At 44.4% G+C, this 144,179-nt stretch overlaps 2 protein-coding genes across 7 annotated transcripts; one reads left to right on the top strand and one right to left on the bottom strand.

Annotated features, from left to right (window-relative positions):
* Nucleotides 1-45,333: 45,333 nt before the first annotated feature.
* On the top strand, nt 45,334-77,166 carry CHST13 (carbohydrate sulfotransferase 13). Of its 2 annotated transcripts, none has more exons than XM_069865541.1 (3): nt 45,334-45,484; nt 72,901-72,983; nt 75,659-77,161. In XM_069865541.1, exons 2-3 carry the CDS (start codon nt 72,918-72,920, stop codon nt 76,502-76,504), a joined length of 912 nt encoding a protein of 303 aa, XP_069721642.1. In that variant the 5' UTR covers nt 45,334-45,484; nt 72,901-72,917; the 3' UTR covers nt 76,505-77,161. The 2 variants fall into 2 exon arrangements, with proteins under 2 accessions (XP_069721642.1, XP_069721641.1); XM_069865540.1 differs by lacking the exon at nt 45,334-45,484 and adding an exon at nt 48,280-48,425 and having other exon boundaries at nt 75,659-77,166.
* Nucleotides 77,167-84,220: 7,054 nt separating this feature from the next.
* SLC41A3 (solute carrier family 41 member 3) lies at nt 84,221-109,887 on the bottom strand. Of its 5 annotated transcripts, none has more exons than XM_069865901.1 (10): nt 109,814-109,887; nt 97,512-97,619; nt 96,645-96,716; nt 95,713-95,857; nt 93,496-93,642; nt 90,779-90,923; nt 90,022-90,101; nt 88,165-88,299; nt 87,223-87,371; nt 84,221-85,121 (listed from the first exon to the last, which is right to left on the bottom strand). In XM_069865901.1, the coding sequence occupies exons 2-10, from the start codon at nt 97,539-97,541 to the stop codon at nt 84,936-84,938; spliced, it is 1,089 nt and encodes a 362-aa protein (XP_069722002.1). In that variant the 5' UTR covers nt 97,542-97,619; nt 109,814-109,887; the 3' UTR covers nt 84,221-84,935. The 5 variants fall into 5 exon arrangements, with proteins under 5 accessions (XP_069722002.1, XP_069722001.1, XP_069721998.1 ...); XM_069865900.1 differs by lacking the exon at nt 109,814-109,887 and adding an exon at nt 107,635-107,668; XM_069865897.1 differs by lacking the exon at nt 109,814-109,887 and adding an exon at nt 107,351-107,641.
* Between the last annotated feature and the right edge of the window lie 34,292 nt (nt 109,888-144,179).

Here is a 144,179-nt window from a genome sequence, read left to right as displayed (position 1 = left end):
GGATGTTCCTGCTTAATCTTTTCTAGGCAGATTCAAGCTCACTCTAATTGGGACTGTGTAGTGATTGTGAGAGCATCTAAGCCCACCTTCCTCACTTGGATCCACCACCACACCCACCATAGTTCTCTGGCTCCTTCATCTTAGAATCATAGAATCACCAGGTTGGAAGAGACTCACCGGATCATCGAGTCCAACCATTCCTATCAAACACTAAGCCATGTCCCTCAGCACCTCGTCCATCTTGTCCACAAAGAGGCTGGAGATGTGCAGTGCTGCAATATACCCAGTGTAAGGGGGAAGGACTTACACCACCAACTCTCTGGGGCTGATATCTATCTGAAAATATGCAGAAATCCTTTCACAGCAGCAGGAGCGAATATACGTCCAGAATTCTGAGAATGCTACTTCAATAATGTTCCCATCTTCACAAGGGCTAGAAAAACTAAAGTTTTTTGGGGCAGGTGCCAAATGTGGGTAATGAATGGTTGTTTAGTGCTTTGGAAATGTAGAAAATAAAGCAAATGCTAAACACCAGTTCCATTCAGCTATCCAAGTCACAAGACTGCCTAGAGAACTGCCGGTGATAAATGTCTACAATTATAGTATATAAATACCAACAGGAATTATTTAGGGTGGAACAAGGCAGGGCCACCTACAAGTAATCAGATGGCTTTAAGGAGAGGAGAAAACTTCCTTGAGAGAAAACTTCTGAAACAGACACCTTTGACCAGAGAAATGATGACTTTATGGGAAGAAACATTTCTGTATAAACGTGTAACAGGTTAAATAAAATAATTCTAGTATGGAAAGTATACCAAGTCATTCATAGAGCCACGGCATCCATGGGCCAGATTAAATGCTTCTCATTGCTTACAAACTTGGAAGTGCAGGCCATTTCTTTTATTGATGTTTTTGCTTATCATGCCATGAGTTTGTTTAACCACTTGAGCATCTGTGAGGAGTTCAGTGATGCATGAGATGGGGGAAGGTTCAATATGTATGAATAGGCCCAACTGCGTTTCCAAGCTGGGTTTTCTCCATGCACAACAGCATCAAAGATTTATTAACAAGCAAGTATATTACACTAATTTCTTTCATTTGTCCTCCTTATGGCTTTATTAGCAATTCCAGGATAATCTGCTCTTTCAAACTAATTTTACCTTCATTTTGCTGGATTAGTGATGGAACTATTATAATAGATCAGCTAAGGACATTGAAACACTTGAGGTTTGATCTCTGTTTGCACCTGGTGAGTGGATGTACAGTGTGTGTACAGAGCAATACAGGCTGTAGAAAGAAATACAGCAACATCTGAACAGAAGGCATTCCTTATCTTCATGAGTTCCCTTAATTAGCTTGGCATAGGATTAAATTGCCTTCCCTGTGGAAAAAAATTTCCGCTCATTTATTTGTTGTTTTCTGAATACTCTTGAAGTGATACCATTTATATAAATGTGTGGGTCTTTTTCCCCAAAGAGCATTGAAGTTGGGATGAGAGAAAGGTCAATGAGTTGGGGAGTATTGCTGGGGAGAGGAAAACTTTTCTGGTTTGCAACAGCACAAATTGTGTGGAGTATTTAATAAAAAGTGGAAAATCTAGAAAAGGAGATGAGTGATGATGAACAAGAGAAGTGAATGAAGGGGTGATGATGAGAACAGAAGGGGGAAGAAAGCTGCTATGTAAGGCCATAGAGACAAGGTGTGGGAACTGAATTTGAAATGGTAGAAAATGGGAAGTTGTATACACGAATATATCTGCTCCTTGACAGTAAATTGGATGCGGGTAAGCTGGTATAAAGCAAAGGTGCTAAATCATTATATGCAGGATTACAGTGGAAAAGCAACAAAAGCACAGGCTGCTACTGAGGGTTTATACGCAGGACCAGCAGACAGATCTTGTGTTCAAATGGTCATATTCATCTCAACAATCCTGTTAGTTGTCTTTTATGAAGTCACTTTAGAGCCACCTGCAAGCCCTTTGAATATGATGGATAATTACTGTGACTATTTGCTTTTCCTTCACGTGGATGGTGAAACTTTAATCAAAATTACTCTCAATATAATAAGTTTGCAAAAGCTGAAATCTTAATGTTTTTTTTCCCAACACTTTTAAAATCTATCAGTCTTTAATAATGAGAGCTAGCTGAAAAAATAATAATTTTTCTATTCAGACAATGCAATTTCATCAAAAATTAATCATCTTAAGTGAATACATTGATTTAGATGAAATTTGATGGCAAAATATCAAAATGAATAATTTTACCTTATTTCATTCTGGCAATGTTGAAATATTTTATATTGGCATTTTATTCCTTTCATTTCAACTGCAATGATATTTACATTATTTTGATATTCCTATAATATTACATATAAGAGTTTCAGTGATTCCAACTCAGTGTGTTTTTTTATTTGCACTGAAAATAAATGTCAAAATGTTGGAATTTCCCATGGGATGAGACTTACATTTTCTGTTTACAGTATGATGCAAAAAGAAATATCGTGCTCCAGAGAAAGTCTGATCTTAGTACTTCTCAGCTCTGGAATGCCAGTCAATCTAACATATGGATCAGGATTGTGTAATAAGATTTCTGAATGATTTATGCCAATCATCTTTTCATTATTCCCTCACCAATACTGATAGTGGTAATTCCTTGTATGCTAATGCACTTTTTCCATCCATCTAGATACAACTTATATGAAATAAGCTACAAAGGAGTCTCCTTGGAGCACGGCTTCTGGTTTTAAAATTGTTCTGATATTTCATCTTTTTTGCCAAGCTAGGTCCAATAAGTTCAGTGTATGATTTGAATAATCTCTAGTATTATCATTGATATTTATTTTACAAAATGTTCTGCAGTGTTGATGAGTTTCAATCCATGTGGAGATGATGGCAACTGTCTTTACATGCTTGTTCTTAAAGTTTGATGTGAAAGCAACCAATGCGATCAACGAGATGGGGAGACTTTCTTTAAAACACCAAAATGACACTAGGTGATTTCTTTTTTTTGTCAAGCTCATAACCAGTCCTCTTGTAAAGAAAGTTGGCTTTAGTCTGCATTGAGGAAGTAACATTGGCTGAAGTTTAACTTATCCAAATTGTGTGACTGATGATAAAGGAAAATGAATTTATTATAAGTTTGTTCTTCAGAAATAAGCCCATATAAAAATGTATTGATTTGATCCTTTCTTGAAATAATAACGTGGTGTACAAACTGTTTCATCAGCTTGTCTGTTGGAGAAACCTGTGCAAACTCTATGCAGAACCCCCTCTGCCACTTCATACTGGAAGTAAACTTTCTGATTAAAAAAGTTTTAAATTTTGCTGTCTTCATTCACGTTGGATTACCCTATTTAAAAGACATAGGTTTTTGGTCTCTTTATAAGCTACCTTCTCTAAAAACACAGGCAGGGATGCCAGATAATAGCCTCGAACTTCCTTATGCATCATTAGTCTACCTGTTTTCCTGCCTACAGGATATACTTGGAGACTAGTCATGCAATAAATATAAGCAGGCTTATACAAAGGACAGATGGTAACTAGAGCTTCCATAATATGCTATGTTACACTCTCTAAATGTAAAGCAACACACAGAGTAAATTATTTAGTTATCAACAAAATCTGCTGGTGATCAAAAAAAACCCCAGACTTGTTGTATTTAGTTTCTCAAATATGGATTTAAGATATGCTTGCTGAGGGGGGTGCCTGGCAGAAGTATCCAGAGAACTTTGTACATTCTACTCCACCAGAAATACTTCATGAAACCTGATTGTACAAACCCTCAGGGATAAATGTTGACTAAAACCTCTGATGTTCTGTCAGAAACAATGGAAAAAAAAATAGTATAAGATTTTTTTGCTGATTCATCTAATACACATCCAAACCTAAAAATGTTAAATTTACCTGATTTTCTTTTATCAGAGTAGTCCTACCCTCTTTCTGTCTGCAGGGGAGATGCCCTGCCTTCCAAGAAAGAACAATTATTTCTCTGAAAAAAAAAAAGAAAAATGCTTCTTGCCTCTTCTGGGTGCAGATTTTGTGTTCTACTTCTTATTTACTTCAGATACTACAACCCAGACAGCTATTCCACTGACCAGGGACACCACAGGGGTTCTTTTGCTTTGAACAACTCCATCGGGCTCTCTCCTCGTTTCTTCCCTACTGGGTGCCTGCAGGGATGAGCTTCTTCATGATCTTGGCTGGGTAAGAGTGGATCTATTCTGCCTCAGGGGGAGATGCTGGTGCATCGTTGTTTTGTGAAAATCTGCTCCTGAAAAATGTATTTGCCAGCTTAAGAACATGTTACCTTAGATTTTGTGCTATTTGACAGCCTGATCTCGTAGTAAAAGCTGTGCGGGAAAGTGGGTTATTAAAGATTGTGTGCTGTCAGGTTTTAATATGATCCTTAGTATTTTTTTTTGTTTGTTTTTGTAAGCAGAATATGGTAATCTATGTTGCTGAGTTTAAGATGCAATAACCAAAAACATTTTAAAGAAATCAAAAAAAGTGCCGTCTCTCAAAAAACAACCTGCCTCTAGATTCAGGTCATGCACTTTGTTTCACATAGAGCAGAATTTTGCAGCTAATACAAGCACATTTACTTGTCCCAGGTTGTTTGCCAAACTAAACCATCCGTTACGTGACATGTCACTTACATAGACAATCCGTGCTTGAACTGGGGTTTCTAGATACCCCTTTGGGTTCTGTAAGCAGAGAATTAACTGATTGTTTCGATGTTGTTTTCTTTGTCAAGAAGAGTTTAAGCCCCATCCTCTACTGGCAAGCTTCCCTCCTAATTGCAGTGAAGAAGTGTTGCTGATGCCATTGCAGTGTGGCTGATAGCAGCTCTATTTTCAAGAGCAAGCTCTGTGCAAGGTGCAGAAGAAAAGCTCCTGCCCTCTGGAACCTGCTGTGTAAACAAATAAATGTATGTTGGGTATATAACTACTGAGCCAGATCTTGCCGAGTAGTGGTTTGTGGGTTTTAGAGGAAAGAATCTGTCTTGTGGGGCTGATTGGAAAAAAAAAGAAGGAAGGGGGTAGGGGATGTACTTAATGAAGGCAAAACCAGAGGCATGTGAGATGGATTGACAAGCATAAAGATAAAAACAGACAAATTCTGAAGAATGCTAAGGGAGAGAGTGTGGATAAACATAAAAAAAAGATGCCTAGTATACAGGCAGGGCAGAGACATAGAGGTCAGGATTTGCTGCCAAAGATGGGAGGTGGGGAGAAAAATTTGGGTCTGGTAACTTTTGAGTTGGTGGTTGGGCAGGGAGCAAGAGGAGTGTAATTACGTTGTTTGCAAAAATAGCAGCTGATGGATGGAGTTTACAGGGGAAGTTGTCAAAAAAGGAAAACAACCAAAGCACAGACAAACATTTTAGCCACAAAATTTTAAAGGGAAACTAGGTACTTCTTAGAAAATTGTGATGGACTTAAAAACCAAAAGGAAGCGTATGTTACCAGCAGTGTGGGCATGCAAAAACCCCCAAACTGGGAGTCCTGGAACTGTACTGAGATCATGAGACTCAATAACAGCATAAACGCTTTATTTTTCTCATGCAAGCCGACAGAAAGAATAATTACACTTAATTTATGGGTTTCATTAGAAGATATATTCAATAGTTCTCAAAAGGCACTCCTATGTCCAAAAGTACATTCCAACAGTTCCCAGCCCCTCTGGTGGGAGTAATTGTTCTGTTTTGTAACTCATAAAAACATGTTTGGTCTCCTTTTTCTCTCTGCCTTTGGTATACAAGTTTAGCTAATGTAGACATTACTGTGCTGTTTGTTTTCTGGCAAGGTGAGTTATGATTGCGACATAGGGGATGAGCTTTTCATGCTGATAAGATTTTTCTGCAAGTCACCATGAGGTAACGGGAAGTGTCTTTTTTTAATGATCTTCTCTGTTTAATTTTTTATTGTATTCAGCTGTGGTTTTTATAGCATTTGATTAAAGTTCACAGGAAAGATGAATTTAAAAGACTTGAGATTTGTTAGATCTGCTATGGCTTGCCAGTCACTCTGCCAAAATTTTCCACTGTGTACTACTTATAGTTCTGCATGGTGTAAATTTAATTGACTGAAGATGAGAAGCATTATTACAGATCTGTCATTGCAGCCACTCTTCATATGTTTCACTAGCTGGAATGAGCAGTCTCTGGGTTTGTTTCTGACCTAATTCACAATGATGTAAACTAGCAGTGATTTCATAGAAGAGGAAGCAGATTTAGCTGGTGAGAAAGCAGAACTATACTCACTGCCGCTCCAGTAGCGCTTATTTACAGGTCAGTGGAAGCATAAAGCCCATTGTTAAAACACTAAATTTCAAGTATGTAGGAACAGAGGTAAATTACATAAGCCGTTCAGCTGATATAACAACATAATTCATCTTTTTATTTCACTGACTCTATTAAGAGAGTACTGAAAAAAAAAAAATTAGTCTGGGCTTTACAGCCTAGCCTCCTTGTGATACCTAATTTTCTCACCAGAAGCAAAGGTCTAAAGGTCAAAAAATGGACAGAGATATATTTAACATACCAAGTTACCGGCTATGTTGATTTGGTGTATTGAAATATTTTAATTCCTGTAGTCTCATTTTAGTAAATTAATGTAAATTAATTCATATGTTGATGTCTGGATTTGTCTCTATATTGATTTATCATGTATGTCTTGTTTATTAAATTCCCCTTACTGATAACAAACAATTACTAGTTCAGGTAATTGATTTAAAACATGGTGTAGACCATTGTCAGCTGATACAGTGCCAAGAGTTATAGTACAAATTAATGCAGATCAGAAGTTTGCATGCCTTATTGTTGCTCCACCAAATCAATATCTGAATTAAGACCGTGGCATCCACTAGGATTGTAACAGGAATTCATTTGGAATACAAATGTATGTTACTGGCAGGACTGGTTTCTTTATGCATATGATTTGTCTTAATAGCTGACACTGAGGGAACAGGAGGCACTGTGATCTTGGCAGGAGCACGCAGAGAGAAGCTGAGACTGTGATCCTGCCTCTATTAAAATTGATTGTAATATGATGGATTGAGTGTCATTCTAATCTGAGGCAATCTCAAAAATCCCTGAGAGTCTTCCTGCAAAATGTAAATATGAGATTGAAATGAGGAGTCTTTTGTGCATACCCATCAGCAATCTTCCTAGGCAAGATGGACTGAGACACCTTAAAACAAAGACCTTCTCAAAGCAGAAATATCCAGATTCCTGTCTACACCAACAGTGAAATGACTGGAGTTTTTAAAACAATAGCTTGGCCTGGAGACAGGACCTGGAAGCATCTTTGCTCTTCTAGTTAAAGAAAACTCCAAAGATCCTGGAGAAAAGCAAGAACAAACATGGTACTTGTATAACAGAAGTGAATAATTGTCCTCTGCCCTCACAAACTGGAAGTGTTGGACAGTGATTTACTGCTGAGGAAGTTACTTTTCAAATTCGGATTTTTCAGTACTATTATATAAACATTCTTAAATGAATCATTAAAAGGGAAAGGACAAATTAAGGTTTCGGGTTTTCTTAGTTGTTTCTTCCCTGGTTACTTGAGTAGCTTTTACCGGACTGGGGTCAGCAAAAAGTTTAGTTGTACGTATAGGGTTGTTTCATTCATAATCATGAAATGCCTCTGACTTTCTTTCAGAATTTGGGCTTATTTTGTATAGTGTGTGCATCATATCTTCTTACAAGGTTGCTTCTTCTACTTGGAATATTTCAGTTTGACAGCGAAGATCCCCAATAGAATTTGCAAATTAGGATTTTCAAATTTTGGTTCAAATTCTGACGACAGACTTGGGTTTCTCTTCTAACTGAATATGTATCTTGGGCCTCTGGCCTCAGTGTTCATAAAAGAACAAACCAATTCTCAAACATTTCCTGCGCTGAAGATTTCCAGTTCATTTTAGCTTTTTTGGCCTTTAAAAATGTGTTTTCTGCTGTGTTTTTTCCTAATGGTTTGTTGGTTTTCTTCACAAGAGTGCTTGCAGACGGTAAAGTTTAGCTAATAAACATGCAAATGTGTTAATAGGAAGGTTTGTGCCAGAAATTTTAATGGGTTGCTGTTCTGCTCCTGGTTGAGTAAACCACAGTGCTTGCTTTAGCTTTCTTCCTCTTTTCAAATTTGCTTAACCAGTGACGGAGCAGAAAAGAATTAGCTGAGAGGAAGGTCACCAGCAAAACTTCTACTGCTGGAAACATTGAAACAAGGGTCCCCTCTGAATTTGCCCCAAGCAGAAATCTACCTGATGTGACTTTCGTTCTCTCATTTTAAATAGCCAATTGGAAGGAGTTTGATTTGCAAGTAATTAAGAGGCTTTAAAAAAAAATGTTACTGTGGTACACTAATACTTGAGGAGGTGTTATGTGTGTGATTTTTTTTTTAGTTTGATTGCAAGAAATCAGTAAGCAAATTGTGTAATAGTGAAGCTTTACTGAAATGTGTTACTCTCCTCCACTTGCCTTCCACTGGCAACCTTCAGTATCTATCTAAAAGACTAAAGATATGGACTATGGATACTAGTGCTGAGCCCAGCATCACCTCACCTGTCCTCAGTCATGAACTCAGCCTTCCCTCTGTGTTGTGTGTCACGCAGCACCCTTAATCTGTGTGGGTGCTGCTTTAGGAGCCTACATGTGGCTCCTGTCCTGTGGGCCAAAACCATCCCTCACTTGTATTTCTCCCCAGGACAAAGATTGAGAGCCCAAATTTACTTCTTATGTTTCTGTTACGCCAGAGACAGAGATAAAGGATATTTCAGAACTAGTTCAACTAGTTATCTGGGAGAATACCACAAGTTACATCAGCTCGTGTAACATCCTCCTACTACAAGCCCAGCCTTTCCCTCCTTCATTCACTCAAAGTAAAATGAGTCTTAGAATCTGTATTGCCGAACGTGCAATTATCCTGCAAAGAACTACAATGTTAGGGCTGTAATCAAAAAAAAGTATTAAAGAAATGCAGGGAAAATTCAACAGAACAAGTCTAAATGTCATTGAGAAGATTTAATTAGATTTTTATATTTCTGCAAAGGATCCTTTATTTCTGAAAAGGCACATGGCTACTATTCCATCTCTCAGCAATCGTGTTTACAGCAATAAAACATTCAATTTGTGTATGATATGGAAACAGAACACAGAAATCAAAAATGTTAAGAGCTATTTAGACTGCACAGCAGGCCAAACAGAAAGACATCATTTCTGTGACTGACATACAGAGTAATTTTTGGTAAAGAAAAATTGGTGTGCTCATGCTTATTCTGTCAAAACAAAAAGAACAAACGGAAAACAAGGCTGAAAACCTTTTTAGTAAATGTGCAGATAAATGCCTTTCAGACCTGCCTCAAGCATCCACTTTTACTACCTTGTGATGTGGTGGGGCCATCCATAGATCCAACTTGCTAGGAGATTTTTGTGTAAGTATCGGTTGCTGTGGTAACAGCATGAAGAGCAGATCAAATGGGTGCTACGACCAGTCGAGTTTCTCTAAGAACTCCATATATGTGAATGAATGGTGATGACCCAATTCCAAAAGGTTATCAACACATATTTGCGCTTGTAGCTGACTTAACATTGCCTTCTCCAGGGGTCTGGACCTTGTTTCTGGCCCCCAAAGGTTCTCATGAATTGGAAGCCCTGGGGTTTCATCAGAAGCTCATGGACTTTCCACAAAGGAAATGCTGGTGGATTAACAGAAGTGATGCAGTTTCATACTCCCATGTTTATGCTGCCTCCTCATTGTCAAGGGCTGGGCTGAGCCCAGCCTTGGGCTCTGTCAAAACGTTGAGTAATTATCACATGATAATCACACGCTGCAACTTCTCCCAGGCTTAATCTGATTTCTGCACCGTAGTTGCTTACAAACCACTTTAATTCCACCCACGTGTAGTTTAACCAATATAACTCATTCGATTAAATTTTCTATGGTCAGAGCTCTGTTACATATAAGATTCATCAGCAAATATTTTGCTTGTTGGTTGGTTCTTTTGTATTTAAAACTGGCTTACTTTGTTCTTATAAATAGTTGAGGTAAAATCAAATAATGATCTGGTGCTTACCATTCAGTATAATCCTGGATTCCCCTTATGGTTTGGAAAGTTTGGGCTTCTATTTGTTTTTGTTTTCCTGAGAAATGTGTGAAGGGAGTGTGTCGTGGTTTAGACACAATTATGTGGGCTGGACCAGTCAGCAGCGTTCCAGCTTTATCTGGAAAGGGGATGGAAGGCAACTCCTTAAATGTTGCTTATTTCCCTTCCTCTCCTACCTTCAAAATAAGTTCCAACATGTTGATTTGTTTAATGTTTATCCAACGTCAAGTATGCTGATGTTTTTTCAGGAAATAATGTTATGTCAATGCTTTCGGGTATCTGGGAATACTGAAAGTCCTGCCTGTTCTGTATAGTTGATGTGTGTCCCTTGCCCCCTGGCCTGGCAGCAGCGTGTTGGCACTTTCATACCTGTGCAACGGGGTAGATAAGGTGTGAATCTTGATTTAAAAGGGGTTAAAGGTTTTTTAAAAAAAGATGTCTTGTACTTGATAAGAATACACCAGAAGTCTGTTTGCAGAATAGAGGAAAATCCTCTTTTCTGCTTTGAATTGCTGGATATCTAATACATTTGAGTACTAGGTTAGGTAATTTATATCTAGCTGTGCCTACATGGATACGCCAAGTAAGCGTCAAATGTTCCTCTGGCCTTCAAGCCTATTGCTTCATGGTTTCACAGGCGTTCAGCCCATGCAAGTGGCAAGTGATTTTGGCCTCCTAACATTCTTCTGTCCCTAGTCAGCTAATGCAGTTCTAAAATTGTCTCTGTCAGGAGGCTGGGAGTAAGCCTCCACATCAATTAGATCATCAGCTTTTCCCACCATTGAGAGCAATTATATCTGAGAGCATGCTGGCTAGATGTACGTGGAGCACATTCTTTCTTCCTGCCCCTTGCTTACGTATGTTAGAGTGTGTTGCAGCTGGAGACGCACCATCAGCATAACGTAGGCATCAGAGAACACGTTGTGCCTCTAGCAAGTGCTCCGGGCTGTTTGAAGAAGGCAGCCTCCCAGTTTCTCTGGTGTCATGTTCAGTGGATTTGTCTGCCCATGACAATGAAATGAACCACAGCCTGCTTGTCTTCACAAGAGAGGGGCTGCGCTTATCCACAAAGAGAAATTTCAGAAGTGATTAATTTCTGCATTTTTAGCCTTGTGCTTTGAAGATACTGATAAAGAGAAAATGCTTGGCAATAGACAGAAAGCCAGAGAGGAGCAGACCAAAAGAAACAGAAGAGCTCTGAAAAGTCCCTGGAAGCAAACAGGGAAACTGAGGCACAACAGTGACCTGAACAAGTTCAGTGAGTGATCTGGTAGAATAGAACACTTACATACTTCTGCCTTTGGACCGAATTTCATTTAAGTGCAGCAGGTCTGGGATAATTCTTATGCAGAACTCAGTGCTATGATGTCCACACCGTATGATGGAACTGGTAAGAGTTCAGTTAAGTTTAGTATTTCCTAAGAGTCAGAGCTCAGCCTATGATGTTTGAGTTTAAGGAAGGCTTTCAGCTTTGTGCTGGCCCAAGATGCCACATGTTGGAGTTCGTCATTAGGCTCAGATGCCTCTGTGTGTGCAGCCACGGTGCTTAAGTCCCCACAGTAAAATATTGCCTCATCTTCCATTTAGACCAGCTTTGCTTTCCTAAGGTTAATTTAGTTGTTGCTTACTGAAGTTGTTCACTGCCTCACAAATGGAATAAAACTACCAGGTGATGGATTCTTCCTGTGGCAATACGGCAAAAAATTATTCCCTGGAGAGGAATCCACACTCAGCGTCTGCATCACATAAAGCTCCATTCATAACCTATTTTGGGGAGCTGACGGGTCGTAGGTCTCTTGAGCCTCATCTAGTATGGGATGAGTTGTATTCACAGACAATTACTAAATCAGCATTAAGATTGTTTCATAGATCTTCTTGATTCCTTGATCTTCCAGTGCAAGCTATTCAATAAAGCTCTGGGCTATTTAGGAGAATTTTTTGGCTGAGAGCCCTCTTGATAACACTCCTGCACTACTTTCCTGACTACTTTTGAAGTAGCTTAGAAGCTTTTAAAAATGATCTTTATATCTTGCTGTGCAAGACATATAACACTAGCATGTACAGATGTTTCTTGGATATTGGTAACAACTAGAAAACTGGAATGTGTTACAAACCCTTCCCGCTATAAGCTAGTGGATCTTCCCTTTTCTTCAGATGTTTTTTGCCTGTTTCCAATGTCTGCAAAATATACTGTACCCTCTGTCAGTGAGCAGCACTCAAGCAAAATGTATCCATTGTAAAAAATGAGGATAATCTGAATTTCAACAAGATTCAGATCTAGCTTTTTGAATCACTTAACGTTGACCTTTTCACAATGTTATAGAGCATGTGTGAATTGGAATAAATGCCCAAATAATTAGATATACAGAGTTTCTGTTATGTAAAAGGCAAAAAAACCCAATACTTGTCATTTAGATCCAAATCTGAGCTGGAAAAAATCCTTCTAATTCTAATATTTATTTAAATGTCTTCTTGGGTTTGTCTTTTTATTTAAAAAATATTTGTGTTTTTACTTTCTAGCCTTCTCTGAAGTAGTTGTTGTCCATACACAATAGCACCGGGCTGTTTAGTGTGGAGAACCCAGGATAAACCACACCCTTTTCACTTTTGCACTTAATGAGCTGCTGGAAAAGGAGAATAGCAGCATCATTTGGAGGGAAAATGAAGCAGGAAAGGGTGAAGCAGGAAATGGTAAAGCAGGAATGAAGTGGTGTTCTTGGTCTGGAATCTTGATTTGGAGCTCTGCAAGCATATTCATACATAGTGAGGGAGGCTTTAACCTTCATGATGTCCCCTTTTACAGTGTTCATAAAATATTACTCTTCCTATATCTTTACCACATTCATCCATCTTTGAAAACCAATCGTAAAATACTAAAAGGGAAAAAAAGGTGTTGTTGCTTGGGTCACTTACATTGACTCCTACCTGGGAGGCTTCTCAGGAAGATAATGTAACATATGAACAACCATATTAAGGCAGATTAGAGGTCCATATAGTGTCCTATATAGTCAAATACAGAGGAAATTAGAATGAAAGGTGAAGCATACTGACAGTCTTCCAATAAATCTTCGTAGCATTCAGTGAACCACAGTTTTGCTGCTACTTCAGCTTTAACTAGGACCTTGGATGGATTTTTCTGTCTTGAGTTTGCCTGATTGCTTTCTGAACCTGTAAAAAATTTAGTTGAACTTGTACTGCTGTGAAATACAAGGAATTGAATTCTGAATGAGCTGCTGCATTCAGAAACAGAAGAATCAGTTCAGAGTAAAGAATTGATTCCAGCAGCTAAGCCTGCCACCATGTGCTAAATGTACTCAAGAACAATCCTTTGCTGCAGATATCTGGAGTTGTGTAGTAGGCAATAGAAAGAAAGGAGAAAAAAAAATTGCATGAAATCCAGAGCCAGGGTGGAAATTTTACCAGAGCAGCCATTCTTCTGGCCAAAGACAGGGTGATTTGACATCCTGCTCTACAAAGGAGAGTTGCTTCCAAAGCAGAGATTGCTGCCCCTTGAAGAAAAGTGAACCTTTCCTGTTATATGCACACAAAAAAATGTATCTGTCTATCAGACTGTGCTTAGCCGGCTTTTAAATAGGAATTTTCTTCGTGATGCAGGTCAAGTTTCTGAAGAGAATTTCCTTACAGATATTACACAGTAGCACTGATATATTTCTTCCCCATTCTCCTTCCAGTTAGCTCACTGATACTCTGCTCCATACGCCTCCCAGTCACTAAACACACAAAGCTAAATTGGAAAAGTAACTTATGCTTTCATTGTGAAAGTGCTCTGCATGGTTCTGTATTTGCCATACGTCTTGGGTTTTTTTTAAAAAAAGAATTCATATTGGAAGTTTTTCACTGAAACTTAAATTTTGATGAAGGCAAGAGAATTTTCATGGAAGAAAATATCTTTTAATTGATAACAGTTATGCGATATCACTTACTGGCCACCGATCCTTTATTCATCCTCTAATCTTTTTTCTGTAGACTATGAGAGAAAATTCTTATGTGTACTTTTGTAGTACCAGATACTAATAACTAAGATCTAGTGAAATAAAAGATTCAGAATGCTTTTTCAGAAGGATGCTGTGGATGAAAGCAGTACGCAAGATGAAATATGCATGTCTCCTGAAAAGTAGATAGCTTGTAAGCCATGAGTTTTACCTTTGCATTTTTAGTGTGAATATCTTTTTTTTTTTTTCTATTCTGATATAGTGAGGCATTACACAACATATTCCTTAGACTCTCTGTAGCTGCTGGTCTCTCTTGTGTACCATTTATGTCTCACTTAATCGTCATATTTGAATTTTGCTCGCTGGTGGAAAAATATTTTTTTCTGTGAGACTTTCACTGCTGTGAACTATTTTTCAGTACATGGACCATACAGATGAGGGTATGTGAGCTGGTATCTTATGCTTCTGAGTGCGAGTAGGGTGTGGGTTTCAAACCCATTTCTTTTTTATATAAACACCCTTCTTAGAAATGCATTGATTTTAAACTTTCTGAAATCCTGTGTTGCCTCTTCACAGCCTGATTGGCGCTCCATCAGAAGCCCTTATCATCATGTTCCAAGACTCAGCTCACAGTAGCAAAGAGTAAAATCAACTCGGGGATTACCTTTCCTTTATCTGAAGGAATGATTGTGACAGACAATTTGAATAAAGACCGGGGCCAGAACTTGCAGGTGACAGGGATGTGGAAGTTCTTAAGTCTGGAATCTCCCTGGGTTCTTCCTTCATCAGGGTATGTTGGGAGATGCAGCCTGAGGAACAGGTTTGTATGAAACCATTTTGCATCGCTGTACAAAGGGCAGCGGTATGTCATGCTTATCTTCCTCCATCCCTGCACCCACTAGGTCAGAAAGCTGAAATGCTGATGAATCATGTTTGCTTTGGCAACCTTCTACTCGAGTTCCTTCTCAACCCTCTTGTCTGAGTTGGGTGCCTGTTGACACACAGGTGGGATGGGTGTGAGCTGCCTGAGCTGCATTACACTTTTCTCTGCTCCTGCTGACATCTACTGGTAGAGAAATCTCAGCTTCTGCATTTGCAGAAGGTAGCTTAGATATTCATCAAGTGTAATATATGTGCCTAAATGCAATGTAGAATTTATTAGTGTAAACGTTTTTGTATTTGTTTGGATTATTCTGTGAGCAAAGGGAGGTAGATTTGTAGCAGGCAGGCACAGTTCTTGACAATATTGAAATGAGAGCAGAATAAATAGCTGCAGTGGGTTTTATAGGCAGCACTTCAGCCGAGCTATGAATAAGTGGGATTATGCTATCATTGCCTGGAAGGCTTTTTAGTGGTTTTGTTTAGTTTGTTTGTTCTGGTTTCCTCGCACAAAAGATCTTTTGGTAGGAAGTGTCGCACTGTCAGAGGTTACTGAAAGCCAGACTCACTATGGGAATCGGAGATGGTACTTTTTGTTCATAATCAATGCTTTCTGGCTTTGGCATGTCACAGGCTGTTGGTTTAGGAAACAAAGGTAAGGCATACTAGTATTTCTGTTTACTCTGCATTTTTTCTAGCCATTTTGGCAGCTAGACAATTCTATTTGGATAAGGCACAGAGTTAGGTGCAAAATAAAATTATATATTTAGGGATGGTACCACCGCCCTTATTATTGGTGATAATACATTTACTTTGGTCTATGAATTCATAACCAAAATGCACTGAAGCTGTAATGTTTTAGCTCTGGGGGTTTGAATTATTTTCATGTTCCTGCAGCTCATTTGGCTTTACCCAAGATTATGTCCTCTGCTTGTATATCTCTCATCTCTCCCCTATAAGCTTGCACAAGGTACTATATGTCCCAGTTAGTGTTTGTGAGATTTTTGAGGAAGAGAAAAAAAAAATTCCTGCTGATATCAAAGTACTTGATTGAAGACCCAACATAAACATGGCTCAAATTCTCTGTGCCTTGCTCATGTAAGACCTGAACTCACTGGGGACACTCATCGACAGAGAAGGAAGATCAGAGCTGCATTCAAAATGCTTTCTAAATGTGATACCCCCTTTGCTCAAGAGATGAACTCAGGCTTGCTCAGTTCTGAACACGCACACACACAAGCATCAATATGCACACAATTAAGCATGAGACCAATTGTGTGATAAGTGCTTATTGATCCTTCTGAAGCTTCAGGAAAAGAACAGAAAATCTTCTGAGGTAGAAAGCTCTTTAGGGTGTGCGTCGGAGGGGGAGGAAGATATTCTCTATCCTTGTAGGGGCTTGAGTTGTTAGGGCATCCACAATGGTTTGTGCTTTTAATAAGTTCCTACAAAAGTCCTAAAGATGGTATCTGAGTTAGAGTGTTGCTAAGCACAACAGAAGGGGAGATGAGGAAGTTAAGCTCTCCATATTTACAGGTGAATTTGAAATAGTCAAGCACATTGATCTGCTGGGAACTGGGATTAAGATAGAATTCCAAATGTTGCAAAGCACATTTAGAGCTTTGCAAGAAATGATCCTGTGGGGAAAAAATAGGATCATACAAGAACCACAGACTCTTGGAAGATAAATTAAGATTGCGAGGAAAAGTTTAGTTTTCATATATTTTCCTGCAGTTTTACATTTAGGTTTGCAAGCAGCAGACAGAGAAAACTCAACACAGGTTTGGATTTTTGAGGACAGATCTAAAGACCTCTTAGATTCCATTTGGTCTGATTTGTATAAGTAATTTAGATATGATTCTATAAAAATATACTTTAGAGCTATATTTTTACCCACTAAGTAGGTTGTTGCTTTGATCACAATATCAGTTCATTATACAATATATGCTCAAGCTTCTCTTTTAACTATAGCTTAGAAGATTGTATCCAGGAAGTTTGCTAAATGAGGAAGTGCTGGTCCCAGAAAGCCACAAATGCCAAAACAGGTAAGAATTTCCTCAGTGACACAGGTATTTGCTACTGTAAATGTAGGTGGTTTTCCATGGAAATGTTCTCAATTTTCCAATATCACTCTTGCACAACAGGCAAAAAAAATCCCCCAATGCACTCAGATTACATTTAAAGAATTCTATTGCTAAAGAAAGCTCTTGAATGATGATAAAATAGAGAAATTCACCTTAAGGTGCTTTACTAGGATGTATTTCTTGGAATGAAGCCACATTGGAAGGGACTTGGAAAGTTTTGATGTTACACCTCTTAAAAAGAATACCATTTATATATTTTTATTACATGTATTTCAAAGATAAGTCCTACAGATTTCCAGAGAAAAGAGGGGAGTCTTGAGAAATGCTCACGATAAGCAGAAGGTTCCTGTGATCCAGATGGACTATCCTATCCTTGGATAGGTATTTTCCACAATTGTTACCTACTCGGTATAACTTACAGGGAATGAGACATTTGTCGCTGTGCTGAGACTCTAATGACCCGTAGCAGGATAAATTATGTTGTACTCACATACAATTGTTTCCCTGAAATATGTTTATATTTCTGTGCACGCAGGTAGGGATCACAGGCTGGTTAACGACATCAAGGCTGTCTCGTGAGTGCATTTGGCTATTCCTGCAGGCAAGGTCAGCTATTTCTGTCAAATTTACACATAAAATTTAGGATTAAGGATTCATTTGCTCAGTGTAATTTGTAATAAAATTAATGAATCATCTCTTGATAGATACTTTAAAGGTGAATGAGAAAACTTTTGTAATTAAATGCACTACAATGCTGGTCTACACTGCCTGCCCACAAATCTAGGAAGGCTGTAAACCTGGGAACATGAGCTCTGACTGGTCTTGTGCAATGGCAAATCCTGAATGTTCACCTGTTTATTGGTTCTTTCCCTGCCACAATTATTTACTTTGCTCTTCTTTCCTTCCATTTCTACAGATAATTCCTTGCAATCTCCTTTCACTATCTGATAGTTTCCCTGTTTTCCATTCAGTATAATGAATAATCCAACAGTGATAGAACCCTTTCCTAATGCAGCTTGACCCTGAAAGGCTCATCCACCCCACAGCAGGAGAATTTGAGCTTTCTGTCCGCTAACGCTCGTGGCACTGACTGATCACAGCATCATGTTCTGGTACCTTGAAAACCAGCTTATAAAACATGTAAAATTAAATAGACCCATAGATCTGTTAAATTTAGTAACAATATAAATCGTCCTGTAATAGAGATCTCCATAGTGGGTGCAGAGGATGCTGCTGTTGATACGTCTTTAGCTGCTTTTTACTTACCTGAGAAAGAAATATCATTATTTGGGAAAGCAATTGACACAATATAGCTAAGGATTCTCATTTTCCTGCAAGAGCCAGCCTTGGGCAGATGATTTTCCTGCAGTGTTGTGCAGCAGACAGAAGGTGGGGCACAGGCTTCACTGGTTTTTGCTGTATGCTGGTGATGCACAGGCCTGATGCTGAACACCAGTCTGGGCATTTATTAGGTTCAGGGGAGACAAAGCAGCAGCAGCTGCAGATTAAAGTTTTCATAGTAGAACACTAGAAAATCTGAGGAGTTTTTAGGATCACACTCAAAACTGAAGCTCACAGCCAAGAGGTCTCTTAGCACTGCTGGCACAAGCTTCCGCACCCAGCTGGCAGAGGTAAGAAACAGGGAAAACAGAAGAGCAGGAAATTGAACTGAATCAAACAGTTGGGGTCTGCAGGAAAGCTGGGGATGGGCTTTTTATCAAGGAGTATAGTGATAGGGTGAGGGGTAATGTTTCCAAGCTGAAAGAGGGGAGATTTAGATTAAATATTAAGAAGAAATTTTTTACTGTGAAGGTGGAGAGGCACTGGCACATGTTGCCCAGAGAAGTTGTGGATGCCCCATCCCTGGAGGTGTTCAAGGCCAAGTTGGATGGTGCTTTGAGCCACCTACTCCAGTGGAAGTTGTTCCTGCCTATGGCAAGGGAATTGGAGCTGGATGATCTTTAAGGTCCTTTCCAACCCAAACCATTCTATGATTCTCTGAAATGTCATGCAGCTGTACCTGCCACTGTTTCTGAAACTGTAATAAACTGGGGATACTAGGCTGTACAGATTTCAGCTTAAAATACATATAGTTTTTCCTGTGATAACAGCAAGGACCAGGCAAAACCCAATAGAAAAACTGTGTTTGAATATAAGGTGAATACTCATTTACATTCAAGTAAATAAATATCAAAACCATGCAAGTTCTCTAACAGAGTTAATATGAGTTTATTCCACTGTGATGGTGAGCAGAGCCCTCGCCAGGCTCTGGGCAAGCTGTGAAAGACTCGATCTGTGCTTCATTGTGTACAGGAGTCGCAGTGGTGCTGGGCAGCTTGCAGAGGAGGTTTTAGTTCTAAGTTGATAAACACAGAATCGTGACATAATAAAACTCAGAACACCACTGCTTTGGTACCCACAAAGAATTTGTTCCTTCCCTAGGCTGGTGCCTGGCTTTGGTGCAGTCAGCACAAATCCCTCTTTAGGAGCACATAGTAAAAGGGGCATTCAGATGTTTGGAAAATTCCATAACCACCCTGAAATATCTGCTCTGAGACAGTGTGGCTCTTAATCTATCAAGTATGCCACTAAGTTTACATATTTATCTACTGCAAATGCCTTGAATTTGCTTATTTTGTAGTTTTTAAATTTGCATCCTCTGGATGTACTCCCCCAAATCCCCTGCAGGTAAAGATCACTTAGCATCCTAACTAACAATGGACTTGGGTTCTTCCTCAAAGTAAGGGCTTTATCAATCAGAGGTACCATAAAAAGCCTACCCCTCTGCCTTCATCTTCCACAGCCAGGAATATACAGGTATCTTGCACAACTCATCTTAAAACACACTGATAACTTAGACTTTTATCTGTCAGAATTAGACCCTATTAAAAATTACTTATGCCCTAGAAACTGTCATCTTCCTTTTCCCCACACCCTGAGGAGAATTAACATCCCATTTTCAGTTCTCAGTGCCATGATGCTAATCCTGACACTGCTGCTGGTGCTAGAAAAGCTGGTCAGACTTCCTAGTCTTTGGGAAGAGTAAGTAAAAGCCGTCTTCCAAGTGAGGTAAGGTTCTTCCTTCTCAGCTCACTTTTAATTAAAATTGCTACCATCTTCTTTCTTTGAGGACTGCAAATCCAGTTGGGGATCTGGTGAGTTGATCTCTGACAATATCAAATGTTGTCAGAACTCTTAATCGAAGGCAGCCCATGAAAGCACCCCGGGGAGCACTTTATTCTCTGTGTTTAAAAGGACATGAAAGTACAATAGTTCTCTTTATATGGGTACAAAGCAGCCAATTGATCTTGTCAGTTTAATAAATAATACAATTGCTTCCACCAGACACTGTTAATAGACTCCTGTCTGGACTAATGTTATAGAGAATTGTACAAGTACAGAAATGCTATCCACCTCCCTCTGCCCTGGATTAACCACCTTCTCCTTCATCACCTACAGGCAAAGCTTCCAGCGGTAGTCCCTGAAGGGCATCAGGTCCCCTGATCTTCATCTTTTTCTTTATTTTAATGTGTGTTCTTGGAAGAGACAAACTAATTTCCTGATGCATCTGTTGTCTGGCTGGTTCCTAGAATTTTTACAGATTTAAAGAAGCTTGAAAATGTAAAATAGGCAGCAGGTTTGGGGTGCTTCTTTTGTTTAATTTATAATCATTTACTGTCTATGTTTCAAGTTGCAAAGATGCAAAATTTGTATTGTGCTTTTCAAACTTTACAAAGGTGCAGGGAAGCTCAGATGCAGCTTCTTCCTTGGGCCACTATGAATACAAGGACCAGACATCAGCAAAATTGATACAAGGCTTCAGTTCAAGAAACCCACAGCTCAGGGGTTTGAGATGCTTCTGACTTGGTGCCAACATAACCAGATGAGGCTCTTCTGTGGATTCCCCCACTCAGCATTTTAAGCGGGATGTGAGTTTTTGCATTATCAGCACTGCTTTTCAGGTGAGCATTAGATGGGATACAGACACACCAGTGTTCACTGAGGTAGTGCTGGTAACATTACCAGAGGAAGATTTAAAAATGTTATTATCTTGGTTTTGGTTTGTTCTCCTTTTTCTTTTTTCTTTGCTATAATGTAAAGTAGTTCTGAGTTTTGCAGCAGAGGTATGTGATAAACAGGCAGGAAGAGAATGTATTTGTCATTGAGAATTGGTTTCTGAAATTTTGAGGACCAGAATGTTATGCTTTGAAAACAGTTAATTTTACAGCAGTTACAGATTTGCATCTATCTGTATATCTAACTAAGCGTGTGTTTACATATGTATGGGGTTTATATATATATATAAAACCATAAAAATATAGGTGTGGTTTCTATATATACATACACGCATATGTATAAATCTAGTCTGTGCTGTCAAAGTCCCCACAGGTTCTTCCCCAGATGATGAGAGGCTGGACAAACCTCTCTGAGTGCTGCTGAGCTCTCTAACTCTGCCTGTCAAAGGAGACATTGTGGTGAGTAAAAAGCTGATTGGTCTCCTTCCATGTGTTTGCAAGAAAAATACCTTTGAACTGAATGCTGAAATCAGGTATTTAATTGTTTATAACACTTTGTTTATCTGTAATAACCTGAATGAAAAATGCAATGACCAATAAGTACAAAGAGCTGTTGTTGACAAATTACGTAGATTCCCTGTACCTTGGTTTTATGTGCTGTAAAAGGTAGGAAGTAACCATGCCAGAACTTAAAGGGCATTTGCAGGATAAATGCATAATTTATGTCGAGCTGTTCAGGTACTTCACATACTGGGATAATACATGATATGTTGATTTTTATCTGTAGCAGAGACCTATTCTGGTTCAATGATGAGGCCCTAAAGCATCAGAAGTCAACAGACTTGGGATTCTTTTGGATTGGTGGGGAAAGCAATTTCTGTTCCAGTCTGTGCTTACATATATATTGCTTTTGAATTGTTGCTTTGATGACAGAGAAAATACACTGCTGCCCTTCTACTTGAAGATGAAAAATGCTTTTTATTTTAAATTCAAAAAGTAAATGAAATCCAGACTCCTTAACTGGTTTTAGATATAATTTCAGAAATGAAACCAAGTCTTTAAATAATAAATTACTAGTGTTGGAAATCAGTTTTCTTCACCCCTTCTTCCCTCCTGCATCCATTTTGAATTGAGACTTGTGTGTTTGAGGGGCAAGACCCCAAAAAGCTTCTAAAGTCACAAATGGTATTTGAAAGGCTGCTCTGTGCTCTGCTTTGAGTGCTTTGAGTGCTATTGATGCTTTGAGTTGAGGCATGAAAGACCTAGAACTCTGATCTCTGGTTTTGGCAAGTCGAGTCATTCAATTCAATTTCACAACAGTGCAGCTGTGAAGCTTTACAATTTTTGATGTTTAAAAAGGTAGAGATTATTTCTGTTCTCTGTGATTTGTGAGCAACTGCAGCTTCTGTTAGCAAACCCAGGAAGAAACCTGTCTGTCTGATGTGCATGGACTGTTACTGATACCTGTGCTAAGACCTGAGTAGATATTAGACATCTGGCTGGCATCTCTGAGATCAAAACACCCTCTGATGCTCTGCTGCCCTTTGAACAGCACTTAATTGGCCATGACACTGTATTTTAGGACCTGGGACTGCTTGCCTCCTCAGGTCACTGGGTGAATCCGGTTTAGGTCTGTAGGAAACCAGTCAATGTTCTCAGCCTCCTTTCTAGTGGAGAGAGGGCTGCATTGCTATTCTCACAGCTTTGGTTCTTTTGCCTGCAGAGAGTTGTCGTGAAGATGTGAGTTTGCAGTTCCTGCTCTTTCTTACGGGTGGTTTCTGTAGGTTGACAGAAGCACGTTTGGTTGGACTGTTTGGTAGGGATACCCCCCGGTGTCCTCTGCAGAGAAGATATCAGGCAGGTCTGGCCAGCCTTTATCTTACAAGGCTTATGCCAAGCTCTTCAAACACAACTCCCTGGGGAGCAGAGAATGGCTTACAAGTGATGGGTGCTGCCTGGGCATGAAGATGTGATTCAGGGACGATTGGCAAAGCTAGCCCTGGCAGCTGCTCTTCACCCAGCTTCTGCGGTGGGAGGGAACAATTATCTAGCAGCCTTTTGCCAACCAGCCTTGTGCTGGTCCTCTCACCGAAACCCCAGTTGCACTGATAAAGAGGCATGGACTGCTCACTGGCACAACCTCTGCTGGTACCAGTGCCAACCAGGCTAGGACTGGCTCCAGCCTGGAGCCTAATAGCCTCCTGAACTTAGCCCTGAGCTCAGCGTTCAGTCTTGCTAATGCAGAGGATTCACCTCCTATCCAGCTTGGATGATGGGCAAGAGTGATGTGTGGCTGGCAGTCCACCCCAGCAGCTGAGTGCAATGCCCTTAATTTCCAGCATGGTAAAACTAGCCTAGCCAGTGAGCTTACATTTGGGGGCTTCTCCTCAGAGAATTTTGGTACGCATTATTTTCATTAGAAATGGAGACCATTTGACTTAATTGCCTGCCAAAACGCGTGGAGAATTGGAGCACTAGGATGTGAATGCAGACTTTCCTCTGCAGTCAAAGCAGGCTACACTGGAAACTGTTCCCCCTCTACTAAAATATGCAGCACCACAAGCATGTCTGCGTTGGGTTGCTGCGCAGCACACATCTTGCTGCAAAGACAGCAAAGCTGAACTGTTTTCTGCACCAAGGGAGACACGCAGACTTTGTTCATGGGAGAAGGCAGAGCATTGGCACTGATTGTTTCCTCCCTCTAGAAGAGGAAAAGGATCTCACAATGTAAAGATGGGCACACCAGCTATTCTGAGCAGGAAAAATAGCATATCTGTACCCTAACTGCTTGGTGGACTGCCTGCTTCTAACCAAAGTCCTGTATTGTGCATTGTTACTGAATGGTGCTTTGTGATTCATGACAACGATGCTGTGCTGAGGGTATTTATTGACCATACGGTGCAAAAAGCTGCTTAGGTCATTCATAGATAGATCTGAGCTACAAGGCTTTTCTGTGATGATTTCACAGACTTGACAGGTGTTAGATGGATGTGTGGCAGGGAAGTGGGGTTGTCAAAGACACATGAACTGACAGTGGATATCAGGACATCGACACCACTCTGCACGCAACAGTTGTGAGGAAGAAGAGAAGGAGGAAGGTAGAACATGGGTAGAGGAAGGGAGAAAGCAAAGTAATGGTGCAGGATGTCACTTTGGAGTGGAGGACTCGGTAAGGCTTGATTCAGCAGGATGCCAGACACCTGCTGTTTGCAGCCAAGTCCAAAGGTACTAAAGATATCAGTGCCTTGGAAAATTAAATACTTTGATTCCAATCTCTTTAGCTAGCAAGCAATGTTGTTTTATCTAATGCTTGTCTCTGTCTGTTTTAGGCTCAGGCTCCTGCTGAGAAAAGGTATGCATAATGAAATGATTAAATCATGCGTTTTCAAATAATCAAAGTCATGCTGTTTCAGCTATGCAGAAATCCTGTTCCTCTTATGAGACAGCTAGCCAGACTCAGAATTTCTTTAGGATTTTATATTTCTTACAAGGACTCTGAATAAAAAAGAATCTGGTTAAGGCCAGCTCTGCTCTCCTGCAAGCCCAGGGCCAGATATGATCGCATTCATATTCTTCTTGTGTCACTGCAGACAGAAAATAATTTTGCAGTCTGATTTTATGCTCTAAAGAAAATCATTCACACTGTGACAGCACTTCAAAATATTTCAATCCTTATTCTGTATATGCTCCTGGCTATGACTGCAGTGCAGAAAAAAAATGCTTCCCTGAATCAGTAGTTATGGCAAGGGGTAAAGTTTCAAAATCACTCCTTTCCATCTTGATTTTGTAACTAATCTCCTGTACCTGCTGCATCTCCAGTTTGAGACATCTACCCTGTAACTCTGCACTACCTCAAGCTTTGGCATCCTGGACACACTTAATTGCACAACACTGCTTAAATATTTTTCATGGTAAAATCAGATGTGCTGCTACATGTGCTGCTATATAGAAAATCACCTCCTGACTGTGAGAAATCTCCCTAGAGAAATGTACCCTGGAGGAGGCAGTGAAGGAAGTGAATCAGAAACGTCTTCGTGGTCGGAGTCCAGAGACTCTTACCTATCCACCAAGGCAAAGTTTCTTCTTAAAAGGATGCTACCAAAGCTAATTGACCTAAAATGGAACCTTGTGTGCTTTTTTGAGCGATGGGCATGAATATGTTCCCATGTTCTGCTCTTTGGAGTCACTCTTAGGAGCATGTGAGAAACCAGCTGAAAACAAACAGGAAGGATGTTGTCAAAGAGGACTCTGACCTTCCAAGGTCAGAGAAGTGACAGTGAACTGATGGAGGTTAATAGGCTTATTTTAATGAAGGGACTGTATTTACAGGGGAAGTGGCACAGCAGATACAAAGCAGCTGCACCATGTGACACTCTGCTAGGTTGATTTTTGCAGATCCTAAACACAGCCTCAGGGTGAAGAGCAGCAAAGAAGTCCCTCTCTCCCTCTTAGTGCCACATTCAGGAAACTGAGTAATGATTGCAGTCTATCAAAGAAGACAGAGAAATTTAATTGAATAGCAAATTATCAGATCTACATTTAAAACAGAGGAATTATCTTTCTGGGCCAAGCAGAAGAGTTTAATTTTGACAAAAGGAGTTATAAGAACTCATATCTGCCTTGCCATAATGGAAAATCTCACCACCAGTCTCATTTTTATTATAGAAATGTTGCTCCAAGAGACTTCAGATCTGCATGTGTGGTTCTCCCTCTCAAAACTGAAACAGCTCAGACCAAACGACACTGGCAAGTTCAGAGAGCCATAATTTTTTATGCAGTGAAAGGGCTAGAGACCATATGGCTGCACTACTGGGATGCCACTCTTGTTCTGCAGATCAGACGTGGCAGACAATGTGGTGATAAGGCAGAAGGCATTATTCCAGCAGAAAGCGTTAATCAGGGACATTGAAAATGGTAAACCTGAGTAGCTATAAGCAGACAGCAGATGGAGATGGAAGAAAAGGAAATAATAAAACTCTTCAATGAGACAGAGACAGCTTAGATGACTGCTTTCATTTGCATTCATCTTATAAAATGGATCTGCTAGTTTTACTCTAGATATGGATTTCTCACCTGACAAAGTTAAAAAAAAAAAAAAGGCAACAAAAAAACCCAAATAACCCCCCCCCAGCTTAGCAGCAGTGCAGAACAAACCCAGCACTCAAAAAGCAATTTCTTCTCTCCAGACAGGCAAAGTTGGATGATTATACTGGTTGCCTACAGCTTTAAAATTCTGTTGCAGAGCAGAGCTTGATTCTGTTCTCTTTTGCTCTGCCTGGTGTGGCTCTTTGAGACAGGACATGATGTTGCTGTGGAAATATCCACCTTGACAGAAGAGCTTGACAGCTGTTCACAGACCTCTCATGTGGAGCATAAACCTTTTCCCAGCTATGAGTTAATGTCACCAGTGCTGACATTAGACATCTTCCTTGCAGAGTTGTACCTCATTCTCTTGGCTGCTTTACCTCTTACTTGAACCTAACACTTTAACCAGCAGCCAAGAGGGAGAGAAGAACTGCGTGGGGTTTTAGAGTCTTCAGTGCAACCTATTTGAAAAATGTCTGTTACTAAAAGGTTTAAAGCCTTTAGCAGTCAAAAGTAGAACGACTTTGTGTAAATAACAAATTATACCAGTCCATATTGATTTTTCTTGTCTGAGCAATTCCCAGATCAAATGTGCTCTTTCAACAAGTCAAAAGGTGATATATCTAGCTGCAGTCACTCCAAACTCTGAAAAGCTAAAACCCAAGTTTTTCTTTCTCTGCTCCTTCATTGATGTAAATAAAAGCAGTGCATTGAAGACACACCTTACCACTTTGTTGATGATCCATAAAGCTTACTTTTTAAATAAGGAAAAAGCTTCCCAACTGCAGAAACCAGACATAGTTATGAAGAGCAATTGCACATTAAAGGCATAGTTGTGTGCAGCATTTATCTTCCCAAGCATCCCAAGTGCTCTGATGCTTTGTGCTCCCTGCTCCCACTCTCTGACCTACAGAATCAACTTCCAGGGGACAGGAGTGCATGAAGTCTGTATTCTTCTCACCAAATTTGCTCTGCTAGAATCAGACAGTACCAGACTTATGCATACAGCATTGACAAGAAATGCAGAGCACAGTGCAGCAAGAGACAAATCCACCCAAGCCCTTAGGATCAAATGAGCCCACTGTTATATTGGTACCACCATTCTTTACACACTGTTGGGCAAGGGGATTTAATTCCCTTTCTTCCTCCTCAAGGCCTGCTTGAGGAGATTCTGTCCCACAGCAAACTTGCAGCAGTGTTGCCTTGAGTAACATTGTGCTGCCAAGACAATGGATTTTAGGAAACTAATTAATTTGACATTTATTCATGAGTGCACTCTGGGTGGATTCTTAACATAGTTTTCACTAACAACAACAAAAAAATTGGCATTTTAAAATACAGAAACAATATTAAATACCAAAGGGCCATCCTACTGAAGGAGAGGAAATCAAGTTCATTTGACTCCAGATATCAAAATTGAATACTTTGAATATTTCCTTCTGTACGACTGACATAGTATTTTGTTTTTTTTAAAAAAACGCACCCTTATACTTCAATTTCCAGCAGACTGCCCCCCCTCAAGTAGTTCAATATCTTGGTCATGAATGGTGTTGACTTTCCTTCCTGGATTTTCCTGAGGAAACAAACTTATCAACAAAGAGGTGATGGTGATCAGACTAATAAAGCTCTAGTAAGGTGCAACAGGTGGTCTTAAGCTGTGTCAGAGCACAGCCCACTTTTTTATCTGACATTAATTTCAAGTCCCTGTACTGAAGCAGTGATAGAGCTCTGATTCCCAGGCTGCCATTAACAGGAGGTTTATTGATCAGCCTCAAATGTCCAAGTCCCACAGTAGAGTCACCCTGAAATACTTCAATAGGAAGGAAATTCATTTTGAGCAATTCCTTTGTAAGAAGTACAGCTTAACAGCACTGTGTGCTTTTCTTGTGTGTGGCACACGCCTTTCTGTGCCCCCAGGGTTTCTTCCAGTCATCTTCTGTTCCAGATCTCCCAGCCTTTCTGCATCTGCATCTCTCCTTTGATCTCTCTCCTTCTCAGCAGGAACTGGGAGGTTTGCATCCATTTTTTTCCCAGTTCTTTTCAGTATGAGAGATGTCCTAGTTACCAGGTTAGATCTGAATACCAGACATCCTACGTCTGCAGGAAAAAGGGCGCTGCATGGTTATTTCCTCTGTCTCCATTAAGTATGTTTTGCCCTTCATATTTAAACAGAGCACTTGGTCTTTCTTAGACAATTTATCTCTCTCATTCTTTTCCCTTATAATCTCCCACAGCAAGGTCCCAAAAATTATCTAATAAACATGGATGTTATGACATCCTCCCACAATAACTCTAAACATCATACAGGAAACATCAACTAATAAACGATATAATTACTGCAAAGATGAAAACCACCTCTCCTGAAAACATACAGTGAGTTTCTCTTTATCTTGTCACACAAATTATTTTTTTCTTGGGTGCTTTTTTTTTGTCTTGCTTTGCTTTTCAAGCCCTTCTCTTGCCTCATCCCTTGTGATCATGTGCAAAAAATGTATATTTCCGGGCACAGAAATATAAAGTGCAGTCATTCTGAGCTGCCACAGGAATGCAGGTCCACCCAGTTAATTTTTTCCTATTGTAACGTGTGGAGTGGCCCCACAGACACGCTTATAGACACACCTTTTCTTTTTTGGTACTGCTAATTATTTTAAGCTACTCTCCAGGTTGGTGGCATAGCTTATTACTGGGGAAAATTGGCAGTTTATCTCCTTCTGTGGTGACTAGTAAGTTGTGTGAAAAGCTTTTTAGCTTGATTTGTTCTGACTTCTGCCATGTCTTGCTGATCTATCTATTAGGCTCAAAAGTAAGGCAAATTAAACCCAGCAGTCAAACCAGACAGACAGAAGGGCAGGCACCCCTACCAAAAAGGTATTTTTGAAACAAAAAGACATGCTTTAAGCCAGTAAACGGTATCTTTTGCTTTGAACTAAGGACAGTGCTGTACAATTATCATTGACTCTGTTGTCACGGGCACATCGCATTACCACTCCGCTCTGCTTTGTTATTACATTCAGTCAAAGCACTGGAATACAAAGGAGAAGGCTGCTTTGTCAAGTGCTCCAAGGATGGGGTTGCTGAATGCCATATTTTAATAATCTGCCTTGTTCACAAGAGCTGAGCCAGCCGCAGCCAAAGCAGGGAGCAGTTGTTGGCCAACCAAAACACAGCTGTTGTAGCTCATTTTGAAGTCCACCAGCCTTTCTGCTGTTCCTTTTCAGAGATTAAGCTTAATTTTCTGTAGGCAAGTCTTATGTCACCTTGTTCAAGACAAGTTTCATTGACAGCCTTGGAGTTTTTTCCTCTTTGCCTCATCTTTGTGGTTTTGGAAGGCAAACGACTTTAGTAGAACCGTACCCAGGCAAAGAGCAAAACTGTGTAAAACCTGTGTGGTTCTGCCACATGACCAGCAGCAAGACCCCAGCCATGCAAGCGGCCAGGGAATTTACAATTTTTGGAGAAAAATGCAAGCTGATATTATGGTATGCTGTCAGAGCCAGGTAAACTCAACCATTTGGTGTGATTTGAGCCAACAAGCACATGCTCCAAACAGAAGCTGTGATTTAACCTTACTTTTATTTCCAGCTTTTTAGCTTTCTCTGAAGCCCAAGTGACATTAAAGTGTAAGGGAGGGGGCAGTTGTCTAATCAGCAAAATGGATTGTTGGTATGGATCAAAATTTCATAAAATACTGAATTGCAGCAAAATGAAGATGCTGAGTTTCATCCCCCTGCCTGCCTCTTTCCATGGTCTCATCTGCATTATGCAAAAGCCAAATCAGAGTTACAAGTAACTCCTCTACACTGCCAAGAAATTCGTCTCATTGGTTTATCCAGAAGGGCTTCTGTACCAAAGATAGTCTCTGGTGTGTGGGTTATGTTTCAGGCCTGCTTTTAGAAAACAGCTGATCCAAGAGAAGCTGAATGACTGTCTTCAGGTCTGTGATTATTGTAAAAGCCTGAATCTGAGCTTTTTTTACTGCCTGTGTGTCATGGCGCTTTTCTAGTGACCACTGGTTGCTGCCTTAGTTCAATAAGTTTCCCAGATTAACCAGGAAATGTAGAAACCCTCCACCCTTGGTTCTTTCTCATTTTATAATTATCTGCTGTTTCTCTAGAGCTGCTCTTTTATTCCTATGTTTCACTCTTGCCTGGATGTGCCTAGTCCCTTGCAATTAAAATGAAGCGGCTCTATATAGTTCACAATCTAAGATCACACTCTGCAAACCCTTGCTCATTAGAGCAATCCCACCGGAGCGAATAAGGCTATTTCACATCAGGTTTGCTTGCTTGGTGAAGTTTAGTAGGCTCTGACCTTCAGTCACGTATTTTTAAACATCAGCAAAATGTTCTCTGACTCACTGGTAATAGTATAATTGCTAATGGGATGAAACTCTAAAAAATAGGTCCAAATATGTTTATGTAACAATCAGAAAACTTTCATTCCCAAAGGAAAGGAACAGTTATACTTTCAACATCGCTTATGTTTTGGCCTGAAGGTGTCCTGTGTGCTGTGCCAAAAAGTAATAATTAAAGGGACATGGTCAACATAAAACTAAATTTATTGAAACTCCTTACTCGTGCTACTTGGCAATGCACTACAGGGTTCAAAGTGAAGAGTCTTTTTAGATAAGTTTGTTTTGCACTACTTAGGCTCTTTGTTCTTTTTGCAGTGCTCAGTTTTGGTATAAAAATCTGGGTTTTTTCTGGTTTCACTTCTAGTTTGTGTTCGATTACTCAGTGTTTCTGTGCTGTATGTGTTCTGAATTTAAAAGACATCTGCTTCACTTCAGCTGTATCCCCCACTGTCAGTCTTTGCTTCCTCGTGCTACATGCATGCTAAAATATTGTTGGCATGAATATGCAAGTAAAATAAACGCAAAGCCAGCATCAGAGATAATTGCTGATCCTTTTAAAGTGTCCAACCCTCTCGTGAGGTCTTTGATGCTGAGGCTGTTAAGCAAGGCAGACTAAGATTTGAGTTCTCTCTTTGCAAGCAACAACAGCAAGCATCTGCAATTACTTTATGAAAACAACCACTGGTGAGAATTACAAATCAATACATGCAATGTGCTTGATATATTTTCTTTTAATGAAAACCTGATTCACACAGCATTTGGAATTTCTCAGCTGCCTTGTTAGATCCCTGGCATCAAGGCACGGTGACAAAGGAGTGTGTCACCTCCTCCACAGCTGGGATCATGTGGCAGGTGCTGTAAGTGACCCTGGAAATTTTGCTGGTTTATTTTTTTGGTCTTTCCCTTGAATGGGTGATGTTGCAAGTAAATCACTAGAAATCACAACCGACTTGGTACCCAAGTGTCTGAGAGTAAAATTGCAAGAGGTCTGCATTTAAATAGATAGATAGGAATGGTTGGACTCGATGGTCTGGTGGGTCTTCTCCAACCTGGTGATTCTATGATTCTATGAAACTGAAAGAAGGAAAATATGAAAATGCATAATGCTGAGTCCACAGGCAGACGTGACCCTCTTGCCAGTGTCAGAGAGGGCCAGACAGAGGTCGAGCTGTGTTAGCATGCAGGCTGTACCACGCAGACATGCCTCGTCCAGATGTTGGCACCCTTCCCTGCTGAGAGAACCTTTGATGGAGATGGGGGAGCTGACTCCAACCCCTGCGTTTGTGTGTGGAGGGCTGTGACCCACAGTGTCGGGCGCAGGGCCACAACTCACGCAGCCTGATGGCTTCTGGCCTGGAGCCGGCTTGCATCTGGCCAGCTACAAACCCAGCTGGAAGGATTTATATCCATCTGCACCCATGGCTGGTTACTGCGTAGGGTGCAGCTTGAGGTTAAAGCTAAAACAATCCTTTTTCTAGGAACAATGCCCTGGGCAAGGCCTGTCTGATCCAGAAGATTTGATGTTCTAAAGAAAATAAAAAAAACCAAACCCTAACTTTCTTTACTTCAAAGCCATGCCCTTCCCTCGCTTATAGGGGTTATAACAAAAAGATCTTATGATCTGACATGGTCAATCACAGCCGAAAGGCTGTGCAATAGCCTGCTCTGTCAGTGAAATCCATCAGAGCAGGGGAGGAAGAGCCAAAAAGCAAAATGCTTACAGAAAGCATAGAGTCAGCTTGGATAATGAATATACTTGAGAAAACCATGGCCAGCTCAAGCTGAAATGGAGGATCTGCACACCAAACTGGTTTCTCCCATGGAACCAGCCCTTTCCAGCAACAGCAGAAGGGAGGAGATGACCAAAACCAGGTCACTGCACATTTCCTAAGATTGAAAAGAGCCTTGTGAAATAGAGAATAAAAATATTTACATTGTTTAAATGTTCAGCCTGGTCAAAAGCCAACGGAAAAATGCTCTGCAAGAGCCAGGCTGGTGCTCCTGACATGGCTGGCAGTCATCAGCAGGCTCTGTAATCAGCAGATTAATGACCTCCAGAGAAATGTCTCCACGCTGACGGTTTACTTCTGACTGCTTTCAGCTACACATCTTCTGATGCAGTTCCTCTTAGTTTGGTGTGAACGACCAGGCAGCGTGCATTAGACAGGATGTTTAGGGAAACTCGCTATAGTCGTGGCACTGATGAGCAGGCAGCTGGGAGAGGCTCCCGGCAGAGTGGCACTGCTGGAGGGATAAATGCTCCTTTTCCCAAGGGCTGGGTGCTTTGCCAGAGCTGTGTTGCTCCTCTTTGGATGTTTTTTCTTTTTTAATCTTTCAGCCTTGGTTTGCAATTATTCAGGGTAACTAGTTTGCTGATTTTTTTTTTCCAGGACTCAGTAATTGCTTGGCTTCTTTCCAGTTGATGCTCCCCATGCACAAAGAGGGAAGTGTGCTTTTCTGTATTAGGGCTTTTATATACATTCCTTCCTTTAAATTAATTGAAGACGGGGGTTGTCTGCACTGCCTTTTGGAGGGGTGATGGGGGGGAGCCTGCAATACCCAGGAGGTTCAAGGGTGAATTCAGACAAAATTACAGGCACACGCAGGGGATGTTTTTGGGAGTATGTGGTGCCTTTGTGGATCTGAGCAGACTTGGCAGCTTGGTGTGGCATCAGTACAGCTGCTGGGGGGCTCAGTCTCTCCAGCCGAACACAGACGCTCTGCGGGAAAGGCTCCTGCTGTTTGGAGGCAGCTGGGGGGATCAGAAAGCACACTCTGCTCTTGGCTGTTCTTTAAAGAGCAGCATAACCTCTCTGCAGATAGAGGTTTTCTTTGTGCTAGAAATGGCATTATTCCCTATGTCAGTCAGCAACGTCCTGAGCAGGTTTGGACATAAATACCGTGATATAATAGCCTGAGCTTGATCTGCACCGCACCTGCTTTCCTGCTGCAGTGGGCATCCTTGGAAAAGCACAGCTTCTGGGGTTAGAGCATTCCTGGCATGGGGAGAAAGCTCGGTGCATCTCTGCAAAAATGTTCCTGTTCTCATGGTGAAGGTATGCTTCCCAGGAAGAATGCTTCATTTTTCTGAAATTCAGCCAGTTTTTCTGCAACGTTTCATTTCTAATGTCAAAATGTATATCCAAACATGCTGGCCTGTGTGCTAAGAGGGAGAATAACACCACTGTGAGGGCTTGTTTAGACTGAATTGTAGGCGTGCACAAGGGAGAACCTCCTAAAATGATAAAAACCCAGGGTACGTACCCATGCTTATGTTTTGCTGCACTGATAATGTAATATTTCTCAGGGCAAGTTAAAGCAAAGTGACAGGTTTACTCTTTACTCTTGAAGTGAACTTAAAGTGAACTTACACTCCAAGATATGCATGTGAAAGAAGAACTTGAATGGCACAAAAAAATTGAATTAGTATTCAAAGGTATCTTGCCGTAGATAAGTTGGCAAGAGTCTTGCTGATTTTACATTAACACACAGAAAGCTTAAAAGGCTGTAAGTTAACCAGGAGAGATCATTAACTTTCATCTCCTTTTACCTATGGAAAATTATTTTTCCTCGCATTCTTCTATTTTCTGGTCTCTTTGAATGTAATCAAATGTAACTCAGCTTTTCAATTCAGTGAGACCTTTTAGTCCTGCCTGTGTATGAAACACTTCAGACCATAGTGTGGCACTTCATACTAAATTAAATTAACTCTTCTGTATCCTCCTGAACTGTGAGAGACCCTTGATAAATAAAAGAAATCTGCAAATAAAGAGAATTTAGTAGATGGCTGAATGTTTTCCATTCACCTCAGAGACATGGAGATCAGTGTTACCCCCACATCCCCACATGCCTGTGTCAGTATCTCTGTAGGTTCAGACAGATGCCTGATTTGACTTCTCTGTACCTCTCTCTCCTTTTCCCTTCAGAGCAAAACCTGCCATCTTCTGAAAACATCCTGGAGACAGTGACTGCAGCTTGCCTGGCTGCTCCAGGCAGTCTCACATCTCTTCCTATCCACGCTCTATGTGACAGGAGGACTCGTCACCCTTTCCAGGCAATGTTACAGGTCAGTAAAACAGCCAGAAACCTCCTGCAGCTCCAGGATACTCATATGGGATAGGTGTTCAATACAAGCCAAGAGCAGGTTGCTTTTGGTGGCAGTGTGCAAGCTTGCAGCACAGGGGTCTCCTCATGGGTTTCATTTTGGATGGGTCCACTGTCACGATATGAGGTGCTTTCTGGAGTATGTATTTGAATTTATATTCCTGCAACCAGTGACTGCTGCTGCCCTAACAGGATGAAAGGCAGGCAGGGATCACCTGTCAACACCAGCACCCTCAAAAAAGTGCCTCTGCTGCACGACTAGCCTTAGAGGGGTGGGAGAGGGAGACTGGTTTCATAATAAACCTGCATGTCCCACAGAGAAAGTTCTCTAAACAGAGAGGGACCACAGATTAATTTTTTGGACTAAGCTGCTAGGAAATAAGTTACCTCAGTCTTCTGTTTTGCTCTGTCACTGACTCATTCTTCCATCACAGGCAAGTCATTTCACCTTGATGCAATGATTAGTGAGAACATGCCTCCAAGAGAAGTGTTTCTCATGCCTTTCTGGTAATGACTCTGTTTACTTTCTACTTTGTCTGTGTTCAGTTGTTGTGGAATTATGGCTTTCATGTTTGGAAAAGGATAGTGTGGAAATCCATGTTACAAGAACCAAAAGTGCAACAGAGGGTATAAAATGGTAGGGAATGTGTAATTGATTAGGAGTTAGCTAAATAGAAAGGAACTCGTGATAGGGCACAGAGCTCCATGTTCTCACCTCATCAGCACACACAAGATTTCATGGGACTCCTACAAAGCTTTTAAGATTCATTGTATGCTTGGCTGCCATAAAGAGTCATAAATGCATTGTGTTCCCCATGGCATTAACTTGTCTGGCAACATGGTCTCTTCTGAATCAAGCATTTTTATAGTGGCATCACTAAAACCCTTTTTGGGCTTCCTATGAAGCATCGAGTACTCCTTTTCCAGAGCAGAAGCATGTGGGGAAACTGCTGACACGCCTGGCCCAGTGGGCTTTCCTCCTGCCTGTGCTGGCTTTGGCTTTTGCTGAATGTGTAAGCACATCTCTGCCTTTGCAGCTACTTCCAATATCTTCCTGGCTGCAAGGTTCATCCTTGTCTCAGAATACTGTTCTGGCACCTGTCTAGCCAGGTGAGTGGGGGCATCCTGGGAACTGAGATAATTCAGATACTGATTTGGTACCAAGTCCTCCACTGTCAGAAATAGCACCTTCTACATCTGGAGAGGGTTTGGACACTGATCTCCATGGAAATGCCCATTCTAACTGGCTTTTTTCAGGTTTCTGTAGATTGATGTTTGATTTTGCAGCAAATATTCTTGAGGGCAGGTGGGTGGAATGGCTTTTTGGACAAGGAGAAAAACAGATCTCTGAAGCTAGGCAAGGAAAGATTTTTTTCCTTTTTTGCACTTAATATGATTTCGAATTGGCAGGAAAGGCTTGGTACAGAAGAAGAGAGGTATTCACATCTGTCACTGCAACTGAACGGGGTGCTCTCTGAGCACAGCACAGAAAGTCAGGTGCATTTGCTTTCACTGCCATTGGATCTTTCACCAAAGTGCTTTTTTAAAAGCATTTGGTTCCCCAGCAGGATTTCCCACTCTGGTTTCCATGAGATTAATTGTTTCAAAAGCTGGAGTGGATGGAAAGATTTGTTGGCTACATCCAGTCCATATAGAAATAGTATTACTCTGTGTAGGCAAAGCTGATACTTTTTGTACTGCCATGTGTTTCCATACAGTCTAATATTTCACTCAGCTGTTGCATATTCTTACTTTATTCAACCATTATTTAGCACATAAAGGAAGCACATGAAGTGGTTTCATGATGCTATTGATTGATAACTTTTCCCTTTTAGTCTTTTCATAGTTATTTATAAGTTTCACTGTCACATTCACAAATGTTAAAATGCAGTTGCAAATCAGGCTTTTCTGAACTCAGGACAGGTGTCAGAGACACTGCATTCAAAACAAGGAGATTTTACTTTGTGTCATTCATTGCCATCCCTAGCCTTGGTCACAAAGGGTGGGATTTAGGATTAGGTTTCTCTCAACTGTGCACTTTTCCCAACTGACTGCAGAATACATTTCAGAGACTTCAGCTGAGAATGGTTTTCTTTTCTTGGCTTCTGCACAGTCCAATTAAGATTTCATTTGAAAATGTTAACTAGGAAAGCATATTCCTTCTTCAGCTAAAGCTGTCACGACCACACAATTATAAATTCCTGTGTAGTCAGTGTCTCACGAGATCCATGGAGTCATGCCCACTTTCTCAAGCTTTGGAAATCCTAAGAGGAGGTCCAAGAAAGCCAGTATTAGCCTTGACTGCATGCTTGGCTTGCTTAGCACCATGGATCTGTGTTGGGCTCTGCAGGAATGGTTTGGCTGGCTAGAAAACAGCTATCAAAGGAAATATAGTTAGGAGAGGGGAATAGGAGAGGACGTTAAAGCCATATACACTGCACTGCCATGTGGATGAGAATTAACTGTCAGAAGAACACAGCTTTATTACAGTTTTTTCCCCAGTTCCTAATCTTTTCCTTGCATGGAGCCAGAGTTTATATTCTGGTCCAGCTACATTTCTAGATAATGTATAAGCATGGTTTCCTCTCATTGATTATCTTACTGCTCAGTTACGGTTGCTTTGCCAGGCAGCACAAAGGTCAGCGTGGACCATTAAAAAATGACATGAGCTTTGTGCTTTCAGCCCAGAAGGATCTGATCCTCCTTCAGCACGAGATTGATGCACAGCAGCAGCCACTGGGTCTCACCAGCTTGGTGGTGCAAAGGGGAGCTCTGAATGGGGAGCCTCAGGCTGCACACATCATGAAAGCTTGGATGCAGTAGTGTAGTGATTTTTATTTCTTTCAGAACATATCCTTCTCTACCACCTCTGCAATTTGAGCAGCAGGGGTTTTTTTTATTTCTTCATTGGTTATTAGTTATTCCTAGTCTTGATTTGATAAAACCAGGGGGCTGGGATGTGATTTTACTCCCTCATCTGACGTTTGGGAGGTCCCTCTGGAGGACTGCAGTATGGAATTGTTGGGCAGGGGCATTTCAGGGCATAAGCCACAGAGGACCTGACTGAAGCATTTGTTCAAGTTTCTCTTCTGTTAGCTCCAGAATGCCAAACAAGTAAAACAGAGCAAGCTTCAGTGCAGTTCTCATTGCTTCAGGTTTTAAACATCATAACATACGCTTGAACTATTTTGTACCGTCCAGCTGGGTTTTTCTGAATGTACTTCCATTAAAAGAGATAATCATCTTTTGTTTGAATTCATTTCTGAAACCTGAAAACCAATTTTGTTTCAAAACTGCCCAGTTCACTGAATTGAACCTTTGCACAGTGGCATGCTCAGTTTCTGCTGTAACCTGCTACTGCTGCTTTTAGCTGCAGCTTTAACCACAGAAATAACAGCCAGGGAAAAAAACCACCCTACTATTTGCTTAATTTTTTTTAGGTTTGTGAGGGTTTTTTTTCAGTGACACTGGCTGCACTGTTAGCTGGAAAGGACGTTTGAGGAAGGCATCTGACACTGCTTTCTCCCTCAGCTGAGAGGGGCATTTGAATTCTCTGTGGCTTTGCTGAAATCACAGTATTGCTGAGAACATCTGTAGAAAAGAATTAGCTTTATCTCTCCCCCTCCCATCACTGACAGCAAACTTCAGAGAAGGTCAGGCTCATGGGTGTTTCTATGGATTTTTTTAGCTACACTGAGAAGGGTAGAGCCTGTCTCATTGCAACCAGCTGGAAATAACAGCAGCTGCTTAAAAAGTACAGGAATTAGCTGCCATCAATATATAGATTCAATAACAGTCAGACTGTTTAACAGTTTCAGCAGTGCTAACATTACAAACCAAGTAGTCTGAGAGGAAGTCTGGCCATGCTTTGAACAGTGAAGAGCATCAGTAACTCAATCAGTCAGATTATTTGTGCTTAAATGGGAGGTCACCTTGTAGGTCACACTGGTACCTTCTCCAGGGTTAGCCATGCTAGCGGACAGGCATATTGTAGTTGGACCGCAACTAAAAGAACTTGGAAATGAAGACTGGGACACAGTCTTAAGTTTCTGAGGGCACACACCACAGAAACTCATGAATCATCACCCCATGGTTAACATCTGCAAGAGAAGGCTAAGGCATTACCTGCAAATCTTTGATCTGAGGTGTCCGGGCTGCAGTCTGCAGGGCTACTTGGGCTGTTTTTCCTGGTTTAATTGTGGTAGCAGTAAGAGCTCCGGCTGCAAATCCAATACCCTGTCCCCTTCTGTCTATGACGAGCTGTGCAAACACTGGACCAAAGTCCTAGTTTGAAAGATTTCTTTATAAAAGAGAGGAGCCAGCCAGCTAGGCTTTGTCTGTAGTGGCTCAGAGACTTGGAATGTGCTTTCACCGCCCCATAATAAGCTGATTTGGTAACTTTCCAGGGCTAAATTTCTTGCAAAAGACACCTCTGGATAGAGTTTCTGGAGGAGGCAGACACCATGCCTCCTCAATATGCCTCCTAGACATTGTGGGTAGGTGGCTGTCTCATTTTAGCAGTGTTGGTGTTTACTAATTCAGACATAATTCAGTTAGGGCACCCAGAGGATTGGAGAAAAGCCTTTATTATTTTTAGTCAAAATAAAAATAGTATCTCAGGCTTTCTAGAATAGTGAAAACACAGAGTGTCAGGGAAGATTGCTAGATGGGGAATATTTATATGCCTTTTCAGCCAGGGTTTCCATGAAATAGAAGCTGTTTAGATTGGATTTGACTAGCCGTGTCATGTCTAGGCATATGCAATTAGTTCTCTATGCTTAAATTTGCAGTAGCAAACCTGGGTTTGACTTTGTGGCAGTACATGTGAGGTACAGGCTCACAAATATTATTCAGATGATGATGATTGTTTTAATCATAGCCATTTCAGTACACAAGAAACCCAAACTCTGTTTTTAGTCATGAGGGAACATTTCAGCAGTACCAAAGGGATTTAGGAACCTAAAGACTTATCTAAACATGGTCAGTGAGGTCAGCACCTAAGTCACAGAGATTTCTTTGAAAACGTTGCTCCGTAGTGCTGTCTTCTTTCATTCTCCTTTTCCTCCAGAGCCAGGCTGCTTCACTGTAGGGATTTTCAGCAATGTCAGTATTTCTGGTTAGTCTAGTTATGCTGTTAGAATATGAGGTATTGAGGGGAGAAGGGACAGACCTCTCCAATGCAAAACAGACAAGAATATACAGGACCTCCTTTCCTGTATATAACACGAGGGTTTAAGGAGAAAGGGAAGGTTCTCAGCATGCTCATTCTGTGGTTGAGGAGACTTTTATAGCACTGCTCTGACCACTGACGGCAACTTATGCTGTTATATACAGTATGATTTTTTTTTTTCTCCTTCCCTTTGTATTTGGAGCCACTTCAGATGGATGTGTGCATAGTAGCAGCAAAGTGAACACCTCAGGGGAGAGAGTTCTCTCCAGCATGCAATGCCCTGCCAGGTTGAGAATCTGCTTCATTTGGCCATGAGCACTTCTCCCCACAACACACCCCCTCACTCTCCTCTCAGGGACCAATTTGCCTTCCTCAGATCTAGGGAGTTGGAGAATGAAACACTTGGTATCACAATCTTGTGCTCATTGCTGCTCTGGTAAGAAAGGGGAATTTCCAGATGAGGTGCTCAGACTAGGGTCTCTCTCGCGCTGTACCTTAGCTGCTGGCTGGTTGGATATATAGAAGATCATAAGAGCAGATCATTTGGTCCTGGCATTCTGGTCACGAACAAGTCAATGTAAATAGATCAAAGTCCAGGAAATAAGACTTCTCACAGAAATTTCTGAGCAGTCTTTGCTACCTGCTCTGCTCCTAAGGTATGAGACTTGTCTGTCTATTGAGTTACACGCTTCCGAGCAAATAAACCCAGCTTAGGATAGTCTGGTTTATACCTTTTGTGAAGGTATAAAAGCACGTTGTTGACAGATTTCCTCCTATCAAATGTATGTATTGACTTCCTGGACATAGTCCCTCAGCCAAGATAAAAATGAATACAGTCTCTGAGCAAATGCTTACAGCAGCTAAAGATCTGGGACTTTTCATTACAGGCTTCGAACTAACAGTTCTGGGCTTGCAAACACATCAGCAAAGGCTCCGTGCCTGTGTGGGCAAACACTCCCTTCCTCTTAGTTTCACCTGCTTCAGCCAAATGGTTTAAAGCGCACAGTGCTCAAATTGCCCTGAAATATGGAGATATCTTCTGGTGGCACCTCCAAGCCCTGGTTTCCCCATTTAGGAATCTTTTGAATGCAAACTGTGCCCAGGCTCCCAGGAGAGAATTTCTTCTTCTGACGTGTTGGAACTGTGGTAGCAAGGTCAGCATGTGGTGTGGGTCTTCTGCCCATCCCACCTGCCCCTTCTGAGGGTGTCCACTGGCACCACATACCCACAGAGGGTCCAGGGCAACTCTCTGCAGCCAGCTCTCTGTAGGGACAAGTCTAACCCTGACACTGAGCCTAAGTTGGACCCTAACCCTAAGCTAAACCTTAACTATCAAGGTTCCCCACGGAGCGTTATTCCCGTGGAAATTTGCCTCTGTGGAAATTTGGTCATACAGTTTTCCCTTCAGACCCCAGAGAGGGATGTCCCAGTCCTGATGTGGATCTAACCATCACAAGAAAGGCCTTGATTTCTTTGGGGAAGACTGCTCGTGACTCGTTTTTAATCCCAAAGTCAGGCAGTAGGGCAGTCCTTGTAATCCCCCAGGGATTTAAATATTGCTGTGCTGCACTGTGAAGTGATGCAGCAAGGCGCAGGATGCAGTCGTGCTTTTTCATCTGTTCAAAAAATTACAGACTTGGGCCCCTGAGAGTACATCCTGCCCTGAGGGATTTAGATATATAGCTATAAGAATATTTATATTTTTTTTCCCCACAGCAAGATTTGGTGTTATTTGTTGGGGTTTGCAGCACAAGGTAAGAATGAGGCAGAAGACAGTTCTATTAAATAGTGAACATTCAGTGGCCAGTAATCCAAAGGAATCTGCTAGAGAAGTCAGTTCATGTCGTATGAAAAGTCTGGCAATGTCCCTGCTCTGAGTTAGGTGTTTGTGAGCCAGGTAAAACCCTGTGGGTCCTATTTCATGAGTTTTCACCCTTCCCTTCAGAGCGCTCATAATGTTGCAGACACAGTTCTTCAGAGGAGGCAACATCTAAAGGAATGTGAGGGAGAAATTCCTGCCTCCAGAGGGAAATACTTTCTTTCTTGTAAGACCTATTTGTGCTTGAAATGCTCAGGCCCCTCTTTCCTAGCCACCATAATCAGACTGTAAAAAAAAGATCACCAAGTATATGAGTCCCTGCTCTGTACAAAACCTTGCTCACCAGAGATCACAGTAGAAAAATTACTTCTCTCCATCTCCTCCCTCTGAATTGTGTTTCCTTGCAAGGCAGGAGAGTATGTATTGAGTCGTCTGCTGTGCACTGACATATGATGGGCAGGACCAAAGTGGTAGCTTGCTCCTGGGCTTTGCAGGGTCCCCTTGAGCAGAAAAGTCATTAGCTGGTTCCCACCTCAGCTATGGAACAATGTTACAGCATCTCCTTCTCTTTGTATGACCCTGCATCTAGCTGTGACAGGGATGGCAGATAGAACAGACCAGTTGCACTCAGTGCTTCGGGCAGCAAGGAGAGAGGCTGCAGCTTTCTGCTTTGAATGTGCAAGAGACAGCAGAGCATGAAGCACATACCAACTGCAGGAGTCTCCCACTCCTAGTTGGAGGCTTGACAGGTTTGCTGCTCTTGCTGTCGGAAGCAACTGCCACTCCCAAAGCTGTGCTAAGATCAAGAGCAATTGGCTTTCCAGTGTGTATCTGTAAATCACATCCCTTCCTGATGCGACCCTCTAAATCAGACATCAGCAGAGAACGAGCTCCCAGCTGGTAACAGTATACAAGCTAATGAGACATAAATGCCTGGTACAATAGGCAAACGTATTCCCTAGTTGCCACTGCTGAATAAAATGGTTGATGGGAGTTTCCATCATACCAACAGCATTTCCAGTAGATGCAGGCACTGCAGGAAGAGAGTAGTCCTCAGAGCCTGTAATTTGGTTTCCTCTCATCGCCACTGGTGCTTTTAAAAGAAAACAGCTTCTGCTTCCTTTTTTTTAATTTTTATTATTATTTTTTAAATTGTGCCAGAAAGAAAGTTAAAGTATGGTCTCTGGAAATTTATTTTGACAGAAGCCAGCATTTCATGACGAGAAGCGAGAGTCCAGTTTTTAGTTTCTTTGTCTCTGGTGAGATTTCCCAGGAGATAATTGCAAAAGAATCTCTGGCAAGTGATTAGCGTATTGTTTGGGAACAGAAAGGTCGGCAAGCTATGGAATTAGCCAGGTTGCAATATTAACTACTCAGGACCAGATGCTATTTTAACTCTCCTAACCCTTAGCACCTTTCTTTTTCTGACAAGGCATATGAACCTGCTTAACTTTAGGTGATGTATGCTGTCATACCCAGTGAATCAGTGGAATATCCCAGGGTGTGGAGTGTCTTTGGGATCAGCTGCTTATTCCCTGCCCTGTTCCCCTGAGACCAAGGAGATTTCTTAAGATGTTAGTGCTACATTATATGAACAAGTGGCAAAATCTAGTCATGGATTTAAAAGATCCACCATGTGTCTGGTTTTATTATATGTAGCTTTAACTCTCCAGTTACTTCTCCAGAGATATTTACTGTAAATTCTACTTTTTATCCAACCTGTTTATCTTATGTACTGTGCCTGCAAAATAGTTACTTCAGCGCTGAAAGGTGAAAAGTCCACCCCAGGGTGATTCTCTGGTGCTTTGAACAACAGCTGCTGTAAATCTGTGCAAAGTGCGCGTAAACACTAATGTTTTGGTGAAACAATATTTGAAACCTCACATTCTGCAGGTGAAAATGACTATAGGAGGTGGTGAAAAATCCATATACTGCTTAGGGAAACAAGTATTCCATCTTGGTGATATTAGCAGAATTGATCTTCCCTGATTAGCACAAAAATGTGACAGAACATGGTCTCCTGCTTGTCTTTCAGGGAAAAATTTATTGGGTCCCAGTTATGACAAGGATGGTTCACGTAAGGCAGTAGGAAAACCTTTTGAGGGTTTGTAGAGGGGGTTGCTTGGCAAGATCACAAGTGTCCTTCTCTGGGAAAGTTTCAGAACAAGTGCACCTACATGTGCTCAAGCAGGGGATGAGCTGGGGCTTTGCAAGGTCCCTCTCAGCTGATACATTACAGTGATGCCACAACAAAGCATTAAGTATTAGGACGCATGGGCTCTCCTAGACATCCTGGAGGCAGGGTGATGTCTAATGCAGTGCTTAGAAAACAGAGAGGAGATTACCCACAGTCATTTCTGTAAGTAGCTCCCCAGATGTTGGTCTCTGAAGAAAGCCTGTACTGCATCACTGTAATTCCATACATATCTGCCTAAGCCTTTGCTAGCTTAGTAAAACCTGGGGGCTCTGGCAGCAAACACAGTGTGCGCTGGTGCCTGGCCACCAGCAGATGGAGGTGTCACCAGCAAGCAGCAAGGGTGAACTATTTCCACAGCATTCAGCATTCAGGCTCTAGAATTAAAATAACTGGGTGCAAAAGCAAAATATCCCCTAGAAAGGATCCTTCTCGCCGTAGCTGGAAAACCATGACTGGGGGGTGAATTCAACAGGTTCCCCAGTTTCCAGCTAAAACTAGCTGATGCTTTATTTCCATTCAACATGGTCATTGGACCAAAGCTTGGGGTTAATCTCACTCAGTGGCACCAAGGTCCTGGGAAACAGTAAGGCATTTGTGAGAAACCTGCTGTGAAGACAGTAACGAGCACCGCTAATGAGCAGGGAGGGAATCAAGCATGCACTGCACCAAAGGCATTGCATCTTTCTGCTGACAGAAAGCATTCCCACTTCACCTACAAGTCAGATGCAGTTCTAGGTCTCAGCTGTAACAAATTTGCTCCACGATGCATTGTTAGTACCATTTGACCACTATTCTAGGTTATCAAAATTGTCTTTACACTCATAAAGCTCCGGCCGTGGTCTGAACCCCACAGTGCGAGGCACTGTGCAGCCAAGGAACAGAATGACCCGTCCACAGGGAGTTCACAGTCTGGCAGGAAAGGAGCCCGTCTCTACTGAATACTCATTTCTCAGTTCTTTCAATTAACCTGGCAAAGCAGTAGACTAAGAGGACAAGGCTCAGTGCTCACCCACAGAAAACTGCCACACTCATTTCCTATGTGCTGCTAAGTAGTCGTATTTTCATATGTGCTTCATGCCTCGGTTATTCTCCAGTTGCTAGTGGGGCTTCGGGAGGGAGACACGGGCTTCTCCAATGCAGACTGAATCTGATAAATACCTTAGAAATAGGTTTGGGATTATAATTTCAGAGTCTGAGAGCTTAGGCTTAACTCTCTGCCCTTCTATGCTTCTGGGGTGACCTCTCTTCTTAGATAAGCACCAGCTACCGTTGTCTGCCCTATGGGCTGGGCTTGCTTTTTCTTTTCGGTATGATGGGGTTTCAGGGGAAGGAGGATGGTAAAAATCATCAGCATGTGGGACCAGGGAGGTTTCTTAGACACACAGAAATAGGCAGCAGCAAAACCCTGACCTCCCAGCAGCTGGTGTCCTTGCCACTCAACAGGTCTTGCCATAATGTACCTTTTTCCCCTCTTGAAAATGTGTTTTTCCTTCTAAAAAGGGTAGTTTAGCCTTGGCGCTGATCATATTTGTGGCTGAGTCCCAGTACTATTCCTATAAAATCTTTATGATGTGCTTCCTCTTACCTCATCTAGCCCCACAGATTACAGCACGTTCACCTCCGACAGTTGGAGGACCAGCCTTGCATATCTGATGTGATCACAGATGTCCTCGGCCCTGCCCTCTGGGTATGAAATACAGACAGCAGTCAGCAGGACTCAACAGGTCAGTGTCTGAGTTTCACACAGGATGTTTTATTGTATTTTCTTTTAAAGGAATGCTCAGCTATGGGTGAAGTTTGGTCCCTTGGCACTGTTTTTATTTCTTCTGCTGAATCTGGAGAATCTGATGCTTCAATAAGGGGAAATGCAAATAGTGAAAACTCACCTACTGTCTGAGTGTACCTTCCAGCTCCTGAAAAGCTACTTATTGGAAGAGGTGCCCACTGCATAAGTTGGATATTACTTCAGTCTTTGAACTTCACTCTGTTCCCTTGAGATCTATAAGGGCAGTAGTGCCAGATGTCTCTTTTGCTGCAGCAGATAACCAGAGAATTGCTCTGGTCTCCTCTAATGCTGACAAAATCCCTGTGTCCTTACTCCCCTTTGAGGCTGTTGAACCTGGTTCTGAAGCCTCTTCAGAAACAAAAATAAAGGGAGGTCTTGCTTTGTAGTGTGTCCCCACTACATGGGAAATACCTGTAAGCAGATACCAAAATGTATTCATGCAGAACGCTCCCTCCTCGCCTCCTGGACTCAGCCATCCGCTTTGTCCCTGGGGTCTCTCAGCCCATCTGTGAATGAGAGACAGATCCCAGCTCTTTGCACTCTTGCCAAGGGGACCAAAATTGCTTACACCACTTACACCAAAGAGCAGCCTGCATCTACAGGGCCGTTCCCAGCCAGCAGCCATCAATTGTCCCCTTGCACTATTTTGTTCCCCAGTGGCAGGGGTTGCAGTCCCTCCGTGCAGATACGAGACAGGCACAGGGCTCAGGAGCTGAGGTTGTCTGCCCAACATAGTACTGCAGACACAGACCATCCAGCAGTGACTTTAAAGACCTGTAATTTCAAGATCATCACTCAACTTGGGCTGCAAGACACTGCTGAGGTTCTCATTTCATTCCAGGTTCCTTCACTGCAATGAATTCCCCCTCCTGGTTCACTCTGCCCTCAGCGTATGCACACACACAGGATTTCTTTGCCATTCTCAGCGGCAAAGCTCAAGCTCCTCCTTGAGCTGTCCTCTTTTTCTTAAAGCTAAGTGTTTTGGGATGAAGAGAGGAGAAGTGATTGACTGTTGTCAGTGGGGAACCAGCTCTCAGCCTGGCTTTCTCATTTGGCAAGTGGGCTTTGAGTAGATCTTGAGTGTTTTACAGAGATGGGTCAACAGCATCGCTGCAGTTTCCAAACTGGGGCAACAGAAGCTGAGAGCTTATTTTGCCTGCAGCTCACTTGCCTGGAGGTTAGAGGATGCCGTAAGAGCGCTTTGCGCTCTTGCTTTCCAAAAAACATGCTGACATTAGTAGAAAATTACATTTTGCTTCCCTAAGGCTCGTAGTGATAGGACTAGGGTCAATGAGCAGAAACTGGAGAGGGGCAGATTTAGACTAGACATAAGGAAGAATTTCTTCACAATGAGAGTGGTGAAGCACTGGAACAGGTTGCCCAGGGAAGTTGTGGCTGCCCCATCCCTGGAGGTGTTCAAGGCCAGGTTGGATGAGCCTGGGGCAGCCTGATCTACTGGGAGGTGTCCCTGCACATGGCAGGGGGGTTGGAACTAGGTGATCTTTAAGGTCCCTTCCAACCCAAGCCAGTCTATGATTCGATGATTCTATGATTCTATGATTCTATGATTCTATGATTCTGTGATAGAATTGGAAGCGTTACTGCTCTCAGCTAAAGTCTGCAGGGCAGGTGGTAGCCGGAAAACTTAATAAAAAATAATAAATAAATAGGGGAAGGGAAAAGAGAGAAAAGAGAAACGGGAAAGAGAAAAGGGAAAGAGAAAAAGGGGAAGAGGCAAAGGGGGAAAGGGAAGGGGAAAGGGAAAGGGAAAGGGAAAGGGAAAGGGAAAGGGAAAGGGAAAGGGAAAGGGAAAGGGAAAGGGAAAGGGAAAGGGAAAGGGAAAGGGAAAGGGAAAGGGAAAGAAGGGGGAAAGGAAGAGAAGAAGAGAAGAGAAGAGAAGAGAAGAGAAGAGAAGAGAAGAGAAGAGAAGAGAAGAGAAGAGAAGAGAAGAGAAGAGAAGAGAAGAGAAGAGAAGAGAAGAGAAGAGAAGAGAAGAGAAGAGAGGAGAAGAGAGGAGAAGAGAGGAGAAGAGAGGAGAAGAGAGGAGAAGAGAGGAGAAGAGAGGAGAAGAGAGGAGAAGAGAGGAGAAGAGAGGAGAAGAGAGGAGAAGAGAGGAGAAGAGAGGAGAAGAGAGGAGAAGAGAGGAGAAGAGAGGAGAAGAGAGGAGAAGAGAGGAGAAGAGAGGAGAAGAGAGGAGAAGAGAGGAGAAGAGAGGAGAAGAGAGGAGAAGAGAGGAGAAGAGAGGAGAAGAGAGGAGAAGAGAGGAGAAGAGAGGAGAAGAGAGGAGAAGAGAGGAGAAAGAGAGGAGAAGAGAGGAGAAGAGAGGAGAAGAGAGGAGAAGAGAGGAGAAGAGAGGAGAAGAGAGGAGAAGAGAGGAGAAGAGAGGAGAAGAGAGGAGAAGAGAGGAGAAGAGAAGAGAAGAGAGAGAGAAGAGAAGAGAAGAGAAGAGAAGAGAAGAGAAGAGAAGAGAAGAGAGAGAAGAGAAGAGAAGAGAAGAGAAGAGAGAGAAGAGAAGAGAAGAGAAGAGAAGAGAAGAGCAATCTATTTTAAGACCACGAAACTTTACGCTGCTGAGCGGGCGCCGAGCGCGCTGAGGGAAGCCCTCAGGAAGCTCCACGCGAGCCGCTCCCCCCCTCCTCCCCGCAGGCGGCTCGGGGCGGCCGGGGCAGCGCGGCGGGGGCTGCATGGGGCGCCGGGGGGGCCGGGGGGGGCCGGGCTCCCGTCCGAGCCGCTCGCTGTCACTTCCTGCCGGCGGGGCGAGTCGGCCCCCGGCCGCGGGGCGAGGATGCGGCGGAGCCGGGCGCCGCGGCTGGCGCTGGCCGCCTGCCTCGCCTCCGTCCTGCTGGGCGTCTTCTACTTCCAGAGCGGCCTCAACACAGGTGGGTCCCCCCCGGCTTCGAGGCGGCCCCGGGGGCTGCCCCGCTGTGGGGGCTCGGCGGGGTGAGGGGGCTCTCGGCTGGGACCCTTGAACTTGGCGCTCGGGTTTGCTCCCTGACCGCCGTGCCCTCGCACCCACCTTTCGTTGGGTTCTTTTTTTTTTTATAAAGAGCCGGGAAAGGAGGGCGTGAAATCCCCTTAGCCCCTCGGGAGCCGGGCTGGGGCTGTTTCGTAGCCACGGTCGCTAAAACTCGTGGGGAATCTGGCTGAGCTGCTCAAGGGACTCGCGTAGGGTGCGTTCTTGGAAATAGCTGCCTTGTTGGGAAACGGTTCGGAATGAAAATACAAACAGTTTTGTCCTGGAGCGGTTGTTTCCTTCCCTGACTGTGTTCTGCTCTTTTGGGGGGAATTGGTGTCTCTTTCCGAAGAGTTATTACTGGGTAATTCCTGGAGTTTTAACAATCATAGAATTACCAGGTTGGAAAAGACCCATCGGATCATCGAGTCCAACCATTCCTATCAAACACTAAACCATGTCCCTCAGCGCCTCGTCCACCCGTCCCTTAAATGTACTAATGTTTCTGTGTACGAATGTTTTCTAATTACAGCAGCAATCCGTCAATGGGGCCTTAAAAGTTACGTCTCAAAATTCAGAAGACTGGTTTGGCTGAAATGCTAGTGGAATTTTATCAGTGGGGACTAAACGAAATGGGATTTTTTCCCTTTTATAGGGGCTACTCCATCACTTTAATGTGTTTTTTCCTAAAAATACAGAAAGGCTTAACTAGTTGGCTGACTAAGATTGAAAAGGAGTTAGGTTTCAGCAAGCGTTTGTTATTTCTAGAAGAGTGTATGAAGTTTGTTGAATGTATTCAGTAATCCCCAAAGACCACAATCAGTATTGTACTCCTTAGGAACTTTTTTTTTTAAAGCAATGGTATATGCATCTTATTTTAATATCGGAACTGTTCTTTAAAAAGTGCAGCACTGAATTGGCTCTAATCTCCAGGGCTCCTAACAGAGAGAGGATTGTGTTTTACGTTGGATTCGCTTTCTAGTATTTGACTGGAAAATGTGTCTCTTTTCAGGACTCTGATTTTCGGAAGGAGACTTCTGTGTGTCTGAGTCAGCAGAACTTTTTGTGCTTGCTTGACTTTAATCCCTTGCATGATCTCAACACAGTTTCATGCAGAGTTCCCATCAGGTCAGAGCAAACCAGGTGACGGTAATGCTGATGGCATCTCAGGAGGAGTTTGCAGCACTGGGGGTGTTGAACACTCCCTTGAGAGGCAGTAGCTAGCTAAGGCTCTGGAAAATGCAACACCCTTAATAGGCTGCAAATCTCTTTCCTTCATATGGGGCAAGTGTGATTTCTGAAAGGTCCTGTAGATGAGTGTATTTGTGGGGTAGGGATCCGCTGGTGAAACCAGCAGTGTCTCACTCAGAGGATGCCTATTTGCCAGGGTGGTGAGCACCCTGTGCAGATTTGCCCATTAAGGTTCACAAAAGAGATGGGTTAGAGTGATATTCATGTTCCCTAAATTCTGGTTATTTTCTAGCCACGTAGGTGATTCCCTGGGTCCAGCCTTCATTTTTGTGCTATTTCTTTCCTTCCTTATTTTTCAGTTTGCAGTTTTTTCTTTCCTGTTTAGCTCTGTGAAAAACTCACACCAGCAGAGGAAAGGTCATTACCATATGCAGAAAACAAGCAAGCTAAAAATTGTGCTTTTTTTTTTTATCCCAAGGGAAAGCAAACTGAAGCCAATTACTTGAATTTTAGAAGTTGCAAGTTACAAAAATAAGTAAACAATTTGCAGACAAAAATGTCATCTTTAAAGTGATGGTTACCTTGAGGTTATTTGGAGTTCTGGTTGTCTGGTGTCATTTGCTTTCTACATAATAATGAAGAAAAATGCTAGAAAAAGCAGCAGTGTTATGAGTTTCCCCCAGGAGCAGTCAGATCCTCTTCTTCATCCTTAGCAGGATTCAGCAGGAGCAGGTTGCCTTTCCTGGGCCACTGACGGTGCATTACGTGCAACATGCTAAATTAATCCTTGCTAACAACGCATAGAAATCGAACCGTCCTGTGACAGGGACAAGGAGTACGATGTGGAAAGAAAGATGGTATAACAAGAAACCTTTACATTTGAGAGTGCTAAGGGTTCGCTCATTGCGGGGAGCAGGAGTTAACTCTTCCGTTTGCATTTCCCACTTCTAACTCCATCCAGGCAGTTGTGCGCTGGAGCGGTTTGCTCCACGGCTGTGCTGAAATAAGGTTTTCTTGTTCTTCCCTAGGAACACCCACACACCAGCATGTGCTGAAATAACTCTGCTCCTAAATGCTGCTGAGTTGGTTATTTTGGTGCTGGTCTGAATTTGTTTGTGCTGAAGTCCATGGCAGAATTCCCCGTTGTACCTCCTGGAGGCAGAAGTGGGCTCAGGTGTGTTTGCCAACCTCACTGTCTCTCAGGAAAGGTGGGACAAGACTCAATGGTCACGAGGGGAAGCATTCACATGTGGGCTTGTGTACTTGGGCGTGAGCTGACTGCATAACCCTGGTGGTTTTATAATGGCTTTCATTGCTGCTGGCTGCACCAGTGAGCAGGCACAGGGGCTGAAGTTGCTGTTCTTGCCTGGCTGTGGGATGCAGCTGCACCCATGGACTTTCTCCTGCTCACTTTAAGTTGGTGATAAACTTTTTGTCCTGTTGGCCTTCAGCTGTCTCCCTGTGGGCTCACAGACACATGGCCAAGGACAGAATATCTGCATCGCATGAAGGTGTTAAAGTGATGCTGAGTACACTGTCAGGTGGAGTTACACTAAAACTACCTAAGTGGGTAACTTCTGGGGTTTAGCTGAGGCAGTCATGTTCCAGCATCCCCAGGCCCTCCAGCATCTGGAGTGGTGGGCAGGCGTGCTCAGCTCCCGGGCAGACCTTGCGTGATCTCAGTTTAGTGCTGGGAATGGCATGGTCCATCGTGGGGGGGTTGGCTATACTGATGTCAACCCACAGCTATCCAGGAGACACTGCCTGGGCTTGGCATGGTTGTCATCCATCTTCTTAGCTTATCTTCCTCTGCTCTTTCTTCCAGGGATGCCACATCGTTAGTGGTGGTTATGCTGACTTCTGCACGCTGTACATTTTCTGCATAGAGAAGGTGGGAATAAGCAGTGGGGCTCTCGGACTGTTGTTTCATCTAACTCCAGTCATAGCATGTCTGGACTGGCATAGTGGTAAATGCTGGAGGCTGCTGATCCTTTCCTACATCACAGCTTTGGTCACTGCTGTTCTTAGGGGAACTGCACTGATTTTAGCAACAGTGGTGGAGCTGGGGATGACTATGCTAGGACAGATGTGGAGTAGAGAGAAGGGAGGGCATGGGAAGGAGGTAGAGGGAGGTGAGTGGCAGGAGGTAAGGTCCTGTGTTCAGCTGTGTCTGTGATTTCTGCAGACCTTAATTAAAAGTTCTGTGGGGTCACACCAATAGTATGTCTTTTAGGGAAATTGTGAGTAGGCAAATTGTACTGACATCCAGAGAGCTGGCAGTTTTCAGGCTGCTGGTGAAGGAGCAGGGGAGTGTGTGCACAAACGTGCAGTTAATAAGCCACTCTTCTGTCCCCAAAAATCATATTTCCTAATGAGTGGTGAGTGGGTACTGTATAAAGCATTTTATATAACCTTCCTGCTCCCAAGGCTTCCATCTCTGAACATGTGTTTTTGAGAAAAAGTCCCCTTGCAGTCCAGGAGACAATCCCAGAAGTGTCTGGAGGAAGAGGCACCTTTGGGAGCCTGAGGCAAAGAGGGAGGGTGAGATCATTTAGTATGATTCCAAGAGACCCTTGTGTAAAAGCCAAAATATACTGTTCTTGCCCCATCCTTTCTGTATCAAGTCCAGTGGCTTCTGTGTGCTGGAGGTGACTTGGGGGGGAAAGGCAGACGTTGCAGAAGCAGATAGCGGGACAGAGAATGCTCTGCTTCCTGTTGTTTCTAGTTTATTCCAGCACTGAATCACCTTCTCCAATAAGAAAACAGAAAAAACCCCTCAGTTTCAAAATGCTGCTTTATTTCTGCTCCAGTACTGTCTGACTGTAGCATCCAGCTGTTGCTTCTTAACATCTTTTTAGCAGCACTTACTTAATGTTGGCTTCTGCGCTCCTGGTGTTCTTTCATGACCTGCTGTCAGCACGAGTTGTTGGACTTCCACAGGGCTTTTTAGGTTAGACATACTGAGATTGTGTTACTGATCCACAAAGGTTTGTGAGCAGGGAAGCAGCAAGATCCCTCTCTCCATCCTTACTTCTACATCAATCAGTTGGATCTCCTCTGGGCACTGATAGAGCAAAGCCTCTTCCAGCCACTCCTGGAGTGGAGGTACCACTTCGCCAGCTTGAGAAAGGAGGATTGGGGTGGTTTCCGTTGCCCAGCCCTGCATCTGTCAGGACCAACAGGTCCTGGAGAAGCTCTTGCTGATCATTGCAAATATGGCCTTTCGAGTTGTCTGAGCTGTGCATCCCAAGTCTGTGGTTGTTCTTGTGAGCTCTTGGTCAACTCTATGCTTGTGCATAAAGATTTGTCTCCTCAGGGCAGGACACATTATTATAGAGGTTATAAGAGATCCCACAGAGTCCTGTTCCCTGAACCTACAAATCCATCTAGACCTTGCCTGAACAGAGATAGTTACATACTTAAATATTAGCAGACTCTTATAAACCAGTGATTTATTTTTTCAGAACAGGAAAGAGTCTATTTAGACCTCAGTTCCTCCCCACTGTTTAAAGGTATTTTCAGGCTGAAATTCAGGCGCTGCCTTGGGATGTGAATGCTGTTTGGGCAGCAAAGGCTTTCTGAGACTGGGTCACGTTTGCAGCTGGCTGACACATGTCCTCAGCCTTCCAGATAACAAACGCTACGCTGCCTTTGCCCTGGATAACGCTGCAAGTACGGACAGGGAGGTGAAATCTAAGACACCCTCTGAGATGCTGTTGGGTTTTCTGTTTTGTTTTGTTTGCCTTTGTCATGGGGCAGTTTTGTCTGGCTCATATTCCTGATCTCAGCATTGTGAAGCCCAAGAGGCAACTGCTGCCCTTCAAGGATCCAGTGCACAAATGAAGTACTTAAAGTACAGTGACATTTGTCAGCAGAGGTGTTGGGCAACTTGGGCTGGAAAGCCCTATATGTGCCATGTTTGAAGAAGATGTGTAATGCTGTAGCCGTGGCCTGTCATGGTGTTTTCTACCATGGTCCAGTGCTGAGAGCAGGGCAGTAATGAAGCCCATGTGCTCCCAAGGGCCAGGCTTTCCACAAGGAATGCTTTCTCTAGTGCTTCTTGGCTTTGTACTGTTTCCTGAGAATCTCTGATGCATGCAGGAGGTTTGGAAGGGGGAAGGAGGGAGCCTAGTGTGCCAGGAGTTAATTCTGCACCTGCAGGAGAAATTTGTGTCTGAGTAACTCTGCCTAGTGGATCCAGTCTTCATTGGCCCCGCATCCCTCTGGTATCCCAACCCAGCTGTTTCTCTCTGGTAGCACATTGCACCTGTGCTTGCTGCTCTGTCCCCACACCCCAAACCTCAACACTCCTATTTATCCTGCAAAAAGAACTCCACAAAAATGTCTCCTGGGCACAGTAAGACCTTTGCTTGTGTTGGTGTGGGAAGAGCTTTCTGGTGGTTATCAATAAGGTGTGAAGCTGGGAGACAAGCACTCATGTGGTAGTCAGGGCACCCCTAGGGTGCTGGGGTTTATGTAGCGTGCTGGATTTTCTTTCTTGGTCTTTGCTTCCCGCAAGCATCTATCTGAATGGAGAGCATGACAAACCCTCCATCTTAATCCCAGTGCAAACACAGCTGTCTTTCCCAGGACTCGTTGTCAGAAGCCAAGAAACTACAAAGGCATTAGGTGCTTAAGTCCCATTACTTCCCCTGGGGCTGAGTACCCAGAGAAGAGCTTAACTCCCCAAATACGTCAGTGAAGCCAAGGGTGAGACGTTTCACATTGAGGCTTTGAGGCAGGGCTGGGCAAATGCCCCAAACTTTCCTCATTAAAAGGCGGTTAAAGACTATAGTGGTCTGAGAGGGAGGGAGCATCTCAGTGAGTAGGTCCAGTAGCCTGGACGGCCTGGGGTGAACATTGCAATGCTTAGGTCCTGCCTTTACTGCACGGCTTGCACTGATGCTGGGAACAGAGATGAATGGAGCTACCCTAAGAGCTGGGTGTATTTTTTTCCTCCACAGTAAAATAATCCATGAGTGGAGGTAAAGGCTGCTGTCAGGGGAGAGTTAAAACCCATATTCCCAGCCTCTGCTGTCCAGTTCAGACCAGCCTGCTCCCTCCCATCCCTGTGCCTGTGTTTACAGAGCTTGCACTGCTGCGAGCGAGGACCCTGTCTCTGTATCCTGTCTCAGTCTGCAGCTTTGGGACAGGCCTATATTCAAGTACAAGCCCTCTGTGATTCTTCGCTGTTTCACATGGGTCTTTTAATTTTTCTCTTTTTCAAACCCAGCTCCTTCCTTGGCAGGGCTATATGGTGGGATGTTTTGCTAAATGCACCCTACACACACTACTGTCCTATGTAGATGTCCCCCTTCCCTGATGCTCATCTCCATCCAAATGCTGGGATCCTTGCTTCATTGCTGAATTTCAAGGTTTATCCTGACCAGAATGTCTCCTCTGCAGCTTGGACTCATTCTGTTCTCTATTTCCCAGTTGCCTGTGGCTTCCACTGGGAAGCTAAAATCAGGCTAAGTCAAAGCCCTACATGGGCAAAGGTAGGAAGGAAGAGTTGTTCCATATCCCCAGGAGCTGCATGGCCACTGCTCAGCTAAACTCCTCTTTCTGCTCATCCTTCACAGGACATCACCCTGTATGGGAGGTAGCACCAAGATGAGTGGTTTGATTTTGTTTCTCTTATAGTTTTAATGAGCTGGAGAGTGAAGCTGATGCTTTGTTTGTTGTGCTGGAAGGAGAGCTTGGTGCTCTGAGGGAGCACGCGGCACCATGAGAACAGGGAAAGGAAGGGGAGCCAGAAGAATGGGAGAAGTGGCTTTGTGCGACTTGGGTCCTGTGCAGAAGTGATGCCCAAGATTCCCCGGTGCTGACTGCACTGCAAGCCTCATCCTGTCAGCAGATGCAGTGTGCTGGCTGTTCAGCAAACAGACTTCGCAGGAGACAGCACGGTTGGTTTCAGCAGCCACCAGTGCCTGTTGCCTTCTCCATAGAGCCACGCAAGCCAAGGAGACTTTATAGCCTGATGAACCTGCAGCAGCTAATATCCTTGACTGCGACCCCACCATTTAACAGCCTCCAAATTTCTGTTATCCTCTCCCTGCACTGAATCTGACAGAGTACTGTATTGCCCTGAAGTGCACTTTCAAGGGATGTTGTTAAGCCTACAGTCTGAGCCCTGCAGACATGATAGCGATTGCAAAAAGCAAACACACCACATTGCCTGGTGCACACACACTCCCCTGCAGTTGGCAAATACATCTTGGTGTCAGCCCCAGGTATCGCTGTGACTTGCCCAGGGCACCTGCCTAAAACATGGCCTTTTGGTATGAAAAGTTTGTGCAAAAGCAATGTGTGGGATCTGTCTTGAAGCTGGTGCTGTCCTGCTGACCCGTCCAGGCTGGCAGAACCTGTGGATGTGGCCATTCCCCACTCTGTGGACAGCCCAGCCTGGCTCCTTCAAGCTGCATTTGCCTCCATCTCAGTTAGCATATTCTGCTTTCCCTAGAGTGATTTCTCTGGGATCACTGCTCTCCCTGTGGATTTGCAACTTCACTGCTCATGTGAAACTTGATCTAAGCCTGCTCTCTGCCCAGATGTTGCTTCACTTCCCTGTGCTGTGAATTACTGACCTTACAAGAGGAGGAGTAATGTTGACCTGAGGTTCAAAGGTGATGTTTGTTTGGAGCTGCTGGGTGTAGGTGTCTCTGGGGCTGCCTCCCCTGTTCCACAGGGCTTCCGTCAAGGTGCAGACTTGGGAAATTAGCAGAAACTAATTGGAGGTCAGAAGCTTTTCAGCAACTCCCCATCCCCATTCTTTCTATAATGCCCTGCAAGCAGATGGCTGTGGGGAGTGTCTCTGCACAGTCGTGTTTCTCCATGGCACGGGAAGGCGACAAGTTCAGTCCTGCACACATCTGCAGGGCCAGGCCATTGCTTTTGGCAAGAGCGCAGGGGTAGCATATCCACAGCTGGGTCTTTTCCAAGTTTACTCCTGGCAGTATTAGAGAGATTAATTTCCCCTTAGCAGGCACAGGCAGACAGTGAGACTGAAACAATACTGATGACGTTGGTGGAGTTCTTCAGTTGCCCATGAATGGCTGGTGCTGGGTGGGTGTAGATGCAAGACTCCTGATTCCTTTCTTCTTGAGGTCCCCATTAGACCTTGCTCATGCCCTGTTAAAAGGAAAGATAAGTCTTCAGAGCACGTGCAAACAGCCATTCACGGGGTTTAACCAGCAACGGGGATATAAATCCAACAACTGCTCAAACAAGTTGCTACCAGTGGTGCTGGATCTGTTGCGTCTCTGTAGGGCAGAGACAGTGGAGATGTTTGTATCCTCTGTTAAGCATGCTGGCTGGGGAGACAGGGCTCTTTGGTGGCCTCAGGTGATGCCCACTACTAAATGCAGCAGCAGTAGTCACAAGGAGCTGTGCAGTGAGAAGTCATGTTCTGGAAATTGTCCTCCCTGGCCTCCAGCAGGCTGTAACTAGCTCCTGTGCTTCTCTGCAAGCTCTTGCATCTCTTCAGTGCATTGTAAAGCCTCTTGCTCTCTATCTTGTGACGGTGAGTTTCACAGGTTAACGGCCTGCTCTCATGTAAACAGTTAGGGGACAACCTCAGCTGCCTCCACAGAGAGCAGAGGGGTGAGAGCTGGGAAACAAAGCCAGGGAAGGAGTGGCTCTGTGTGAGGTGGTGGAGTGGGAAGGGTTTGCTGAGTGTGCACTTTTTCCAAAATCTGCTTGTTGAGACTTTCATCAATTCCAGATGCGTGGAGCTGACAAGATGGCTTGAAACATATTCAGCAGGCAAGCCGTTGAGCCATATGACATTTGAGAGACTTCATTTTTTCTTATATGTGTGGAGGTAGCCTGTGTGCAGAGAACACGAACAGCATCTGCCTGAACCAGACCTGACTGCAGGCAGGTTTTGAGCAAGTCCAACCTGGTCCCCAGGCATCCTGGCCTGCTGTGGCCTCAGCAGCTGAGCGGAAGGCAGCAGGCTGGTGCAGATGGGCTCTTGGCTTGTGCCTCTCTGAGTCCAAGAGCTTTCTGTGGCTGTGGCTTGCCTGAGCCCACCCTGGAGATGGGAGCCTGCAGGAATATGGGCACCACTGCAATGTGCAGGTGTGCAGGGGAGAGATGGATCTCTGGTGCAGCCTTGACAGTTGAAAATCAGCCCCTGTGCTTCCCAGCAGGGATCTCTGCCTTGGCAGTGCCAGCGCAAGCACTTCTGCTGCCATTCCTGTCGATCAGCAGACTGGAAAGGAGGGGTTTATTGACAGGGAATGGAAATGCTGGCAGTTCAGGCTTGCATTATATATGCAGGCAGCCAGCCGGGGCCGGGAGAGCAGCAGACGTAATGGGGAAGAGAAATTGCTCTTGGAAAGCTTCTAGCTTGGTTTGTAGGAGGAATTAACCATTTAAAACCAGAAGGTTGTTTGGTTGTTATGCACAGATATTTTATTTGCTCACATAGGCCATATTCCTGCTGGATATCGATTATTTTCTATAAAGATCTTAATTGCAGTCATTGTGACAGCAGACAGCTAGACACATTTCCCCAGTGAAATACATCCCTCAAATGCCTGTGATCCTTTTCCTAAACCTTCCTGACATCTTCCTGAGGCTGGTACCAGGGAACCAGAGCCTCCTGCCACCCAGGGAACATGTGGATATAAGTGGAACCACTGAATGGGACAGAGTGTCCAGACCAGCTGCTGTTGGCTCTGGTCCTGCTCTGATCCCCAGAGACGATGCTGTGGCATATGTCAGGTTGCCTAAAACAGCTGCATTCTTTCTTTCCTTCTCTGTATGATTTATTGTGAACTAATCCTATAGCTGTAACACTTTTCCACCACTTGGTTAGTTTCCCGGGATGATCCTTGACTCAAGTTGTCTAAATTAGAATAAGAAAGCCTTCATTGAAAAACAGACGCTGAGCCATCCTCATCTCTGGGGAAGAAGGAGCCACACAGCCATGGACCAGCTGTGCCCACCTCGTGCCTGAGTATGGATGGTGACACTGTGATGGTCTAAGATTGATGTGAAATGGAGAAAAATTGTGTTCAGAAACATAAAGGCAAAGTAAGCTGTCTGAGAAAGCAGGGGTCGAGAGGAAAGAGCTTTCATGAGACTTAATAGAAACCTAAGAGCTTCCGTATGTAATTTTGATATCTGCCTAATGGCAGTGGCAATAACTTTGTCCTAAGTAAACCTCCGAGGATCTTGAACATCAAGAGTAATGCTCCAGTGGTTTTAAAGCATCTACAGCAGCCAGATCTCTGAATCTTAGTTGCTTCTGGAATCAGTGACTGCCAGTCCCTGCACTGGCTTGGGTATGGCCAATGTTCCCTAAACAGTAATTTAGCTGAAGCCTGGGCAGACTGGGGATTTCAGATTTCGGGAGTCTTTTCCAGGCAGTTGTAAAGGCTAGCCAGTCTCCTGTTAAGGAGCAAAAAAAAAAGCTACAAAGGTCATTATTCTCCTGCCCAGTATATGTGACATGCAATAGAAATTTGCAGTAGGTGTGGGATGTTCAGACCCAGTCTCACCTCAAGAGTTTAGTGTTCTTTTTGTAGCAGCTTAAAAAAATAAATCTGACAACACCCCCTCAAACCTCCCAGCCACCTTTGAGGCTGCTGTCTGAGCAGTTGTATACTGCAAGCATGTGGAAAAGGAGTTGCCTGCAAACACATTCATGCTAAAGGATCTTTCAACCCCCATGTTAACTGCAGAGTGTTGAGTTTGCACTGTAAATATGAAGCTCCGTGGACTGGATTTGTCGTCTAGGCAGGAGAAGCAAAACATACACACAAGCCCATTGTCTCTTTTGACACACAAGTGCTCTAGCAGCCTGCTGGGAAGTGCCCCTCCGAAGGGCACTGGCAGGGGGCTGTACGCAGGGTCACGCTGGCTTTGCTGTGGCTGGGACCACTTGCACGCCTTGGATGGTGAAAAGTCAGCACCAGTTCCTGCTAAATCTGTAAGAGGATTCATAGAAGTGGCCAGTTTAAATTACATTGTCAGCAGCGCTTGCCCTATTTTTTTGGAGTACTTTCAGCAAAGACCTCTCTTTTTTAGTGATTTGGAGAAAAACCCAGATAGCTCTGAACACTGGACCACTGTCCCTGTCCCTTCCCATCCCCATGTGGCGTTGAATGGAGCACGTGGGCTGTGGTGTGGCAGTGGTTGGTCTCGCCCAGCATCCTGTCTCCAGCCATGGTCTGTGGTCAGAACCTGAAGTGTGGGAATGAAGAAGCTGCCTGTTGGAGAGGCATTTTTTGAATCCTTTCAGTGGAGGATGTGATATCGGTCTTATTGTCACATTTCTGTGCCAGCTCTGTGTGTTACCTGTCAGAAAACCTTGTTCAGGTGTGTTTCTTGGTCAGGTCTTGGTCAGGACTTATTTGAGCTGGAAGAGAAGATATTGTGAGTGACAACAGGGACAGTCAGCAGGAGACTGCAATTTGGAAGGGGGTCAGGTCAGCTGCAAGGGTTCTGTCTCTGTCTCACCAGCCTTTCAGGAGGCAGCTGCCGTTGTTCCTTGGCACAGTGGCATTGCCTGCCCTATAAAAGTTACCGCAGCATTTAGGAGGCTGGGCTGAGGCAATTTCCTATGAAAGTCAATGTGTCTGTGTTGAGCTTAAGCCAGATGGAGAAACTTAAAGTTTGGTGGCACGTAGTACTGGTGGCACTTTATGCTGGGGGCTGAATGAATGCCCCAAAACTGCTGTCTGCAGTTCTGTTGCGTTCAGCATAAGTCATTAAACATGGAAATGTTTATGGGTAGGTGACAGTCATGAACAAGGGGTTTTGCAGCCTTGTACCAAGGAAGCAGGGAGCATCCATCTGCCTTTGACCAGCAGACTGGAAACTACATAAGTACAGTTAATATACTTAGGGCTCCTGGACTGTCCTTATGCCTGTCTGCCCTCATATTTCTGTGTGTGAGGACCCTGTGCTGGGAGTAGTTTGCACTTTGTGGATGGTGTAAGTGCCAAAACGTCAGACAGACAGGTGATGCAGCTCTGCTGCTGCTCTGTCCCCTGATGCTGCATGCCAGAGGCACTCCGGTTCGGTGAGCCCCGAGCAAAGCAAATGACTGCATACAGACATCAAGGATCTCATGCACAGGTGGAGGCAGGTGCACTCGGATTTCTGGTCCTGCTTCTGTTCCCTGAGGCCATGCATATCCACCCCCAGATATTCACCACAACCACTGTTGCTTCTGGCTGGCTCACCCATTCCCTGCCTGGCTTAGAGCAGGACACGTATTCCCCTCTCTTTGTGCATAGAGAATAGCATAGGACCATCATCCACACCCTAAATTAACATTTCCTGGAGGCATCACACCTCCTTATCCCTCTCTTGCCCATGGACCTCTGCTTTCCAACCAGCAGGACACGTCCCAAGAAGAGTGAATGATTTTTCCTGTTAAAGGCAGTGCAGTCTGTCGAATTATCCCATGTAAAACAGTGATTCATTGTCCCCTCTTTAGAGTGTGTTTCTTGGCTAGAGTAAGACTGTCATTAGTGCCAGGGAGCCTGGCTGCCGCTACCATCCAGTTGTGCCGCACAGCCCTGGGACTCTGCAGCTAATTGCTGCAAACAAGGGTATTATTTTTAGGGGATGACACCTCCTTTCTTCTTCCCAGAGGAAATCATCTTGGACGTCTTACCCATGCACACCTTGTGATGGTGCAGTCTTTGGGATTCCCAATGCATTCAGATCTCTCTGTGTGTAGGAACTGTGTGGTTTGGGGCTAGAAATGCTGCAAAGCAGTTTGTCCCAGGGGATAGAAGCTGTGGAGTGTGTGCGTTTGGTTGAAGGAGGTTGGAAAAATGCTCCTTGCCCTCTTTTCTAGGAGGTTTGTACAGCTGAGCCACCTCAGAAGTAAGAAGAGCCACCTCAGAAGTAAGAAGTGTCACCTCAGGTGACTGCCTGTGGTACTTCTTCTGAAGAATGTGGCCAGGAAGGAGGTGCTAGGGGTGCTTCATCAGCAGAGACATGGACTGAAAAGGGGTGCTGGGGATGAGGACCCCATCACCCTTCAAGAGCCATCTTGTGGCTGCTTGGAGTTGGCCTTAAGTAGCTTCCCAGTCATGTGGAGAGTCATGTGGGGAGAAGGAGGAGCTTTCCAGAGAAGGAAGGTCTATGTGATAGGGGCTGGTAGGATCCCTTCATTGGCTCCACAGGAATGGAGCATGTTTTAGCCAGATACTGGAGAAGAGGAAGAGGATGGGCCATTGTGCAGCCTTCATCCCTCCTCTGCCCTCCTCCCTCATCTTGCCCTAAAATAATACATTATCGTGGCAGCTAAAATATCACTTCTAGGTGAATCTGGTGCCTGTGGTACTGCAAAACCACCTTTTCCCATATGCAAATGTGTGTGGGTTCATCCGTCTGAGCTGATAGGAGAGGAGATTTGCTGTTTGCTGCTGCAGCTCATCGTGCCTGTTGTACATGGGCTATTCTCTGTGTAAACCTCTTCACATGCACGTCCCATCTTGCCCTGCTGAGGCTTGCCTCGGAGCTGCTTTTATTTGTGGTTTTTCCCTTAGCTTTGTGGGTAGCCTCCTTGCAACGCATCTCTGTTTAGCCCTCTGGTTTGGCTGTTTCAAAAGGGCTGTGAGGGATGGTAGAATATTTGTAGCAGTGGAAAAGAAAGCCTGAGTTAAGCTTTCAAGCATCTCTGTGCTGCTGGAACTTGGTTCTGTCTGATCTATCCAAGTTCAAGTCACTTGCTTGATTTAATTTCTGCTGAATGAAACATCTTTAAGTCAAGACCATATGAACCATCAAATGGAGTATTCTCCCTTCGCATGGGGAGCATTCCTGGCAGGCTGTGCTGATAGTAATTAGGTATCTCTGGGCATGATCCTGTACTTGGCTGATTCAGCGGGACCACTAAACAAGGGGGTGTTGCACCACTTGAGCCAAAAGCTTCTAATGATCTGTTGCTTAGCCCCAAAGTGGGCAGGTATGTGTTTTCCAGCCCACCACATTGTGTGGATGCTGTTAAGCCTTATACAAACTTAATGCAGCAGCCTTGTAGCGGTAAGAGAAATTAAATACCCTTCATCGAGCTCTCTGAAAGACAAGCAGGTTAGCTTCAGACTCATGTGTGTGCTTTACTCCCGCCTCCACAAGAACAGATTTTCCATGCTTCTGGGTTGGTGTGACACCAGTGACAACTGCCAAACTGCTGTGATGCTTCTCGTGAGATACGGCGCCTGACTGGATATGGGGCTTTGCCACGGAGGTTAACTAGGCTGAGAACATCCAGGTGGTGGCTGAGCTTGAAAACAGAGTTTTATGGCACAAACCCAAGCTACCTCGAGGCAGCTTCTGAGCCTCAGTCAGGATGTGGTGATGGTGAGAGAAAATACCCAATGGTTTCAGAGGCACAGTTGAGCTCACAGGTCCATGCCAGTGCCCGAGGGTTGTGGCTTAGCTGGTGGCATGGAGGGATGCCATTAGATCATGTGATGGTCTTGCAGGGGACAGGGATGTGCCTGCCTACTGACTTGCTCAAGGAAGCAGGATCACAATGGTGACTCTCGTCTGGCTCTTCTGATAGATTATCCTGGGTGGGTTGTCTGGAAAGGAGTCAGGGGTACGACTAACTACAGAGCTTGGGATGACTTTGGACATCCTGTTTCTAATGCTGCCATTGTCTGGTGCAAACGCATGGGCACCCTGTGCAATCCTTGCAGCCACCCCTGACTAGTCAGCTCAGTGGTCCTGCCCCTTGGTCCTGCTGTAATGTCCAAAAATGCTTTGGAGCAAGCAAGCAAGATCCTGCTGCTCCCCAGGATGCTTCAGGTTGTTACTCTGCTACAGGCAATGAGAGAATAGCTGGCAGGTACAGAACTGATGTAGAACAGAGGATTATTCCCTTTCCCTAACAAATGAGCTGAGACGGACATCTCCAATAGACTCTACACCACCTCTACCTCAGCAGAGAGAGAAATGCAGAGCCATCCAGCCTTTACTGAGGCTTGGCCTGCAGGGCAGAGGGCAGGCTGTTGGGGACAGGCAAGGTTATATATTACCAGCTTGTTGTCACCAAGGGGAATATCGGAAGTGGACAGTGATAGGTCTGCCTGTGACCATGCTGCATGGGGGTCACTTGCTGCTCGCCTGCTAATAGGAATGAATGGTCAGCTGTGTCTGTTCCGAGTCTCCACAAAAGTACGTTGTCACAAGGCAGAACAGATGAAACAAGCCATAACCGGTGAGAAAAACACCATGCAAAGGGAAGTAAATCTGGGAAGGGCCGCAGGGGCGTTTCCCAAGCTATGGAGGATGTGGGTCTGGAACAAGAAATGAATGTTTGTGTTGTAAATATTAGAGCTACACAGTTAATGCCAGCCTCCCATCACTCCTCCTGCTCACCGCTCACTGGCACAGCTCCAGGATGAACACAACGTTCACTCCAAAGGAATCTGTTAACCACTTTGTGGAAGCTATGTGAGGTGAGCTCAGCTGGGGCTGTGGCTGGTTGGTATCTGAGCTCTCCCCTTTTCTGTAATGCAACTGCTTGGGGAGCAGTGCTGTGCATGGGAGTGGCCTGAGGAGAGTCAGAAAACATCTCTTCTGGTTGTTCTTCGTAAGACTAGTTACTTTTTGCCATTGTTTGTGCCTGTCTAAGTATTATTGTTCGCCTTGAAATGCTCTATTAGTCCCGTATCTGTTCTGCTGCTAAGGGTACCTGCCAGAATCGGGCATGGATGTTGCCCACTATCTCTGAGCGTGTCCAAGGGGCTCAATGTCCTCCTGCTGAGTGCATAGATACCCAGCATCTGTCGGAGGGGACACATCTCAGCTCTGGAGATGCACTTGGTGTGCTGCTTGGTGATAGAGCTTCTTCCAAATCCACTCAATGCCAGTGGCTCCTGCAGGCCCTCAGCAGAGGTCCGGAGGCTGCCAGGCAAGTGTGAAATGCCTCAGGCACCCATGCCCTGGTTTTCTCGCCCACTCCCTGCATGCTCAGAAAAGTTACACTGCAGAGCAAGTGCTTAGTTGAGGTCTTTGTATGCAGATGTTCTGTTCTTGTTTCACTTTTGTGAGCAGAGCAGCACCTGTCATGTCCTGCAGATTCAGGGATCGATGTTCTTAGCTGTGACTGATGCTCTTGGCTCTCCCCTAGCAGAAGGTACAGCTCCGCCTTTGCACTACCACTCCCCTGCCATCCTTAGCCAGGTCTCTGGTGTTTGTCATCCGCCCTAGAATTTCCTTACTATGGCTTCAAGTCCTGTGCCTCACACCCAAAGTACTTGGGATGTTCTCTTTTCCCTTGTGAGCCGTGGGAATAAACATTTCCCCAGTAGTATCGCAAGATAGTGATAAGCCGGGTCACATCTAACCCGTTGGAGGCAGCTGCTGGTGTGACACAGCAGTATGACCAGGGACAAGGGCGGCTGTCTGTTTACTGTCTTTAAGAAGAGCAAATCAAGCAGGCGCTGCTGGCTGAGCAGATGGTAAGGCGCTGTGGGGCCCTGCTAGAGGACACATCTTGCTGTGCTCTTGCATTGTCATCACTCCTCTGTTACATGGTCTGACACAGCAGACGTGTCGTCCCCTCTCCTCCTCACATCCCCATTGCATGTGAGGTATCTTCAGCCTTGGCAGAGAAGATGTTCAAGTAGTCTTGAGGTTTTTTGGGGTGATGCAGCAAGCCACCAAGCTGGTTGTGAGTGCAAACACCTGGATAAATCACAGCCAGTTACAACTCCTGCTTCTCGTTTCATTTGCAGCTCCCTGGTGGAGGTGGTTTAGTCTGAACTCACAAAGCTGAAGGATGCGTTTAAGCCAATCAAGCATGTGTCTCTGTTAGATTTATTTTCCTTTCTTCTCTAGCATTTTAATTCAGCCTCTGCTGCCTATATCCCTGGCTTTTCAAATGCAGTAAAAATGAGCCATCACAGGAATCTAAGTAGATTGGTTTGGCTCTTTGCTTAAGCCAGAAATCTGTATTGCCAAATCAAAGCCTTCCAGAAAGAGTAAAAGTAGGAATGGGTTTTGGTTTTAATTCCAAGAGGTACTCCTTTAGCTGTAAAGATGCATGAACACCAGAATTGCCACATTTTTTCACAGCTGAATGCAGCATGCAAGAAAGCGAACGGTCACTTATTTGATCATCTTCTTCATCAAAGAGAGATCACTGCTTTAAGCAATGTTAAGTCAGTGAATCTGGAATTTACTGTGGGATTTTGGTGTTTGGGTTCTCACATCACCCACACTTTTTAAAAAGTATCTTTCTTAAAAAAAACATGAAGACCTATCAGCCTTTGTGCTTAAGTAGAAATGAAGCAAATGTGTTCTCCACCAGTAAAAGCCCAAGCATAAAAGCCAGAGCTTCCTAGACTTAAACTGCTTCCTTGAGACTAGCACTGTTCGTCCCAATAGCTCTGTTCCTTCCAAGCAGGGCTGCTCTTCACGCGGACTGCTGGCCACTGCCCAGGGATTCAACTGCTGCTTCCATGTGGGATTTCTTGGCCTCCGTGCCCTGGACCATCCTCACATAGTCAAAGTGTCCAGCCACCATGCAGGCTGCGTATCCCAGGCTTTGATATTAAACCGAGAGGGAGAACTGAGCTCAGACTGCAGGAACTGTTTGGATTTATCACTGCTGCTGTTAAGCTCTGTTTTATGTCCCCCTCCCCCTTTTTTTTTTCCTCTTGGATTTTAAAATCAAAAATTGGACAGATTCAGCAACCAGTGGTTGCAGCTAAGTTTTGGTTTTGAATAACACAGTCTCAATATCCTCTCTTAAATTAGATGGCAGGATTCTTCTCCATGTCTCTTGGGTGCAGTTATTTTAATAGCGAGGAGGCTGTCTTCACGAAACAGAGCTGTGTTTCTGCAGTCAGGGACGAGTGAGCTATCACTGCTATGACTGAAGCATTCACTCATCGCCCATGACAAGTGCTGGAGGGGAGTCAGCGAAGTCATTGCTGTGCCCATAAAGAGATCCAGGTCCTAATTTCTGGCCCTTCCAGTACTGACTTAAAGCAAGCGCTGATCCCTGCGCACTACAAAGCTCCAGTTGTTGTTTCCTGTTTTGATAAAAAGGGGCATCTATCCCACTCACCCACTGGGAGTCACAGGCTGTAATTAACACTCAGACTGATCATTTTGGATGGCCAGGCACCACAACTATTTTCTCTCTTTTTTTAGGTTCTGTGCAGACACAACAGGAAGCGATGCTGAGGCTGTGAGGCAGTGGGGAGACAGTGCTGGGGTCAGGAGTAGCTCCTTGGGGTCTCTGGGGTGCATCCTCGCATGGAAATGTGTGCTATCTCTTCACTTCTTTTGACTGGAGACCATTGAATCCCCAGATTTTAATCCTCTCCAGTATTTCACATTGGAGGTTATGTGTGAAGTTTTTGGCTCCTTGTGGCCCCAGAGGCCAGTCTGGAAAATGCCTGAAAGCTCCATTCTCCAGCCAAAAGGAGTTGGGATTCCTCCTGCAGTACCTCAGCCAGACTCCCGCTGATTTAGGGTTTCTCAGCCTTTTCCTGTCTGGCACTTGAGCAAGTGGCCATGAAGATGTCCTGTACATGAAACACCTCCTGTCCTTCTCTGCTGGCCTTTTCCCATGGGACAATCACATCCTGGCTCAGCTCATACACACATCCAGCCCTTGCAACTTCCCATGGTGCAGCAAGTCCTGGGTTCACCTGGTTGCCTCACAGCTCTTCTCAGCAGCTCTAGATCTGCCTTGGTCCCAGAAGAGCAGAGCTGTCAGTGCTGTAGGTGAAGGTCACCAGTGCTGTGGATAATGGTATTCTTGCTGTTTTTGCATCTATGGCAAACACCTCACCTGATATTTTTCAGGACTTCATTTGAGGGTTTTTTTATGACTGTCACACTGGAAGCTGATAGCCAGAACTAATGCATCCAGGACCTCCTGCCACTTACAGCAGCAAAGTAACAGGAACTGCTCAATTCCAACATTGTGAAATTAAGTTCTGTTGCATTTCCACTCCCCTGGTCCAGGATGAAGCTTTAGTTTCGTTTTGGTGTTTCAGCCTCTCCCTGCCATGGCAGTCTTTCTCAATGCTTTGTCTGTCATCAGTAACATTCTATTTTTATTTCTTCCTATTTTTATGTCAATTAATTCCTGAAGTAAAGCTAATCTTAGAGGTATTTTTCTAGAAATCTGCCTTATGCCCAGTATTTCCCATTTAAAAGCTACCTCTTTTCCAGTTGCCTGTGTCCCTTGCAGTTCACCTTTTAAACTCATCTCCTCTGTTTGAAATACTTACTTCCTGCGGTATGTCATGTCTCATGCATTACGTATATCTAGGTGAAGATCTGCCACATGTACTTGATCTACAGAGACAGCTTATTTTATTCACAAATGAGGTTGCGTGTGTATAAGCTGCGCTTAGTGAAAGCCACGTCGATTTTATTCCTCTGTCCAGTTGCACCCACAGCTTTTAATTGTTTTCTTTCCTTCAGACTGTTTTTGAAAGCCTTGGTAATGCTGATGTCAGCCTAGCAGGCTTGTCACTGCCTGAACCCTGTCTCCTAGCCAAACTCTTCAATTCAGGCGCTGGATTTGCTGTTGCAGTTGCAGAGAACCTCCCTCCATAATTAAGAGTCTCTGCAGCCAAAACAGCAAATTCTTTCACTGGTGCTTCTAGAAGTCTGGGATGGGCATGATCCAGTTTTTCCCTCAGCACACACATGTCTGGCTGTCTTCACAGTCAACTAGTACACCTAAATATTCACAGCTTTAAAATCTATTCAGTTTTCCAAAGAGAGCTGGCAGGTCACTGAAACCCCAGATCCTGCTGTGGTATTGATGTCACACTGCTGCAAGAGAATAGCTTCAGTTTTGATGGGATAGCACTAAAATCTGGGCTGTGGTTGGAAAGGAGGGAGGGAGCGTGTTGCCTTTTTAAGCTCCAAAGGAAAGACTGAAAGCACAGGAGGCTCCAAAATGTGCCTGAGTTCCATTTCAGGCTCATCTCATTCCGTTATTTCTGGTCAATCTTACTACCATAGCATGGGGGTTTCAGTCCCTTGCTCTGCATTGCTCCTCTTCCCTTGCCTTATGCTTTGAAGATAATAAAGACAAAAGATTTTGCGTTGGATCATGGACATACACTGTCTCAATACTTGTTATCCAAATGATGATCCAGCGGTTGCCAAGGGCTGAAGTTTTCTCCCCATTAGAAACTTGATATTCCTTGGCTGAGTGACATCCCTGCTGTTGGATGCAATTGTGGCAATGCCAAATTTCCAAGGATTACCATTGCATGTGGTGGAATCTGGAAGCCTCAGTAACAAGTAATAAAGTCAGGAGGAAAGCCAGGATGCGAAGATCTTGGCAGCTCCCCCGTGATGGAAGATCCTGCTGTACTCAGCGCCGTGGTGCCAAAATGCAGCATGAACCATTTATTTACTCTGATGATACTCGATCTTGAACACTGTCATGCATTTCAGTATTCCTTGGCCTTCCCAAACTTTTTGGAGTCCAGGGAGCATCCCAGGGATGGGTGAGCCAATGAGTGGTACAGGGAATGGGGAGATTGACTTATTCTCAGCATGAACAAGTGGAAGAAGGAGGATGTGTAAAAGCCATTGTCCATCTTTCCCTTTCTTCCCTTCTTCTCACAGTGCAGGACGCATCCCATATCTGACGGAGAAATCAGGCACAGATCAAGAATCTAGCCTTTCATCAGCTCCCTCTGCACATCTGATTTTTCTCTCCAGCTGTGCAGCTCAGCCAGCTGTGGAGTCCTGTGAGCTTGACCTTCCTAAGGTGGCCCACTGCCTATCTGGGGTAGGCAGTGCAGATAAAGACAGGGTGGGTACGGCAGTTAGGAGACAGGATGGGGGGAGACCCCAGGGTGCTGTAGGGTTGCATGATGGGATGGCTGGAATGGAGCAGCTGGGGAAGAGGGAGCTTGTGTTCAAAGGACAGCTGAACTGTGTTCATAGAGCTGCACAATGAGGAACCAGGATCTGGTGATGGGGGCAGGACTGCAAGGGGATTGCATCAGCAGAGATGTTGCAGGTGCTGGGACTGATGGATGGTGAATGAGGCATGGTCACTTCTTGGGTCATGGAGTAAAGTGGTCTGAGAGGGGCTGGACTGGATGAAATCACTACCTACAGCCTCCCACTGGTTCAGGCAGGACATAGTAGCCCTGGTGTGTCTGGTGCTGTGACAGCTGGTGATCCCAGATGCTTTGGAGATGCTTTGGGCACAGGTAGCCGGGACTTGTCTCCTTTGAGCACAGCCTACCAGATGCAGGCATTTGCACCTGTGCTGACCTGCAAAGGACAGGCACACTGATCCCACAGGGCACAAATATTGGCTGCAGCCCTCTGCATGTACCCCTGCTGGCATGGTGCTGTGCTGAGCTGCGCATGGTTGCAGTTGCTGCATCTTCCCCTCTGCTGCAGGATTTAACACTGTCTTCAAAAGTCATTGTCATGGCCCAGCCAGGAGTTCATTTGCTTTTCTCCTTGGGACGCTGCGTGTAGCGCGAGCAGACAGTTTCTGAGGGGGGAGATTTCCTGTAGCTGGAGCCTTGTAACGCCCTGCTGTCCGGCCAGACACTTGCTCTGAAGGGTTTGGCGAGCGCCCTGGGCTGAGGATGGTGTCATTTCTTTGGAGAGCAAAGCTCTCAATATGCAGTGAGCGTGGAGTGCTGGTGTCTTCCTCCTGCCAGCTCAGCACTCCCGGGCTCCTCCAGCCGCACAGGAGCAGCCTGGCAGCTTCTTTTCCTCTTTATTTTCTTCCCCTTTTTTTTCTGGAACTCTGTACAGCGTGAGCGTAGCAGGGCTCCTAGGGGGGTTACTGCTATCCGGAGAAGACGCCTTGTTCTCTGCCAGGTCTTGCTCTGGGGAAAGGCTGGAAGAAATCCATTTTGCAGAATTTCTGCTGGGACTGTTGGCAAGAGAGAGGCAAAGTGCAGCAGTTCCTGGCCAGGCTTGTTCCCCTGCCTCAGCAGCTCTGAAAGGCGCAGCTCTGAGTGGTCAAAGCATGGATCTAACCTGCCCAACCTCTATTCACTCCCCACTTTATTGCAGATTTGCTTTTTCTTCACCCTAAAGAGCCTCCTGTCAAGCCAGCCTGCTCCTCCCGGGCTGTGACCTGACCCTGCATCAGGCACTCAAGCCTTTCCCTGGGATGGTGTTTCCACTCACGTTTCTGCAGTGCTGGTGTGAGCAATATGCATTTCTAGCAGCTTCAGGTCAGCCTGAACCACCTGGGGTTTGCTTATGTCCCTCATAAGAAAGGTTTTGGTTGATGCAGGTGTTAATCGCAAAAACAAACATCTGCACATTGTGTTTACTAAATACAGGAGAAGCGCGGGGTGCCTGCAGACAGCCCACAGCGGGGCCGTGCTCTTAAATCGAACAGGAGTTTGTCAGCCCTAGCCAGGACAGGGACTCAAGTTTAATGCTCTTTGCTTGTAGATTCAAGCTGCAGTGAGTCGAGTTTTCAAGGTTGATCTCATTCCCTGCCATTTGCAGAGGGCTGAGCCTGAAATGTGAAACGGGGCTCCTCTGGGACGAGCATCTCAGCCTAGTACCGTGTAACGTTGGCTCTTCTGCTTATCTCTCATTAGCACAGATGCCATTTCACCCTCCTGTGAGGTAACTGATACAGGAGATTGAGGAAGAACCGTACCTTCTCATTGAGTCACATCTTGATCAATCCAGTGCTGCAGGAAGTCTTAATTTCCCACGAATGCCCAAGCAAACATGCACTGCTGATGAAATCTTGTGAGGTCAGGCAGTCACTTCCCCCTAATTACAGCTCTAAGAATGAATAATATTTAGCTTAGAACCCTGTGACTTTGTGCTATGGAGCAGGTTTCATTTAAGCAAAATATAAGCACAGGAAAGTGAAGTTGATATTTGGGTTTTTTTCTTCTGGTTGTTTTGGTTTACAAGATGCCATCTGGGGTTTGTGTAGCAAGTTTGGTTTTGTTTGGTGATGGTCAGTGAATGGAAATATACAGACCCCTTAACTTTTATGCAAAAAGCCTCTGTGCTAGAAGCCTACACTTTGCCAGAAATAGTCCCTCTGAGATTTTAGAAGGTTCTTGTATAACCAGGAACTTGGAAGACTGGAAGAACCTCTCAGGCCATCATCTCCTAACGATGTGTCCTATCATCCCCTTCAAAAAAAAAAAAAATCCTCTTTAATTTTAAAACTCACAGTGTGGTTTCTTCTATGGAAGCCAACACCACGGCTGTACTACCTGATGGTTAGAAAACCTTCTCGTACAAGAATTGTTGTGGCATCCTCTGCCAATGGAGAGCATCAGATACAAGAAGCAGAGGCAAGGTGAGAGGTGGGACAGCTGCTCAGCAGTGTTACTGCAGGCAAGAGCCTACTCCCTTGTCATGCCTGGCTCTGTGCATTAAGTTTAGGATATCCACGTGGTTCTGTCCAGTGCTGGAAACAAGTCCCTGGGGCTTGTGGGGATGGCAGCTGAAGTGGATGCTTCATAGCCTGGGGAGTGGTTGCATCCGTACATAATTTATAAGCATGATAACTTGAGCATCTGGCACCGCATTTGTGGCTTGCCGGATCCAGTCTCAGGTTTGGTGCTGCAGAAAGTAATCCTCCAGCATCAAACCAGCCAATGTGCATGGCAGAGAAGGGCTGAGGACTGCTTGGGTGGGTGTCTTTAGCTTCAAAAGCCCGAGGAGATGTTTAGATGGGAAAGAAAAAAAAGAAAAAAGAAAATAGCAAGTACGAACATAAATGACTTATCACAATCAGACAAAGTGTCTGACCAATTTGTCTATTACTGACAGTGTCTCAGCCTGGAAATGCAAACTCTGAGCCCATTTGGGCTGTTGGTGTTGGAACTGTCCCTTATCTCTGCCAACCACAGATGCTGTCTCACCCCACAGCGATGGTGGTTGGGGTCCTGTCACCTCCTGGGTCATTCCCCTAGTAATGCAGCCTGCACACACTGGCATTTCCCAAATGCACACGGAGCAAGGTATTCCCAGTTGCTTTTGAAATTGTTATAAGCCACTGTCTTTTATTTGGTTAAAGGTTGGGTCAGGACCTTTTGAACTCTAACTGCAAGTTTTGTTAAAATATAAGGGTGAGGGACAAGAATTGCTTGAGCATCTTCTCCCAGAGCCAAACAGATTTATCTCTTCTTGAGGGACATTGCCTCATCCCAACTTGGTCATCTCCAGAGGGGGTGACACAAGCAGCACACCCCAAACCCTTCTGATTTTTCTCCCTCCTTTTCCAGTCACAGAAGATGGGGTTATGAGATCCACCTGGCAAGGGAAAGCCGGTCGCAGCCCACTCCAAGCCCTGTATGAGAGCGACCAGGTAAGGGGACCCAGAAGGAGGGAGGGTGAGGATGAAGAGGGAGTTGATCCCTTCTTCCTCCTTTCTGGTGTGTTGGGGCACTGCACCATCTCCCACCCATCTATCTCCCAAGGTCCCCACACCTGAACCTTTGGCCGTGTCCAAAACAAAAAACACCACTGCTTGAGGCAGGGACCACTCACCCTCGCCAACCTCCAGTGAGTACAGACCAACCAGCATCGGTGACCTGGTGTCAGAGAAAGGTGTCCCACTTGCCCTTAGCAGCTGAGAGGGAGCCTGGGGGGCTGTGGGAAAAGCTGCAAAAGGCGTGTTTGTTTTCTTCTTCTGTGTTTTTTCTCATGGGTGGGCAGTTCTCTCCCCATGCAGCCACACTTGTCTATCCTGAAGGATCCTCGCCCACAACTTCCCAGCAGGAAAGCACCTTCCAATTGGTGCAACAGGCTGGGGCATGGTCACATAACCCAGCTGCCGAATGTGCCCTGAATCTCCCCACATCCCCAGGGCAATCATCATCTGCAGCTTCCAAGAAGCAGAGGGCAATGCTGGTGGTCCTTGCTACCATCCTCGCTGCCTCCCCACTGCCCATCGGCAGTGCTCACTGCAGCCAGAATCAGATCTCCTTTCCATATATGACGCTTTGTGTTACTGTCTAGGTTGATGCTTTAATGTCTGTAAGCAGCAAAATTACACTTGCTCTGGGAAAAATGGCAGATGTGAACTTCCTTGACCACAATGCCAGCAAACCCTAATGCTGCTGGCGTGTAGTGGTGTTATTTCCTTAAAAGTGATACTTAATTTCTCTGGCTTTTAAAGAAAAGGAAATGAAGGGAGCAATTTTGCTCTGAAGTAACTGCAAGACAAGCACTTATTCCAGTGGGTGGCTGTTGAACAGTAGTCACATTTATTTGTTGCCATGCCTGCAGACAGTGTCTGTCTGTCTCTCTGCTCTAATAGTTTTGAATTATGCAAGTGCAGGGAAAAACACCTGAAAAAACCCCGCATTTTTAAAATGCCTCTTTATTTTTTTAAGCATTTGTGAAAAAGCATTTCCAATTTTAAAAGCTGATTGGGAGTCTCCAAACAAAACCCAGCAAGAGAAATTCCTACTGAAAGGTTTGTCTCTGTCGCAAGGAGCTGAGAATGCCTCTTCAGCTATGATTCTCACCTCTATATCGACTTCACAATGTCAAAGTCGTCTCTTGGAGGCAGTTAGTGTCTGTTGACCTGCATTTCCTCCATTTGAGCATTTTCCTTTGTCATGTCTCTCTTGGAAGGGGCAGGGACAGCACACTTTCTCCTGCTCCATCTCAGGTTACCGTCCCTGCAGGGTCTTGGAGATAGTGGTCACTAAGTTGACCTGGACAAGGTTAGTTATTTTGTGGAAATGAGATCCAAATTAGTCTGAGTGTGGTTCATCCCTTGCCTGAGAAGCTTTTTTGCCCCTAACACAAAGTGGAAGCCACCATTGTCTTGCGACATGGGGGTCGGTGCATTGCATTAAAGCAACAGCTCTATGGGGTCAGAGCCACCTCGGGTTAGCAAATGAGCGGTGAAGCCGTTAGCGGTCGTGGCCTGGATGAGCTGTTGGAGAGTCCCAGCAGTGACATCCAGGCTGAATGCAAAACCTCATGAGTGAAATGGGGAGGGAGTGGGCAGGAGGAGGAAGGATGCTTCCTCTTCTGAGTTCCTGGAAATAATTTCTTTCCCCAGATGTTTTAATGACATTTTGGGATTTCTGATAAAAACCATGACAGTAAAGGTCATGTCCCCAAATCTGGAAGGGAGTTTCAGCTAGGGTACGTGTCAGGAGACTCTGGGCTCCTGTGAAGCTAATTCAGCAGCTGCCAGGCCTTAATACAAAGATCAAAAGGGATAAAGAAAGGACCATATAGGGACTCCTTGTCCCTGTGGACAAAGGAGACTGTGCCTGGAACTGAGACACGATTGATATGTGTAGAAAAAGTTTATCAGGAGAAGAAACCCAAAGCCCTCAGGAAGGGCCACCCCACCACCTCCAGTAGCACCTTGCTCCTCTCCCGTCATACCCTGCCACTCCACCTTGCCTCCAGCTCCTTCAGTGCTCCTCAGGGTTTGACTGTCAGCATTAAAGACCGTTTTCCTCCACCCATACCATTTTCTTCATACATTCCTGCACCCATGTGCCACATTTCTGCTTCTTGCCTGCAGTGCTTGCAGTGAGCTCGTGAGTGTAGGTGTCACTGTGACACAGTGATGCCCCATTGTAGCCTGGAAGTGTTCGGAGCCCTGCACCAGCCAACGGGCTATGCTGTTTGCCTCTGGAGCCTCTTGGCTGTTTGCCCCATGACTGCTGTGAAGGAGAGTTTTAGCCCAGGGGGTGTGTGGGGTGCAGTTACAAATGTTTGGTTATTGACCCTCTCGACACCACTTTTTCTTCCATCAACCCCTCTGACTTGTCTTCTGAACCAGCTCCTCATCATGTTTTATTCTGTCTTTTGCCCCCAGCAGGCCCAAGGATTAAATGTACAAAAGAAAGTTGAGTTCAAAGTCAATGCTGGCCTCAAAAATCTCACGTGGGTGACTGCCAAACTCAGGAAAGGGGACGGAATGGGGACAGTTGTGGGCCAGGTGCTTTGTGTAGTCCATGATCAGCTTAGGCAAGCTAGCAACCATCTCCTTTTCTTTTCTCTCCCCAGTTTGAGCAATCATCACTGCAGGCAGTTCACCAGCAGAGACGGGAACTGTTGAGCAACATCTGCAACCGTTACACCCGCAAGCGGCGTCTCTTGCGGCCGGATGACTTGCGGCACTTGGTGGTGGATGACACTCATGGGCTGCTCTACTGCTATGTGCCCAAAGTGGCCTGCACGAACTGGAAGCGGGTGATGATGGTTCTGACAGGGCAAGGCAAGTACCGGGACCCACTGGAAATCCCTGCCAACGAGGCCCATGTCTCATCCAACCTGCGCACCCTCTCCGAGTACAGCATCCCCGAGATCAACCACCGCCTGCGCAGCTACCTCAAGTTTATCTTTGTGCGGGAGCCCTTTGAACGCCTGGTCTCGGCGTATCGCAACAAGTTCACCCGCAGCTACAACACGGCCTTCCACAAGCGCTACGGGACCAAGATCATCCGGCGGCACCGGCAGGAGCCCAGTGACAAAGCCCTGGAGCGCGGGGATGATGTGCGTTTCGAGGAGTTTGTCTACTACCTGCTAGATCCACGGACACAGCGGGAGGAGCCTTTCAATGAGCACTGGGAGCGAGTGCACTCCCTCTGCCACCCCTGCATCGTCCACTACGACGTGGTGGGCAAGTATGAGACCTTGGCCGAAGACGCCAACTATATCCTCCAGCTGGTTGGGGCTGACACGAGCGTCAAGTTCCCATCTTCATCCAAGACCAGCAGGACGACAGATGATATGACAGCCCAGTTCTTCCAGGACATTAGCCCCTTCTACCAAAGGAGACTCTTTAATTTATACAAAATGGACTACTTGCTTTTCAATTACTCCATCCCCTCATACCTCCGCATCCGATGAGGTAGGGGCTGGGAGGAGAGGTAAAGGAGAGCTGGGTAACTCTCATCTTGCCACAATTCCTCTCCTCTCACCCGTTGCTCATGTCTTGATTGATCTTTCCCGGTGCCCTTCCCATTATGGTCTAGTCCACATCCTGATGCCTCCTTCCTGCATGGTTTGGATGGAGGACACCTCTCAAAACATTGAGGCTGGAGCTTTTCCTTCCGTTTCCCTCCCACCCTTCAACATCTACAGGGGATGGTGGTGGGACCGGACACTGCTGGGTAGGAGGGTTTGCCTTATCTGGGGACTTTGTTTTAACTAAGAGACTTCTCTGTAGATCCAGGTTGTGGGAAGGCTCCTCTTTGGGGCAGGATCCCTTCAGGTCTTTCTCCACCTTACTGGGCTGTTTGGGGGCAGACATGGCATCTCGAGGGGACTGGGTGCGGCATGTCAGAGACTTGCATAGAACCAGAAATAAAGCAATAATTTAATGTAAATTTTTCCTTTTGTTTAAAATTGCTCCCACTTTTTCCTTTTGGCTTGTTCTCCTCTGTCCACTCCCAGCTTCCCACACCATCCCCCACTGCTGGAGAAGGCAGTGGTGTTTTAGTGTGACCATGCATTTTTCCATGACAAAGCCTGGAAGGCTTTTTGTGTTTCTTCCATGGGATGCAAAATATTCCAAAGAGAGAGAGGAGCAGGTTTGCAGCAGGTCTGGGCTGACAGAGGCACAGTGCTTTCTCCTAAACTGTAATATCAGAGTGCTCCTTGCCTGTGTGTTCATGTCTCTGGATTTCTGGTCAAATCCAGTGCCATATCGCACCAGAGGAGGGAGAAAGGTGCTCGGTTTGAGTTATAAAATGCTTCTGGTAGCTCTGTGATGGGGTGTGGGAGATCGCTGTGGTAACAAAAAGTAATGCTGGACTGGGAAGACCAGAGAAGAACAGTGTGTGTGTGTATGTCTATGTGTCTGTGTGTGCGTATGTCTATGTGTCTGTGTGTGCAAGTGTTGAGTCTATGAGAGAAAATTGAGAGTAAAAATGGGGACAGAGACACCTAGAGGAAACTTCCTTTTGCCTGGCTGGCTTTGGACACTTCATTCCTTGAAGAAGAAATGGGGAGGAGGAGGTGAAACACAAAAGAAAATGACAAACACAGCTCTAAGATTTTAAATGAAAACCAGTCCAAGGAGCTGTGTTTCTGTCTTTCCTCTTCTCAGTTTGGCTTTGGTTTGCTGGCTGCCTTTGTAAATAAACTCGCCAGTAATAGAATTTGCTGTAGAGTTTATCTGCTGGCTTGGATGTGAGCACTTATTAGTGCAATACAATGGAAGGTTTTAGAACCCCCAGTGCTCTCAGACTCTTTTAAAAAATAATGTTTTCATCTAACAACTTTCAGCTGTTGTATCTTAATCTTTATGCTCTCTGCCTCTGACCAGCACCTGTGATACGCTGATGTTACCTCCTTGGTTGCTCCATTTGGACACTGGGTTTAGCAAAGCAATGAAAAAAAGAAAAGTAAATAAAATCGCTAGTGATCCTGGCATTATGATTTACTTTCCAAATCTGAACTCCCAGCACAAAACTAGATTATGTGATGCAACAAATTTCATCTGCTGTGTTCAGGCTTGGAGTGCATTCCTCCTGCTTTCTCAGGAGTCTCGTGTTCCCTGCTTAGTACTCCCTCTGCTTGGAAAAAATCATTGTTCAAGTCACCACAAGATCTTTCATTGCTTTTGGTCATGAATCATAATTTGGTGTCAGATTCAGCGTCACAAAGAGATGGAATTTTTTGGATGGATTTCTTTTTTTTTTTTTCCTTTTCCTAAATATTGCTCCCTGCAGGTGGTTTTTAAGAGCTGGTGGCACAGTGAGTGGCAAAGGACACTGACTCTCTCCCCTTTGTGCTCCCTGGGTGTGTTTAAGCAATATGTGGCTGGTTGAGAGCCTCTTTGGGCTCTCTTTGGAGTGAAGGCGAGGGAACAGTACACACTGGGCTTTTGTCTTTTAGCCAGCTGGTTTCTAAACTCCCCTGCAAGCGATGGTGGCAATTTGGAGGCAGTCCCGGTTGTCAGAGCTATTTGATCGATGGCCTTTCCCATCCCCATCAAACCTTACCCGGTGCCCCAAACAGTAGGAAAGCCACATGAGTATGGATAGAATGCATCCCTCTGGCTCCAGCTAAGGGCTGTACTCTGCTGGGATATGATCTGTAACAGGGCATCTTCTGGGTCATGTAGGACCTCTGGAAACACTCACCTTTGAGCTTTGGCTGAAAAAAAAACCAAAAAACCCAACCACCAGCCACAATCCAAGCCAGTTAAGTCACATCCTTGGCTTTCCCCCTGCCTAAATAATTATTTCCAAATATCTGCCCATGCAAACAGAAAACGGCCACTTTGTATGTCTGAAGCAACTGCCTTCAGCCTGGGCTGGAGCTTGGCGAGGCTGGGAAGGCTTTGCCCGTGCCAGAGCCCAGCAGCACCAGCAGCACCAGCAGCACCAGCAGCACCAGCAGCACCAGCAGCAGCGGTTGTGGGCACAGCCCGACCCTTCCCAGGCTCGCACCGAAAAACGCTGCAGGGCTGGAGCAAAACGGAGTTACGAGGACACCGTGTGACTGGTGATCCCAACTACAGGCATTTTAATTTCCTGAGGGTGCTAGTTGGGTCTTGGGGGTTTTGTTTTTTGGTTTCTTTTGGGTTTTTTTCCAGCTGTTTCACTGCATCCGTTTTTCTTGCCAAGTGAGAAAATATCAAGGTAATCTAGACCAACTCCAAAGCGTAATTGGATTTGGTTTTCTCCTCTGTTTGGGACTGGGAATGTAGTAGTGTCTGATGTGCAACAAGGGATTGAAAAGCAAGGAGATCCCTGGGGATTGCTCCCCAGGAGGATGGAGCAGTCTTAGCCCCTTGGCCTTTCCCAAGCATCCTGCTGTGAGCAGGGAGTGTTCCAAGACGAAGATGTTGAGCTGGTAATGAAGGACATGAATTCACTGCTAGGATCCCAAATGGAACTAAAACATAGCCCTGTTTCTTAGTAGTATCAGGGCTTTGGTGGAGCTGCCCTATGGGGCCACACACCATGCACTGTGCTGCATTTTGGCCAAGGTTCAATGACAAGTGGAGGTTAAGACTCTTTTTGAGCAGCCCTGTGACCAACAAGGTGCGGACAGGACCAACCATCCCACCAGGAATGAGCACAGCTGCTGTCACCTGGTGAAAGAGCAAAGGGATAATCCCAAGGGCCGCACTTTACCTGTGCTGTATTTCGTGCTGTGGAGTCACCAGCCCCATCCCTGGTGGCCCATGTGAAGCTGTTGAGTTTCTTCTTCCAGTAAAACAAAAAAAATCCAATTTGGTATTTCTGCAGGGACATGAACCTTCCCTGCAGGGCTGGTGCCCAGAGGTAAGTGTGCTCATCAGCTGAGCTCCCACACCCCTGGCGTGCCAGGAGCAGCTGGGCTAGGGGGACAAGGAGGGGACCTCACACAATGAAGCCAAGGATGCTGGTGGCTGCCAAAGGAGCCGGGTGTGAGCACTGGGGTGTTCCCTCTGCACCAAGTGCACCGATCCTACCAAAAGGAGCAGAGGCACCCAAGCAAGTGTGGCTGCAATTAGATGCCTACCCCATAACCAAGCAACTCATCCGCTGGGGTGCACAGGCCAGGCGCTGTGCCTTACTGGCCAGGCAGCACCTTTCTCTGCACAGGCTAGAGTCCTCAGCACCACTTCAGCAGCAATGGATTGGAGCTGGAGGACCACAGTGCCTGAGGGGGAGCCAGCGCAGCCAAGGTCACCCTGAATCAGCAACAGGAGCCCAAAGACAACAGAAAAATCCAAGTCAGAAATGACAATTGCATACAGCTCAGCTTCAAGGAAAGAATAACCTTGCAAACTCTATTTAAACCCTCCCTGTACAACATCATATTATTTAAACACATGTACACATCTCCATGCAAGAAGCAGTACCTTCTCTTCCTTCCCCTTCGCCTAAATGCCGCTAGCAGCCTTTGGAGCATAGTGTACCTCTGTTGTATTTCGTGCTATGAAGCCACTGGCCCCATCTCTGGTGGCCCATGTGAAACTGTTGGCTTTCTCCTTCCAGTAGAGCAAAATCAAGTTTCAGCGGCAGGGAGGTTTCCTTCCAGAGCTTGCTGTGCACCACAGATTGGGTTGTTTACCATTTGGAGAATTAAATAGACCTTTATTGGAGGGGGAAAAAAACTGTGTCTTCAAGTATGTCTTGGAAGCAGGGTTGCACATGAAGGAGGCTTTTCAGACTTGCTTGTGTTTGCTGGCTGGCACTTCACTTGTCCCTGCTAAGAATGTTGCATCTTGCACTAAATAGAGTTTCTGGAAAAATACTGTATTAGGACAGAGGCAGTGAGTATAAGCTGGGTGAGGAGGAAAATAAATACTTGGACTATCCCTGAAAACAAAGCCCTGCTCCCATCTTCATGACTAGTGACAGCCCTTTGTTTGCTTGCAAAGAGAAACACTTCTCCAATTAGGAATGAGGGAGCTTCTGACCGACCTTCCTCCCCGATGCGGCTGGGATCTCCCTGAAGTCCCAGCAGCCACCCTAACACAAAACTCCCCAACACATCAGCCACCTGAGATTTCATTTATTTGGGGACAACTAGTGGCTGACCTCAAGAGCGAGTCTAAACCTTGCTGCTAACACAGTGTGAAGGAAAAACAAGGAAGATTAAAACCCCTAAATTTTACATCTTCTCACTGCCTCCTACTACAGCCTGGATCAGCTGGCTGATGGCTGCACAGGGCTCGGAGGATTCAAGCCAAAGCAGGGGTTTATTTCTGCTTTATTCAAAAGCAGCCAGTCTCATTCTTCTGCCGACAGTCTGTATTTGCTCTACGTCCCCCTAGAAATTAGAATAAGGTAAAACTGGAAGGTCTTTGACTAGAATCTAGTAGCATTTGATGGGTTTCTCAGTCCAGGTCAAGCACTGAGCAATGGGCAGGTCAGCAGCCAAGAGCAGCAAGAAAGGAGCTCTCTTGTGCCACCTCCTCTTTTTTGAGGAAGCTGCTTATCTGGGAGCTGCGAGGAATAAATACAAATAAAAGTCACTATCAGCTCAAACAGAGGAGCTGGCAACTGTGGTGGGATGGCTACAAACCAGTGAAAAGCTGGGCACGGTGAGGACACAGACACAGCAGCAGAAGCCAGGCCCACTGCTGGCATGGAGTTTCCTGCTGGGTTAGATTAAAGATAGAAATCACTGTGAAACATCCAAACCCCGTCTGGGCTCTGCTACCCACAGAAGTTTGCTCTGAAGCTTTGTGAATTTTGTGAAGGAAAGAAGCCCCTTCCCCAAACCTCCTCCCCAACCAAATCACTCCAACACGACAGGGAGCGTAAATCCACGCAGAGCCTGCTGTGATGTGCTGAAAGACCTTAAAAGCTGAGGATCCTGCAGGCATTTAAGCAGCAAATCTCTGCTTTTCAGGGGAGGGCAGGGGGACAACAGCTCGGTGCCACTGAGGCAGCTGGTGCCAGGGGGAGGGAGCAGCTCTGCCTGCTTGCTGGAAGGGCTGAAGGCACTTTCTTGGAGGAGCAGGTTCAGATGGAGATGGAACGCTGATCCAAGCTATGCTGCAGGGTTACATATAACCTTTGCAAGCAAAGGCCCTTTCTTATTTGCACAGGGAAAGAAAGAGAAGGAGGAAAGGGTAAACAGGCTGAACAGCCAAATAATTAGCCTTTCAATGCCCTTAAAAAAAAAAAAGGAAAAATATCCCCTTTTATTGAAACCATTTCCTTTTGTTATATCATTTCTCTTGAGACTGGAAGCAATTTCAGTCTAAAGTGCGTTCCCTGCACTAAGTGCATGGGCACGAGGCTGATGCTTGGCTGTGCACCAAGGGGTACCCTGGAGAACAGCGTGTCTCGCTGTGCCCTTTATGATCTACCCACATCAGCTCATAGCCCCAGCATCTCCTGCAACGGGGGAACCCCCCGCCCAGCCGAGGGGCAGCATAGGTCACCCCGACCCAGCTGAGTCCCACAAGTAGGACACAGATGGCATCCATTACGTGTTCCCATCCGTGTCCTCTGTCAACAGTGACAACCAGAACAAGCCAAGCTCTGCCCAGAAATCCCCTGATGAAGGGATGCACCAGTGCCAGGGCTTTGTTGCAAACGGGGGACTGAGGAGCAGCTGTCTGTTGGGCGCTGGGAATTCATGCTGGAGGAGAGCAACTGTGGTCCCTGGTAGTCTGCACCAGCGATGGGCTCCAGTCTTGGGCTGTTGAGGGACTGGATGGGAACAGGGGCAAATCTGTGCTATTAATAGAAGGAGTTCCACACGTCTGGGACACTGTAGAGGGCTGCATCGTCCTCAGCAGCTTGGCTTTAGGACCACCCTTGCCTTAGGACTAGGCTTACCTGATTTATGTCAGCAGCAAAAGCATCATAGTCTGGAGAGGACCTCTCCAAGGCAGTGGGAACATGCAGCAAGAAGGAGAAAAGATGGTGTTGAAGCAGGAGGAGCTGTTTGCCAGGACTGCTCTAGACAGTGCCAAACTGGAGCTAATAAAGGTTTACAAAATAAAATGCTACGATCAAGTTATTAAAATATATATGTACGTATCTCCTAATGCAGCCACCTCAAACTGGGACCAGCAATCAGACGCTTTGCTTTCCCCACAAGCCCCCACAGCTGCTGCTGCTGCAATTATCACACGTGGGTGCTTGGGGTCGACAGCAGCGCAGCCGAGCGGAGCTAACAGCACAGAGTCTGCAGTGAGAGATAAAGCAGTGAGGCCCAAGATGGGGAAAAGCGTGTGCCTCGAATGCTGAAAATCTCCCCCACCATGAAGCCGGTGTGCACAACACCCTCCAGCTCAGCCAGCAAGGGGGAGTTTATCCATCATAACGAAAAAGGAAGAGAAGGCTTGAAGAGGGGGAAAGCAACAGCTTATATTTTTTCTGGGAGTGCTTTTCTTCATGTGTGGCAGCCCAGAGCTGAACAGCTTTTGCTAGTAGGGACCTTCAGCCACATGTTGATCTCATGCAGGAGCCTCAGCTTTGCAGCAGTTCTGGGAGACTGGAACAGCACCAGGAGCAAAGAAACACCCAGGGCCAGTAGGCACCCAACACAACTCAAATGTAAGTGTTTAAGAGATTGCAGGTCCTTGAGACAGGCATCTGTCTACCAGCAGTCTGGGGACTTGACCTCTCCCTTTCCTTCCTCCAACGCATACAAATGCAGATGATTATTAAAGTCAAGGCCCGGTGGTATTTTTCAGAGGTTTAACCCACATCCTCAGCTCCTGACTTTGGGGCACCTTATTATCTGGCTTCTTTGATTTCAGTGAGAATTAGCTGCTTTCAGCCCCACAAGCCTCCCTGACATGTTCCTGGTAGGATAAGAGCCATCCTGCAGCAAGGACCTAAGTAGTCATCTGCCAAATCCTTACCCAGCCCAACACAGTTCTTATGCGTGAACAAAGATTCTGGACTCAACATTAAGCAATTGTTGGTGAGTGGATTGTGGCTGTGGGAGAGGGAATGGCTTTAATTCTAACATGAAACTCGTGGGTTGCAAAAGGCAGCTCTTGCTTTGGATTTTCCTGAAAATCTATTAAAATTATGTTGCCCAGCCCTTAAAGAAGCAAGAAGAAGTTCTACCAGACAAGTTTGAACTAGAAACATGGCAAGAAGAAACAACCCCCAAATCCACAGCTTTACCTTTTTTTAACCACTTTATTTGTGTGTGTGTGTTTCTATAAACATTTTAACTACTGGACGTTTCATAAACCGTAAAAACAAACCTTCCTACCCGCAAAATGCAATCAATCCAGCTGGTCAGTCAGACAACAATGACGTTGCCAGGGCAGGTAGGTGGTATCCCTAGATAACCTTCCAGTTGGTACAAGCCAGCATGAGCTCACTGCTTTAGATCCTGAGCATCTGAGAGATGGAGAGGAGACAAGTTGAAAGACCTAGTTGCTCTCCTTCTCCAGGGACATGACGGGAGGGAAAAGGGGAGGCAAATAAAGAATTTCCCTTGATGGGAAACGGAGAGGTCGCAACATCCACTTGCAGGACAGAATGCAGTGACTTCATCACGCTTTGGAGCAGCATCTCAGGCTGTGTTGGTGCTAGGGGCTGAAACAGATCAAAATCCTCATTCATTACAAATGGCCCAAATGCTCCTAAACACCTTGTTTGCTGGGCGCAGGTGTGAGCAGTGGGCGCTGCTTAAAACCAGCTTGCTCACTTGCAAGGGCGCAAGTCTGTGGGTGCTGATTCCTCGGGGTGGGCGAGCCCAGCTGTAAGGCACAATGGGGAGGAGAGATGAGTTGATGGGGGTGGCAGGGGAGGCCCCAATCCAGCCAGGTGACCCAGAGCTCGTTGCCAAGTACCCTGTTGTCCCAGAGGAAAGCACCATGTCGCACAAGTGATGTGGAGCAGCCTATGGTCTCTCAGTTCCCCAGGTTCATGTCTGCACCGTGGACAAGCCAAACCAGGCGGAAACAGATGGCAAGGAACCCGGTGCCCAGGAGATCTCCCAGGGCAGTGAGGTAGGGGATAGAGAAATTATCTGGATCCAGTGCCTTCCTCCACATCAGGCGCACAATTAGGTCAGCCACGTAGAGCAGGATTCCCACCTGAGGAGAGGCAAGACAGGCCCTGATGTGAGAAGCAAGAAGGTAACGCACTGTCTCCCTCAGCTCACAGCCCAAATGACATGGCCATGCCAAGGCACCAGATCTAACAGGGATCACTGCGAGTTAACCCCTTCCCCAGAGAACCGAAACAGCGAGATGGAGCTGCACAAGGTTAGGTATAGCTGGCTCATGCCATTGGGTTGCTGCACCGCCTGGCGTCACCCACGGTGCCGCAGCCACACGCTGCCAGCCATGGCAGCATCACACAGTCCCAAATGGGAGTCTGGCCACACCAAAAGATTCTCCCAAAGGTACCGTTCCCACTCCCTATGCCATGAATGGGAGTGCTCCACCAGAAACCGGGCTGCTGCGAACATGGAGGCAACCCCAAAGGGTAAGTTCAGCCAGACTTTTTCTTCTTCATCCTTCTTCTCACCATTAGAAATTCAGATTGCGTCTACCTTGTTTTTCCCAAAAGTCTCAGTGGATAACTGGAGTTTGAGGCAGTTTTTACATCAAAGTTATCCCAAGCAGCGCTGATATGTTAAAAAAAGAAAATAATTTCTTTTTTTCATCTCAACAGTTTTAAAATCTTTGTTGTGATTTCTTTTAATTCCTATTTCATTCCTGATTCTGATAAACAGATGGAGGAAAAAAAATACTTTGGTTAATGATTAAAGACTGTCTAATTAATTGAATTAAGATGGGAGAGAGAATATGCACCCCACATCTGGTGGTCCCTCCATGGGAGACTGCAGCACAACAGGAACCAAAGCCAAAGGCAGCGTTTCTAAAGGCGAAAACTGCAAGCTGGGTGGGGGGAGAGCTTTGGGAAGCAAATTAAATAACGGAATCACAGAAACTAAAGCTGGATAGAAACTCAAAGAGTTTTATATAGACCATTCCTCTGCCTCAATATGGGATCAAATATGCCTACATCTTTCCTGACGGTCATTTGTTTAACCTATGCTAAACAACCCTCAAAGATGGAGACACAACACTTTAAGCAATCATTCCCAACGTTTTTTTTTTCCTGTTCTTGTTTTTTCCCAAGGTCTGACATAAATCTGCCTTTTTCCATTTGAAACCCAAGATTTTATGTTTCATCCCTAGTGACCACAGAGAAAATGTTAGTCTGTCTCTCCCTACAGAAGCTGGGTAACTTAAGGGCTGTTAACCAGATTTTCTCAAGCCTCTCTTCTTTGGACTAGCTAACCCCAGTCCATTCAATCATTCCTCTGAGGTCATGTTTTCTGGCCTCTGATCTTTCTCTTTGGGCTTGCTACAGCTGACCTGAACTTTCCCCTCTCTTTCTTTCTGCCTGTCTTTATGGAGGGGAAGAAAGAACCAGGCTGAGCATATTCTCCTCTACTGGCTTCCATGGGAATCTTTTGGGGTCAATGCCGTTGCTGGGATTCTGCTCTTTACACTGTCATTTATTCTGCATATTTTCATGCTTGGCTCTGGTTGAGGAGTTACCTCGATGCATAAAGAGAAGAATAAATATTTTCCTTTACAACTCTGGCTGTGCTGCTGGGCTTAGGGTTGTGCAAAGGTCGAGAAAAAACAATTGTTTACACATGCAAGGAATTCACCCACAGACACGAGGCTGCTTGTAAGGCAAAGCAAGAAATCAGCTACCTCACCCTGCAAAGTAATGAATCACATTTAAAAGGGCAAGCAAAGTCAGAGCCTCTGTGAGTTCAAGCAACAGCCGTATGCATTTCTGAGTGAGACAACGATGTTTACAAGGCAGGCAAACCAACAAATGGAACAGGCAGAATAAACTGGATGAACTGCCCAGTGCCTACACAGAACTTTAACTATTGAAAGTGAACTTCTCAGGCCTGGGTTTTCACTTTGCTTTTGACCCTTATGGCCTTGCCCAGAGGAATCCCTAGGTCTTCACTCTGATATGTGAAACCAGTTTCCATAATGAGCATGGAAACCTGCTGGCTGGGATTCTGACTTGCCCTTTGCTGAGATGACTAGTGGCAGTCTGGAAATTCTCGGGACTTAGAGACTCAAGGAGTGAATGTGGCAAAACAAAGTACCACCAACAGCAAGAGAGGTTCCTTTCGGATGAGAGTTTGGGGTTTACCTGCAGCAAAGCAGCAGTCAGATAGAACATCACAAAGGTGAAGGACAGAGACGTGTGGCCTCCCTGCAGCAGATGGATGGTGTAGAGGAACACGAGGTGCCCTGGGATAACCAGGAGGAACAGGACTCGGGCTGACTTAGAATTCACTTCTGCAGAGGACAAGAGACAGAAATGGTGATGACAACGGCTTCAGACAGTGGGAGGACAAGACGCAGTGACATATTTTAATGCATAGACTTGAGACTGTCTCCTCCCACCAACCACATTGCTAATGCCTTTTCTAGATCACGCAGCAATGTGGAGCATCTGCAGTATCAGCCTAGCAGCTTTGTGTAGCACCAAAGCTGTGCGTCAAAGACATGTTCCGTGCTGATCCACTCCACTTTGTCCAAACACTTGTATCAGCTGCTCTCTGCCTCCCACTGATTCTGCTCTGCCTTGCTGCAACCCACTCTCCCAGTTCTTAGTTTGTTTTAGTAGTAACTCCCAAACTAGCAGGGAAAATCAAGAGGAATCTGCAATGTAAAAGCACAACAGACTCAAATACAGTTTTGCTGATGCTTAGGTTTATCCATTGCTGAAGATGGAGGAACTGATTTTCAACAAGGTTATTCACCTCTCTTTCTACATGTGATGGCTCTAGGCTGGCCATGGTTAAAATTGCTTTCTATTAGATAAAATCTGAGGGTTTTTTTTCAATTACTTTCTTCAGTGCTCTCTGAAGGCCAGTTGCTTTGAATGCAAGTGAGCAAGTATACCACAAGCTTTTTTCAAGCTGCCCATGACAAACATGCTTCCTTTCCAATCTGAATCCCTTCCCTGAAAGGGGGAGAGGGAGTTCTGCCTTTGAAACCCACCTAGTCCTCCGCCAACCAGGCTTGATAAAGGAGCTATCTGTGATGACAGGCCGTGAGACATGGACACCTAGGGTTCAAGGTCTACCTGATGAGAAGAATGTGGTGCATGGGTTGGGCCAACTCTGTCTCATCTTGTAAGGCAAAACTCCAGGCATGCTCCAGAAGTGCAGGAACGTGGAAATACGGCTGGCCTGGATAGCGACCAGATTACCTCCAACACCTATGAGGACAAAACACAATAAAACTGTAAACCACCTTCACCACAGCAGGAAGCACCAGTCTAAAGACTAGCTTAAGGGGAGCCAATCTGCATTCACTTACAAGCTCGCTAAGATCAGCAATGAAAAAGAGAAAACCTGATACCACATGTCATGATGACACTGTGCTATCCACTTGGCAGAACAGCTCTTAAAAATCAGGAAGGCTCCAGTGCTCGTCTCCCTCTGATTGATTTATTGGAAACATTTTCCCTTGCTTCCCAGCACTGGCTGTAAATGCCATGTGGCCTCTGAAGATGATGTAATGGCACCTAGTTTGAATCAGTCTGTAAGCAACACCTGGAGAGAGCAGTGCAAGCAATGGCAGATGCTGCTCACAGCCACGTCTTGGATATATTCACCCAGAGAGCCATTATTGTTTAAAAGACAGCAAACATCACAGAGAGTGATTATATGTCTGTCTGAAGGCATCTAATGTGTTAAATGAAAAGGAATCATATAAGAATGAATCAGAGCCCAAATACGTTAGGTAAATAAAGACAACTAATTTCTTCCAGACTGATTAATTCTAGCAAACATGAAAAAGCAGCTATGTTTTCCAGCAGAAAACTACCCTGAGTATTTGCAGGGTAGAAATGCTGCAGAAAAGATAACAGTGAGCCAGATCCTTGAAAGGAAATGTTTCATCATTAAATGTGAGATTTGCCAGAGTGGAATCAAAGTGAAAATACTAGTTCAATATAGTTCAAGATGGGAGCTTTCTGAATCGTCCACTCCCATGCTTTGCAAGACTCCCCTGCACATGCCAAGTGAAGAGCTACCTGTGCAAAGACAGGGAGCTCTGCATAACTCTGCCACCAGCTCTGCCAAACAGGTTACCTGCGCCTACAGACCGATGTCTGCATCAATCACTGTTCAACTAAATTGCTCCTGACATACTGTCCTAATCAGGCTCTTTGGCTAACTATGCTGGAAAAGGTTTGTCAGCAAGGTGACAGGTAGTGTCATCCTCTGACACTGCAAGAGGACACCGTGTTTTGAGGGCGGTGTGAGGCCAAGCCTGCCCTAGGAACATGGGTTTCCCCTGGAATGGGCCTGTCCTGCAAAAACATTAAATAGCAGAAAAATAACCCAGTGGCTCCTCAGCAATGGCAGGATCCCCAGCAGTTTGTACTGGTATGTTTGTGTATAAAAGTACTGTGAGGCTTCAACTCACACAAAAGTTGTTGACAGCGATGTATGTATGTTAAAAATCCCTGCATATAATGTATATGTGTAATCTTTTTTGTATATATATATGTATATATATAATCTTAATAAGTTAATCTTTATCAACAACCTGTATAGGAGATGACTACACAGGTCAAATTGTTGAGTGGAGACAGACGGGGAAAATGGATTTATTGTGACATCCTTAGTATGTCTGATGTTATGCGAGTAAAGGTGTCAAAATAGCTTTCAGAGAAAACTATCAGATGCTGTTAACTTTTCCTGCAGCCCTGCCAGTAATTTTCAGCCCTGCCTGCTATTTCACTCCAGAGACACTTCAAGATATGAGTAAGTAGGGATGTAATGGGAACCAGTAGCTTCACTTCCACTCATGATAGGAGTAGGGACTTGAATACAGACTTCTGTGTAGGGGCAACAGTGGATACCATAACCCTTGGGGAAGAGGGGAAGGTACAAATAAAAGCATTCATATAACCCCCCTCTGCCCAACCTACCATTAATCACAGGTGTGAAAACTGCCATGCCTTCAAAGTTTGGGTCAGTTACAGTTTTGTCCAAGATGAGCCCTCCAATGCTGTTAAAAAAAGGAAGGTGATGAGGGTTGATCAATCTCTTTTCCCTGAGCAAATCCTATGCTTGCGAAATTAGCACACTGAGATGAGTTTCTGCTTCTTCCCCATTGCCAGGGCTGGACTATCCCCCGTTCATTCCTTTTACAGCTCAGTTTTCACCAGTAGCTAGCCTTACAGTTTTTGTTAATTGGATTGTGAGATCAGGAAGACCTCCGTGCCCACCCTTGAGCAAAATTTAGTAGCCAGGGAAGCTTTATGATCCTCCCTAAAATTCTACTATACTTCTATACTGGCCTTAGCAGTTTTTTAAAATTGTCTCCCAGGGGGAATGGCTCTACATTGACTAGTCTTCAGTCTTTGCAGATGGGAAAAAAATGAAGTTGAAGTGTGACTATTCATGATGGTCATCACGTCCCTTTTTGGTTTCATGGCTTGTACCTCCATAGTGCATGGATACGTGAGTGAGACTTAAAATGATGATTTGCTTTCTCCAATCATTTGGGGTCTCCTTATCTGCTATCTCACAGCCTGTTGGAAGGCCACCAATGGATGGGAAGCACTGGAAAACTGCACTTCCGCTGTCCCTTCCATTTTCTCTTTTGATGGCTTTCCAAATGAGCATGGGGTGTCTCTGCAGCATGCATACGCATGAGGGCTCAGCAGCAGTTCCTCAGCTTACCTGCTGATGCTCATTGCAACAATGACCGGCTGCCATCCAGATTTCAGGACTTCGGCAAGGGAAGGACTTTGTTTGGCGATAGCAACCCAGAGAGGAATCATGACAATGAAGACGGCACAGATCAGAGGAGACAGATATTTTATATCTGGTAAGGAAAAGAAATCTTGAATTAAATGCTTCACAGGATGGCAAAACCATATTCCATTACGTCTGGAAGAAACGCAGCAGGGCTCTTGCTCAGACTGAGTTACATTAGTAGAAAAATCACATGAACCAAGATACTCCTCACACAACCACCTCACTCCACCACAGAAATCCATAATTAACCCCTGAAATTCACTGCTAGAGTACGTTATTTGAAAATCAGCAGGATTTAAAGCAAGTTATATTTGAAGATGAGCAAAGACTCCAATTCCATCTGCAACTAAGCAAGACAAAAAGTTTCGAAATTTCTGGCTTCAGGGTACAAATCAAACAGCAAGTCAAGGGGGAAACTCCTGTGTGCAAGCTATATCGCACTTAAAACAGATCTCAAGTCTTCACCTAAAACAAGAGGCAGTAAGTACTTTTGGTGGCAAGCTAGCAGAATTGCTGAGCAGCTGGTCTGCTCTATTGGAACAAATGCTCTTTTGCATGTAAAAGCTAGTTAAGAGCCAGTGTTTCTTTCGTGCTAGCTTACATGTGTTTCCATTAGGTGCTTTTTCCTTTTGGTAGGGGCATAAACTTGAAGTGACCTTTAGAAGCAAAGGAATTAAAAAATAACTAGATGTACAGCACTAAAAGAAAACAAACATGACTCAGAAGCATGAGAATCACCTTCAAGCAATGGGGACGATGCCAACCCTTTTGATATAAAAATGCTTCTTCAACAAAGCTCTCCATCTGGTCTCTACATTGGGGCCAAAGCCAGTGGGTTGTAAAGTAGGTGATCTGGGAGACGAAGGAGGCTCAAAGTGTGCATTTTTCAAAATTACATTGCCAGGGCCTCAGGCTACTTGGAATGAATCAAGGTTTCTTACACAATGAGGTGCACTCTTTACGTGTGGCTTTAGTCAGCACTGAAATGCGATCACTTCTGGGATCTCCTATTTGTGCACTTATAAATATCTCCTATTTTCTCAATGCACTTTACCACCTGGAGTCACTTAGGATGGAGGGGTTGTATGACAGACTTAGATGCTGTACTGGATCTCCTATCTCCACTCCTTGTTGGTTTGGGCAATTAATTCCTTCTTAAACAATGAGACATCAGCACTGGAGTCTATCAAACCTTATGAAAAGGTTTGATCCCAGAAAGACTCCTGCCGGTGTTCAGTCTCCACATTCCAATTCTTCCACATTCTCTCACATACAGCCTATAAGCAAGCAGAAACCCTTTGGTACAGGTGGTATCTCCATTGTGCAGGACTGGAAGGACCAGGGCTGATTTTTAGAACACTGAACATCATCACTGGCAAGAGGGTATTCCACGTGAGGAGATGGTACTACATCAGATACCACATGATACCCTAAACTTCACAGATTCATCAGTATTTTTGAAGGATACATTTTGGTAGGACTCAGAAGCTGTCACAGTACGATCTGTCCCTTACTACACACTGGGAATGTCTGTTCACTGGGTATTTCCACCTCAAGAGGCTACTTAAACTACTCTGAAAACATCATAAATGCTTTCTGGTCATGACCATAGAGGTTATCACGTTGTTCCACCATGTGCTCCCTGGAAGACATTATCAGAGTCATAGCAACTGAATGTTGAACTAGCTTTACAGAGGCAGGTGTGATGGCATCATGGAAAAAGCCTATTCAAAAAAGTACCTCTGAAGCTCAAGAAGGACTGGACAGAAGTGATTTGCGGGCCTTTCCCTACAATGTGTGTGCTTCCTTGCTCCTTCCCTTGCTGGCATATGGAACGAATTATGCAAACAGAACAGCTGCCTCACTACTTCTGCTCACAGTCTGAAGCAACAGTTTGGGATTCAAATGGTATTGAGTTTGCTGGATCTTTTTATTTTCCTGTTTCTATTCTAGGTTAGACTCACGGTAAATAGCTTAGCACTTTACAAGAAACAGGCAAGCATATATCACCAAGTCAAAACGTATTTTGAGCTTTTTGGTGTCAATAGGTGCCCAAGTCTTTGCCAAAGCCACAGCTAACCCCATAACCACAACTCCTACTCAGAGTCCCATGAGCATAACACAATGAAGCACTGCCTCCCTCCCTCCAAGATGATAACAACTTCTTCATCCACAGCTCTCCATGTGAGAAGATTTAAGAATATTTCATAAATGCCAAAACCCTGAAACAGCTTTGTGAGGAAGGACCTGGTGCTGAGGGGCATGGTTTAGTATTTGATAGGAATGGTTGGACCTGATGATCCGATGGGTCTTTTCCAACCTGGTGATTCTATGACCTGCTGTTACCCATGCACAGAAAGTAGTCATGCTTTCTACTGACAGATGCAGGAACAAAGTCAATGTCGTGTATGTTAACCTTCTTTTCCAAAGCTATGGAATATGCATCGGTCATTTCTTTGACAAATCCCAGTTGTGTTTCTTAGGCTCTGCCTGCAAAAAGCCTCTTTGTCATTTTTCTGTCCCAGTGGCATGACAGCCTCCATTCCGAGACACACCAGAAATGGCTAAGAATCCCGCAATAATTTCACAAGGATTCATCCTCCCCTTGCTGAGCTGCAAATCCCTGCTAAGGAGTGTACCTATGTATTTGAAGAGCGTGCTGCTGATTCCTGCCAGCAGAGAAAGGGTTATCAAGTCTCCAAGGCTTGCGGCTATGGGTGTGGCGACATTGTCTGGATTGATCCCAACTTTCCTTGCGCCAATGATCACACCAATCATCACCAGACCTAGAAAAGACACAGAGCAGGCATCAGAGAACGAAGGAATCCTGCTGCGTTTCACCCCAGAGCTTCTGTTCTAGTTCCCAGAGGGACGTGGGGTCTGGGAAAAGCAAGAAGCGGATTGCCTGTAGTGGTACCACACAGCTGGAGATTGGACATCCCCAGGAATTTGCCCTCTTGCGTTCACCAACCTGAAGGGCATGACTCTGCCCTTCTGAACTGCACCAAAGGCCCAGAGGCACACAGGCAAATTCCAGGGATCAAACGAAATACCAGCAGGCAGCCCAAATGGAGAAGCTCCCCTCCTGAGCAGCTTAATCTTTGCTGCCTTGAAGCAGGACCAGGCACGAAGCATAGATAAGCACACAGCAGGCACGCAGCAACCTCCTGGTGCCATCCCCTGCTCTGGATTCCACAGCACAAAGATATTTTCCATATTAGACCAAAATTTCTCAGAGTTTGAACCACCAAGGAAAAATGAGCTTCCTCACAGTAGCCTAAATTAGCCTTTCAGCCTGACTGTCAGATTGACCCCTCACATCCCAGAGGGAAGCTTTTGGGAAGCTTTAATTTGCACTCGGGGGATGTTGAAGCAGCTCCAGTCAAGGGGTTATTGAGGTGGCCATCACCTCTCCTCCCCTGTGCTCTGAGCCGCACTTGGAAAATTCAGTTGCTTTTCAGGATTATTGGAAAGGACAGAGGAGGCAAATTTTTCTTTCCCAGTTAATTTAATAAGCATAAACCCCAAACTCTGATGCACTTGTGGGAATCCAGGTGGCCATGTGGAAGAGCCACCTAGAATAAACCTTGTCTTGCCAGCCTCCACTGCTGTGTGACTGGCAAGGGCAGCCTTGGGACAAGAAGACATCTATCAAAGTCCTTCCGTGGCTGACAGGATGTACCAAAGAAAGCTTGAGAAATGGTGATTCCTTCCAGGTCACAACCTCTCAGTCCCTGTTCACCCAGGCCCACCAAAGCTGAGCATGCACAGAACCATCAGCTCTCCCCTAGGAATGCCATGTGAACTCTTTCCCTGATACAATACAGAAACACATCCTCACACATGTCATTTTTCACAAAAGCCCTCCTGGACACCCACAGTCCCCTCCCCACAGTACAGTTCATGCTGCTTCCCTCCCTGCTTGTAAAAATAGCAGCTTCCTATCGCACACACCCACACACAGAACGCCTGTAGCCATGTCCAGGGAATAAACTAATGCTAGCTGAAAACCCGTACTGGTACCACAGCAAAGCCTCTCTGTATCACACCAAGCAGAGAAATTGAAGGGAGGAGTTTAACGAAAGCTGGGCTGATGTTTTTTAACTGCCTCATACCATGTTTTTCACCAAAGGCATCTACAATCACCCTTTGACTCCAGCTTCAGGATATGCACTTGCTCCAGCTTGTCCCTTTCATGTAGAAAACAGCTGTATCCAGCTCTCTCATCTCCCTCTATTCGGGGTGTCATGCTGCCCTCGTATGGCAGATCTACAAACTGATCATCTTCAGGTGACAAAGCTGCTCCTACCAGTCCACCCCATCACATTTCCCTTGCAAGAGGAATAGCCAGGGGAGCAGACTGCCTGACTCAGAACTCACAGCAGGCAAAACACAGTGCTGGCCACAGTCCTCTGCAGAGTATTAGGTGATCTGAGTACATCTCCAGCATGGTCTGGAGTTGTCTGCTAACGGATTCTTGATATCGTGCTTTGTGCATGGCATTTGTTCACTCTCCCCTAGGAAAGGGCCAGCAGAGATGGCTAACGTGTCACCCGAGACATACAGAGAAAGCATGCAGTTATGTGCCTGTAGCAGTTTCCACGTGTCAGGTGAAGTAGAACATTTTGATTGCTAATGCAGATGCCGAGAATCCAGCGGACAAAAGATGCTGGGAGAAGAGAAGCAAAGGCAGGATGCAGAGGAGGTGAAAGCAGCAGACACAGGACTAATTCTTCCTGCATCCCTCCTCCCTATGCCAGACCAAAAGGATGTCAGCTGGGCCTCCCAAGCAGAAAGGACATGTTTTTCTGCACCTGAGTGTTGTATGCTTGATCTGAGGAACCAAAACGACTCACCAAGAGAAAGTGCAGCTATGAAGGCTGTGGTAACACTGCTGGCACACAGCACGGCAGCCTGGCTCAGCTCCACAGAGCCCTTGGAGATGGCTCCCAGGATAACAGCAGCAACAGCAGCCAGAAGACCCACTACAGTGGCCTGGACCTGGGGGCGAAAAGACAGCTGGTGAGCAATCATCCAGATCTGCTTCCAGGCAGTCCTGGCTCCATGTAACTGCAGCATTTTGACACATCTAGGAGGGCAAAGCCTCGCAGAGATGCTGATTGCTCCTGTATTTAAGCAGCATCCCTCCAAGGCTCCACCATATTTAAAAAAAAAATCCTGGTAAAGTTTGAATAAAAACTCTAGAGACCTGCAAAGGGCAGATAACATTTTGGCAAAAGAGTCCATCAGCAAAGGAATAGCTCTGGTCAACACAAAAATGGGCTCCCCATCAACACAGCACTCCTAGCAAGCTGAAAGCTGTGGAGGCAGATAAGGGAAAGCACACAGACACATGTTGCAAGCCCTGTGGCCTTGCCATATGCAGCCTCTAGGCTAGTTGCTGGGTTTTAACAAGCAGAAAGAGCTACACGAAGTACATTTCTCCCATCTCTCCCCTTCAGCCCAAGGCTGATTCCCAAACACTGCCAGTAAACGACAGACTTTATCTAGGGTCTGTTGTGAAACCTCTGCAAAAGCAGTTTTTTTCATTAATTCAGTTTGTCCAAAAAGGCAATGAATGTCTAGATGTGTTTTGCAGCTAAACTACAAGCTCTGAGGCTAAATAGGACTTTGTTGGAGGTCAAGTCCTGGGCTCTGCTTGGCTTAGGTGACAATACCTGCCCCGAATCAACAGCTCTGGATCTAGCATTGCTGGGAACAGATGCTGTTGAACTGCAGCATAGCAGGAGGAAAGGGCCTTTTTCCTCTCCCAGCTGAAGTGACTCACCTGGATAAGGGCTAAATTGCAGGTGGCCATTTTCCATTGCTTCTGAGCATCATCCATCTGTCCGGTGTTAGCCTAGGAACCAAGAGGGACACCTTGAAAACCTGTTCCTGTGGCACAGGTGGCTGCTGAAGGCAGTTTCACCTGATCCCTGTGGGAAAGGGGTTGTTAAAGCCAGAGAAAAGTGAGTGCAGGTTGGCATCTCCCAGCCTTCCCCACATTTCCTTCTTTACACATCTCCGTCACATTCCAGCCCAGTGTCCCAGGCACATTAGATGCACACATGGAGGTGCAGAGGCATTGCAGGGCACACAGCTAAAAATTAAGTAGGCACATCCACCACATCCCAAAAGCTGAACAAATTAAACTATTTCTCCTCTTTTTGTTCCCCTGTTAAGCTCCAGTTTCTCCCAAGACATGCAAGACAAACAGCCCAAAGTAAACAGAACTGCTTAGGGAGACAGGAGAGACCAAATCCAGAGCAGCAAAAGCTACCGCAGGTCTCAAGAAGCCTTGGTTTGCTTACACCCAGGGTAGCATTGCTGGGAAGCCCTGGGTCTCTCAAAGATCAATAACCACACAAAAGCAATCCAACATTGAAGCTGACAGCTGTGGAGCCCTGGCTTTGTCTCCTTCATGTGTCACAGGGCCCCAGATATCAGCAACTGGCCACCCAGGGATTAATTCACCTTCAAAGCACAGATGGAAATTCCCTGTTCCAGTTACAAAATGAGGACAAAACTTATTTTAACACTCACACACCACTATTTTCTCATGCACCCAGCGTGGTTATATAAAAAGCAGAATCTCCTGATGTCCCCAGATATTCCCCCCTATCTCCACACACATCACCACCACCTTAACACTCACAGCAGTAGAGAGCCTGGATGCCAGCGTCATCTCAAGATTACCCTTCAGGCCAACCAAGGCAGGAACCAGGATAAAAACTTCTGTAATTGTCCGAAATACATCCCAGTGCTGGAAGAAAACAAAGGCAACAATCTCAGTTTGTGATGGTGACCAGACCCATGCTATTGCTTCAAAGAGGAGCGGGTTCCCATCTCGCCAACTGCTCTATGGGTGTCAGCTATGCACTTGGGAGCAGATGCTGTCCTGGGCTTGTTGCACTTTGGGAGCAAAGAAAAGAATTTTTAGCTTGCAGTATTTGTTTCTGATCTCATACACAGCAAAGGACGGGGAAGGAACTGTCTTCCTGGGGGCAGCAGAAGAGTTTGGAAAGCCACAAATTCAAATGTGCCTCCAGTATTAGCCAAGAACAACGTGAAAAATAATTAGGGTTCACAAGCCAAATGAAATACAGCATGCTCTCCATCCTTTGTACTGACACTAGATATAGGACCACCTGTTGCTATCCAGACTCATAAGAACAAACACAAAGATCTGGAAATGATCTAACAACAAAGTTGCATCTGTCCTTTTTTTAATAAACTTCTAACTAAGCATCTAAGAAAGGTGGTGGGAGGGAAGGAGATTTTTGTATCTCTTCTCCACAGGCAGTTCCTTATTCTTCCTGTTACCAAGTATGCTCTAAGCACAGCTGGAAAAGGATTTTGAATTAAGATATCCCATAAGCCCAAACTGCTAGGCTAGTATCTTTATTAATACTCCTCTGAAGCTGAACTATACAATGCTGTTGAATCAGCTACAGCACTAGAAATTATCTGAAACTTTAAGAAACTCTGTTGATTAACACATCTTCTCTAATTTATCTATCATACCATGCCTTGGAACATAATTCATTCACCCTCGTGCATTCAAGGTTGTTGGCAAAGTCCCACTGTATCCAGAGAGGCTCACATCAGGATGAAATCACAAAACAGAGCAGCCCACTGTGAAGTAAAACCAACTAGCCCAACATCTAAGAGCAGAATACAAGAAAAAAAAGAGCAGCCTCCACCAGTAGTACAATTCAGATGTATAAAACAAGAATCTACAAATTTGACAGGTTGACTTGTATTTTCCAGCCTGCAACTATCTGCCACAGGGCACCAGACCATTGTGTATGTGTTTCTGCACACTTACCAGTGTTCAAAGTATTTTTCTTTCAGGTATTCACCCAATTTCCCCCCTCCAACCCATATGCCAACCTTGAGGCAAAAAAATTCCATGCTTTAGCTTCACACCATGTGAAGGATTAACTTGTTCATTAATACTAACTTGTTACTGTCTAGTATCATACAACAGTCCTGAATTGTGGCACTAGAGGACAAAACAAACAACAGATCCCTACCCACCTTCTCCACATCCATTGGAATTCTATGAACCTGAGAGTCCAGGAGGCTGGACAGACTCAGTAAATGTTGACACATTCAGTTGTCAGCGGGCTGGGAAATGTATACAGCGTGTGATGGCTTGGTGTTTTGCTCTGGCTGTGCCATGAGAAGCTGTGGCAAGCTGGTGGTGTCGCTGTCTGCTGGGAAGATCTCACAGCTCCCCACTGAGTCAGGATGAATGAAAGTGGGGCTGTGTCATCCCTGAGCACATAGTGCAAGGCACCCCTCAGAGATGCAGACAACCAGCAAAACGTTATTAGCAGTTTTAAAAGGCACGTTTCCTGACAGTGGTGACTTGGAAACAGGCATGTTTCAAAATGTTAAAGTTATTGCCGAGTAAATAACAGACAACGTGAGAATAGTCACCTTATTTGACACACTACAATTTTGTTTGAATTTGTTAACATGGAACTTAAATACCTGAGAAAATCTAGGGGTGGACATCTCTTTTAAAGATTCAAATGCCCCTCTCTCCTCTCTCTTTAATTAAGAGTAAAGATCCAAATACATCTTTGACACCTTCAAAAGAAAGAGGAAAAGAAACAGACTTCATAGTCACAATGTAGAAAAACCCAATAATTTAAAATACAAAGGCATACAGACATTCACATTTAAGACCTTGCATATTTTGCACATAAAAAGACATAAATAAAAAGCAACAGAAAAACTCAACTGTCTGTATTTTCTCTGCAGGTCACCTTTGGGAAATACGGCTTTATCATCTCAACATAAGCTCCAATCTCTGTGTTCATGATAAATTTTGTAGGTCTCAGGTCATCATAACAGAAGTTTCAGGATGTGTGGTATGATTTTTGTGGACTCTGCCTTATATATAATTACACTGAAAGCCTTTGAACAATTAATAAAGAATCACACAACTGTACTAATAACAAATCCCCTGACTTAATTGCTTCCATTTGAGTCTCATTAGTGACTCACCAAGAGCCTGAGGACAGATTCATAATGATTTACACCACAGTAGCCAGGACTCCATTGCGTTAGAGACTGCAGAAATACAGAATAAACAGATGACTCCTTTTCCATCACCTTGCAGAACTTTCAGCTGCAGGAGCAGGTGAATGAGGCAGGTTAGAGCTGTGCAGGCAAGAAGGTGCCTGAATGAAGACAGCTGGATTAAGTCTAGGAAGCATTTCTGTCCTTCGAGATGAAAACCGGCCTAGAAGGAACAGAAACATTCCCTGCAGCATTGCAAACCTGGACACTGAGCCAGGTAGAGACTCTTTGCCACTTCATGCCCCTGTGATGGAGTTACAGCCCTAAAGCTCAACTCTGAAGAAAGCTGGTTCCCCCATGAACCACTGCACTTGGTCTCCATGCCAACTGGATCTGCTCATGAAGTCCCAGAGAGGAAGGGAGGCTATGATTTACTGGGACAGCCTCCTCACATGCAGTCTTAGCCCCACTGTCCCTCCTTATAGCATCGTCACAATCCCAATCATGACCAATTACCTCTCCAGGGCATCCATCCTCCCATGATGGCAGCCAAGAAAACTCTAGTTTTTCCGTTGCCCGGAACAAGTCAATAGAAAGATGAATAGATACTGGGTTATAAAACGCAAGCCAATTCAAAATCCTTTTCAATGCTAATAATCTCATTGGCTTTTATCAACAAAGGACAAGGTTATCTTATATCTGTGCCTTTTATTTGGACTGTGTCCCACTGCAGTGGTGGGGAGAGGGAGAATGAGAAAGAAGCTTTCCTCCTGAATTCTCTGGTTTGAAATGTTATCATCCAGCTTCAACCTGATTCTTCACCTTACTGTAAAAGAGTAGGGCAAACACTGGCAGGGCTCTGCAAGGTCTCCAACAATGCCAGCCAGCCCAAAATCCAGATCAACCAGCTGGACAAGGATCACTGAAGCAAAGGCGGAAACATCCAGCTGGAAAAGATCCATGTCATGCTACCAGTCCTGCACAGAGACCATAACCAAGAAAAGAAAATGGCAAATGAGTCTTTCTTTGAGCATCCTTTTATTACAGTTTGAGAGATTCAGGTTTGAATCTCTCCAGTTTGCCTTGGAGGCAACTGGGCTAGAAAAATCTCTCGTGTTGATTTTTTTTTTTAACAGTAACAGTTCTTGGTTTCATCCTAGGGCAGATGAGAAACCACCAAAATCCTTAGAAGTTTGACAGGACACAAACAAGCATTTTCCACTTTGCTTTCCTCTTTACAACAACATCAGCCCTGCAAACGAGAACCAGCCCCAGCACAGAACCTCATTATTTCAAGGTATTTTGTACATAGCAAAACAAGGGCAGCTCCATTAAACACACATGTACGCTCTAGATACCATACTTGAGCTTGCTCATATATCTCTCTGTCAAAGGCAGATATAGAGTTTTCTAAGAATGTTTTGCTTTGACTGCAAAGTGTGAAGTGCTCCTCAGCCAGACCGTCTCCTGAAAAATGGGCAAATCCCAGACTCCTGAACTAGAAAAAACTATAGTTTCAGTAGCGTGAGCCCTCATTATTACTAATACAAATCTTATGGTTCTTGTCCTCAAGCAAAGAAACTTAGTCTCAGGTTTTAGTCGGACAGGATAGTGAGTTTCTAGCTCTCACGCTTGCAGGAAGAAAAGCTGCAAATAAGCAGGTTCAAGACAAAAAGGCACAGAAGAATAATCCAAACCTTTAAAGGCTAAGATCTCTGGGTTTTCTCAGCTACTGGTTTTGTTTTTAAACAGGGAGTTGTTGATATCATGGCAGCTTACCTCACTAACACCTCTCTTGTGCCAGTTGTGACTCTCTGGAAGACAAACACAGTGACTGATGGCTTCTATTTCAACACAGCTGGAAACACCTTCGCCAAAATTTACACTTCCTATTATTGTGCTTCATGCATGATCCCTTTTCTAAGAGTCTAGTGAACAAATACACAAAAGTAGATTGCACTGTGGTATTAAAAGGACACGTGCAATGTAAGTGTACACGGCATGCTTTTTCTATCAGTTTGGATACAGTTACATCCTTGAACAGAGCCCAGTTCTTAGGAAACGCATCCAATTTCTTTTAGACAAAGACCTATTCACCTGCCAAGGGTATCAAGTGGAAACGTACTATGTCTTTATCCCTCTCCGAGGTATCTGGCCAAAGATAACTGCTTACTGTTAACTTAATACCTTGGGTAGTTTGAGAACTTCTGTAATGCTGCAAGACAGGTCTGTGCCTAAGCACGGCACAAGGTGGAGATGACAAACACAGCACAGCAACACTGTGTGCCATTCCAGTTAACCCTTCTTTGATATTCCTCATATTCCCCTTAGTTCAGCTTCTCTGCCTTCTTTGTTTCTTCCAACGCATGAAAGAACAGCAAGGTATTGTCTTTCCAAACACTCAAGTATCCATATTTAGCTCCTGCTGTGGTAGTAATGCCAGCGAATCCAATGTACTTCAGTGAGCTCAGAGCGCAGGAGATATCCTTGAGAAACTCTGCCAGCCTTTTGATTTGTAAATCCACTGGCATGAGATGCGCAAACTAGATCAGATTTTGCATTTCTATATGTGCCACTGGTACAAATGAAAGACAGATGGGATAGATTCTGGTTGTGGGCAAAACAGGGCAAATCCAGCAGCACTGCTTGGAAGTCAATGGAAGCTAATCCAAATTTACACCCACCTCAGAATCCATCCAAGAAGCACTCAGTTTGTAGGCAATGCTAATCTTTTCATGCTGGCATGCCTTTCATCGCAGTATCTAAATGCCTTCTAGACCAAAGATTACATTAGGTTGTTCGCAAAGAACTGAAAGCGTAAACTTGCCTCTGAGTGAGACAGGTAGTTAATAACAACCCTGACCTAGATCTTCTTATCAGCAATTTTTGAAGGAAAGAAATAATACAATGCAATAGGGAAATATGCCACAGTCTGATCCCGGTTACTTCATAGCAATCATCACCAAAGTGTTTAGCTAGTTACAGTAAAGGGAACACCCAGTCTAACACACTGAGGCAGCCTGTCAGAAAGGCACTATCCGACTTTACAAGGAGCCCATGTACCGATCTAAAGGAGATGGATAGCGTTCCTCTAGCACAGACAAAGCCTACAACATCCATCCAGCTGCTACGGCCACACACATTAAAAGCAAACCCCCACAAATACTCAAGGTCAGTGAAGCAGCCCACCCTCTCACTACTAAGTTGCCCTAACCACATGTACCTACTTGAACAACATCCATCAAGAGGCCAGCAGCTACCATGCCCAAACCAGCCAGAAGGAATGGCATGAAAATCTGGGAGGCAATGGAGAACGAAGTCTCTGGGAGAAATCCACTGGCTGACCTGGTCAACTTGCAGGTGAAACCTCTCAGCTTCTTGCCATGGAAGCACAATTCCAATTGTAACTGAGTGACCACCATGGTCAAACACCATTACCCCATGCTCAGCAGGGCACACGGGGGGAGGTTAGGACATCACACAGATCCTCCTGGTAGCCCTCTCCAAAGTCAAACAAAACGTGTTTCCTCAAACTACAGCAATGATGCCAAATTGCTCTAGCTTCTTCTCCTCCACGGAGCACGTCCAGAGGGTTGCAGAAAGAGTATCCTCCAAAATTGATTCACGTGGGTTGATCCCAGATGGCAGCAAACTTGACAGACACTACTTCTCCAAGTTATATCCAGGAAGGAATTAAAAAAGAGAAAAGAAAATTGCAGAGATGTCTGTGGACGAATAGAAATGAGCCCACACCCCATTCAGCTCCCACCACTTCAGTAAAAACCAGTAAGACCTGCTCAGACTACAGCACTGAAAGAGTGACGGGTCATGCAAGAATCCCTCAGTGTGCTCAAACGCACTAGCACTAGTGTCCTTTCTCCTCAGGTTACATTTCTTGTCAGACCGCGGCTCGCCTTTGATACGATGGTTTAATATGTAAGCCTGCTGCAAACCGGACCCAGTTCCCTCACTCCCACCATAAGCAACGCTGAACTTTTCTCGCTGTCCCAAGGCCGAGGAGGTGGGGAGTTAACAACCAGGATCCATTCCACTCTCCTTCAAGGTGAAGAAAGGTCAAGGAAAACATGAGTCCACATTTCTCACAGCTGACAATATCATGCAGGTCTCATCCCCAGGCAAGTGACGCAGCTAAGCCAGCTGGTGAGAGAAGATCCGCCCTCCTAGACCCCCGTCCCTCTCGTCCCCTCCATGGGCTCCACAGGATGTAACGAGCTTCGTCTATGCTAGCGATACCTCTGAATGACTGGCTTTCAGGGGGGAAAAAAAAAAAAACATCCAGAGAACCAGCCAATAAGCTTCAAAAGCGAACACCCTTATCTGCTGTCATCACTTCAACTTTCTGCTAGTTTACAAAGGCCAAGATAAGAGTCATAGCCAGAGCTTATTTAAGGTAGCTCCATAATCTCACTGCACTGCTGGCGAGGGAGAGAAAGGGTGAACATTTCCATAGCATGCTGTGAGCTGGTCTTCCTTCCCATCCTAAAGCAAAACACTGCTTCTGCATACTCCCAGGAAGATAATTCCTTTGAGAGAGGGGGTATTACCCCAGAATATCCGTGGTCAAACAGCTGACACAAACTCGGGAACCAGAGCTGCATCATGGCCACATACAGCCAAAGAATTTGTGTCCTTCTCGATGAAGACCAAAATGTATTCTTCAGCTCAAAGTTGGGCACGCGGGTAAGGGAATCAGGATATTCTGTCAGAGCACTTTCTGATAATTAATTTGGGCAAACTAACTGGATCAGTGAAGTAAAAAGCTTTAAAAGCACAGTTTTGGGTGCAAGGAAATAGGATTGGCTTAGCACATTGGCAACTGAGCTTTTTCACTCTTCAGCCACAGGTTCAAAGCTACCCATTCCCAGTGAAGACAAATGAGTGAAAGCAAGTACTCATTGGCAAACACAGAGATTCAGGTTTCTCAGTCCAGCTCCAATTCAGTGTATAAATTACATTCCCTTACCAGCACTTTTTTATACTAATTCACCCCTTCCCTGACACTTTGTGAAGAGAGATGTAAAGATTAATGACGTGTGGACTCTGTCCTTGTGAGCTTGGAGCTAAATGCATTGGCAGAGCCAGACAGAACAAGTTAAACAGGGAACCAAGGAAGCTCTCAGTTATACGGATGGTGTGTTTCTTTTGGACCGAATTCATGCAAACCAAAGCATGATGCCTAATGGGCTGAGATGGAAAAGCAGATCTCTCTGCAAGCATAGCAGGGTGGAAAATAAGCCCTAGTACATATCAGAGACTCTGCCCTGTGCTGTTTTCTAGGTTGATATTTTGGTACAGCCCCTGAAACCTTCTCCACTCCTGGCTGGCTTGGTGTGTACGTGTGTCTCTTGCACCTAACAATAGCCCAGTTAGCTGAAACCCAACAAAGGAGTGCTAATCTAACTGGAAAAAATGCCCACAATAGCTGGAAGAGGGAGGTTAATAAAAATCTTTTAATAACCACATGACTCAACTACTTTATACCAGCCAGGAACTAAGAAGTGACATCATGAAGGCCCACTTCTGGTTAGAAATTCACAGAGGCTTCATGGAAATAAAGGACAATTTATGATGACTACCACAGGTTTTCAAAGGTCTGATAATGTGCATATCTAGTCCCATATGTCACTGTATCTGCCAGCTAGACTGCTGACAGGCAGAAACCTTAATGTAAAGGAAATATTAATGAGCCTGAATGACTCAAACACCATTAAAAAAACACAGCAACAACACATCCTGTACTAAAGCATCAGTCTGGCAGGGTTTATGAGTTTATCACGCTTCACGTCTCTCTGTTTCTAAGCAAGCACCATAAAAAGCCTTCAACCAATGAATCATTATGCAGAGAAGGTAATTGATTCAGGTGATCTGCGTATGTACACTGGGTTATTCTATTAAGCATTTAAGGAGCCCCTGATAATTATCTGCACCATATTTGTCACCAAAGAGATACATTATATTTTCCTGACAAAGAAATATACCATATTTGTCTGCAAAGCCATGCATCAGGTTTGAGAAGAAAGACAGTGGTTGTTAACAGCACTAGAAAGATTGTGACTGGTTGGGAAAAACACTCCCACCTGACAGATGCACTGCTTATAGAGGCAAAAAGAGGGGGGTACAGAGGGGGGTACACTGCTGCCCTTTGCTGCACACAAATACACTGCATCCCTACACTTGCAAGAAGAGCACGGTTTTAAACATATCCAATCATCCATGCAAAGAAGGGAGAGGAATAACAGTGAATGCTCTTACAACTAGTCAGTTAGCAACAGACAGCACTATCCTGACACCTTAGACTCATGAGAGGATGCTGCTTTTCAGGGACCGTATGTCCCGTTGGTTAGAGCACTGTCATTCCTGATTTGCTAGCTCTCTGTCAGATCAGGCAGTGCATTTTTGTTTCTTACCTTGCTCCTCTCTTCCTTACGTTCGGGCAGGGTAGAGAAGAAAGATTACATGGAGACTGAGAGAAGCACACGGAGAGTGTACTGAGTACATGCTAAGGTCAGTTAAGGATACTGTGTCATTCTTAAGACTTTATAGCTCTTCTAGCTTAGGGAGATTAGCCCAGGGCTAGTAGCAAAACAACAGAGCTCCGCATTTGTGAAAGTTGTCAAGGCAGGCACAATTGTTTCAGAGTTACTGTATGAGACAGGTCAGGGCAGTCTGACCCAACAGTTAGTTAGTCAAATAACAAGGGTTAATGAAGAGGCACAGAGCAGTGAGAGTCACCTGTAGTATAAAGGCATAGCAATTTGTCATCCGAAAATTAATTGCAGGTTTAAACCCTTTAACATTTGATTATCACCGCTGTTTTAAAGCTACGTATTGCTACACCATAGCGGGAAAGGTCTGGTACTATCAGAGAATCTGAAATCTGACTGGAAGAAGACTCAAGGATTTGAGTCATCTCCTACAAGGCCTTAGAAAAGGATGTGGTACGTAGGCTGGGCTAGGCACCGGGCTGGTTGTATGAAGTGTTAGCAGTTCTGGACTAGCTGGCTCCTTGTGCAGCGAAGCAGGGGATGCAGTACTTCCCTGAGCTACACACAGAAGTGATGCAGCTCTACCTACTGCAGGGAAGCACTGTGCCACTACAGCCCCTGGGGCTGCAGCTCAGCCACCCTCTTCCCAGGACCAAGGTGAGATCTTTGCACAGGACTGCACTGCCTACACAGATGCCTCAGATCCTTCACATGCTCTTTAGTACCATATTGCCTTTTATCTCCAAAGGAGAAACGGGGCCAGAAAACTATCACACGTTGTCTCCTGAGAGATGCACAGAAGTCCATGACAGCAGACTCTGAAGGACATGTTGGCATGTGAAACTGCTGCAAATTCTCCTTTACTTTGCTATCCCCAGAGCAAATTCTCTGCCTCTGAAGAGAAGTCCCCCGCCTATCCCATTCCAGGTACACCAGACCAGTTCCTTTACCTTACCTGAACATAATCCAAAACCATGCCTGCCAAGACCATGCCAAGCCCAGCTAGAAGGTATGGCAGGAGCACTTGCAGGCAAATTGCGATGGCTGACTCCTCCTGTGACTTTGCCATGGCTGCTTTCTCCTCAGCCAACAGCTTCTGCTGTGCAGACAGAGAGACATCCTCTGCCTCCTGGCTGCCAAGTCGGCTCTCTCTGTGTTTACCCTTGCTCTTTGCTTTGTGCCTGGATCGCTCTCCATTCCTAGTCCTGCCCTCTTTTTTCCGCTGCCGAACTTCCTCACCTTTCATGGTTGCTCTCTTGATCACAAAGTTTTTCTGAAAAACAAAGTCAGAAGCAATGAGATAACGAAAGGAGGCATCAGATACATCAGAGACAGGAAACCCATTCGTAATTTGTCCAATCCACTAACCTGAAGGCAAACCAATACCTAAAAGCCTAGATGCTCTGCTGAGTCAAATAATACTACTTAGTTTACTTTCAACTTTGTATAGCATCCAATTAGTCTTTTTCTGTGACTGCATCTCTCTTCCCAGGCTGATGCTCGTGCTGGAGTGCTTGCTGTGCATCCTGGGTCCCACCCTGGGAACACCTAGAAGGATGCAGACGGTGCTGCACACAACCCGAATTCTGGACCTACCAACTCTCACAGTGGGTCTCATGAAAACCGAAGAGTCCAGCAGGATCTATTCCTTTTTAGGATGTGACCCCTAGCTATGAAATGGCAGCAGTTCACACCTGGGCATCCTGCAGTGCAGGAAAGGGTACAAGCACACCTAGCTGTACAGGTAGCTGGGTACCGCTCCTGGGTACCAGGATATAAATCCAACCTGTGTGCCTTTTCTTCCTTTTGTGCCTCTGTTGACACGCATGCACTATGTGACTCATCGGTGTCTAAGGAAGCTGCCGTGACCCCACGTAAGTAAAAATAAAGATGCAAAATTGTTACCAGCTGCCCTGTTCCCGCCACATTTCCTGATGTAACTGTCATTCATCCCGCCTGCTCCAAATCTCCCCCCATCGCCTCCTGCCAGCACCCATCCAGGTGACCCATGCAGGTTCTCCGATGCTCTCACTAGGAAGAGCCCCTAAACCACGGGTAGGCTCAATCCTCTCCTCGCCCAGCATCTGGGAGCGGAGCAAGCAGCCGGGAGGCCCCAGTGGCGGAGGAAGGGGAGGGAGGGAGGGAGGATGGACAAACCCAAAGCCCCAGCCTGCGAGAGGGAGAAACCCGCTCCCCGCTCCCCCGCTTACCGGGACGATGCGAAGGCGGGAGGCGCCCGCACATCAGGGCGCGGCGGCCGCGGGTTCGAGCCCAGCCCCCGGCTCCGGGCTGCGGGCTCAGGGCCGCGGGGGCGGCGCGGAGCCGTGAGTGGCAGGCGCGGGGCCGGCCCCGGCCGCTCTCTGCAGCTGCCGGCAGGGTGGCTGAACCCCTTTTGTACGCGGCTCCAGGGGGATGCGGGGGGACTGGAGTCTCCGGCCAGACGCGGGGCGCTCGGGGGATCCCCGCGGGGATGGCAGAATCGCCAGGTTGGAAAAGACCTTGGAGACCATCGAGCCCTGTCCTCAAGTACCTACTACCTGAAACTACCTGAAAGGAGGTTGTAGAGAGGAGGGAGCTGGCCTCTTCTCCCAAGTGACAGGAGGCAGGACGAGAGGGAATGGCCTCAAGCTCCACCAGGGGAGGTTTAGGCTGGACATTAGGAAAAAATTCTTCACGGAAAGGGTCACTGGGCACTGGCAGAGGCTGCCCAGGGAGGGGGTTGAGTCACCTTCCCTGGAGGGGTTTAAGGGACGGGTGGACGAGGTGCTGAGGGACATGGTTTAGTGTTTGATAGGAATGGTTGGACTCGATGATCCGGTGGGTCTCTTCCAACCTGGTTATTCTATGATTCTAAGTACCTGCCCGCTGCTAAACCGCATCCCTAAGCATTTCATCTGTTCAAACACCTCCAGGGATGGGGACTCAACCACCTCCCCGGCAGCCGTTTCAGTGCCGGATCACCCTTTGGATGAAGAGTTTTTTCTGAACGTCCAGTCTGAACCTCCCCTGGCACAACTTAAGGCCGTGCCCTCTAACACCTTGTAGGGATGTGCCCAAGCCTCTGGGCATCCCACCATCCCAAGACCCCGCGGCGGGTGTTACGGAAAGGGCGACAGCTCTCAGCACAGAAGACGTTTCCTCTGCGGTTTCTTTCATTTCCTTATTATTTTGGCACCTGCAAGAGCTCTCGTTGCAAGCTTCCTGTGCAAAACCCTGCCTCCACCACAACCACACAAAAACTTTCGTTTGATTTTCTTTCCCCCCTCCCGCATCGAATCAGCATGTTCACGACGCGATTACAGCATCCGTCACGTTTAAGCACATAAATCCCAGTAAGCACGGAAGTAACTGTACTCGTGCCGGTCTCCTGAATCATGCAGCTCAAATTTCCAGAACAATTGAGGACATTAAATCATACCTCAGTACCAGAGCAATCTTATATCCTGCTGAAGTCTCTCAGATGTCATGCTAAAGGGCTCTTACTGATAAAATGGTGCCTCGGGGCCTGCGGGCTCTGGCACACCAAAGGGAGAAGAAGGTTTTCATAAGTGACAGTAACGAAGCTTCGCAGCTGGTGCGTGTTCAGGGTGCGCGTTCACTGCTGAATGTCACTGCTCTAAAGGCGAGGTTTAAATTTCAGCTCACTTGGTGTAATTTTATGTCTCTGCTTTGCAACGGATGCTTCCCTGAGAGTGCTCAGGAGACAGGTTTTCCTGTGAGAAATAAGAAGGGATGGGATACAGATTAAAAAAAAAATAGCAACCTTGCCAAGACATTTTTAGACCTGTTAAATGTATTCTGCTATCACTTTACCACTGAGCTTCAAAGAAAGATATCTACAGAGCAAGCGGAAAGTCTCCTGGGAAATTTGATTGACAAGGGCATTTTGGTAACAGTTCCAGCTCAGGAACACCAGTGTTACACAAGGGATCTCCCAACCGAGTCCAACCATCAGCTACAAAAGGATCTCCCAGATCTGCTAGACTTCATTTTGCATGCAGAAGGAAACAACCATCTGGCTCACATATACCATGTCCCCATGGCTGAAACCCCTGTTGTATCACCAGTGTGTACATATTTGAGAAGGTCGCCTTTCAGCAGCGGCACAAAACTGCACTTTCTAGGAAGTGCAGCAGCAGGGATTAGATACATCCTGGCTTTGACGTAAGGGAATGGTGGTTGGACCTTGATTGCAAACAGAGCTCCTGTGGCTCTGTAGATAGGATAGTTCAGCTGTTTACTGCAGTCTGGGAAGTGCTTGTTGGCACGAAGCTAAGCAACTTCGTGTTAACATGTTTTCTCCCCTCACCAAGACATAATTCACATGTGCTTCTTTGCTCTCCCACAGATGTGCAGGTAGTACCGGCAGTTACAAGGACGCTTGAGGACACATTGCACTCATTGCTGTTTCTCTCCCCAACACTTTTGAAGACTGTTTCCTCCAGTAGGAAAATAAGTTTGTCATTCCCCTCCTCTCCTCCATGTTGCTTTGCTGCTGGACTTTCTTTCCAACAATCATTCCTTCAGCCAAGCAGATGGGAATTTTACTGCTTTTCCCCAGCATTCTGTCAAGAAATATTACTTTTTTTCTTTCTTCCCATGGGTTCATGGTATGAAAATGGCATTTCTGTGGTGACTAGGGACTACTGCGGATATTCCTCAGATATAAATCTTGATTCATTACTTCAGTTAGCCCTGGTGGGAGGCTTAGTTTGACAGCTGGGCCATGTCATGCTTCCATGTCACCCATGTGGCTGTATTAAGGCCGCTGGGGACCATTCCCTGGGCTGCAGTCCCATCCTGGGACACATCTCTGGATACCCAATGGCTGCAGTGCAGGGATGCACAAAGAAATACACAATCTCTACCCTTTCTCCCCTAGTAAGACAGCGATAGCTAGTGTGACTTAAAAAGTATTTGGAGGTCTGCGTGTAGACAGAAACAGGCAGTGCAAAACTGATATATGATGAAAATCTACTGCCTTATAAATCTGGAGTTTTAGAGACAGAAAATACAGCAGGAACTTCCTGGAGTTGGGCAAGGGGGTGAATGCGACATCTCTCCTTCTCCTTTGTTTATTCCTTTATGTATTATTTGAAGGAAAGTGGGTTTTATTCTCTACTAGCCTTCAGACCAAATAATTTCCAGATAGTTAATTTTGTTCCTGTCTTCACCTCCTTCTCTTTCTGTATCATAGATCTTGAAAGCACAGATGCTTTGCGTGCACCAGCAGTGCTCAAAGAAATTAAAAGCGCCATCTCCTACCTGCTTTCACCCTTGCCACAGGCACCCAGTTACTGTTGCCCCTGGGACAGTTTTTAAGCCGGGTTATAATGATAGACTTCCACTCAGGTTTCATATATGGAAATAACCCAGTATAGGACAACAAAAGGAGTGTATGAATGTCTGCTTTTTGTAGTGATTTGCAGCACAACAGGTCTTTGTCAAACTACTCTGTAGGTTAATAAACCCGGCATAAATCACCAGGCTTCCCTGGCACTTGTAGAGGCTGATGAGAACTATTTGCACAGGTTCTCCCACATTATCCCTAGGATGAGATATTTACATTGCATGAGGACTTTCCACTCCCATCTGCCATTAGATGGCAGCAATTGAATGTGGAATGCCTGCACACAGCCCTACAAGCCCCATTTATCTCGTGGCTTGTGCAGGGTTTTCAAGCTTTTCACTTCTAGGTCAATGGTTCAAATCTGGCCCAGGTCAGGAGGGGCCAGAAATCTTTATAATCCGACAGCTGCTCAGTGTCCTGTGTGAAAGCAGCTTGTGGGTTTCCATTTCTGATCCTGTGGACGCATGCCCATCTCATCAGTGGCACCAATTGGCAACCCCACTTGACACACCAACAAAGAACCAGAAGACGCTCCAAAAAGAGTGAATTCTCCTCCCTGCACTCCAGATGATTCAACAAAGGGGAGTACTGATCTCTGCGCCTGCCCTCAGTAATGAAGCCAGAAGAATGTGTTGGCCCCATTCTTCCTGTGAGTGAATAACTGCCCAAAATGATCTCATTCCGGACAGGAGGGTGACTGTCGGGGTCTTTCAGCAGATAAAATTAATTTGTTATTAATTTGGGATATGATATTCAGACAGGCTAGTGATGGTGCAACAAAATCCTGTCAAACCTGTTGTAACACATATGTTATTTACAGCCTCTATAACTGCAGGGACAAACTCCATCCAGAACTGCCTTACAAGGTGACCTAATTTGGAAAGGAAAACAGATACAGAATTTTCTCACATTAGGAGATACTCCACTGTGACTCCTTCCCTTACAAATTTAAAACCCTATGAGGGACTGCAGCAACTGATACTCTCCAGAGAAACCCGTGAGATAAGAAACGAGCCTAGCAAGCATGTGATTGTGATATAGTTCAAGCCTCTGTGTGTATCACTCAGCTTGTTCCGCTGAGATTTGAGGAGCATGTCACTACGTAAAACCCTTTGGGCAGCTGGGCACCCCTCCAATGCACAAATTTCCCTTGCTGCTAATGAATCAGCCTCTTTTGCTAACTTACCTCCAGAGCTCGTTTACTTGGAAACCAAGGGAGCTTAGGGAACAGGGTTCTCTCCGTGCATAACAATGACCTATTTTAGATACTCCTCTTGATGCAGTTATGGAGAAGGGGCAGCAAGAGAGAGAGCGCTTCTATCCAAGAGGCATTTCCTGGAATTGCTCCTAAGCAATGCCAGGCCATTTCCATTTTGAGACCTGACATTTCATGGTGCCAATGCCGTCATGCAACAGAAAATGCCAGTGTGAGCCAGGGATGGGATCCAGCTGCCCCATTCTAAGGATGTGCACCCAAAGCCCTCTGCATACGTGGTTATTATTCTCACAAACAGGTACAGATAATGCAGAATGGGAATGCTTCACCACACTCCCAGAGAAGGATGGCAACTGAGACCAAGGACATGTTTTCCATTTCTGAACATGTTTACATTGCTGAGCTTTCTCAGGTATCATGAGCAATGTAGTAAGAGCAACACAGAAATACAGTAAATAACCTGCCCTACCTCACCAAGCCCTGTGCTGCATTGAACTAGTGGTGTAGCTCTGTACAACACTGAAGAAAGGTGCATCTGGTACCCCAACAGAGAAGGCTTGAAAACAGGAAATGTTTTGCGTGCCATTTAATCTCTGAGACGTGGGCTACTGCCTGAGCCTGGGAAGAAACCAAACACTATGTGATTTGCCTACAGTTAGTGTCCTGAGGCAAAAGGAGAGGAACAAACACATTCTAACACATTCATTATGTATTATATTCAACCCAAACCCCAGACCTCACTAGCCCGAGATTCCAGACCAGAATCCTGTGATTTTAGCCTGTCTGTGGTGGATACCTTGCAAAGCTGGAAAGGCCCTTGTGCAGTGTGAGTCAAAGGACACAGTATATCTTTAGATTAACTCCTAGCTGAACTGCAGCATTTCTGTTAGAAAAGTACCCAACCTACAAAAAACCAGCCAGCGATGGAAAAGAGTCAACCACAAGGGTTAAGAACTTATACAGTATGGTTTATAAGGCTGAATTTCACCAGTTTCAGCTTCCAGCCTCTAAACACAGTTACATCTTTTTGACTGTGTAAGCATGTTTCCAATCTGCCCTTTCCCTTCTTGTGGTTCTCCTCAGGTCCCTCATCTTTAGACATACAGATCAGCTTCCATTCACTCATGTGGCTCTCCTCAAAACTCACCACAATCAACTAACATCTTTCCAAAGAGTGTGCTACTGAATGGGTGCCAATATTCATCAGTACTGCTGAATCCAGAGAGAACCAAATCTACCTGCAGCAGCAGAAGAATTTTTCTGTCAATCCAGCAACCATTTTAGCCCTTCTAGACCCCTAAAGACTGGCATATTGGCCCACGGGTTTTCAGAACTAAAATGTTGGGTGGTTACACGTACAATAGGAGATAGCAGTGTATTACACCATCACTGTCATCCAATCAATAGATCACTGTCTGTAAGCCATCAAGCCAACTGGATACTAGGTTAATTTGAAGAGACCTGTTTTTCTGAAATAAATGTTCCCTGCTGTTGATTACCCAGTTATTTTCACTTATGAGTCACCTCTAAGCTCTTCCGTTATTTTGACTAACAGTACTTTATCAGCTCTCTTAAATGGTGACGCATAGCACAGCCTTTTTCTCATCCTCCTGGAACATGCCTGTTCTTTGCTGCCCTGCAGGGTCTGTTTCTCACTATCACTGACAGCTAAGGCTACTGAATAAGAGAGAGGGAAAAAATAATCAGAGTTTTCCTAGCTACCAAGAAGTAGCTATTAAGTCTGCTTCATCTCCCAAATTTCCTAATGGTAACACCAGATATGCTCCATTCAGATAATGTAACTTTTAGTATTAAAAAGGAAGTCATCTTCCTGGCTCCTGAAAATTCAATAGGGTATCACGATGAATGATTATTCTTAGTTATCTCAGCATGCTTTATTTAGCATAACTGTACCTATGCCAAGAAGCAAGATGGCTATATTCATGCTATGCACTGAACTATGCACTGAAACTAATTCCCTGTTGAGCACATCAGAACATGAGGTAAAAGCTGGCAGCACTCAGTCTTTCTCTGGTTCCCAGTTTGTAGTGACCACTTCAAGATAACTGGCAGAACCATTCAAGAGGATGTTACACCTGAAGTATCCTGATAAAGGATGCACCCTGTGACTGGTAACTCTCATCTCTCTTTTTTTAGGTACTTTAAGTATGATGGAGATAGAAGTATTGTTTCTCTTTAAGTAAGGCAGTGATCCTTTTGCAGGATGTCTTTGTGTAGCTGTTAAAATAAAAACATCTTTCAAAAATACTCAGTTTTGCATAAAATTGGATATCACTGAATATATTCAAAGCCATATTACTGCCCGAAGAAAAAGGAACAAAGCTCTCATCCAGCATCCTTTCCCCACAGATAAATGCCTCTTACTTAAGAGAAATTAAATCTAGATGGTTATTCCTTAGGGCACAGCTGTGCTGAAGTGATTTTATTAAGTGATTCACAATGATCATTTTGAAGCATCTTTCTGGTTTCTGAGAATATTTCCTCAGGCAACTGTTTCATTCTTGTCTTCTGCCAATCTGCAGTAGAAATCTTTGCATTTGATTTCTTAGCTGTTTCCTACTGCTGAACACTTCCCGGAAAAGCTGAATCTTTCTGGAAGAAAAGATCTGGGAAGTCGAATCAATATTGTTTAGCAAAACAAGGTACGTCACCAAAGTGATTCAGGGAGGTCTAAATAGCAGAGGAAATTATTAAGGGAAGAAGAAACTCCTTCACTTGCAAGTTACCAATTACGGATGTTGCCAGAGCAGTAATGGCTAGGAGTCATTAGAAGCTAAGGATTGCTTGGTGGCATCTTGGAATGAGTTGTTGGTCTCAGTCCAGTTCCTGCTTGAGAGCTGTCCCAAAGATCACAACGAGAAACAACCTCAAGCTTGGCCCAAGCCTACAAGTCTCAGCAGAAAACTCTGGGCTTAAAATGACTGTGAAGACTGAGCACAGACCCATTAGTTGCCAAAGAGAGGCTTTTAAAGCCATAGACTTTCAGGGGCACCTTTTTGAATTCACTGTCTAACAAGACAGATACAGTTTGTGTACCCCATTTCAAGACTTGCCAATTGCAGATGCAAACTGAATATAGTTATTGTGCAAATGTATTTTAATCCCCAAACATCTCAATGCAAAACTCCCATAGACAGCATTTAGACCTTCTGGAAACTATGGGAGGCACCAAGCTCAACCCAACTCCATAGATTTGGAGGTTGACTTAAGTCATACTTTGTACTTCTGCAACCGAGATGATCAGAGGAAAAAACTCAAGCAGAAGTGTTCTTGAAAAGGAATATAGCTATAGCCTCCCTTACCAGAGGAGGTCTAGGGCTATATATAGGTCACTTGTCCCTCATACACTCCTGTGCTCTAGGCATACTCTTCTTAGTAGAGTCCTGCAAGAAACCTGCAACAAGAGAAATGGAGCAAAGAGGATTTTGCCATTTGCCTACACCCCTATTACCAGTGCCACAAGCCATTGTCCCATTTCAACCCTTATGCATATGGCCTTTCTCCTCTCCACTACACATCTGAAAAGATCAGGGCTCACATCAGTACATCTCTGACAACACCCTCAAATGTTATGGTCTTTACTCAGCCAGCCCTTGGTCATCTTGGGGAGTAATATATTACCATTGCTGTAGAACAGACATGCAGAATTGTTATAGGTTACCTTTTAAGAGCAGAATCTGTTTGTGGGTTGTATATCAGGGAAGACATACGAGTAGAATGAGAACAACAGAGACGTATTTTCTGCCTTGGTAATGCCTTCTATCCCAGGACCCTTGAACAATTTGCATGACATCCTCACACAGAGTATTTGTTAAGTAGTATTTTTAAGAGAAGATAAATGTTACACAAATGTCCTGATTCTGCTGTTATTAGTCCCAGAAAAGCTGGTTATGGATTCAGACTCAGTCTCCTTCAAACTGCAGAACACTGCTAATACAGAGTTTCAGAGTTTCCACTTCTCCCCAGCAATCCTCACACACTCACGTGCTCCTTCCCTGAGTTGCACAGCCAGCTGTAGGGCTGCACACCTGCAAACTCTTGCTCACAATATCATTTATTTGTGCTAGGCCAAGTCTAACATATTCTCCTCAATGAAAACCAACAGTAACAACTTTTTCATCACTTTCAGTTCTATCTCAGTCATGACTTTTCTCCTTTCTCTCCCACATATGAAGCAAGTATCGAGTTCCCTCTAGTTTCTTTTCTCCATCAGTGTATTTTCCTCCACAGGCAGGAGAAGGGAACAAACACTGAAGTCTTGGGCAAAGCTCATCCTTAGCCTGTGCTTAGCTCAGAGCATCTGACCTAGAGGAAGAGAGAAACAAGGGGGAAATCTTGTAGCCCTGCTCAGCAGCTGAGCTGCAGCTTGTCAGCCTATTCACGTGTTAAAGAGGTTTGCAGCTGTTTGATACAGCTCTGCAATAGAGGCTAATCAGGTTCATTTGGGGCCATGCCAAGCTCTCCTGAAAAAGAAAGATATTTATTTATAACTGGCTTGTAAGATGGAAAACTGGCTTCTATATTTAATAGAAAGTGCTCCCAGAAGACTAACCCTGGCAGTTTTGGACCTGTTGGGTTCTTTTTTTGAGCATAGCCTACTACAGCTGCTGCATTTCTAGGTATAATCCTCCACAGATCTAAGGTCTGATAGCAGAATTGTTTACTCTTTAGAGAGGGTCTAATTTATTCTCAAGCCCTCAGAAGATCTAGACTTAAAACTGCACAGTCTAGAGGAGAGGAAGACAGGAACTTCCAAAGTTTTTCTGAGTCTTGCATTAATTTTGAGAAAAAGAAATTAGTGTTTGAATACACTATTGCTGTTTTGTGCTGCAGCCACAGGTACCACATGAACCCCTGTCACAGGATACTATAGGAAGACCACTTCTGCCTTTTGAGGCCAAATGTTCCCATCTGAACTGCAAGGTTAGAAACATTGCACCAGATCTTTTAGGGGTTAAACACTTCAGAGTAGGTTTGTCTAAATAAGTTTTTCCCATGGCTGCAAACTCACTAGATGCATCCATCCAGCCAATGCAGTAGCTGTAATGCCTGTGTGTGGACACCAACTGGTTGCAGGCAACCTCTTCACTCACAACTGCTTCTGGAGCTGACCTGCCATGCAATGCAGCATCTCTGGAATCAGTCTTCAGCACAAAACACTATGACAGCAGGGCTGTCAAACACAGGTGCAGATTGAAGGGGTAAAGCTCGCTATGCAGATGATATCCCAGCTCCAGTCTGGATAAATAACATTCTTCAAATTTGCATCACCATTTCTTCTTCAAAAGTATGTAGTGCGTCATCTCTACACCCTGTTGTGAACTACTGTGCCACAACGTGAAAACATGCTGCTGTAACATTCAGTTCCGTACATACATTCCAGGAGCAAGGGACACTATTTCTGTGTATTTCCTTCTACAAAGACCAGCTGAGCTTGTTTTGAACCTGACTTTCTATTTGTGAGAAACTTGGGTATGTTTGGCTGAAGAATATACACCAATCTCCCTTTACAATTCGTGTTGCCTTCCCTTCATGGTTCATTTAAGGACGGTGAGGCACAAGGAATTCCAATTTACACAAAACTACAGACATATCAGCAGAAGACTTCTTTGTTTAGACTCTGTAACTCCTATATTGTACAACCTTCCGTTATTCCCTGACCTCTTTTTGTGCAGTCCCTTCTGCCTAATAACGAGGAACATCTTTCCAGGCTCAGACTCTAACTTGGAGTGTTCATATACACTGCTATATAAGGAGATCTTATCCTGACATGGCAAGACCAGATACTCCCTCAAAGTAGCTTAGAAATCTTATTACATGCAAGTATGAATATGTAGCATTACAATACCAGAGACCAATATAATTCTAGGAGATCTTGTTTTTTTTCATTTGCAGCCTGGATGAGGGGGAAAGGCACTAAGCTTTTGCTTACACGCCACCACTCCTTTAGTGCCTGGAAATGCTTGGTTACTGAATGCAAGAAGTGCATGTGTTGGTTTTGGAAGCGTGGGGCAAGAGCCTGCCCATGGGCATAGAGCCCACATGCTGCCTCTGAGTCTCATATCAATGCTGGGAGCAGCCATCACATGCCTTGGCTTTTCAGGCATCGGTACCCTCAGCATTACCCAAACATCTCTGTGCCTCTGACCATAAGCAGAACTATTGCTTCCCTCGATCAGCAGTGAGTGGTTTATATTGGATTCAAAGCCCTTCTGATTCAGAAACAATGAGAAGCCATAGCACATGATACATGAGAAATAGTATTTAAACTGTTTACCACAATCTTTAATATGACCCTGAAGGACATTGGCACTGCTGCGTATTTCAGAGACAGCACAGGCCAGTTGTTGAAAAAGAAAGTTGAAGGAGGCAAGGCAAGGCTTTCACTTACACATGCTGCTAGTTTGAGCAGCAGTTTAGTTTCCTCTGTCTCAATCTTTTCATTAATGCTATCAGGATAATTACAGTTAACAATGCAGCGTGGCCTGTTGTAAAGCTTTCTTTCATACTTTGGTGAAAAAAGCTGCAGACACAAGAGAGGTTGCATTTATGGATTTTTATTCCATTAGCAGCTAGCCTCTGCCACAAATAGGACCCAAACCAGTTTTGATATCTTAAGGTGAGACCTATTTATGTGTCTGTGTGCTAAGCGAAAAAAAAAGAACAGTCTCTGAAATGACAAAACACATTTCTCTGTTTTAAGATCTTTCCTAATAATGAGAATAAATCTGCTGAGCCCCATACATTTAATACTGCCCTGCGCCACCAGAGAGAGACACTGGTGAATGGACCCTGTCCTCCACCGCCTGGAAACTGAGCTGGCAGCAAAGCGATTCGGAGTAATGAGAACCATAATAGGTATGCGGGCCCCGAGCTTTCCATATTTGTGACAGCGTGTTTGGAGCCTGCGGCAGCAACGTTAGTAGTACATTACATCTTGTGATCTGCTCTGTAATAATAAGCCTGAACAGACGGTGACATTAAGACTGGGGGGAAATGTTTTGCAGTGTGCAGTCCAGGATGAAGGTAATAATTTAATGAGCTTTTGAAGAATTTACACCCTCCCAGACAACTCTGGCTGTGAATGAGCATTAAAACAACTTCCTTCCCATCTATTACACCAGGGGAACTATCACTAACTGAACAAATACCAGGCCAGAAGGAAAAAAAAAAAAGTACCAGAGAGAGTCTTATGCAGGTGCAAAATAGATCTTTCTGAAGTTCTCCTTCCTTTTCAAATCACTGTATGTTCAAATATATTTCATTAGCTTGAGCTGGGAGAGCCTTTCAAAATTCCTTTGCAGCTTCTCCAAGCAAACTGGCTTAAAAAGAAGATAAACTCTTCAAACTTACTTGCAGAAACAGAACACCTCCTAAAGCATCTCTTTAATAGTGCCAACAGTCACTATCTTGTCACTGCCAAAATCTAGCTATGTCTGCAGATGTACCGTAAGCCTCCCTTCTCCTCTCTTGCCTGCTTGAACAACTTTTGGGAACTTTTGGTTTATTTTGTTGTACTTTAATACACTAGTTTAATTATCTATGTTGAAATGCTAACAAGCATCCAGAGAGACATAGGAAGTTTGACTTTAGCTTAGAAAGAACTTTCAAACTGCAGAGAAAATGAAACATTAGGCCAGCATGACTCCAGTAATGGAGATCCTTAAAGGCAGAAACATCTACACACAGATAACAGAGGATGGATGAGACGGCTTTCAGAGTTCCCTTCCCACTCCACAGTTTACTAACTAGTTATGATAAATATGGACTAGTTACTTCTTGAAAGCAACAAACTATCAACACTTGGAGGTACATCCATAGGTATTTTATAAATTGTGGTTAACTGCATTTCTCATTCTCAGACACTCAATTGAGTTGCTCAGGTTTACTGAGCTACCGCACATCAGCAGAGCTACATAAATCTTTGCCTTTCACAGATAAGAGGGAAAATGTGAGCTGTGAGCACTGTTAACTCAGTTTAACTTGACTAATGTCTAAAGCCCCTGACTGTGTATTTCAAAATGGAAACCGGCTAGATCAAATCCATTAAACATTAGGAAGGTTAAGAGTCAGGGGGCAATTCATCCAATCCATCTCAAACACTTCTCTTCAGATGGGACCCAGTGAAAGCGTTTATTTTTCTCTGCTGACAACAGAAGGAATCTACCTTAAACACTGAATTTTAAAAGGCATTCATTGGACAATATGACTCTTAAACCCTTCAGCACTAAACAAAGCCTAGCATCACTGCCCACTTCTCTGCTCAAACATGAGGAAGGATTTTTTTACCACAGACTATGGTGACCTCAACACCCAAGCTTCAGGAGAGTTCACGTCTGTGGACAAAGTTTGGTTTCTTCTCATCTGGTTAGTAACTGTTTTGGCACAAGTACTTATATCTCAGCACCACAGCTATGCAGGGAGGTTTGCATTTCGCTGCAACACTGGGAGAGCTGCTCAAGGGAAATTTATCTAGCATTTGCCCACGTTAAAACCTTAATCCTGGAAGTCTGCATGGTAAGTGCCTCAGCTGACTGTGCCCGTTGCACGTGCCAATGGATTCTATGCAAGGAGACAGCGAAATCTGAGTGTTAAGCATTCATTTCCTCATGTTCACACTGTTAAATCCAAAGATCCTTTTAGAGACAGGAAAAAGTAAAGCACACAATGAGATATACTGATACAACTTGGCAGAGTTTGCTAGAGTAGAATAAAGAACAGTTACCCTTCCTTGTCCCCTAGCTGTTTAGATTGCCAATATGTGCCAAATATCCTGCTCTGCCCCAGGCAGGAGAGAGTTTTCTGTCTTACTCAGCCTACTAGTAATCCATACTCTCCAGAAGTAGTAGACACTTGCTTAACATACTTTTTTTTTTTGTGTTCTGTATCTCCTTTATCACAGACAGTAAATTTTAAGCTCAGAATTCACCAGAAGTTAAAAACAGTAGAAATGGTGTAAAAAGTTGGAAAGGGGAGTATTAATGTGGTTCTGTGCCGCAGAGAGCAAGCTGGATGTCAGAACCTAGAGGAGCAGTCGCAGCGAGCATCTCCATGCCACAACATGATGAAGCTCGGCTGCTAGTGCACAAAGTGCCTCCGGGCAGCAGCTGCTCTGCAGCTGGTGCAGGGCTGGCTCTTGGATCCTTATGTTCCCAACCACACAGCTGCTGAAACTGTGTTTTGACAGTATGCGCAGCTGACAGACGCACTAAGCTTGGCCACAGTGCAGGTGCAAAAAGAACAGAGGTGATCTCAAGGAGCAGCCCATTTTCCTTTCCCCTTCCAACCTCTGTGTATTGACATGAAGAAGAAAAGCATCACCTTAATAGAAGACTCTTCTTCAGACAGAGAAACCTGACTTGTCCCTGGGCAGGACAATGCTGCCAGATAAGACTGGCCACAACCAGCAAGAGAATAAATGATTTCTGGCTAAGGTTCTCAAAATTACACAGACCCATAAAGGAACCCCATTCCCCAAAAAGATTTGGCTGGAAGCGTCCTCATCAGCTCTTGGCTGTTTGAGGTATTTGCTTGGGACCAGAAAGTGGCACAGAAGGGTAACTGAATCTGAAGCCTTTAAAGGTCAGGTGTACTCCCAAGTAAATGAGCTGCCAGCAAAGCCACGCTTCTGAACAGTCTGTGAGAGGAAGGAGTGCTTTGCGGAACATACAGGCTGGGAACATGGACCCTGTGGGAGCTTATGCTCTGATTCTTTTCAGTCTGAAGCTTCTTGTCCAGAGGATCAAACTAGGTGCACAGAGAAATACAGAATAGGTGTTTCAGAGTACAAGAGATGCCTATAGACAATGTTTGCTTTCCTTCTTGGCTCAGGCAGGCAAAGTTTTTCCAACACTACCCTTATCGAGGCACTGATCTTCCTATGTGCCGGAGAGCTTCAGCTTTCAGACTCATCAGTGACTAGAGGACGTTCAGTATTTTGCAGGAACAGGTTCCTTGACAGGGTCAAGCTCTGCAGCATTCATTGTCCAGTCCACCCTTTGCTTTTAAACATATGTTTGAAAAAGAATTGAGCTCTCTAGAGGGAAAAACACGCTCAGGTCTTTTTCTAATCAGTGCAGAGAGCTATGTTTTGCATTTACTCTTCAATGCACTCCTGTGGATCACCTGCCAGACTGCAGGCTGGACTGGAGCAAACCCAAAATGCACTTGCACTGTTTGCAGCTCAAGACTAACAGGAGGCTATTCTACTTGTAAGACTTGTAAGCCAGGAAACTGGTTCACGTAACTTGAAATAGGCTTTTTAATATCAGTAAAATCTAGCTTAAACAATCCCCTTTCCTTCCTATAACAGGCAGTTTACGCTGATTCCATGAGCTACAGACAATTCATAGCCATCCCTTCTTTGAAACTCTACTGTTGTTTTCTGGTTTGAACTTCTCCTCCCAAAAGTGTGTGCAGTATAAAATGATAATATTATAGCTGAGTTCTGAGCGCGCTGGCTGGGAACAGAGGGATGTCATTGCTTCATGGCAATTACTATAATCAGAGAGACTTCCCATCACTCGTGGTTATTTAAATTAAGACCCTTCTAAAAGATATCCTCACGGGTCCCATACAAATGGGCTCCAGGATTTTTTTGGATGTGATTCTCTGGCCTACATTACGCAGGTCATAGGATTTGGTCATAATGTCCCTTCTGGCCTTAACATCTAATAATCTATGAATCATCTCATTTAGTCCTGTGATCTGGTCTCCATTATGTCACTAACTCTTTTCAAAACAAAGCAAGAGGCCCATTTTCTCCTGCAGAATGAAAGAGACAGAAAATCAAGGAAAGAAGACCATGAAATACTGGAGAGTCAGTCACAAGTACATCTCATTATCCAAAGACAACTGGTTATTTTTTCCCAGTACTGGATGAAATGAATTTATTCAGCTCAGGTGTCAGTTTGTAGTTAATGTAGCCTCCTGAATAGCTGTGACCTTGCAGCAATGTTGGATTGATCTGTCTAAATGATGGACTTAGAGGAAGCCTGCTGTATACACTGAGGTCTGCAGCAGTAGTTTATAGTAAGGCACATCAAATAGATCATATGTAACTCTGTGTGGATGTGGTCGTGAGTTCTGTTGACAAATCACAAGGAATGGGAGCTCAGAGGCAATCAAACTTACTGGATACAGAATCTCTGTGGTCACTGCCCCGCTATGCAAAGCCTGTCTTCCCTTACATTTCCTCAGGGACGTGAAAATCTGGATTTGAAATGGGAGTCACACACAGGTGTTCCTGTCTAACACCTTTTCATTTGGGATCTTGCCTCAACCAGCAAATATTGAGAAACGAAGCTTCACGATAATACTTTAAGGTAGGTCATAATAATGGATAATGAGCACTATACGCAACTTATTTAAAGTGTATGAAGCTTGCAGAACATTAAGTTAGTGCTGATTAATGTTCATCAGGAGCATTTCTCAGTATAGCTGTTGTCATTCTGATCTCCCCAGAGAGCTTCATATACCACTGAGAACAACCAATCTGTTTACCTCCTAAGGTGTTCACAATCTCCTCTCAAGGGTTGTACTGGCAGGATGTCACCTCTGCACCCATAATTAATCGATGTGGGAGTATAATGTAGATATATCCCTTTTCTGGAGAGATTTAGAGGCCTGACACCAGCAAATAAGACTGTGGGTTCCACTAAGCGTTAAAGTGCAATTCAGGAATCTCTTCTCTGCAGGGACAGCAATAAGCCCTTGGCAACTCTCCCACAACTGTTTTCCTCATAGCAAAAAAATAGCATTAATCAGAAGACAGCTTCTTTTCCATGGCCAGCAGTATGGTCCAAAGCATGGTCTCACCCACACTCTCCTGGAATAGCTTGAAAATTACCCAATTAGTTAAAACAGTGGTCAGATCATAGAGTTGTAAGAAAGGAATCAGGTAGGTTGGTCACAAGTTCCCAAACTCCAAACTAATTTGAGTTGGTAGAGTCAGAAAAGTGGAGCTCAGAATGTGGAGAGAAAGACAAGAAAAAAGCCTTTGACTGTGTCCAGTGAGAAGCTGCAACTGGGCAACTCTCATTAACACCACTGAAGGAAATAGAAATCTCCTGTGCAATCACAGTTTCTTGTTGACAAAATTTTCACGTATCACAAGTTCCCATACTCACTTCAGTGGCTGGTTTACATTACACAAACTCCTTCTCTCCATACTCATTTCACATCTATTCCTCCATTTCTTTTCATGACACCTCTCTGCCACTCTTTTTTCCATCACCATCTGTCCAAGATGGACTTGCCTGTTTTTCCTCAAACTTAATTCTTTCTGAGGAAGCAAGTGCACAATCTTAGTGAGTCTAAAATAAAATCCAAGCTAATGATAAAAGGAAATATATTTTCCCTTCTGACTGCCCCCACTTCAGATTTTCCACATGGCAGACATTTTCAATGCGCTGCCAGAGGATTGTTTCATCTGCCAGATATGCATTTCACTCCACAAACTAGTTCTTTCCCAGGTGCCTTCCATGCAGGGCTTTCCATATCAAATGATGATCTGCTGCCTTTGTGCAAGATAGTGGTGGTGGTGGTTCAGAAAGAACAAACTTAGAAGCAGCAGGTTAGAAGAAAAAAATGCAGGGAGACCTTCAAGACTGGAGAGAACACATTTGAATCCCTGCCACCAAACTCCAAATGCTTCTACTGATGAGGGGAGGGGAAGCAGAGAAAAAAAAAAAAGGTAAATATTCTGCATGCCAGATCTACAGTCAGTGCAAGTCAGCACAGCTCTGCTGCCATCTGGCTAGATATGCACACAGACCCCTGCCCCTTCCATGGAGAAAGTGGAGAAAGCCCTACAAGATACAGACCCATAGACACACAGGTGACCTATCCCAGATCCAGAGTAAAAAAGATCCCAGCCACATAAATTCAGTGTTCATCATCAGTGTTGCAATGTAAGTTTGCACCAGCTTTATACTTGCTAATGGAAGTTTAATGTAAAGAGAAATCTCAAGAAACGGAATTTCAGAAACAAAAAGTCACGCTGAGTTACAGCCAGCTCCTCAGTTCCCTCAGCACCCTTTACTTAGGCAACTTTCCAATTAGTGTCAATGAAAGTTTTGCCTGAGTAGCAATGCAGCAAAAATAGACTCAGAATACCAGGATTCGACCCAGAACCTTTAACATACAGAAATACACAGACCCACACAAACACGCGCAGAGAGGGTAAACCCCAAGAGTGATAATGAGCTCTGATATTTTCATCAGCCACAAAAATGCCAACTACGCTCCCAGTACATTCCACAACAGCGCAATATTTGTATTTGATCTCTGCAGTGGTTTCACGCTGCATGTTACATAAGCAAATTCCCCAAACAGTAATGGAAACAGAGGGTACTTGCTGTGGTTTATTTTTTGCATCAGGCATTCTTAGGCAGATGCTCACGGGAAACAATATGACAGGGGAAAGGCATCAGACTTCCCCTGTGCAAACACCAGGAAGGCCGTGAACAAGCAGTACAGGACTTTTGTTCTTCTTTTGGAACTGTTGCAAGACTTAATGCCTGATCTTGCCCACTTTGCATACCTAGAAGGTCTCATGCATTATGAGAGCACATTTGCCAACAGAACAAATTTGGCCCTGATGCCCAGCAAATAGCGGTCTCTGCAGCGAGTTCCTCTCCTTTTCCAAAGCAGGAAGCCACCAAAGCTTTTGTTCTGCTGCTTCTACCCGTGTGAGTGGGATTCAAACAATCCTCAGGTGAAATCACCCTTCCACAAGTGCCATTGTTTCCCTAGGAACTCTACAGGAAAATCACTGTCCTATAGAGAATGAACCCAAAGACGAGTTGACTCCTTCAGTGAGCCCTAGACCTTGAAAAGCATTACTAAGCAGAGTAAAATGAGAGTTTAATGTCATTAAAGAGGACTGACCAGTTAATATTGACACCAGTAATAAAATAGCTACTCAGTAACATGCTGCTGCACAGTTTTTTCAGCCTATTCCAGTTTTGTAAACATAAGACTCAAACACCCCACATTTAGATCCAGAGTGGAAATGCCACTACAAACTTGGCTTCAGCCCTGGCTTTTGAGCCCTTACAGACATAGATCCATTACAGATAAGGAATCATCCAACAGTTTTGCTTGGGCTCCATTTTTTTTTTAATCTGTGCTTCACATTGAGGTTTGGACAGGTTATTTCCAGCTGCTAGACACTTTTAGAGGAAATATCAAGAACTCCATGGAGCTGATAGTATTTTTCTTTGAGACTTTTGGAAACATGCTGAAGAAAAAGAAGCTATTTAAGCCAACCCTCCCACACTAAAGCAGAATCACTCAAGCCTGGAGTAAAAATCTCTCATGCCATATCTCAGCAAGCCACTCTGTGCACCAGGTCCTGAATATCCTGAATGCCATTGGCAGCAGCAAGGAGCTGGAAGCATCCAGCATTTAACAGGCTGGGCCCTAAGCTTGTGATTACACAAAATGACATCACTGCCTGTGTCTCACTCCACTCGCACGCTGCTGAGAGCCTGGCAGAGGGTTTGGTATCCAGGGGACATCATGTTCCACAATTGGTAAGTTCTAGCCCACACTGCCCAGGTAGGCTGTTAACATCCAATTCTGCCGCAGCAAGGTCAGTAGAAAAGCTGTGATGGAAGAGCTTGGAATATGCACCTCAGTGAGCCAGCAAGCGCTAAAAGCAATCTTTGCAGGTTTTACTGGCAGGGATAAGAAGACAGCAATTGGGCTTTAAATCTGCCTCTTCTCTACAACCTTTGGTAAGCTGTTTTTCTTGGTGCATAATTGCTTACAAACTCTTATGGAACATAAGAGCTGGAGTGTTAGCATGTCTTCTGCTTCCAGCAAACATGTGCGATTATTTTTTGCATCCTTGCTGGAAAGAACAGAGCAGACTGTACTCCAGGACTTTGTCACCTTAGGACATATGATCAACATTCGCGTGTGTTGCCCTCAGACTTATGCCAGCCTGTTAGCAGAGCAGGAATAGTAAAGGCAGTGAGAGATGAGCTGCATTTCCACAACCCTTCAGCTGTCAAGAGGAGCAGAGACTGACAGCAATAAGCTGCATGGGGGACGCAGGCCAAACCAGAAATAATCCACCATGTGCCACTGTTCCCAGATTCTACAGGATCTTTTCCGAGGAATCTGATGTCAGGCTTTGAGCATGTCAGTACGACTTGCACTTTGGTAATTTTCCATCTGTAGCTGCTGTTTCTGATATTACACACAGGGTTACCACTTACACGTATCACTTTATGAACAGCTGGAGGAGCAGCAGCCAACCTTCCTTTGCATGCTGAAAGTTTTGCTCAGCCAAAATCCACAAGACACACCATATCACCCTGCAAGCCTGGGAGTACGTCACACAGGCAAGGATAGCAGCTCCACTGGGGTCTTACTGCTTTAGTATGTGTTGGCACCAAGCTGTGTATGTAGTAATAATAGGTTTAGACCCCTCTTTGTTTACTTCCAGATAGATCTGAATTTACAGAGAAGCCTCCATAGCACCACAGGACCCCACTGCTGGTTATGTGGCATAGTCAGTGCATGAGGACTTGTACTTAAGAGGCAGCTGTGCCTCCAGAATGGAACAACTGTCTTGAGAAGTATCAAGGCATTAATAAGGGGAGTCAAGATAGCAGAGAGGCAGATTTGTAGTTCCTTGATCCAAGTGTAACATCTGGGGTGTTTCTGAGGGGACAGTACCTCAGAGTTTTCAGTATCTAGTTTGACAAGTAAAATAGCCCTCAGAGGAAGCACTAACACAAGAGGACAAGGATGCTACACAAAACTCCCTATTTTGCCTGCTACAACAGTCTACAGAGTCACACAAGATGGGGTGCCCAACTTCTGCAACCTTCTTCCCTCCATCATATCAGCATTACATTTAGCTCTCAATGTAGCCAGGTAAATTAATTAAATTAATTAAAGTTAAAATTATTTTGCAAAGCAGAACGCCCCCAGGAAATAATAGAATTAACAACTAGCCACTTCATTTCATTTCTGTTTACTGTATGGCTACAGCTACAGTGCCACAAGCATTAGAAGGTGTGGAAAGATGCAGATCTCAGAAGTGAAGCACTCAAGGTCAGCTGAGTAGCCCCTGAACAATATCTTGAACAAGAAAAGGTACTCAAGAAATGCCACTGGGCTGAAGAAAACATTGTCACGTTTCCCAGCCACATGTCCCAGCTGAACTTTGTGTTCCCTTCTGTTATTTAATACCAGCTTTTCCCAAGTGATCAGAGTGCTCACCAGACTGCCCAGAAGCCACACAGCCCTCCTGTTATAAATTCAACACCTCCTGAGATATTGGCTTTCGTACCATCAAAAGGGTCTTACGAGCATATTTTAGGTACTAAGCAATCCTTTGTAGCATTCACTGCAACAAGTTTATTGCTTCTCCAGTTCTCACCTTTATCCAAGGAACTTTGGTTTTTATTTAGAAAAACCTCTGATTTCAGATCATTTTCCTTCCCTTGCCCACTCCCTCATTGATGTTTAATGTTCTTCAACAAAGTCATAATGTTCTTCAACAAAGTCATACAGCCCTCCTCTGTTCATTTTCTTTGCCAAGTGAATTTACCCTCCTTTCCCCGCCAACAAGACTTATATGCTTTCTTTTCTCTCTTCTAATTCAGTTGTTGCAATTGAATTCCTGTAGCCAACTAGAGTCAATGCACAGATTCCTGCACAGGGCTCTCCTCAAATCACAGTCCTCTCCCTGCCCAAGTGTGCTCCCTGTTCACACAAAGAGAATTAGGTCATCTGATTCCAAGTGTGCACAACAAATGCTACAGCAACAGATGTTACAGCAACACAGAACTGCAGGCTCTTCAGTGATCCAGTTTAGCATGACCCAGTTTTGAGTCACTAGCTATATCACTAGTGTTCTGAAAAGCAAGGGCTTGATTTAAAATCCCCCACATACACAAAGCTCTGGGCATAGTTTTTTGAGTGAAGTGCTCATACAGCCAAAGAAAAGAGCAAAAAGGCATTTGACCAAAATAACATGCATAGTTGCAACTGGAAGCATTGATTCTAAGCCATAAACTAACATATGTCACCTGAGGATTAGGCAGGGCTTCACCACACATTGCAATATGACAACAAAACCCACGCTTACTCAAGATGGGGATAGGCAAGACATGGTAATGTGGATTGTAACTAGCTCATAGAGACCAGTTAAAAGACCAGACTGACGACTACTTGCTGCAGTCATTGCTGTTGAATCAAAAATGTGTGTTGAAGCCTGAACTAAACCAGTGAAAATTAATGTGGATTAACCGTGGATGCTGAGCATTCTGCTCAGTCAGCAGAAGCAGGTTTCTCCAAGGTAAAACAGCATCCCATGTTTGAGAGAGAGCTCTTCCATCATCTGCTAATAAGAACCAAGATGACAGTAGAACCAGGACCACTGAAGGAGCACTGTTAGGGAGGTTATTTGACTTTTTTTTTTTTATGCAATTCTCACACTTACAAGCACAGGGACTTCAGTTTTCACTGGGCCCATGAGGAGAAGAAAGCTGCTTCTCTCCCTGCCTCATTCCCTGCTCTCCAGCACTGCCATGTGATGCAAGAGCTGGACTGTTCGTCCCTCTATATCTTCAGTTGCACCACAAGCCAGCAGAGATGGTCACTGCAACATAACCTTTTAGTAAAACTAAATAATAACAAGCTATTCTATGTAGACTCGTTCTTGGAAACAATCCCTTCACTTCTTAATTAGGAAACTCAAAACTGTCACCAATTCCCAGCTCTGGCAAAGGAGCTAAGGTTCGTATTTCTAATCAAGTCCACCAACAACATTTGGGTTTTGGGTGACTCACTTGGATGCAGCAGGGAACCTCAGAGGTGAATACAGGCATGGAGATCCCATAGCTCCAGAATCCTTTTTTTTTTAAAGTAGCGCCATCTAACTTGCTCCCACCCAAACCTCTCCCCCTTTAAATAAAACCTTTTAACAGTCTAATTCCAGCTCCAACTCCTTTCTCCACCTCTTATGAGGCCCTCTTGAAAGTCTTGGACTTGCCAACATTAGGGATTAGACTGTACATGGCTGTCCTAGCACAGAACAGTGAAAACATCATGTAATTTCCATTTTTCTCCCAGTTGTGCTTTTTCAAAGCCCCACACTACTTATGGTTTCCACGCCACATATTCTTGTGTCCGTTGCCATGGTGCAGCCACTGGTTTGTCATTAATATTGTGGGTAACTTCAGATCCTTGACCTCAGGGCTTTCAGAGCTTTTCATGGTGTATTTTCCTCTTGATTGAATTGCTCTGCATTCCCAAGCATAGCTAAAACAAAAATAAAACACTGCTGCTTTTGAATGGGGAAAATTCATTTCACAAAGACAGGCTAGCAAAGGCTGAAAACCCATTGAAGAACAGCAGATTAAAAGGAAAACAGCCATTCTCTGCAGACGTAGTGACTGTGGCATGGATTCAAATTTACCTACAGCATCTGAGTCAAGCTGTGGTCCCCAGGGTCCATGCATGAACTCAATACCTGGCCCAGTTCTGACTCTAATAATATGCTGCCCCACTGCCAGAGGACCTCAAATCTTTCTATAAATTCTCATCTATGAACTTCCCCAACAGTTTCGAGCAATGCAGAGCTACTTGTTTCCAGATCGCAGATGGGAAGACTGAGGTACAGAAGCAGTAAACTGAATGACATGCAGTTCACGGCTTCCCATGCATTTGCCCTACCTTGATTTGTGTTCTTGCCTCAGTGAGCTACAGGGGTATTTGCACAGCTAAGGGTACCTGACTCCCACAGCAGTCTTGTGCAAATGCTCTTGTGTCTATGATTTTTGCCCAGTGGGATTATTACCTAGACAGCAATTGGTAAATCAAAAGCCATCTGTAATTCTCTAAATTCAAACCTTGATTTCACTGAGAGCAGAACTTAATCTTTAATATTTTTTAATGCTAGTGATAATTCTCATTTCAGAAAGCAGTCCACTTCTGAAGTCCATCAGAAATTCGTAAACTCACATCTATTAGACTAAGGCTGTGGTATCCTTGCTTAACAGGAGCATAATTTATTTTTTCAGTCTGAAGAAAGCAGCCACTACCATGGAAAATGGGATGTTTGTCATATCAGCAGACAAGTGCCAAAGCTAAACTACCCTTCGAGTTAACAGATCTTAAAAACTGCCTACGCTTAAATTGTTGCTTTCATACAAGCTCTTTCTGTGAAATGCGCCCCCAAAAACATGGATTTGCATTAACAAGGCCTAAGGCATCGTATTTCTGAAAACTCAAGTCTCCTGCCCAAACTGGTGGTAGTTTATTTGGTGAGGGGCCCTTCAGTACTTGAAAACCCAAGGGAACAGCAATAATACCATTTCCCTTTTTTCTTTAAGGTATTCTTTATTTAAAGGGAAAAATGCATCTATTATAACCTATTTTGAGAAGATGCTTCAGAAGCTGTAAAGAAAACACCTGAATTTACATGCAATACAATACTGCACACATTAGGCAGGCAGTTTTATGCACTTAGAAATGCCTGCTAGCAGTCCTGATGATGGCAATAACCACTGGATTAAATCTAAATCAATACAAACATCTGTCTGGAAAAATAAGGAGCAGCAAATATACAGACACAAAGTCTGAGGGCTTCTCTGCAAATGCTGGGAGAGCGAAAAACAAGCAAATGAGAGAAGGAAAAGTAGCATAAAGGTATAATCATTTCTCTCAGACTGGGGGCCTGGTTGAGCTCGCTTGCCAGTGAAGCAATTTTAGGACTGCTCTCACTTCAAGTCTCTCTCCTCTACTCCCCTTACAGAGCCAAGAAAGCCCTTTCCTGAGGACAGAGCAGAGCCATATCACACGGTGTTTAGGGACAAAACCCTCTCCCTGCCATGGACAAGTCGTCTTGCCAGAGGCTGGGAGTCAAGCCAATCCCACAACTTCTTCCCAGCAGAATAAGGACTCCCTTTACGATTTGCTCAGTCAAGAGGACACTCCAGCTGGCTTCGGTCCCTTGAGAGGGCTTCTCTTGTGTGTATTTGCCTCGCCAGGCCAGCTACATCAGGGCGGCTCTTTGACTATTGCAGTGAGGGCAAGTCTGCTGTAAGGTGCCCCCGGCAGCCTGTTTGAAAGCCTTTCATTGGGAAGGCTGGTCACATTCCGCTTTAGACAAAAACGCTGCTTGACAAACAGCTTTGTTCCTCAGATACCCAGCTGGAATAAGGAGTGGAGAAAAAAAAAAAAAAGGCTGTGAATTCCCTCATGACTCGCAGAAGGGAAGTACCTGACTTTTATTCTTTAAAAAAGCCTTTATAAAACAAAAATATATATAGCATGGATTTATAGAAGCACAGTAGAAATAAGGGGAAATGCCAGATATCCCTTCCAGGGTTAAATCTTCAGGGATGCTGAACATTGCCACCTTCTTATCAATAAGGTAATTAAACCCCCAAGATCATAATTTAGTTTTCCTTATATTATCAGCCCCAAATTCACATTCAAGAGAGTCTCTTTGGTTCAGGTACGAGTCTTCTGCTTTCCAATATCAGAGCTGGAGTTGTTTGGTTTGTTTGGGGTTTTTTTTTTGTTTGCTTGGGGTTTTTTTAATCTATTTATGAACAAAATAATGCTGCAAGTGGGATCTGTGTCTATATATTGCGGAAAGTCACATCTGTTCCAATGCAGTGAATCACGCAGGATTAGTCTAATAAGCTCTGCTGTAAATCAGACTCGAAGCATCTGGACTATACTTAGGAGGAGCAAAATGCAGGATACCTACAGAAACTGAGCTGCCTGGCCTTTTCAAGGCCCAAATCCATCCATTCACTCCAGAGCTTAGCCAGTGCTGTCTTGAAGCACACAGAGGCTTTCCACCAGCAGCATCAGCGCTGTGTCAGTGTCCAGATTTTGAGAGGCAAATGCAACAGATAACATTGCATGGAAAAGTCATTGCACATGCCTGTTAACATCATCAAGGTTCTATCCAAGGTTTTGCGTGGCTCTTAAACATAAACAAACAAGAGCTTAACATATTTAATTTCACATTGTATACATTTTTGCTACCATCTTTGCTCCAGAGGGGTCAGGATTCAGCGTGAACATAGAGCTGCACCTCCTTATCACAGAGGAAAGAGATTAATAAGCCCCAGTACAGAATTTTTCACTTGGAAGCATTTCATTAGGCAAGATTTCTGTCACATGGAGAACATAATACTGGAATGGAAACAGCTTAACCCATTTTATAAATTGGCATGAATCAAGGTAAACAGCAGGCGTTGAACAGATTCCAGTCACGGTGCTGCACACTTCACTTACTGGATGATGATATAGTTTCATGACTGTTGATTCACTAATTTTGTTATAATCTACAGTAGTCTATCATCTATCAGTGCCTTGAGGTCTCCAACTATTTCCCTACCAAAGTTATGAACTACTTATATATACATCATCCATTATCTAATGGTGACAATAAAAATAACACCTGGTAGTTACACTGCAGTTGTGAAAGTCAGGAAATTGGCATTTTGTCCTGATTCTGTTACTTGCTTGCTGTTTGTGGCCAATTCACTTGGGTCACAGTTTCCTCATATTCAATAATCTGGAGAATCCTGTTTCAAACAATCAAGATCTCCATCTGACATCAAGAGAAAGTACAGATACTCAACAAATCAATCCTTCAGTGCCTCCAAGTGTTCCCTCAAATAAAGTAGAGAGCCCTAGAATTCAGCTGTGTAATAATTCTTTAGCCATTTAATCAGATATAACAAGCTTTGTGCTCCAGCTGATTCCTGCCTGATGTTCCCCAAAAAAGATGCCTGAAGCACTGCAGTGCAGATCTCTCTCTCCTGATCCACCATCCCATGCATTAAATTTGCTGTGATAGCCACCCAGCTGCATTTCTTATGTGGAGTCAAGAGAAGAGGTCATAGCTTTGCATGCTTGGGGTTAGGCTGCTTACAAACCCTGAGGCCAGAGGAGCCCCAAAAACTTCATACCCAGATGCATCAGTATGGTGAAGAATCCCACAACATACTGCCTCATGCAAAGGAGGGTGAAAGAAAAGCTCTACAAAACAAGGCAGGCGGACTCTGATCTAATAAATACACACAGATTTTAGTTCCTTTGGAAAACGGCTGCACAGCTCTCCATACTGTTCTCTAGCACAGCACAGCAAGACCCAACGTTTTTACAGGTTGTTTTTAACCCTGTAGCCTAGTTATAAGGATATGTTGTTCCACCAAAAACTGTATGTGCTCTGGGCAGCAAATTTAAAAGTAAAACTTTGTGCTGAAACTAGGACGAGATGAATCCTTCATACAGTGGCACCTACCTGACATAATGTTTAAGTACAAAAAATGAAACCAGCCAAATTTCGCAAAAGCTTTTGTCTTTGTGATGTGCTTTATAAATCTTCTCTCACATCTCAAAGTGCTGTCTCCAGAGAGGAACAATTTTTTTTTCCCCTTCCCTCAAATGTGTTTTATGGTTTTATTCTAATTTTACAACACAATCTGTGACAGCTGGTCACACGGTGTGTCTGGGTTGAATAAAGACCAGAGACCTTTTGCCAAGCCTCTACACAGTGTGCTGAGCTTAATGAAATGTGTCAGCTCCACTGTGAATTGTGCATTCATAGAACTGAATGAATCTGAGTTTTCAAGGAAAACTTCAGGGATACATAACTGCACACAGCAAACCCCAGGGGGGTGGAGAGAGGAGAGGAATCCCAGAGAAACACTCACCAGCTGTACTAATAGCAAAATAGATCCTTACAGCTGGAATTCAGTCAACCTGTTAGAGCAATAATTTAAAACTATCAACCACTGCTGAGGCCTCCAGGGAGAACAAGCACAGCTTAGTGGCTGAGTTAAGAGTGGTAGGTGCCAGTGCAGTTCTGCCATATACATCTATCACAACCCTAAGCAAGTCCCATCATTTTGGGGCCTCTCTCTCCTTTTTACACAGCGGGAACAAAAGTGCTTCCTCTGGATCAGTTTGTTTATCTATTGAAGTTATCAGTCCAGGAGGACACTGACCACTCCTGAACACAAAACAGCGCGTACCTGGTCCTTGAAGCTGTTATCATCTTTGGGAGAGGACAGGCATCCGTGAGAGCCCTGTATGCGGTGAACATAACGTTGCAAGGTACACAAAACAAAGTGCATAATGTAAACTGGATTGACCTTACTTCTTTCTCCCCCTAATGCTGCAGAAGAAAGACGATCCTGGTAAACGTACAAAATGCTGATTTTAACAGAAAAATAAATCTTTAAGAGGTTTAAGAATTTCCTGCATCATGTCAGTCTGTGAAAGTCACGATCCCATTGCATTTCTCCTAGTTGTAGTTTCTCACTAGAAGTCAGTCTATGTGTAAATAAATTAATGCTTTGATTCTCCATTGGAAACAAAAGGAAACACCAGTGTACAGCATCCTTGTGAATCACACAGCGTATGCTCTGGGAATCTTTCAGACATGAGAGAGTCACAAGGGGAACGGGTAAATTGTTCCCCTAATTGCTGTGAGGGAGTTGCTCTGTTTTACTTTTCCTCAGTGTTTTCAGTTACCTGTCAGCTGAACTACTCCAAATTCAGATCTACCTGTGTCACCTATGAGCACCTTGCTATAAAGTGAGGAAATGTGTAACAAGGCACCTGATGTCCATGGCTGGGGCCCACTGCGGTTTGCCGTCAAAGTCAGCCTGACATTTCTGGATCAACAAGAAGCCACCTGACCTTGTCACGTGAATTTAACCAGGAAAACAGCAAACACAATACTTGCACAAACATTGTCAAACAGAAGGAGAGATGCCAAAACGCGGACGTCCTTTGGGGTAGAGTTAAAAGTCAAAGACAGAGCTCCCAGAGGTGTGAACATTGCTTTCAATATTTTCTACTATCACCAGCAGCTTTTACCTCAAAAGTGCTTTCCTAAGGAATTAAGCCTTACAATGTCCTTTTGGATAAGAAAAGGCTATTACTCTGTTTTATATTAAGGGAAAAGGAAGGTTAGATGACTCTTGCAAACCTTACACCTGTGCTGGGATCAGAAATAAAACTCTAGCTATCTTTGCTCCACTCCTTGGCTTTAGCCCAAGACCATATTTTTCCACCTCCTAACATAAGCCCTGCAGAAACGTGCTCAAGAAGAGAATCTTCCTCTGCAACCAAGAGCCTCCGTCTGGTAACGCAGTTCTGAGCTGTGCCAGCCTGCCACGTGTGTTAACAATAAAAAATAAAAGTCGCAGCCATTCGAGAAGCTCACTTTCAAAAAGGCCCAGTGCCTGCCACCCTGTCTGCAGCCACCTTCTTTTTGTACCTGAACTAACCGCACCACCCTCCTTGTCCCTGAACCCTCCTTCTCCTTCCACATCTGTCGCCTGCAAATCTTGCTGTCACCACCTCCATTTTTAAATGCCAAGACCTGGGCTGCACCCCTGTTCCTTCAGGCCACGACCACTGCTGGCCATGGGGAAGAGCAAACTCCCCTTCTCTCATAGACCCTCTCCAGTTGCCCAAGACATCAGCCCCATCTGATGCAGCGTGAAATTTCCTACCTTCTCATCCTACGTGGAAGGCAAGACAAGGGCTAGACGCATCCCAATCACAGCAGACACGTAGCTTTGTAGATTCAGCTGCATCAGGGGAATGTGAGATCCCACATGTTATAGGATGGCATCTAATGCAGTGTTAGTGGGATCCAGGCCAGGACCCACAGCCCCCTGATTTCACCAATAAATCTTTGATCTAAGACATGTCTTGCCTGCAATATCTTATCTACACCCCACTGACTCTGAGATCCAGTTCAAAATAGTCCTTTTGGATTTTCTACTCCTCTCTCTCTCATTGCTGCCTTTATTCCCCATTTGCCCCTGTCGTGACACAAACACACTGCTGGTGCAAGACCTTCTCACTGCCCAAAAAGCCATGGGATCTTCCTCTTATCGTCTGCTAATGAGTCTGTGAATATTCAAATATCTATTTAGTATTTCTAACCAAAGCTTCATTGCCAGCATCTATTCTCTGTCATCCTGCACGTGATTCTGGAAATGGTTTGGTGGTAAGATTTATTATAGGCTATTGCAGTGTGCTGTTTGTTGAGCCTAATGAAAGCAGGGTTTATCCAAGAGGAGGGATTAATTTAAGTGCCCCGTATCTCTGCTATATCAACTTTTAATCCATGTGTTTGTAGACAGGCCAACCTGTTCAATTCTAATGTCTTGTGCAAAAAATATATTTTTTCAAACAAATTCTCAGCGGGATACTTTTGTTCAGCATCTCTAGCTAGAAGGGGCCAAGTAAGGTGATAGAGTTCTGAATCTTACACGTCTCGCTCTGGAAGTGCCCTTAATGATGGTCGTGTTCCGAGTCTGTAGAAGTGGTTTTAATTACTAAAGGGAAAAAACGAAGTCAAAGCTAAGCCAGCTGCCAGGGCTTCCAGAGAACTGACTACATTCACAAATCTTGTAATCTTTTAACGTTCATTATGAGAATACTTCAAAAAAAAAAAGGGCAATCAAATCTTGGCCAACAAATTAAATGCTTATTCAAAGATTAATTCACATCATCTGTACTCCATTAAATGTTCTCTTTTGCCAGGGAATATAATGCAATATTTTCAGGGGGAATAGTTGCTGCTGTTGCCAAGAGCTTGCAATTTACTTGCTCTCGCAGCACTGACATGGGAGTCACTGGGCTATGGGCACAGCTAGAGCCGATAATGTAGCAATATACAGTATGAAACATATGGAGCAAATGTACTTCATTATGGTGTTAAAAGGTACTGATTATGACTCTGAGATGCAGCCAAGTGACAAGGAGGAAGCAAGCCCATCCCTCATTGTCTCATGAAGGGAATAACTGCTTGTTGCTGGGTTTGATTTTTCCCCCAATTATCAATACACAGAGATTTAATTTGAAAATCAGAAGACAGGGCTGAGAAAAGTGTGACTTAATTTCAATGCATCTAACCTGAAACATCGTAGCAAAGTAATTTTCCCAAGAATAAATGCATAGTACCACTAAAGGCAGATTCCACTGAATAATAATAAAAGAAACAGCTTTCCTAATCGATTTGTGATTCCTTTCAGAATACACAGTGAGTGCCAGAATGCAGTTCTACTATCCTGCCAATATCTACATTTCCTAAACACAAAGATTTTACCTTTTCCCAACACCAAAGGCCAGGACTGTGGCGTCAACCTTTGGAGATCTTATAAGGAGATGTTAGATGGGTGCATGTACAAGACTTGAGATTCATGAAAGCCACTATGCTCAGAGCAGAACTGCCTATTTAGCTCATAGGAAACCATAACTCGCTAGGCTTTACCCCAGGGAGCTGTTAATAGTGGATTTAAATAGCTACAAAGACAACTGAACAATTCAAAGGTGTTTACATCTTTTACTAGATTTAGCTCCCGCTCCCATTTCTGTGTAAGCACTCTAGAGACTACGTTGCAATAAATATCCAAAAATAGTCATTAATTATGCAAGACAATTTTTTTTTCATTGTTTTTTGGTTTGCATCACAAAGTAACCACAAAGAACTGAGAGGTAAATCTTGTGTGTAAAAAAGTGGTGGTATCTAAATGACAAAGATAGTGTTGCAAAAGCAAGCACAGGGCACATCTGGGAGAACAGGCAGATAATTCCAGCTGCTAAATTGACCTTGAGACTTCAGCTGATGAGATGTAGGCTGACTGATACGGTGCACCCCAGATTCAGGTCTTGCTAGCGCAACGTATAGCCCTTTCCATATGTTCTACTGTATCCGTGTTGTTGAAAGACATGTGAATTTACAGATGTCACAGGGTTTGCCTGCAGTTACATTATTTTCATCCTTTTTTAGTATTTACAATAAACAAATCACCATGAAATCTAGGTGCCACACTCCCACGTAACGTATCCCCCCTAAGCTGCTTTGTCTGAGGGCCAAATGAAAAAACAAGCAGTCTCCTTCTGTTGACTTCCTTGGGTACTGGAAACAACTCTGTTTGCATTTGGCTCCCTGTGGTAGCCAGATGCAATAAAGTGGCCATTTTAAATGGTTGAATAGCAGAACAAAGTAACTTAAACAATTTTGCATAAAGTTTTACTGCTAAATATATGGGGAGTTAATCTCTACTCCTCACTACAATGCATATTGTCTGTTTGTACCACTAGCCTCTCAGAAATAAAGGGGGAAAATGCAACTGCTGTGTTTAATGAACTGATGTTATTCTTATTATGATGCCCAATAAAAATTAAGTTTCTATTTTCCTGAGCTCTTTCCTTCAGGAAGCATCAGCCAAACATAACCCAGCAAAACTGAAAGTCATGTTTGCCTTGGCTTCTGGTATGCATCATGTTCCCAGGACACAGGCAGAACAAAATACTGAGGACTAGGCACACCGTCTGGCTTGAAAAGTGGGCAATGTCTAAAACTAGTTCACAGGTATTGGAAGCCAAACCTGTATTCTGGGCTTTGCCAGATCTGGTGCTTTTCCTTCTTCTTCCCAAGTCTGTGGTAGCCACATCAATATAAGTATTTGAGAGAATCACAGAATCACAGAATCACAGAATAACCAGGTTGGAAGAGACCCACCGGATCACCGAGTCCAACCGTTTGAACGCATCTGAGGTGTTACACGCATATCCTCTCCTGTTCTGCTGCAATACACGTATTGAAATAATTTCTTGCAAAATCTTTACAGATGTAAACATTTTTTTATTAATTACCAAGCAAATTCAATCATTTTCTTGTCTTACTCTACATTAATGTAACCAATTAGCAGTGTGCAGTTGTCAAGCAGCATCAGAAATAGGGTGTTATGACAGTTTCGTGAAAAACAATTTGGACATGATGCGCTCTGGTTTTGGCCCATGTATTGTAAACAAGAGGACATCCTTCTTTCTTCATATATGACCCTGATGGAATAGGTTCATACTATAAATCACTCCAACCTAAATTGTGTGGGTTTATTTTCTGCATTAAGAATTCCAGAACATGATTCATCTTATCACTACATTTTTACGTGAGGGCAACTCCCACAATCAACGGAGTCACACCAAACCAGTGTGCTAAACCAGCTTTTAGGCAACACTGTTTTTACCAAGTCCCTCCTCTAAGCATCTTCTACTTTAACTAAGATGACAAGACTGAACTACAAAATTGTTCCATTCCGTGATGTTTATTTGTGAAACTCTCACAATCCAAGTGTGGATTCCTAGAGATTCCTAAACCCCCTCACAAACCCAAGCAAACCACAAAAAGGGCATAAAAGCTAGCATTTCTCCCTACCCCAAGACCTTCTCTTTTGAATGCAACCTGAAAATGAGGATGGGTTTAAGAACTCTATCCCCAGCCAGCTTTCTCAAGAGACAAGAAAACATTAAGATTTGATCTTCAGATAAATAAATTCAGTCTGGTTTTCAGTCATATCTATTGTTACAACAACCCATTCCTACAAATGCAGGAGCTGTTAAAATAAAGGTGCACTCACTGAGCTCAAGATACGTGAGCACAAGCTGCTAACACCTCTTCTTACCCCATCTTAAAAAGGATAGCAAAGTAGCAAAGGACATGATAGCAAAATGAATGCAATAACACATTCTGCCTTTTCCAAGGAACTCATCAGTTTCTTTCCCCAATCGGTCACTGCTCTATAGCCTACCATTAGAGTGCCTCCTCCTCCAAGATGTTGTCTGAAGATCATTTAATTATTTACATTGTCCTTACAGAGGTTGAGACTTTCAGATCCCTGAAAGCCATGAGAATTTGCAGGCTTCAAAATAATCAAATTTATGTCAGGGTTTGAGGATCTTCCTCAGTTCTTTCTGAGTGTACATCCCAACATCTCTGTAATTACCATGATAGACCAGAAAACTACCTAACAGAACTCCCCAGTGCTGTAATATCAGACTACTTTTACCATGTGCCACTTTTAAATGCAGATATGTTTTCATTGCCTTTGGAAGGAAAATCTAGCATGAGAGAAAAAGAAAGGGGGAAAAAAATCATCATTCGTCTCACAAGTTAACTGATAAGCAACCAGCTTTCTGTAGCTGCCCAGGACCCTGGCATACTGGAAGCTGCTATAAGGGGGAGAAGCAGATGCTGAGACCTGCATGCAAAATGCATTCTATCATGTGGCAATGCTGTTTATCATTCACATTCCACTTCTGTACTGTTGGTAACATGCACAGGCACAGAAGGTGGATTTATCAGCACGTTTCTGTTCCTACACAGGCAGCCGTCATCGAAGAGCTTTGGCAACAGCTGAAGTACTGAACAAGAAAAAACTAACAGTAACTCTGGGCTCTGTAGTTTTCTCTTAAGCAGCTTTGACAGGACTTGTTGAGCAGGCAAGAGAGCCCTAAAACTTCCAAGATGAAAGCAGAAATGCAGGCATAACAGTCAAGCTTCATTTGAGTTAACACCTCTACCATTGTGACCAGCAATACTTTTTCCAGAGAAATGCAGGAAGGAGACTAAATATATAACTGAAAGACACGGCTCCTGGACTGCAATCCCAGCTCTGCCACTGACGTGTTGAGCGATTTCATTACAGGAATTTAACCCCTGGTTACAGCACCTTCCTTATTGGCAAATGAACAAAAGGATATTGAACTTCCTGGGTGAGGCTAAGGTGAGTATGTTCTGCCATACGTTTCCAAGACAAGCACTGTACTTACGTAAAATATTCAATATGCTACCCATATGTTTGTTCCTGCCTCCACTTCTCTAGTGGTGGCAACTCTGCTGTTCATTTCAAATGAGAAGCTTCATTTTCCTTTTTCCACATATGCACAAACTATACTTCATCTCACAGGAAGCTGCTTCTAATAAATATCTCAAAATCTACCCCATTCTTTATTTAAATACTTACTTAAAACCAACTCTACCACAAAAACAGTCTAAAACATGACAAAGATGAGGCAAGTTCATAAGCTGAAACCTTCTTGTATTATGCCAAAATCGTCTATGACTGCACTGCAATAGAAACATGAAAAGGAGGTGTCTGATCGAAGGCTGCTCCACATTTCCATGAGTCAGTGTGTCCCCATGTTCATGTCAACACGGATAAAGAAGCCTGGGTCCAAGTAAACTGAGAGCAGGTTTGAAACAAACCAGAAGAAAAAGTTATCCACACAACACAAACTGTGCAGCTTGTGACTGCATGTTAGGAGTTCAAAATGGGATTAAACACATTCATAGAGTCACAGTCTATTAAATCTCCAAATCAGGATACGGCTAACCTGCTGATCGGTGTTTTACCAGGGGACAGACCGCTCAACTCATGGCCTGCTTCCTGATCTCTTCCTTTTAGCCTTCGTTACCAGTCATCAGAAAGGATGTCAGGCTAGATAAACCTTTGCTTTCACCCAGTAGCATGTGCTTTAGGTTTTCAGGTAAATTAGTAAGACCTGCTTTTCAGGGAGAGCTTATTAGCTCTGGGACAATTTCATGCTATATTGCTTTTAGCTGTGTGACAGCCTTCACAGGGCTGGGCACAGCAGCACATTGTTTTGCTGTGTCCCTGTGTTTCTTATCCCTATTTACTTGTTGATATATTTTATTTAGCATGCATACGATAGGGAGTGGGACACTTGTTTGCTCCTTTGTTTACTAAATGGTCGACATGACTATGTATAAATATTAGGCACAGGAGATACCAAGGCAAGCTGTCAGAAAACCCCTGTGGAGGGAACACATACAGTCCCGACCTCCAGCCCCCTCAATCCATCACACAAGGTTAGCTGATATGATAAGCACCGTAAATAGAAATGACTTGTTCCAAGTAATAGCTGTTAAACCAATAAACAGCCAAAACTTCGGAGAAAACCCACTATTTTTCCTCATTTATCAAACAAGACTCTGTATCTTTTTTTTTTTCCTCCCTTTTTAAACAAGTTCAGTTTGTGGAGATTGAAGAAAAACAAGACGTCCTTTCAAATCCCTTCTCTGGATCAAACCTCATTAGGTTTTGATGTCAATGGTGCATAGAAGGCTAACCGCTGCCAGCAGAAGTATTTGGCAGCAGGACTGTTACATAATACAATCCTGTCTTTCACAGAAGAGAGAGCTCTGTGCTACTAAATGTGCTAAAATTTAACCCACTGCTTTGCTCCATCCAGCCAAAACAACTCCATACAGTTTCCATAGTACTAAGTGATGGTTATAAAAAAAAGTCAAGCTTCTACTTGCAAATACCCAGAAATACTAAAAACATATATAAGTATTTATTTAAGGAAATA

Source organism: Phaenicophaeus curvirostris, chromosome 11 (assembly GCF_032191515.1).
Source record: "Phaenicophaeus curvirostris isolate KB17595 chromosome 11, BPBGC_Pcur_1.0, whole genome shotgun sequence".
NCBI lineage: Eukaryota > Metazoa > Chordata > Aves > Cuculiformes > Cuculidae > Phaenicophaeus > Phaenicophaeus curvirostris.
The sequence above is the reverse complement of the archived record's forward strand: the minus strand, read 5'-3'. Positions and strand labels throughout refer to the sequence as shown.

Coding starts and splice junctions, on each gene's coding strand:
- CHST13 (XM_069865540.1), top strand. CDS start 48,332: ATGCGGCGGAGCCGGGCGCCGCGGCTGGCGCTGGCCGCCTGCCTCGCC. Junction 48,426..72,900: donor CCAGAGCGGCCTCAACACAG/GTGGGTCCCCCC, acceptor CTCCTTTTCCAG/TCACAGAAGATGGGGTTATG. Junction 72,984..75,658: donor CCCTGTATGAGAGCGACCAG/GTAAGGGGACCC, acceptor TTCTCTCCCCAG/TTTGAGCAATCATCACTGCA.
- SLC41A3 (XM_069865897.1), bottom strand. CDS start 107,641: ATGAAAGGTGAGGAAGTTCGGCAGCGGAAAAAAGAGGGCAGGACTAGG. Junction 87,372..88,164: donor CACCACATTCTTCTCATCAG/GTAGACCTTGAA, acceptor TGTCCTCTGCAG/AAGTGAATTCTAAGTCAGCC. Junction 85,122..87,222: donor TGACTGCTGCTTTGCTGCAG/GTAAACCCCAAA, acceptor GCCTCTCCTCAG/GTGGGAATCCTGCTCTACGT.